Below are 122,235 nucleotides of genomic sequence, written 5' to 3' on the forward strand. Positions count from 1 at the left end.
ACACTTAAGAGCACTCAAAGATGGGAAAAGCATTCATCATTGGAAAGATGTAGCCAAACTAAGTCTAGGATTTAAATGTTATCTAAAATAGGCCTAAGATGTTTAATGTCAACTGAAAATGTCATCTTAGGCTAATGGCTCTGATTGCCTTGTAAATAAGACAGCATCGAGGTAAGTATTTCTTTAAATGAAATCATGACTAGTATGCTTAAGCACTTTTGTGTCTTTTCTGAAAAAAGGTGTAAGCCTGCATTTTCCCCCATGATTTAATCCACAGCTTTTAAATGTGTATGCTAATAAACTGAGCAAAAAACAAGAACTTGGAAAACCTATGTTCTACTCCCTCTTTACATTACTACTGATTCACTCTATGGCTTTGAATACGTAATGTAGTATTTTTCAAGTTTCAGTATGTAATATGTAAATTTGGAAATACTTATTGTACTTCACATCTATTGACTTCACAATAGTGGATAAGCACATTTTTTTTTTAATGATAAAGGAAATCATGAAGTGAAGTGTTTCCCAGGGTGATATTAAATGTTTAATCACAAAGCACAGTGATGATCTTTGCTTACTGGGTGGTGCTCATGCCTCACTGTGGCTTGAAATTAGGAATGCCTTCATATTGATTAAATTTACATGAAACTGAATTGGTATGCTCTTTCATATACAGGTACCAGGATACTAATTTACTAATTAGTACTGAGAAATATAAATGATGTGTTTCTCCTCAAAGGGAAAAAAGAAGAGCTGCTTAGTGAGCTTCGAATTGGGAAAATGAAGATTAGTTGATGGCTACAGGATTCATCTCTATAACATAGATACCATTTTTAAATGGGAAGCCCAAGATACCTTTGACAAAGATCTAGGGGTTATTACTAAAAGTCTCTTCCTAAAACTCATATTCACTGCTTCTGTTACTGACGAGAATTAACACAATTTTTCCTCACCAAAATAACCTGACAAATTCTCTTATTGGTTTGTCACACATTCAGCCTTACTCATTGGGGTTCATATTCTCCTGGCCTCTTAAACTTCTGTTTCAGCCCTCTTCCTTATGCCATTTAGTAGGATCTTTCGGCAACAGTCTTACTTTCTGCTAATAGGAGCTCCTAACATTGCCATTTCAATGCCTTGCCTCCACTTACCTTAATACGTATCACATTGGTCATAAACACCAACCAATTTCTTTTAGCATCTGCCTGCATCAGCATCTACTAACTTATTGCATAAGATTGCTCTAGGATCACCCACCTATTTTTTAGACATAATTGAGAAGTTTATTTATCCAGTTCTGAATTCAGTGCTTAAAAGTAGAAAAGAGTCGAATCTTAAGAAGGCTGGGCGCTTGAATGACATTGCTAAGGAGATTATGGGATAACCATATAATTTATTGTCCACACCAGGACATTTTGAGGATAAACAAAAAAGTTTTCAGTAATTATACTGTGATAACAGACCTACCCAGAGGGTGTCCAAGACCAACTAGGACATATGGTTACTCAATAACTCAACACTTCACAAGGGAGTCTTCAAGACAAGCCTTAGTACTTTTTTATCTTCCCACAACTTAAACTGATATATCATAGCTGCCATGAGATGATTAGTTGTGCCTAAACAGTATTACATGGTCGTGAGAAACATATTGAGAGTAAAGCCTTCCAATAGCCTTCATGTGTTTGTTTTTAATATTAAAATAAAAATGCTACATCCACTACAGTGAACATAGCGTGTGGTCCTGTGAACACTTCAGTGACCCAGGATATAAGCACCTGGGCTCCAGATGATATGGACGGCCAGCCAGGCAGCTTTGCCAGCAGAAAGTGAGCCATGGAGCCAGATGGGCATCTTGACAATTAGAGCCCATAAAATAAACTGGCAAGGGCCTCTACTTCAGGTCCTTGAAAGGACTTCAGCATCCTTCAGAAATTGGAGCATCTTACCACCCAAGTGAACTATCAGGTTTATATGTAATTTGCCTTAACTTTCATGACATTTTGTGTAGGCTATTAATAAACCTGTTTTTGCACTTTATCACTTATTGAATATCTTTTAGTGTGAAATGTACTAGGGCTGCCATTACCAGAGAGATTTCAGAGTAGAGCGTCAGACTATGAAACATGTAACATTTCACTTTGTGTATTTGATTTCTCTAGCAAAATCTTGTATAGCATATATTCAGGCATAAATTCCCTCTGTATGGAGTTTTTAGAGTTTGCCTCAGTGTTGCAGAGCTCCATGACATCAGTCACCAAAAAGCAAGCCTAAACCCTAGACCAGAAGGGAATGGCAGGAGGGAAGATACCACTGGCAAAACAGATAGATTATCTTAATGTAGTTGGCCTTTTCAATGTTAGTGAAAATTATTTGGCATTTACTCAACCAAAGTATACATTCTGCATCTTAAATGTCACTCTATGCCTATGATCTCAAATCTTATCCAAGTACTGAAATTTCAAAGTGACACTCACATGATATAAACAGTTCTACTTATACATGCATATTCATGAACTCTTAACACTATTATTAAATACAAATATAAAATTCCATTACCACTGTTAACAAAGTACACTGATGGAGGAATCATTTGATTCCATCTAGTTTAATTTGAGTAAAACAACCTTAATATCTATGGTCATTCCAATCTTGTTAGTCCAATTAAGGAAAAATTTAGATGAAAATTTAAAAATAAATTGGTCTATTTTTGAAGCCAAAGAGAACATAACGATATGGTCCCATTTTTCAAAGCACCTACTATGTGCTGGACTAGTGTGAGACAGCTGATGTGCAGTGTCTCATTTAATCCATAGGACAACCCTGAAAGATGCTTCATGTTATCCTCATTTTGCAGCTAAAGAAATTGTCTTTGTATGTTTAACTAACTTGCTTAATGTTATATAATCAGGAAATAAAAGAGCGGACAATCAAATACAGGTTTAACTTTAAATCCTATAACTTTCAACTGCACAAGGAGATCCATCATTCCAAATCCTTAATTTCAAAGATGAGAGCATTAAGGTCAACCCAGGTTACATGATCAGCTTAAGGTCACATAGCAAGTATTTACTGTCAACTCTTCTGACCCTCTGTCTACAGCAAAAATTTACCCAAGCTAATGACATTCAATCTTAGCTTAAGTAATTTTATGAATCCATTTTATTAAATGACATGATATATGTAAATACCTGAGTACTATGGCTTAAACATAGCTAACTCAAAGACTTTTAGTTCCCTCCCAGTACTAAACCCTTTGGTGATAATATGTTTAGAAAAGTGTTATCCTTCATCACCTGTCTGGAAACCATTACGTGGTAACATTCATTATGAGAGCATATCTCTGGGCTAATCCAATATGCTAATTCTAGACGTTATAGAGAAAGAGTTTGTGTTATATAATTCTTGAATTTTTCAGCAGGAATAAATCACTAATAGATAACTCCTTTGGTCATCATAGGATCTGTAAAGCTGTTCTTAGATATCAACCTTGCTATTATCATAGAATTTTAATATTGATGTAAACTATTTCCTGGATAGCTTCATTTCATTAAAAAATTCTTATAAATGTTAAATTGGCTTGGTCACATAGGAAATAAAATTGCATCTTTTACAGCTCATTGTTCTCATTGATATTTTCATGGCAATCAACAATCAAATACTCTATATTTTCCACTTCAAAATAATAATCACAGAACTGTGGAACTTTGAGAGGCCTCAGAGAGCAATGAGCACTAACTTTTCATTTTGTAGTGAAGGAAACAGAAGGCAAAAGGGCTAAGTGGTCTGCTCACATCTCCGGAACCCACATCTCTAGTCTTCTCTTCCTGGGTACTTTCCACTGGAATTTACTTACAAGATCAGAGATTCCTTGTAATTTTGAAAAAGGCCATAAACTGCAATGTTGCACTTTCTGAAAATTCATTGCCAACTACACTATCACTTTAAAAGTAATTATAATCCTCACTTCAATATTGCAAGGTTAAGGTCTTCTCAGCCTTTGAATATCTGTTGACATCTGAAGAAACACTTCCAGTGATAGCATCTAAAACACATCTTTAGTTGCTGCTTTATTCTCAGTCCTTGAAATAGCTTAGCAGGTCAAAAGAAAAAAAAATGGCTATTCTAAAGTGAAAGGACACCAATATGCCGTATCTTACTGTGCAAAACCAAAATCAAAGCACATATGCACAGCCTCAGAAAATTATACTATTAGGACCGATGAACATACATCGCAAAACAATTTTAAGTAATCATTTCTGGCTATCTTCTGTGAGGGCCAGTGTCTTTTTTAACAATACCTCAAGAAATATCTCGGTAAAAAATGAATTTTTTAATATATGACATTAAAATATAATCAATTACCAGATATTTTTTCCTTGCTAACACACAAACTCTTATGAACTAGTAAAACTCAGACTCCTGTAGCTTATACTGATAAAAATACTAGTCCCTCCCTTTTCTATTATTTCTACTTCCAGTGGCTGAGTCACCTGAGGAAATCTTTTCTGAATTTCAGAGTAAATAGTTCAACTCATCCATTTCTTATAGATTCCAACTCTTTAGTTTTAAGGCATGCCATGTACCTACAACGTGATTAAAATTATTTAGCAACATAAAGATTTACAAAACTAAGAATTATTTTAGGTGGCTGTGATAGTTTTAAATTATAACCATGTGAATGAGCCATGGTTAAGTGGACCCTCTAGCCCTGGTTTATTCTTCAGAACACTACAGCACCAGCTGATGTTTTGGCTGCAAATTCATCAGAGACCCTGAGTCACAATCACCTTGCTAAGCCTCTTCCAATTCCTGTACCACAGAAATGTCAAGATAATGAAACTTTTGTTGTTTTAAACAGTTAGATTTATGAACGATTTAAGAGATAATTAATGTAATAGTCCACTGTGAGTGTATAGAGCCTGTTATGGATTGAATTGAGTTCCCACCAAAATTCACATATTGAAGCCTTAACTCCCAATGTGACTGTTTTTGGAGATAGAACTTTTAGGGAGGTAATTGAGGGTGAGATCATAGGGTAATCTGAATGACTGATGTCCTTTTAGGAAGAGGAAGAAACACCAGAACTCACCAGAACTAACTTTCTCTGCATATGCAGAGGGAAAAGGCCATGTGAAAATACAGTGAAAAGGCGGCCATCTGCAAGCCAAGGAGACAGGTTTCAGCATAAACCAATGCTGCTGGCACTTGATCTTGAACGTCCAACCTCCAAAATGATGAGAAAATACGTTGTTTCTGTTGTTTAAGTGACCCAGTCTGTGCTATCTCGTTATGGCAAACCAAGCTGACTAGTACAAAGCCATTCTATAATCAAGCTCAGAATGATTTGTAACCAAATTTAGAGATGTATTAGTCTCAGATGCCAATAGATATAAAATTACCTGGTGCCTATAAATTATCAGTGTCCTTCACATTCTCCTTGATTGTTTAAAAATCTTTCCATATTTCTATTCTGTTTCTGTGCCTGGTCTAATGTAACTTTCCAATAGAAAGAGAGAGAATGAAGGCAAGAAGGAAGGAAAAAACTAGAAAGCCCATGTTTGCCTTTGTGTTGGGAAAGTGCTGTGATCTACTCTCATGTTGGATTATTATATGTCTTATTAGAGTTTGAGTACCTTGAGGGCAGAGACTATGCCTTATTTCCTTTTTCATAACATTTTTTTTATAAAGAAGACACATAACACACGAGAATTTATTGAATTGAAGTTAATTAAATTCACCCCAAATCTACTAATTTTGATAAAACAGAAAACTCCAAATTACAATTTAATTTTAAAATATTGAAATTTAAAAAAAATGAACAGACATAAAATTATGTAAAACATATTTTTGCTTATTTTATCATTCATTCATTTGATATTTTTGTGCATTTGCTATATGCAAAGCACTCATCTATTCAATTAATTATGAATTTCATTAAAGATTTTAAGCAAAAAAGAAACAGCATTTGGATGAGATAGGGCAGTACTTATATTTTTTACAAGATAAGTCCCTCTCTATTATCCCCCTGCTTAGAATCCTTCCACGAATTATCACTGCACTTAGAATGAGTTACAAACTCCTTAAGCTGGTTTATATATATCCACATGACCTGACCCCTGCCTACTTGTTTGACTTCATTTCAAATGACTCTCACCATTATCCACTATAAAGCCATAACAGCCAATTTATTTTCTCCAGACAAGTCAAGCTGCATCCTAAATTTGTTCTTCCTCCTCATCTTTCTTCTTCTTCTGTCATTTAGGTTCAAGATTAATGTCATCTCTTAAAGAGAACTCTTCAGATGCCACAATTTCAGAGTCACCCTCGCCCTTTTACATGATCCTATTCCCATGCTGCTCAAAGTGCTTATAACAAACAAGTGTTGTATCCATTTGTTTATTACTTGTCTTTCCCTACTTAAATGTAAGTTCCAGCCTAGCAGAGAACTTAATGGTTGTTTACTACTGGATCTCTAGGGCTCAAAGCAGTAGTTCATTGTTACTGCTCAATAACTGTTTCTTTAATAAATGGATGAATGAAAAATGAATACATGGTCAGATGATAAGAGAGAGGACTCAAGGATGATTCCTAAAATTTTGATTTGAGCCAACGGATAGACAGTGGTGTCATTTAAGGAGACTAAACACTGAAGGAGGAAAAATGTTAGGGGTGGTTTAAAAGAAAGAATTGTGATTGACATATTAAATTTCACATTGCTATTAGATTTTCAAGTGGAAGTATCAAGTTGTTAGGTAGTTACCAACTCTGGATCTCAGTGGTAAGCTCAATGATAGAATTATAGAAACAAAAATCCAAACACTTTTAATAATAACTGTCATAATAATTAACATATATATTTGTGTGTGTGTGTACAGGAATAGCAGAGAAATATCAAGAGAAGAAAATTAGGTAGAAACAAAACCAGAGTATATGTCTTCTCAGAAACTGAGAGGAAAATTCTTTCAGAAGAAGAGTTTATTTGTGCCAGATATTCCTGAAAGCAGCAAAAGAGGAGAATGGGGAGACCTCCACTGGATTTTCAAAATAGAGGTAGGTGAGAAGTGATCCCCTTAAAAGCAATCTCTGGTGGGTGTGAAGTATGTGAAAAACTAGGAGGAAAGCATTAAGGAGGGAGTAGAAAGTGGAGAAGCCAAGGATGAGACATTTTTCAAGAATGTTTTGCCTAATGTGAGTGTAGTTTCCGAGATGAAAAGGGTCGGGTCAGGGGAATTTCTGAATAGAAAATGTAGAGTATGTGTCATGCTGATAAAATCATAGTGCTGAAGTCATTATACTAGGAGTTCCTTGAGATCAAATTACAAACTAGGAAAATATCAGAAAATTAATCACATCTATATAGTAAGTTTACAAGCTCACCTTAACCTTCCAGAAGTCTATAGCTGCACCCTCTTCCCACCCAACACACACTGGCCTCTGGATAAAAGATTTAATTTAAAAACAAATAGCTTGTGAGCACATTAAAAAAAAAAACTACTGCTGGTCTTATTCAATTCTTCTTTCTAGGTTATAGCAAGTTGTGATGATTAAATATTAAATAAGAACGGCAGCACAAAATGAATGTGAGAGTATGATTTCCAACCCTGTTCCCACAGATAAACACATTTCAAGCTGGAGTTGCTTTTTTTTCTTTTCTAGAGCACAAAAAAGATTGTGTCTTGACTTACTAAAATCAAAGAAACCAAAAGAGAGAAAAGCGGTGATTGAAGAAGAAAAGATATTACTCTTATCTTGTCAGCATTTGTGGCTTAATTGTACAACCCTGAATCCCTTAAAAGTCAGAGAAAGTGACCTGCTTTATTTAGCAAACAGTAAGCATTGGGATGGGAGGAAGTGGTAACCTATAGTTCCCATTAAATAACAGTTGTAGGATCTGTCAGATTCAGACAATGCCAATACATCTACCCCAAATCTCAGCAAATTTGACAATTGCAAGTACTATGGTGGGCACTATATTTCTATATTTCTATTTCTATATGGAGGCCAGGAAAACATATTCCAGGAAATACATTGTAAATAGATTTTGTTATTGATATCCAATGCCCCAAGTCTTATCTAGGAAAGAAATATGTTTGTATACACAGTGGTAAGTAAATTAGTAGGTATTTTTCTTACTTGAATTGCCTGTTGAATCAGGCCTCAAGTTGAATAGAACTTGAAGAACTAGGCTAACTACAGTGCATTATTCAGAACCTTGATTCAGCATACTAAGTCTAAAACAAGAAGTTAAAAACAAAAGTTAGTTAATATCTTCCTAAAACAAATCAAGAATGGTAATATGGGTAATGCTTATTGTAGCCCAAGGGCAGATTGGTGCTTAAAATCTGTTGCTAGTACTTACATTGGTTGTATTAATGTCATTGCCACCTGTGTATGTCTATTTATGCCATTGTGCCCATGTACCATGTGTCGGCCCTGTACTTTTGGAATAAATTGCTCTGTTTCCTGAAGCAACCATTACATAGCAAATGATTGCTCAGTATATCACTAAGACCCAAAGAAATAATACGCATGCAACTCAAAGCCATCTGCTATTCCAAATGCTGTTCATTGAATAAATAAGTGGACATTTATAAGCTGATCAGGTGAAGGAAAGCAGTGCTGAACATAAGAATTGAATTTTCACAAATTGCTATGGATTATTCATAAAGCGGTACAGAACTCAGCTTTTTGAAGTCATGTCTTAATCATTGTTTTTTATCCAGGTCAATAACTATTGCTTGTATAAAATATATAGCAGATACCATATGTCTGTAAAACCCAAAGTATGGATGACAGTTGTGATAAAAGCAACAATAATAATAATTATATGCTGAGGGCTTTGACACTGTACTAAGAAATGTAATGTTATTTAATTTAATCTTCAAAGTGACATTAGGGAGAGGATATCATTATTATCGACATTTTAGAGAAGAGATTTAGAAAGATTAAGTAATATGTCCAAGAGACAGTAAATGGCAGTGACTATAGGAAAGGATGGTGGCTAAACTAAGTATCACTAGGCATAAGAATTATGCTCAGGGTCTCACTCAGAATTCTTGGATAAAATATGGAGTAAAAATTAATGAGTAATTTTCCTACAGGATTTTTGTTTTGTTTTTTAATGAGAAGAGAATAGCAAGTGAAAGCAGGTGTTTTGGTCAATTATTCATAGCTGAAAAAAATATTCTGTCCAATTTTTAGTGATATTGTCCATATATTCTGGATTTATTTTTATTATTTTCTGTGGCAGAGCTTGACCAGAAATAGATCCAGAAATATATGGAGACCACGAAAAGAAAAAAGAAATAGAACAACAGATTGGAGAGTAGTGTCTAGTGGAGAACATTGGGCATGGTTTCTGACACATGGAACTTACTCAGAGAGAACAGATCAGAAACCTATTAAGTTTTTGAAGAAAATGTAGCATCAGAGAAATTGGCTTTAAAAGGTAGCAAAGGGATCTTTGACAAATACTTAAAATAACTATTGGGTCCCTAATGTATAAGAAAAAATAAGGCTCCAAAAACATACTTCGAATATGGCTAAGGAGGATATTGAGCAAGGAGAAGCATCGCAAAGATCTGATCAAGGAGAATATGGGGAAAATTAACACAGGAGCCCCTCCCAGATAGCTGACTTGGTTCCCCAACCCAGGAGAGCAGCTTTTACATAGTCTGACTGCCAGAATTTTCTATTATTAGAGACCAGTGACTTTTGTGTTTTTCTTTTACTCCTAGAATAAGAATATTCTGTGTTTATGCCCTCCTTGTTTCACCATTAAATAATTGAGTGGTTGTTGGGAGGAGTGTGTGTAAATAATATATCTTTTTGACAATAGGTCTCTAGACCAAAATGAGTAATATTTGGTCCAAACATTACTTAAAGATCCTAGATTTTCAAGATGGATGCCATGGCTGATGGAATTTGGGTGTTGATAGCATTGGGAAAGGCTGAATGTGTTCCATATAAGAGGAATAATGAAAAAGATATTGGTGATCAGAAGGGACGGACTGGATACTAACCAATTACATTGACCGTTCTGGAGCACACATTAGGACGCATGCCAACCTTCTTTGCAGTGAGATTGTGACTTTGAATTAGTTTCGGCCAATAGAATACAGGAAGAAATGAGGCACTCCCACTTCCAAGGGTAAACCCTTAAATTCCAGATTTTCTTTTCTTTCTCTCTCTGTCTCTGTCTCTCTTTCTCACCACAGGCAAATGACTTCAGGAGTGTGGAACCACACTATACAAGGAACCAAAATCCTTAAGTAACCCCTTCAGAAACAGACTCCTAGGAGACCCATGCTACTCACAGTAGACTATGACATGAGGAAAATAGGTATTAAAGCACTGAAAGCACTCTGATTTGAGGGAGGTTTGTTATGGCAGCTAGCAGTATTACTCTTCTAATATGTGACTCATACACCCATCTATGTCTTACCCAAATCCTGCTTACTTTGCTCATGGTTATTGAACCAGGCCAACTCCTTAATATCATACAGGGGAAAGGTGTTAGACCTATCCAAAGCAAGTGGCAGGTAAGATAGAATTACCTTATTCTAGAATCTACAATGATAAGACATTGGCATTTCTTTTCTTCTCACTGAAAAAAATTTGATAAATTCAAGTTATCCTCTCTTCCCCTCGTCTTTCCTAAACACACACACACATGCACACGCACACACACACGCACAGAGAGAGCGCTGTTCATTCTCTGAGGTATTCTTGCCCGATGGTAAGGGAGTAGAAATAACACCATTTACCCTTGACAAATTGCTCACACAGCAAGAGCATATCTGAAAAATTCAGCCACCCAGAAATTACAAAATGACCACACCTCCATTTGGTAATATAAAATAGCAAAGAAAAAAAAAAGACCATTGAGTGTTATCCACTCTATATGAATACAAAATTATGAATCATAAAGCAAGGCAGGTCTCTGAGTAAGCTAGAGGAGCTCGGGCTGATTCCCGATATGAGTCTAATGATGAGTCAATGGCCAAACTATTTATAACAGAGTCGGTCCCAGCAAGAGATAAGAGCCTGTGCAAAGCTTCATTAAAACTGGTATTTCTGCTGGCAGCTACCATACTAAAGGAACAGTTGTGATACCATCAGTGCAGCAGTCCTATGTAATAAACCAACGAACTCTTTGTATTCTTTCAGCATCAGTCTATGGAATGAGAATATTAACATAGTTATATAAACTAACCTCCAATTTTGAAAGCTACCTAAACCAGAACTCTCAAAGATTTTTGTCTTTGGCTAAAAAAACATGATTCCAAATCTTAAAAGAAAAGGAATCTTTAACAAATGCAAGAAAGCTAAGCTGATTTAATGTAACACAATATAAATGTGAAGTTGATTATATATAGCAAAATTACATCCCAAGTGCAAGTACATCATAAGGAACACCATAAAGAAAGAATATTGAATGTTCAGTGTGGATTGCCGTAATCACACTCTAAAAATTCATTCAATAATTTGAAAACTCCATTTTTGGGGACTGGGTGAATTGGTTTGCATAAACCTAATATGGAGTGTAAGCACAATATATAAACAGTAGGCCTTCATTTTGCATTTATAGAAAGCTGAACAACTTCAGTGCTAAGCCATTCTGTCTAATCCAGATAATTATAAGGACCACATACACTGGGTTTACTGGGCTGCTCCTTTACATGCAGTTATCTCGGACCCATATCACGTAGCTTGAATAAGAATTATTATGAGTGTTGCTAAAATCTTCTTTTTTCTTTTCTTTTTTTTTAGCAGTCTGCACAGTATCCTCAGGATACTAAAGTTAATGAACTACTTGTCCAATGGAACAGGAAGTCTCAAATTTACGGTGCATCAGGGGAACTTGTTAAATGCATTGCCGGGCTCAACCACCAGAATTTCTGATTCAATAGGTTTAGGGTAAGTTTTCAAAATCTGCATTTCTAATGGGTTCCCAGTGATGCTGATACTGCTGGCCCAGGGACCACACTTTGAGAGCACCATGCTAGAATACTAGGTTATGAATGAGAATACATGACAAAGGACCTTATTTAGTCACCATCCATAAAAAAATCTGTAAGCTAGTGATTTTTCTAACTTCTGAGTTATCTTCCCTAAAGATAATGGAAACATGATCATTTTCATGAAAATATATTAGAAACCTCTCTGGAACCTTCCAGTTTTAAAGTTATAAAATGGGTACCTTATAGGGTTTTTATGGTGGATAAAGATAAGGCATAGAAAGCATGTGGCCTGACATAGAGCTAGCATATATTAAATTGAAAAATGTTAAGATAACATAGAAGATAAAAATATATAGGTATGCAATATTATTTACTCAGTCTCTTCAAAATACCTAATCCATGTTTCATCTTTATAACACTATAGAGGAAGATCTGGTGATAATACTCTTATCTTAAATAATGGGAGAATGTCACCTCCTCCCCCAAAATATTTCAGTTTTCTCAAGTTGGAGAATTATCTAAGCCATTCTGGGAACAGGTTTCATGTCCTGTAGCTTAAGACTGAGCTCTCTTATCCCTCTTCATTTTGCAAAAAGTAGAATACAGAAAACTTTATAGACTCTCCAAGAGCCCATCTTTCCTTTTCAAGGCCAGTGTTCTAAGCTTGAAAAACCTATACTTTGTATTTCAGTGAGTCCATATTTTCTTGGTCAACGATCATCTGCATCTAAGGTGAACCTCTATGCCATGCGGTAGAGAAGGCTATTCAAAGTGCTCATCTGAAATAAACAGATTGGCCTGATAATTTCTCCTCTGTTGCCTCTCAAGGAGAATTAACTGATCTTGTCTCTCAGCTGTTGCAAAGACAGATAATAAATGACCAACTGCTGTAGATACCCCTCTCTCCTACTCTAAAAGCACAATTTCAAAGAAAAAAAATGTTTATAAAAATGAAGAGGGAAGTATATTCAGAGAAGTTTACAATATTTGACTCTGGGTTATTTAAATGGCTATTTTAAGTCTTTTTTTTTTTTTTTAACCTCATGACAGAATGAAAAATTCATGGAGACATTGATAAAGATAGGAAACAAATTAAAAAAGCCCATGAAAGGTTTTGATAAAATACCTCTATGCTGAGAAAGAGTTGAGCTAGCCTTCATAGCTTTCTAGACATACATTGCAAATGCACAGAGCCATCAAATTTGAATGAAGTGAATGACCTCTCCACAGGTTTACCAAAGCAAGAACAAGGCTGCCCAAGGGATCTCGATGCAGTCGAAGCATTTGGGGAAAGCATTTTTGTCACTACTGAGAACTAAAAAATATACCTGGCCTCTGAGTTGCAGAGTTATATATATATTTTTATCATTATAAAAAGCTTTTTAAGATGAAAGGAAATCATCTAAGATTTTCTCTGTAAAGAAGATAGAGGAGGAAGCAGGACACAAGGAAATACAGCAAGAGAGCAAAAATAGCGACACTGAATAAAACCAGATGAAACCTAAAGTACAAACATATTATTTATTCATTTGACAGTCTCTGGAATCAAACAAGAATTACATGTTCTGAATACATCAAATATTAGAATTTTCCAGGGATAACAAAAAAATAAAAAGAAGGAAAGCAGAGGCAGTGATCATACTACATCCTAAAGTGAAACTCAAGGAGTTTATTCTTGCTCCCTTGAACACAACGAATTGCTCTCACTATCACCCTCCAAATTCTACTCTCTCTCAACATTTTCTTTGTTGTAAGGAATCTCATGTGCTGCACTTATCTATATTGGTCTCTAGGTCACCCAGGAAGCAGTGATAATTTTATCAAAATTAGCAAATAATGAGATTTTACATATATATCACCTTACTTAAGCCTCGCTTATGTTTGAGAGAGGCATACAATAATCCCCATTTTCCTGATGTACAAATAAAAGTGAAGTTGTTTGACCATGGGACATAGTAGGTGCTATAGCAAGAATTTGAACACCTGAATCCAGAACTCCAGCTGTAAGTGGTGAACTGCATTGACTCTTGAGGAAGCAGCTACAGGGTTCTGAATATTTCAAGAGGGAAAGCAGAGGTGGCAGCAGTAGCCACACAGACACCTAAACCAAACAATTGGACAGACTTTGAGATTTGCTCAATCCTTTTGGGTAGCTGCCAAGCTATGTTAGAGAAGAGATGGAAAGTGAAGAGAAAGCATGGATGGTACAGTAGTATGCACACATCCATACATTTTTCTCTTCTTAAAGCTATATCTTTTTTTTTAGAATATACTCTTCTCCTATTCCACAAAAGTCTACAGGATTCTGACGAGGCTACTATTAAGTAGACACACTTGCCTAGCTCCTGAGGTATGTTATGACTAAAGAATACTTGTTACTTTCTGGGGACAGTTTTGGGGCAGGCACAAGAACCAAGATGGGTTCTAGGAGAAAACGGGTGGTCTTTCTCCATTTTATTAAGATCTCGAACTGAAAAGACAGTGCAGTCTTGAAGGGGTTAGCCGAGCATACTTCTTATTTGGAATAAAGGCAACACAAAAGAAAGAAAAATTGAGAATGAGAGAACCAGTGAAGACTGATATAAACTGATGATATCGTCAAACCTGTCAATCTTTGGACCCTGAATTCAGCTGTGCTCAGTCATGTCAGATCATAAACTATTTATTTGATCAAACTGTCAAGTTGATTACCATCGCTTCCAGCCAAAAGTGTGTTGATTACCCTGGTGCCCCTGTTTTCCGAACTTGAAACTAGGATTCATATTTTTAAAACAGCAATGTTACCTAAAGGGGGTGTTAAGACAAGTATTTTAGATGAAAATGGTTCTTACAACTATAACAATTACATAGCTGACACTTACTAAGTGCCAAGTACTATTTAAAGCACTTTACAAATATCAAGTTATTTAATTCTCACAATTGTATTGTCATAATACTCATTTTATGCATAAGGAAAGTGAGTCCCAGGTTATTCCCAAGGTCACACAGATAACATGTTATTGTTCACAAGGTCCTTCAAGATCAGTCCCAGTTACTGCCTTGGTTCAGGCTGCTATAACAGAATACCATGGACAGTGTGGCTCAAACAACAAACATTTATTTCTCACACTTCTAGAGAGTGGGAGGTCTAAGATCTAGGTGCCATCAGATTCAGTGTCTGGTAAGGACCCTCTTCCTGGCTTACAGATGGCTGTCTCATTGCTGTGTCCTCATTTGGGGTGGGGGAGGGGAGACAGAAAGAGAGAGAGCAAGAGAGACAGATTGGGAAAGCTCTGATCTCTTCTTACAGGGCACTAACCCCATCATGAGGACCCCACCCTCATCTAAACCTAATTACTTTCCAGAGGCCCCACCTCCTAATACCACCATACTGGGGGTTGGGGCTTCAACATATGTATTTGGGGGCACATAAACATTCTATTCATAACAAAAACACCAGTTCTCATCTTCTAGGGTAGCCCAGACTAGGGGAATGCAAATGTACCAGTATGAATTTCCAAACTTTCTCACACTCTTTTTCATTATATGGGTTGCATATAACTACTGATGCTTCATCATTCCAGAGCTTTGATGACTGGAAGGTAAGTGAACCACATTACGAATAACCCAGAGACATGGAGGAAAACAGATGGACTCCCAGCTATCTCTCTATCTTCATGGCATTATAGAGAAAATTACTTCTGAAACTGAGAAGCAGATTGTAGAGAAATATACAAATTTGCAGTCTAGTAATGTATGCATCTATTATAGTCTGAAAGTGTCCCATTTACAAATAAACATATGTCTAAAATGGCCCAATTAGCACTGCCTAAAATGCAGGCCAGATCTTGCAGATATTATAAGTATTCGTTATATTAAGCCATAAAACAAAAGATACTTAAGGGACTTTCAATTCCAGAATTAAAAATATTCCATAGGGAAAACTTACATATTTAATGAGAATATATCCAATTTGAAAATGGAAAGCTAGGATCATACACTGAATAATTCAAAGGGAGGTATTTTGAAGAAGCCTTAATGTAACTTTAGATTGAAATATGGTGATGATGATGATGAAACATCTACCTAAGAAAATAAGAATAAACATTCTTTGACATCATTGGTACCAAGTTATCCCATTTTTGTAAAGTTTTAGAAGATTTCTCTTTGTTCAGTCTTGTTTTATCTCTTTTGACAAGGTCATAAAGTAGAAAATGTCTAAAGGGACAATAAAATATGTGGGTAAGTAGTAAGTACTACTATTCAGTTTTTTAAGTTTTTTATTGTCATTTTCACTGAAGAAAATTTATCAAAATATTTAACAATCTTACAAAATAAATATTTTACAAAAAATTAAAACAAACCTATAAAAACAATCACTGGGATTTTAGTTTAGGGAAATAGGACTAGTTTAATTGGCAAAATGCTATTATTTATTTATATATATATGATACATATATAAAAGGATGTCATGGGAAAGCTAAAGGCACATTAGAACATTGCAGAATGACTTACACAGTGATGGTAAAGTGGGAATATGAAGGAATCCAGGAGCCTGAAGTTTGTCATGTGCTCTCTGGACAGTATTTTCACGAGGTCCAATGAAAAATGTATATGTAGAAGCACATATTATGAGGTCATTGTATATACAAATATATATAATACTCATAATTATTTAATATTTGAACCTAACAACTAACTAGAAAAAAATGTGACAGACACACAGACTGCTACGTAATAGGGGCTAACTGCACTTTTTATTGTTTTTGTATTTTGGTTGTTTGTTTAATAGGAATGCAAAGAATAAATAGCGATAAGCCTCCGGCACTTAACTTCATCACTATTCAGGTTTTGGGCTTTGACACATGACACCCAAGAAACTACAGTGCATTAGAGGAAGAGTAAAGTGTTCTAAATCTGCTACCACCGTTCACCATGTGTGACCAGAGAGAGGCAATTGGTTTATGTAGTTTCAGTTTCATCAACATAAAAAAAACTAGTTATATTAAATATTCTTTTGTTCTTGTAAGTAATAGAACTACAGTTTGAAATAGTTCTATAAAATAGAAAATATTCGTTTAAGTACGACTGGTTCTAGAGGTGTAAACTTTTTTTGTCTTTCTCTCTCCTAACCCTAAGTTTTCTTTCCTCTCTGTGTTTGCATCATTATGCAATATCATGTGATATACATCATATTCTCCATGTGACCAGGGGAGGGCGCTGTCAGCAGCTCCGGGTTTACATAGTCCTAACAGCTTACGATCCCAGAGGAGGATAAATCTTCTCTCTCCCATGGCCTATGTACCAAATCCCAGCTTAAGCTCTGAATTAAGCTGTTGGAGTGGCACAGCCATTCCTGAGTCAGTTACCAGGGTCAGGGATGTATAGTACTCTAAATCACAAGCCTGCATGGCATGGTTACCCCTATGGCCCGAGCAGAGGCACGATGTGATTTCAGTCCCAAAGAGTCAACGTACTGGAAAAGTGTGTTCCCAAAGAAAACAAGGAGCAGGGAAAACTTCCAGAATTATAAGTGAAAATTATTTGTAATTATACCCAACGCCCATCAAATAAAGTGTGAAAGTGGAGCAAAGATGTTTGCAGGCACATGAGTCTCTTATCATTTATTTTCTGTATCCTGTTTTCCAAAAAACTATTGGAGGATGTATTCCAGATGAAAGAAGGAAAACACTAAGAAAACCAACAAGCATGAGAATGAGGAAATAAGGCTTCTAATAAGAGAGAGGTAAAAGTAACCCTCCAGATGCTGGCAAAAGATATCCCATGGCAAGCTCTGCACAGCTGTCCTAGAAAGTTTGCAGAAGCAGACAGAGGAGTTATGAAACAAATTGATAAAATACATAATGTATATGAGGAACTTGAGAATAATTTTACAGTTCTGTCAGAAACCTTAGCTAAATTAATAAACAATTTGTAGAAAATCAAGAAAAGGAAAAATGAGACAGTTAATACATATAGGAAAAAAAGTTTTAAAGAAAGGATTTTTTTTCCTATTTCTAAGAATTTATCTCAAGGAACAATTAGACAAACATGAAAAGACATATGTAAAAAACTATCCATTACAAAATTGACTATATTAGTAGAAAAGTGAAAATCAGAAAATCAGAAAAGTGAAAAGTAGAAAATCAAAAAGATTTTGATTAAACTATATACACTTATGGAGGATTATTACATACAATGTTCTAAGCACTTCAAAAGCTGTAAGTCATTTAATCCTTATAACATTATGTAATATCATAGCATGCCGCATGGCTTTGCTGTGAAAAATATTGCATAGTCATAATAATGCAAACACTGAGTACTGAGTGAACTGAAACTGGTGATATAAATACATATAGGCTCATGTAACTAAAATGGAAAAAGGAGGGAAGAGGAAGCAGATATGGGTGAAGGGAATGTAAAAAAAAAAAAAAATCATCTTTCCTTGTAATGTGGAATGATGCCTTAAGCTGAAAAATAAAAAAAGGCAGGCTAATCATGTTGTTGATAAACATGGAGGTAAACTTGTAAAGAAAACTAGAACTTAAAAATGGAAGACTTGAAAGTGGTACCTCTGAGGAGTGAGAATTGGGAAAAGAAGGGCTAAGAAAGATGTTTTCAATGAGACATCATGAGTGTTTAAATTGTGAATATGTATTACTTTGATTGTATATAAAATATATATGATATACTCCATATATGGGGTATATTTTCATAAAGATGTAGATTGAAATTTCCATAAATAGAAACATTAAAATGAATAAATAGATGAGTTTGGAGAACAGGGAAAGGGAATTTTCAAAGATAATGTGAAGATTTCAAAAGTTCACTCATGATGATTGATTAAGGAAAAAAGGAATATTCATCATGGCTTCTCTTTATCTCAGTTACTACATTGCTCAGAAAACATAGTATTAGCTATTTGCTTTTACACACTCTGCTTTTAATTTCTAGGGACAAATACCTCCTAAAAATCTGTAATTATTTTAGTTTGTGATTTCATCATGTTAATCCCCCATTTAAATGTGGCCAATTAATATAATTTATTGTATATGAATTTCAAAAAGACTCGAGTTCAGAATTGGGTGTGTGGGGTGACTCTTTTGAATGGCCGGATAAAGGCAATCATGGCATAGATGTTATTTGACATTTGCTGATGTCTGGGGTAGATGAAAAAATTTGCACCACAAAGTACTCTATGTATCACTGCATTAAATAGTGCCATTTTAATTAGAACTGTAAAATAGTATTTAAATTCCGCTGTAGTAGAGATTCCAGAGAAAAGTCGTTTCATTTTCATAGCCCCTTTAGAATGACATGCTTCTCAGCATGGGCATCAAAGAAGTTTTTTTGCATAAAGCCATTATGGATACTTTGAGAGGAACTGTTAAAGCTGGTGGTGAATCCCCTGATGGAGACCTCGGAATTAAATAATTTGCAAAGGCTTGTCCTTAACTTTCAGGAAGTTGTACCTTATGAGAAATTCAATTGTCTTTATCCCAGACTTAAAGAGGCAGAATAATAAAAGTTCACGGGGCCAGGTTGGCCTGCTATAAAATCACAGCTCTGCCCCTAATTAGCTGTGAGAATTTGGACAAATTGTTAAGCTCTTTGTGCCTCAGTTTCCTCATCTGTAAAATAGGGATTAATATTCTCATGAAGATTAAATGTTAATGTAGGTAAAGCACTTAGAGCAGTGCCTTGCTATAAGAAATGCTCCCTCTATCATTGCTTTGAGTGAATACTTGACATAAAAGTGTTCATTGCCCATGATAAGACAGAATAAGTTTGAATACTGCACTATGAATTGCTATTTATATTATCTTCTGGTTCATGTCCTAGTGGGATGTGTGAATAGTTTCAAAAAGCAATAGAGAAGGATGATTGAGTATTACATTGAAATAAAAAAGTACTAGCACCAAAAATGTGGATTACTCACAGAAAAATAAATAAATAAATCATGGTCCTTGTTTGAGTGTTTAGAGAATTGTTAGCTCTATTAATGAAGTCTTCACCCAATTTCAGTGCAGTGATTGAAAAAAATGGAAGAGACACTAGAAAGTTAACAGGAGCCACAGCATCGTAAAAAAAAAAAAAATTGGCTTCCACAATAGTTACTGTGCCAGCCCTGTGTCAACATGACGATTGACAAGAAAACAATAGCCACACTCAAGGTTAGCATAAAGGTGAGCCAACATCAGCTGCAAAGACCACAGCCTGCAGCACCAAGGCTACAGGAAGGTGAGGAGGGAAGGCTGGCATCAGTGGCATGACAGCAAGACATCATTAGCCGAGATGAGAATGTTTTCGTAACTTGGGGTTGCCAGTAAGAGAAAGGGGGGACATGGAACTGGACTACTGTGTGACTCCAATAAGAAAGTGCCGGGGGGTGGGCGGTGGAGGACCTCTGAGCCAGAGGCTGCTTTTAGGGTACTTTTGATATACCCTTGTCTCCTAGCTTTTCCTTTTCCTATTTGGGTCACACCAGGAAATATAGATGATGCAATTATTATAGAGAAATATCAGAGATATTAGGTAAGTAATTTGTATAAATTACATCCTATCTATACAGCAGCACTCTTTTATCTGGGGATATAAAAATGTATCTGTACTTTGTTTACAGATTTTTGTCTATAAAGGATAAGTTTCTCTTTGGCTAAACTTCTGTCCTTATACCTATGTATACTTAAATTTATACGTGTTCCGTATTGTCCGTGGGACAAAATAATTTTAAAATGCTCATGCCTCTGTGATTTATTTACAATGCACCAGTGGAATCATTAACGAGAGACGTGTTAGAGATCATCCATTACCACTGTTGTCAAAATAAAAAAAAAAAGAAGACACCTTTAGAATAACATTATAAACGTTATGAGAGTGAAAATTTTCCATTGGAAATGATTTAGAAAAACAGTGGAGGAATGCAATGGACTATATTTTTGTGCTCCCCCCAATCCCCCGCCACAACCAAAATCCATATGTTGAAATCCTAATACCCATTGTGATGTTATTAAGAGATGGGACCTCTGCGGGGTGACTAGGTCATGAAGGTGAAACCTCATGCATAGGATTAGTGCCCTTATAAAACAGATCTTAAAGACCTTCCTCACCCCTTCTGCCATGTGAGGACACAGCAGAAAAACGACAGCTTATGAACCAAGAAGCAGGTTTTCGTCAGATGCCAAATCTACTGGAATCTTGATCTTGGACTTCCCAGCCTACAAAACTGTGAGAAATACATGTTTGCTGTTTATAAGCCACTCAGTATTAGGGTATTTGGTTATGGCAGCCCAAATGGACTAAGACAAGGAAAATGGAATATTTTTTTAAAAAAACATAATATCTAATTATGTTTCTAAAAAGTTAGACATGTGTGTGTGTCTGTGTGTGTGCATATGTGTGTTTGTGTGTTCAATGTAGTTGTCAGTCTTAGGAACTCATTATCTTCCATTCATGCTATTTCCCATAACTGATGCTGTATATTCACTGAAAAAGCTGACATTATTGCACAGTCGGCTTGAAATTTTCCATGCACCACAGTGTAAAACCTTAAAGTTAAGCTCTGTTTCCACAGCAACCACAGTTTAGCTCCTCAAGCATAGTTAGACTTTTTTTTTTTGTGGTCTTAACCTACATGTACCAGTAAGGCTTGCTGATCTTTGATGCAGCATTTATAAGTTTTATTGGTTATATAAGCCTATGCCTGTGGTTTCTTTCCTGCATTTGAAAATCCAATGACAGTTTTACACAGGACTAATTTTTGAGGTACAAATTGGGGGAAAAATAAAAGCATAATTGTAAGCAATTGGACATTCAGCTAGTTTTACATTTTATGTAAAACTAAGGACTAGTTCTTTCAAAAAGATGTGGATTTGACAATTCATCTATAAAAACAGCAAATCTGATCCAAGTTTTAAGAGGCCTCTGCTTTGCACACAAACACATACTTGTACCCTCGAGTAATTAGGGTTTCTCCTGTGCTACTGATGTTCTTCCACATGCCTGTCTCATGCATCTACAAGACTAAATGAATTGTGTGTACTGTGGACAATGGCCTTTAATCACTCTTCTCTAACCAGCTAAGTCTCCTGGCTTCCCACTTAATCAACCTGAGTCTATATAACACTTATACTTTTTTATAGGGATACTTCATCTTCTGGAAAAAAAAATTGCTCAATTGTTTCAATCACAAGAGATTCCCTTACACACACACACACACACACACACACACACAAACACACACAAAGAAACAGGAACAACTGAATTGAACCTTTTGACAGAGTTTTATTATAAGCATGGAAACATTCATGTGGGAGCAGTCAAGAAAATGACTCTCCAAGGATTTGGGGGAAAGGCTTTCATAAACTTAAAAAAAGTAACATTAGGTTGTTTACCAAATATCAGGCTGCTTGCTTCCTAAAGAATGATACCTTGTTTTGATCTCTCTGAGCAGATCTTAAAGACACAGTTTTCATTTGGATTATGTTCATTGTATGTTCACAAGACTTCATGTTCAGATGTTTTGGTATCAAGTTTGAGAATTATTAGTTACCATTAGATTGCAAAATTTCTTCTCAGTGAGTTTTTTCTTACTTCTGTGTTCATGACTACTATTTACCATTTGGAATTGTGTTCTGTGTACACATATTGCTGAGACGGGACCTGGGACCTGGGGTCCTTTGCTGCTGTGCTTGCACCTGGACAAACTTCTCCTCAAGCAACGAAATACAAAGAAACTATAAGGGACTAAAAATAACTGTGTCCATGTGCAGTTGGGGCAAATCATGACACCAGACTAAAAAAAAAAAACAAAAAAAAATCCCTGCCACTTCTGAAGAGCTGGGAGAAAAAGCCGGGTACTGCGCATGATCTCTGGACACAGCACCACCAAAGGCATGGCAAACCACCTAAGCCACCCTTCCAGCCTGACCCCTGGACACACCCCTACCCTCACCCCATATAAGGAAACAGCTCGCCCCCCTCCACCTCCAGCGAGGGAGCTAGTGAACAAGGGAAACTGTTACTTGTTTTCACTCCCCCCTGCTGCAGCAGGGGCCCCAATAAAGCCTTGCCTGACTTTCTTGTCTGGCCTCTTATCAATTTCTATTGATTAAGGAGGCCAAGAACCCTGGTTGGTAATATTGCCAACACAATCACACACACACACACACACACACACACACACACTCTCATTGGATTTTCTCTCGAATCACCCAAAGTAATGGTCAGAGTATGTGAAAACCAATGCTGGGCCAATGCACTAGCCTAAAAGATGAAGGCAAGCATTTCCATCTCAGATTTCCAAATAATCCTGTTCATTGCTTGAATACTTCATTTATTTTTTGCACAAAATAACTGGCCAAAATCATTCAACTGTGCAGTTTGGTAACTCTTCAAAATTATGGTTCATAAATATATATGACTTCTCAGTGATTCTTAGTGCTGCATCCATTTTTATCCATTCACAATCATTCACATTACTCAGAGCAAGTATTCAAAATTTTCCATATCTCCTTCTAGCTTTCTAACACTTCTCCTTCAGCATAAAAACTTCCTTTCTATTTTACATGAAAGATGGATGTCATCAGGTGTGTCCGTCACCAGCTGCTTCCACCTATTCAGCCTACAAACTTTCGTATACCAATAATTCTTCCCCTCTTGTCTCGGAAGAAACAAACTAGTTACATCTAAAGTATGACACCTCTACTCTGCATGCTATGTTCACTACCCTTTATTGACCTTGGGAATTTTCTCCAGCCATCAGCCATAAGTTATTTTGTTGTATATTGACAGTTTTTCTCCACTTCTAGTTTCTTCCCCTCTGCTTATAAATGCACATAAGTGTTTTTGCACTTAAAAATTAAAATATAATAAAATAGAAAGTTTAGAAAGTTAAAGTTTTACCTTTGAGTTTCGCTCCATCTATTATTTCTTCTTTCTTTCACTTCTAAGATGACCAAAAGAATAGTCTAAACTCATCATATTCCTACATCACCTCCTCCTATTTGTCAGTCCACAATGCTTGAACTTTTACTATTACCTCATTATTCCAATAAAACTGCACTAGTTAAGCCTTGAAATAATGCTCTGATTTCTAAATCCAAAGTCATTTTTTATATCCTCTTCGCACTTGACTATAGCTTTCAATACTGTTATTATCCTTTTTTAAAATCTATCTCAACCCTTGGAATCCAGAATATCATCATCCCATCCTCACTTGGTTCTCCCCCTTGTTTCTTTGCAATCTCATTCACAAGCCTTTTTTGCCTTACTCTGCCCTACTCTCTCATCAGTCGTTTTTTCTTTCACTATCTATTCTCCTCTTTGGGGATCTCATACATTCTGATGGCTTTGATTGTCCAGATTTGAACTACTTACCTTCCCTCTCCTCCACCAAACTATATTTTCTAGTTTCATCTTTATTTGTTCAGTGATAACAAGATGCAACCTAAGGGCCAGGATAGAGTACTGGGATTCACAATCAATCCAGTTATATCCATGATTTATTTCATAAATTGCTCAAAGTTTTATAACTTTTTTGCTCCTAATTATAACTTAAAAGTGTCCTCCCATCTCAGTCCCTATACTCATCACCTTGCTTTTGCTCTATGTAGATCACCTGGAATATTAAATTTGCCTTTTACTTGGACTTTCTACCTCCAGTCTTGTTCTCCTCCAATATATTCTTTTTACTTTTCCCAAAGTCATTTTTTCACATATGCAAATTACACAGAAAACTTAGTAAATATTTGCTGAAATAATACAAAAGTGTGCAAAAGATGCACACAAAAAAGAATACAGACCAAGGGAATTTTTCATATTTCAAAGGAAAGGACAAACATGAGAACTTCTTTGTCAATAGCCAATCTCATTTTTAATAATGTCCCTATGAGTTATTCTATATATGTCTAATCTCCACCCCATATTCCTGTATTTATGGCATCTAACGTATGTCTTATGTTTAGTTCTTCAGGAGTCAGTTATTTTTTATGCAGGAATGCTCTTAAGATCAACACCTGTAAGAGAAGGAGGGAACTAGGGTAGGTTGGAGACAGAAGTTGGACTCCAATGAAGTTGTAACAGGCTTCAGACAATTCCACAGGGAGATCTAGAGCTGAGATGGCCATTCTAAATTGTCCTGAATTAAGGCAAGAGAACTGGGTCTTTGTAGCCCTAAATAGACCAGTCATTGGATGTGGGCTGCTTAGTGTGCCCCCAATGAGGATGCATAACTTCTAGTGAAATAGCTCCTCTTGTCAATGGAAAGCTATGAGCCACCATCATTCATACTCCTGGTAGCTGGAGGAATGAGCTGGGTCCCTTACCCTAACAAGGACTGTTCAGTTTTCTGACGGATAGCTCACTCTCTTCCTCCCACTGTAAATGCTATCTTCTTAACTTCCTAAACCCCACATGAAACAACAAACTCTCTGTAACTTTCTCTAACCCCCTCTGGCCACCAGTTAACCCACTCATTCCAGAACACACAGATGACAGAATTATTTCAAAATCACAAGTATAGTTTATTTAAATAAATTTCTTGACTCCTAATGACCTACAGATTAAAACACAGACTTCTGTCTCATCATATCAAAAGTACTCTTACGTTTGCCTTTCCTGTCCTATGGAATCTTGGTCCCTGAGCCATAGTTTATCTGGACTTTTTTCATGCCCAAAGCAACAATGGCCTTTTTTCATAAATAAAATCAATTTTATTAATAAAGATCTTTCCACATGTCCAGAGCAAATAATTAATGAATTCCGAAGAAAAAACCTACATACAGTGAAATTAGAAGTATCCCAGGGTGACAAAAAATAAATTAAATAACTAATCCTTATTTTACACACGTTCTTCTCTCTGTTTAGAGCTGCAAAACCTCTCCTTCTTCTTCAAGAGGCACCTTACAACTCTCTCTTTTGTAAAATCTCTCCAGCATCTTCAGGCAAGATCAAACACAATCTCTTCTGTGTTTTCACTGCTATGTTCATCAACACTATTAGAATATTCAGTGTTGTATTTCCTTAATCTGCTTAAATGGTGCTCTCCCTTCCTATCTTAACCTCTGTAATATCAGTGCTGCCATATTTGCCAACACAGAGTAACTGCCAGATATAAGTTCATTGAATAAATGAAAGAATAAATGAATGACATAGTTGTTTCATTCTAGCATATACATTTGAATATCAAGTAAGCAAATATGGCAAATATGCCTAAGAGATTTGTGTAGGAGTATATGTCAAACATGCTTTCTCTGTTTTACTTTTGTTTGTATTCTTTTTTTCCCCATCACTCGGAAAGCTGGAGAATCTATTGTTTCCACCTACAATTTCTCCAAATGCCTGAAAAAAACTAAATGTATGAGTAATATTTTTCAGGCAACGATCTAGAAGCAAATCACTATATTGAGACATTAAAAATTTTTTCTAAGATTATATCTTTTGTGTTATAATCCCTGATTCAGCTATTCCTTGCTATAAATGTTATATACTTATGCTTATATTTTTTTGTTTGATCATTGAATAGCTACTTGGATACCTGTGACTTTCAATATATCTTACAATTATAATGTAAACAATAATAAAATATATTATTCCATATACCTTTTTGAAAGCTTCATGTAGAAATCAATTATTTAAACAAATATTTTATGATGTTAATGTCTCACACTTCTTTTCCAGTATTTCCTAAACTAACATACAATATTACAACAATTTTCATAGAAAATTATCAGAATTAACCACATCTTTATCTTTGTTCACAGTAGTCAAAAGAAGCCCGACTCAGCTTATAACTACCTCTGATCAGAAAGCCCTCTCAGCTCTGTTATCAAAAATGTCTACAACTTGATCACTTTTCTAGTTCCATTGTGATAACTCTAAACAATGTCACAATCATCTTTTTCCAGGATACTAGAAAGGTTTCTTTCTGCTTCCAACCGTGGCCTCAGATCTTCTACTAGATATTTAAAAAATAATAATTATGACTCTCCATAAGAGCTATATATATTTTGTAATGCTCTGTAATGTATATTATGATAGAACTTCCTTTTTTGTTTTCTAGACCAAATTTTGACATCATCTGGCCACAATTATACACTGAACATCTTTGAGAAACCTTTATCCAAGAAAAAAATTATTGTTGTTCTTATTGTTTTATTTTTAAATGGGAGAAATATATGTGTATTTGTAGCATGAGGAGAAGGATCAGCTGGATTTGGAAACATTAAAAGTATAAGAGAGACCAAATAATTGGTTAAACACATGTCCAGAGAAATTTGATAGGCTTAAAATCAAGAAAAAGCTAAAGGGTTTACCATTTCAAGAAGGAAACATCTAGAGACATGAGGGAGGAAAATTATGTGTTGAGAATGTGGTTAGACTTTAATATTTCCTAGTTGTAAACTATGTAATAGGATAAATTACCCAAACACTTTAAGTCTCAATATTCTTGTCATTTGTCATTTGTTCAACAAACATTTATTGATCATCTGTCATGTATTGTCACTCTGCTAGGCATTGAAAATAACATGGGGGGAAAAATAGTAAGGATATTTGCACTGATTTATTTTATAATCTTACTGTAATTGGGACAAAAGAATTACAATGAGATTATGTTTAGAGCTAGGATGGGAGAAGTACAATGTGTTATGGAAGCAAAAGGGTGGGGTATATAACATATGATAGCGGTCAGAACAGCACTCTTGAAAGACTAGCAAGAGAAAAAGAGACTTGAATAAAAGAATTTGACTCTGGAAAAGATGCATTGTTATGAAGGTAAGTATAGTGCTCCAGACAAACCAAACAGTATATGCAGAGGCCTAGAAGAAGACAGAGTTGGTTAAATACATATTAAATACAAAAATTTAAAAAATCATTAGGGCTGCATCACAGTGTGTCAAAGCATAGAATTGGAAAAGATGAAGTTGAAATGGTAGGCCGAAGCTAGATTAAAAGACTATGTAAGTCAGTACTTAAAAATTGATGTGCACAGAAATCATCTGGGATCTTGTTAAAACCTAGATTCTGAGTCAGTAGTTCTGGAGTGGGGCCCTAATATCTAATAAGCTTACAAGTAATGCTAACACTGCTGGTCCATTTGCTGGCCCACGTTGAGCATCAAGGATTTAAATCAAGTTCAGGGGTTTGAATCTTATATCTATTCCCATGAAGATTCATTAATAAGTTTAAATAGGAAAGTAACTTGATCAAATTAGTGTTTGATTTTTTTTCATAAGATCCTTCTCATGCCTTATGAAGACTGGATTAGAAAGTGAAAGGTCTGCAGGTAGGGAGACTTATTAAGAGGCAATTATAATATTCTAAATTATACAAGTATCTGAGAGATGATTGTAAACTTGGAAAGTCACAGGGGGGATAACAAGATAAATTTAGTAGCTAGAGTCAAGAGAAAACAGTAATAAGTTGAATGCACGTAGAGAGGAAGGGAAGCATTAAGTATGATGCCCAATTTTATGGTTAGAGCAAATGCATGGAGACTGATGATAATAATGATGCTTGTAATAAACAGCTAAACATATTCAATATTTATTACATGCCATGCACTAATATTTATGCTTTTAAATTACTTAACTCACAAAAAACCCATGAGCAAGGTTCTATTGTATTTCCATTTTACAAATGAGGAAACTGAAGCATGGGTTGAGAAATTCAAAATTAGTAGAGTGCATGGCACAAGACAAATTTTCAGAAAATGGCTATTATTATTATTATTCAAATGAATCTGGAGTTGGAAAAGAAAATGATTGAATGAATTCTTTCCTGACAATGCCTATTTTCTTGATTTTATGGGAGGCAGAGTCACTCTCTAATAGAGAGAAATAAAGGTTGGGTGTGGAATAAATGATAGTGATGAAACAATCAACAAAGTGAAAAGGTAATCTATTGAATGGGAGAAAATACTTGCAAACTCTATATCTGATAAAGAGTTAATGTGCAAAATATATAAGAAATTCCTACAACTCAATAATTTTTTTAAACTCAATTAAAAAATGGGTAAGGACTTGAACAGATATTTCTCCAAAGAAGACATACAAATGGCCAAATGGTATATAAAAAGACACTTAACATCACTAATCAATAGAGAAATTCAAAACCAAAATGAGATATTACTTCATACTTGTTAGAATGGATAGCTTTAAAAATTGATGATTTCCATGATTCAAGCATTCAAGCCTTCCTTAGTTGCTTTGTGCTCATTTAGTTCACAGATTGAGTTCAGTAGAGAAAACTATTTTTCTGTTAGTGTACAAGAAGAAAGCCTGATAATCCCTTCAATTTGAAGAGAGAGTTCCCATGAGATGAAATTTAATATTTTGAATTATTTTACTTTACATGTTTCTGACAACTATTGGATATGCTTAATTATTGGGCAACACAGTGAAACTGGAAGGATTAGTTCCTTCAAACCAGTTTCTAATTTATCTTATATCTCATTTTAATGTTTTCATATTTTATAACAAAAGAAACCAGATGCAAATGTGTGTCATATGCTTATTTCCCATTCAGAAATACAATTTCATATTATTACCGACTTTCAATTGAGCTCATCATCTTTCCCTAGACAAAGTGATGGGAAAAAGTCCTTCCTGAAATTTAGAGTTGAATGCACAAAAGGCATTCTGTTTCCTAATGTGATATGAGAGGCAAATTATTAAATAAGAGAAATATGTAGATATGTAGCTCTTTTGACGGTGCATTAAATATGTGTGTAATTCTGTTCATTTTTCTGCTTTATTTGATATTGTTTATTGATATACACTTTTTCCTCTACTGTTCTCCATAAAATGTAAACCTCCTTCGTTATAAAGCAAGTATTCTTGCCTTCTTGCAGAGAGCATCTTCTTTTGTATCATAAGCTTATATACCCTGTAAAAGTAAAGTGCAACTACTTTTACATATATGAAAGGAAATAAACAACATGGATAACTGTTTCACCCACTTTAATCAACTGGTTGTTATAATTGTGATTTCTTTTTTTTTTTAACAGCTTTATTGGAGTGTAATTGCTTTACAATGTTGTGTTAGTTTCTGCTGTATAACAAAGTGAATCAGCTATATGTATACCTATATCCCCATATCCACTACCTCTTGCGTCTCCCTCCCACCTTCCCTATCCCACCCCTCTAAGTGGTCACAAAATACTGAGCTGATCTCCCTGTGCTATGCGGCTGCTTCCCACTAGCTATGTATTTTACATTTGGCAGTGTATATAAGTCAATGTTACTCTCTCATTTCGTCCCAGCTTACCCTTTCCCTCTCCCTGTGTCCTCAAGTCCATTCTCTACGTCTGTGTCTTTATTCCTTTCCTGCCCCTAGGATCATCAGAAGCATTTTTTATTTTAGATTCCATATATATGTGTTAGCATATGGCATTTGTTTTTCTCTTTCTGACTTACTTCACTCTGTATGACAGACTCTAGGTCCATCCACCTCACTACAAATAACTCAATTTTGTTTCTTTTTGGGCTGAGTAATATTCCATTGTATATATGTGCCACATCTTCTTTATCCATTCATCTGTTGATGGACACTTAGGTTGCTTCCATGTCCTGGCTATGGTAAGTAGTGCTGCAATGAACATTGTGGTACATGACTCTTTTTGAATTATGGTTTTCTCAGGGTATATGCCCAGTAGTGGGAGTGCTGGGTCATATGGTAGTTCTATTTTGAGTTTTTTAAGGAACCTCCATACTGTTCTCCATAGTGGCTGTATCAATTTACATTCCCACCAACAGTGCAAGAGGGTTCCTTTTTCTCCACACCCTCTCCAGCATTTGTTGTTTGTAGATTTTTTGATGACGGCCATTCAAAACGCTGTGAGGTGATACCTCATTGTAGTTTTGATTTGCATTTCTCTAATGATTAGTGATGCTGAGCATCTTTTCATGTGTTTGTTGGCAATCTGTACATCTTCTTAGAGAAATGTCGATTTAGGTCTTATGCCCGTTTTTGGATTGGGTGCTTTGTTTTTTTGATATTGAGCTGCATGAGCTGCTTGTATATTTTGGAGATTAATCCATTGTCAGTTGCTTCGTTTGCAAATATTTTCTCCCATTCAGAGGGCTGTCTTTTCATCTTGTTTATGGTTTCCTTTGCTGTGCAAAAGCTTTTAAGTTTCATTAGGTCCCATTTGTTTATTTTTGTTTTTATTTCCATTTCTCTAGGAGCTGGGTCAAAAAGGATCTTGCTGTGATTTATGTCATAGGGTGTTCTGCCTATGTTTTCCTCTAAGAGTTTGATAGTGTCTGGCCTTACATTTAGGTCTTTAATCTATTTTGAGTTTATTTTTGTGTATGGTGTTAGGGAGTGTTCAAATTTCAATCTTTTACATGTAGCTGACCAGTTTTCCCAGCACCACTTATTGAAGAGGCTGTCTTTTCTCCACTGTATACTCTTGGCTCCTTTATCAAAGATAAGGTCTCCATATGTGCATGGGTTTATCTCTGGGCTTTCTATGCTGTTCCATTGATCTATATTTCTGTTTCTGTGCCAGTACCATATTGTCTTGATTACTGCAGCTTTGTAATATAGTCTGAAGTCAGGGAGCCTGATTCCTCCAGCTCCATTTTTCTTTCTCAAGATTGCTTTGGTTATTCGGGGTCTTTTGTGTTTCCATACAAACTGTGAAATTTTTTGTTCTAGTTCTGTGAAAAATGCCAGTGGTAGTTTGATAGGGATTGCATTGAATCTGTAGATTGCTTTGGGTAGTAGAGTCATTTTCACAATATTGATTCTTCCAATCCAAGAGCATGGTATATCTCTCCATCTGTTTGTATCACCTTTAATTTCTTTTATCAGTGTCTTATAGTTTTCTGCATACAAGTTTTTCTCTCCTTAGGTAGGTTTATTCCTAGGTATTTTATTCTTTTTGTTGCAGTGATAAATGGGAGTGTTTCCTTAATTTCTCTTTCAGATTTTTCGTCGTTAGTGTATAGGAATGCAAGAGATTTCTGTGCATTAATTTTGTATCTTGCTACTCTGCCAAATTCATTGATCAGCTCTAGTAGTTTTCTGGTAGCATCTTTAGGATTCTCTATGTATAGTATCATGTCATCTGCAAACAGTGACAGCTTTACTTCTTCTTTTCCTGTTTGGATTCCTTTTATTTATTTTTCTTCTCTGATTGCTGTAGCTAAAACTTTGGGAGCTAAAACATGTTGAATAATAGTGGTGAGAGTGGGCAACCTAGTCTTGTTCCTGATCTTAGAGGAAATGGTTTCAGTTTTTCACCATTGAGAACGATGTTGGCTGTGGGTTTGTCATATATGGCCTTTATTATGTTGAGGTAAGTTCCCTCTATGCCTACTTTTGGAGAGTTTTTATTATAAATGGGTGTTGAATTTTGTTGAAAGCTTTTTCTGCATCTATTGAGATTATCATATGGTTTTTCTCCATCAGTTTGTTAATATGGTGTATCACATTGATTGATTTGCATATATTGAAGAATCCTTGCATTCCTGGGATAAACCCCACTTGATCATGGTGTATGATCCTTTTAATGTGCTGCTGGATTCTGTTTGCTAGCATTTTGTTGAGGATTTTTGCATCTATGTTCATCAGAGATATTGGCCTGCAGTTTTCTTTTTTTGTGACATCTTTGTCTGGTTTTGGTATCAGGGTGAAGGTGGCCTTGTAGAATGAGTTTGGGAGCGTTCCTCCCTCTGCTATATTTTGGAAGAGTTTGGGAAGGATAGGTGTTAGCTCTTCTCTAAATGTTTAATAGAATTCACCTGTGAAGCCATCTGGTCCTGGGCTTTTGTTTGTTGGAAGACTTTTAATCACAGCTTCAATTTCAGTGCTTGTGATTGGTCTGTTTATATTTTCTGTTTCTTCTTGATTCAGTCTCAGAAGGTTGTCGTTTTCTAAGAAATTGTGTATTTCTTCAAGGTTGTCCATTTTATTGGCATATAGTTGCTTGTAGTAATCCCTCGTTTCTTTGTATTTCTGCAGTGTCAGTTGTTACTTCTTTTTCATTTCTAATTCTGTTGATTTGAGTCTTCTCTCTTTTTTCTTGATGAGTTTGGCTAATGGTTTATCAATTTTGTTTATCTTCTCAAAGAACCAGCTTTTAGTTTTACTGATCTTTGCTATAGTTTCCTTCATTTCCTTTTCATTTATTTCTGATCTGATCTTTATGATTTCTTTCCTTCTGCTAACTTTAGGTTTTTTTTATTCTTCTTTCTCTAATTGCTTTAGGTGTAAGGTTAGGTTGTTTATTTGAGATGTTTCTTGTTTCTTGAGGTAGGATTGTATTGCTATAAACTTCCCTCTTTGAACTCCTTTTGCTGCATCCCATAGGTTTTTAATCGTCATTATAATTGTGATTTCTATGTTCATAAATTATTCTGGACATTTTATAAAATGAAAAATAGGTTTTTCTGTATTTTCTCACATCTGGAAATGTGATATATAGTTATTTCTAAGCATTAATAGTGAAATGAATCACACAGTTTCATTTTAAATATACATATGAATATGGATATACAAATAATAGGATTTCTCTCTGTATCTTACATGTAAGTGTGACTATAAAAAGAAATATTATTTAAACAAAATAATATTATTTTAATATTTTTTATTTCTAAGGCATTTTATAGAAACAATATTAGAATATTAAGAGCATGTCATCCATTTCCATACTGAAAATTAGGAAATAGACAGTTTTAGGCTATAAAATTGCAATAATGTTTACTTTTTTTAACTACTTTTTTTATGAAATGTAGTTCAATTTACCTTGATCGCTATATTAAAAGCAAAATTAAAAATAAGGGTGAAAACAGCCAATTTTACAGTCAATGAAATAAAAATACTTTGTGCAGATGCTTTGTCTGTATTTAGAATTGAATAATTCATCTGTTGTACCTCATTTGATGTTTACTCAATCAACAAATTCTTAAGTGATATATCTTAAACCGGTCATGCACCCAACACTGCACAAGGGAGAATATCAAAGAAGATGTTGTTTTTGTCCTTAGAGAGCTAACCATCTAATTGGAGAAACAAAGAAACAAAAAGTAATGAAAAAACATTTATAGGCTCAAGGAATTAACACTTAGTATAAATGTACTATCAATTCAGAAAAGAGAAAGATCATTGTGGAATGGAATTATAAGAGTCAACTAAGGGCAAGAATGGAGATTGTGTTAGATTTACTACTTTGATTTTGATTTCTCTTATCTCCTCAGCCTATCCACATTTTATTCATTCTTCATTGTAAAATCAATTCCAATTTCTTATTTGAAGTCAGTCTTGATTAGGTCTCCCCGCTTATCTGAGTTCATGTTTCATTAACCATTTTAATATCTATTGCTCATTATATGCTTATTCCTCATATGAAAATTCCATTGTATTCCTTGATGTTATCCTTGAAAATTTCCGAGAAGTGAAATCTCTGGAAATTCAGTTGCGTGAGGATTGTTACACATTTTACCAAGTTTCCCTCTAGGAAGTCTGTGTCCATTTATATTTCAATCAACCAGTGATCATTTTTGTTTATCATTTACCATACATTTGCCAATAGTGTATATAAATCTTGGTTAATCCTTGTCAATTTTATAGGAAAATGGTACTTAATTGTTGTTTTCTTTGAAATTCTTTATTAATAAAGTTAAATATTCAGCAAATCTGTTTATTGGTCCTTCGTGTTTCCGCTTGTAAGAGGCTTTTTCATGTCTTTCACACGTTTTTGAAAGGACTACTTGTCTTTTCCTTATTAATTTATTTAATAAATAAATGTATCTACTTAATTTATTTCTATAGTTTCTTAAAAGTTTATAAATTAAACTTTTATAGTTTATTTAGTTTAGTGATGATAATTGACCCACAAAATTTAAATTTAACAATTCATGTAGTATTTAATTGTTTTTCTAGAAAAGAAAAGACACTTGTTTTAGGTATACTTTTACTTTTCTTGTCTTTCTTTGGTATTTGACCCACATGATCAGTAAGTATTAACTGGATGCTGAACAAATTACTTGTCGAACAAACATTGGAAATCAGTTTTCTTACTTACTGACTACATCAGCTACCTGAAGTTTAAATTTAATTGAATTTAACCTTTTTTTCTATTGTTTTGTGGAAATACAGGTCTGCAGAGTAAAAAGTTCTTTGAGTTATCTGTGATAATCATAACTGATGAACTATAGTGAATTACTGGTTTTCAATACCACATAAATTAAAGTCATTATTAAATAAAAATGAACTTTCTATTCAAAGAAAAAGAAAAAATTAGATAATATTTTGCATACATGATGTGGTGGTTTTCCAATTCTTTGATTCTTCCTCCCTTACAAGATGGAATTAGTCTTTCCTCCTCCTGAACTTGGGCTTGTTTTTGTGACTGCCTCAAAGAATAGAATGTAGAGGAAGAGATACTGTGTGACTTCCAAAGACAGGTTGTAAAAGCCATGCAGGTTCAAGTAATTTCTTTTGGAACATTCACTCTGGGAGTCTTAGGCCTCCACGTTGGAAGTACAGCTACATGGGAAGACAGAGAAAGACAGAGAGAGAGAGAGAGAGAATGGCTTGAAGAACCTTAGCTATTTGTGTCTTTCCAGTGTACATGTCAGACATATGAGTGAAAAAAACCTTTGAAATGATCCCATCTCCAGCTGCCATCTGCGGCAACCATATGAGAAAGACCCCAAATGAGAAATGCTTACAGCTCAGTCAACCCACAGATTTGTGAACAAAATAAACGATAAAATTTTAAGGTACTCCTATAAGGTGGTTTGTTACTTAGCAATAATCAGACACATGGCAAATAGTTTCATTAAATGAAACAATTTAAATTTTTCATTATATATTCTACTGAAATGTCTTCTGTCTGAAATATTAAATGCCGTCTTATAACACATTTTCTTTCTTGTATCAGAAGTACCTCAAAATTAGACTTAAACAATTCTGGAGGGTGGAGGACCAATTAGACCAGATGTATTTAAATTAAAGTTTTACATTTTATACCAGATTATTGAAAATAACGACCATCTATATTTTGTCACATTTTTAATACTTAGGACCTTTAAAATGAGAAGATTTTTTAAAATTAAATAAATAGAAACAGGCGTATTATTTCAAGAAACAAGAAGAGGGGCTTCCCTGGTGGCACAGTGGTTAAGAATCCGCCTGCTAATGCAGGGGACATGGGGTTGATCCCTGGTCCGGGAAGATAACACATGCCACAGAGAAACTAAGCACATGTGCCACAACTACTGAGCCTGCACTCTAGAGCCCACAAGCCACAACTACTGAGCCTATGTGCCACAACTACTGAAGCCTGCGTGAAGAGAGCCTGTGCTCTGCAACAAGAGAAACCACCACAATGAGAAGCCTGCGCACCACAACGAAGAGTAGCCCCCGCTTGCCACAACTAGAGAAAGCCCGCACACAGCAACAAAGACCCAACGCAGCCAAAAATAAATAAATAAATAAATAAATAAATAAACTTATTTTAAAAAAACAAGTAGAAATTTTATTTATTATCAAGAGTGAAAACCACATTCATTACAAAAGAATGTTCTTTAAGTTGACATTTATGAAGGAAAAATAAAAATAAAAAGAGTGGATATGTAATTTTTTTAGTTGTAAAAAGCCTTTGTTTTCCTTTTCCTTTAATATATATTCAAAGGTAGCAATAGAAAATAAACTCAGCAGAAAAATTCAAATATATTACTTACTCCAGGTTTGGGTGTAACAAGGTAAAAATATCAATTAAAAATTAGGAATTACTTTGACTCTTTTCCAGTTCCTTCATCATCCTGAGTCGTGAAATTTTTAATAATTTAAGATTTAGTTTATTTGTGGCTTTGCTCCTAGTATTATACTGTCTCTGACCACACAGGTCAAAGAGTTTTATGAATGTTTTGCTAAAAATGTCTTCCTGCTTTTTACGGTTGCATTTAATTTGGCATAAAAACATGACCTTTTACTCAGCAGTATAAATGAAGAATGAGTAGATGTTACTCATAAATTAATGGCCTTGGCTTTGCTTAGTTAATCTTACAATGAATCCATTGCCAACTATAATTTAGGAGGGACAAACTGATGAAATGAATGCAGGTAGGGAATTTTACAGAAAGAATAATAATTTAAAAAGATGAACGTTAACTTTCCTTTATTTTTTGCCTCTGTATTACATTTATCTTTAAACTGCTTCTCTGTAATGAAAACATTTAAAGATTGAATTACGGTTTATGGGCTTATAAGAAATTAGAACTTGGAGGTGATGGTATTAAAAACTCAAAATAATTTTGGTAGGAAGGATCAAGTGATGCAAAGTGTACTGATAAAATAAGAAAGATGAACAGCCAAATCAAAGAATAGGCAGAAGACTTAAATAGACATTTCTCCAAAGAAGACATACAGATGGCCAACAGACACATGAAAAGATGCTCAACATCACTAATTATTAGAGAAATGCAAATCAAAACTGCAATAAGTTGTCACCTCACACTGGTCAGAATGGTCCTCACCAAAAAGTCTGTAAATAATAAATGCTGGAGAAGGTGTGGAGAAAAGGGAACTCTCCTACACAGTTGGTGGAAATGTAAGTTGGTGCAGCCACTATGGAGAACAGTATGGAGGTTTCTTAAAAAACTAAAATTAAAGCTACCATATGACCCAGCAATCTCACTCCTGGGCATACATCTGGAGAAGATAAAAACTCTAATTGCAAAAGATAACATGAACCCCAATGTCCATAGCAGCATTATTTACAATAGCCAAGACATGGAAGCAACTTAAATGTCCATTGACAGATGAATGGATAAAGAAGATGTGGTATATATATATACAATAGAATATAGAATATTACTCGGCCATAAAGAAGAATGAAATAATGCCATTTGCAGCAACATGGATGGACCTAGAGATTATTATACTAAGTGAAGTAAGTTAGACAGAGGAAGACAAATATCATATGATATCACTTATATGTGGAATTTTAAAAAATGATACAAATGAACTTATTTACAAAACAGAAATAAACTCACAGACATAGCAATCAAACTTACAGTTACCAAAGGGGAAGTGGAGGGTGGGATAAATTAGGAGTTTGGTATTAACAGATACACACTACTGTATATAAGATAGATAAACAACAAGGACCTATTGTATGGCACAGGGAACTATATTCAATATCTTGTAATAACCTATAATGGAAAATAATCTGAAAAAGAATATATATATATATATACATACATACATACATAAATATATATAACTGAATCACTTTGCTGTATATCTGAAACTAATAAAACATTGTAAATCAACTGTACTTCAATAAAAATTGTTTGTTTTGGAAAAAAAGAGATGAAAAAATCCAGATAATAATTTTGAAAAAATGATAAGTACAAAATAGAATACAAAGCATTATAAGTAATAGTAAGTGAAAGGGGATGAATTCGATGAGGAAAGCAATATTTTGTGTAATCCTTTCATCACCCAATTTTCATCTCTTCTATTAATTCAAAATGAACAAAATCAATGTCTACATCTGCTATTCCACACACATTTTCTCATTTGACACAGGCTCTCCATTGCTCCTTAAATGATCCATATATGTTCTTGCTGCTGAGAAATCACTGGTGTGATTTCTCTCTAAACCAAACACATCTTTGTTCCTTTAAATCCTGCATTTCCTTTTCCAGGCCATGCCCCAAGTCCTCAAATAAATTTGTATCTTATCACTCCAGCCTTAAAATCCTATACTTCTTTCAGTTATGTCGTTTAATTGGGTTTTGTGTAGATTATTTTTTAATTTATGAGGACTCGCTAAGCTTTAGTTTTCTCATCTGTAAAATGGAAATAATAAGACTTACTTTAGAGGGTTCTTGTGAAAATGGAAAAAGCTTGTATAGGTGTATAAATATAGTAAGTTTTATGCCAATGTTATTTTTATCATAATATTAACCTTGTATCATCATTTATGCTTTTGAGTATATGTCTTGCTTCAGCAAATATAATGTAGACCATTGAATATTTGCTGTGTTTTTGGTATGTTTTTCATGGAGAGTGTTCAACAATGTGTCACCACCATTTTCCATGTCCAGTTTTGTGTTCCCTATCTTTAAGGGGTCTATTTGTTCTATTTTGAGCTTTCTTCCTCTTATTTCTCTACACTGTACCAAGGAAGTATGATACAAAAAGCCATCAGCTGAAACTCAAAGTTGCTCTCCTGCTATATCATAACTCACAGAGCAATTTCCTCTGCATGTAATCTTGTCTCCATCTCTACAATCAAGTCTTATTGTTCAGTGTTTTTCCTTGCTCAGTTCTAGAATGAGTAGAATCTCATATATTAATGTTAGCTTCGGGGAATTCTAGTTGAATCATTTATAGATAAATTCAGGCTCTAAGCATATATTACTTTTTTCTCTCTTGGAGGACTGGTAATTGATGTGGGCTTGGATGGCATAGATCAGTGGAAAGGACCTAGTTGACAATCATACAGAGGTATGTTAAATTTCAACTCTTTTATCATATAACCTCAGAAGAAAATCTCAGACTCTGTACCTCACTTAACACATTATTGAAAAAAATATTCAAAATATTGATCATATCTGGTAAGAAATTATTGATTTTTACACTTGTGGCACATCCTCTGACCAATTTTCAAGGACATAAAATGCAAATGCTAGGATACATTTTGTTTCTACAGGATCATGGGCCCTCTTTTGCAATAGTTTACTTTTGTATCTGGATGCCTGTGGTGTCTCCTCTCTGGAAAGTTTCACTTTCCAGGTCTTGCCTATAACATGTTAAGGTGATTGATATCTCCTATCTACTCACATAAATAATTTGGGGGTCTATCTTAGGCTTTATGATTGTGTAATTTATGTGTTTCTAAATAACAGATACTCCAAAACGTAATGGCTTAAAACGACAGAATTTATTCTCCATAGGTCCTCTGGCTTTGGGTTTTTCACAAGGCTGTAATGAAGATGTCAGCCTGTGCTGCAGTCATCTTAAGGTTTGAGTGGGGATGGATACCTTTCCAAGATTATTTTCACTTTGTTGACAGGATTCATATCTTCATGGGCAAGCAGATTGCGGGTCTCAGTTCCTTACTGTCTGGTGACCAGAAACCACCCTTAATACCTCTCCATGTGGCCCTTTCCATAGGGCAGCTCAGAGTTTATTTCATCAGAACTTGCAAACAAGAAGGCAAGAGAGAAAGTAAGAGCAATATAGAATTCAAAGTCCTTTTACAACTAATATCAGAAGTGACATCCTATTTATTTTGCCATATGCTATTTTGTAGAGGCAAGTCACTTGGTCCAGTCCACACAAGGGTATGGGTCTGAGAAGGCAGGAGTCACTGGGAAGGATTTCAGAAGATGCCTACAACAGTGATATTCTCTTAACACAACTTTAGGAGGTTAGTTCAGTTAAACAACGGTTACTAAGGTGCATAATATGTGTCAGGAAGTAGACTAGAATAAAATGATGAAGAATATAATGCCTGTCTTAGAAAAGTTCATAATCTATTTTGGAAACCAATGGGTCTGATTTTATCATGCACAGGCTACTATGGTAAAATAAAGATTCCTAATCCAGCCTATGAGAGAAAAAGCTTCCCAGTGGAGGCAATTAAGTTAATTTTTGACACATAAAAGGTGGAGAAGGGACAGCATATCAGAGAAAACAGCTATACAAATGTACTAGGGCATGACACAGGACAGTACATTACGGTGTGTGTTCATAATAGTGTCCATGCTGAGCTGGACACTTTAGAAGATGTTGCAGCACAATACATTCCTTCCAGCATGTGCACAAAGTGCACAAAGTGCTCTACAGTAAAACCATATTAGGTGTTATTAGTTCTTTTCTGCTCACTCTCCCCTGGCTCATGGTGAGCTCTCCTGCTCCTTAGGAGGCATTCCTAGATGGTTACTCTAGAACTTATTGCTCAAAACTGACAAAATCCAAACTCAGCCTCCCAGGGGAATTGGCAATAATCACAAATTATTTCTCCACACAACCCCCAAAGTCTTTGTAGCGACTAAGTGCCACTAGCAGTCATAATACCCCTGCTTAGTCTCATAAGCAAACATTCAAATTAAGGTATAATGTTAGACAATTTCCCTATAAGTAGGAATTTTTACATTTGCACCAATTATGAAACCTATTAATGTTGCAGAAAAAGTTTTTTAATGAAAGAAAAATGTTAAAAATAAAAGTATTAGAAATAAAAAATTCACAACAAACTTGTATGAAACAACTTTAAGTCTTTTCTTTATGTCTGAAGAAGTTTGTGTGTTATTGACTATCCTTGCTTGAAACATTCTCTTCCCTTGGCTCTTGGGACATAATCCTTTGCTGATTTATGTCCTTCACCTCTGAGTGCTCATTTATGCATAAATATTTCCAGGTCATTTATAAATCAGTAGATGCTAGTGCCTTGGAATGAAGCCAAATATCACACATTTACCTAATCTTAGAATTTAGGAAATAAATCTAGATTGTATTTGACTCATTTCAGTGGAGAGAGGAAGTCTCCCTCTTTCTCAGAGATGAGGGTTTTCCTTGTAAATGTAACTATTTCCTTTTTGCAGATCTGCTTGTTCTGGAAAGTTTTAAGTTTTCATATCTACTAACACCAACTTGCATATGGTTCTAGAATTCCATGGTATCAATTATTTCCCCATAACTCCATGACTTAGCTACAGGGCTTCTGGGGTTATGAGCAAGAGCAGAAACACAAAGAACTGGCAGGAAACAGTGGTCTTTATCATCACAAAATCTTTCACCGTCAACCTGTGCTTTATATTTTTAAGGGAAGACAAACTTCCTATAAGCATAGTAAAATTTACTATAGCCTTAGAATTAGAAGGTGGAACACAATATGGAGGAACACACTTTATCACTGAGCAGCTCGAAAATTGTAGTAGCTAATGATTTCATCTGCCCTAATACTAAAGCAGACTAATTGCATGACCCCTCCAATTATCAAAAATGGTATCATTAAAATGTCCAAAATTAATGGTTTTCTTAAAACATAATAACAATAAAAAAATGTACAAACAAACAAAGAATGCAATTTAACTTGGATTGGAGGCAGAGAGCATTTGGGGATACAGACTAAGGAGTCAGAATGCCCTAGTGCAAATCCAGATCTGCGATTTAGCTGCATTATTTTGGACAGATTACTTAACCACACTGGTTACTCAGTATCCTCTTCTGCAAAGTGGGGAAAATAATAGCACCCATCATACGGAATTTTGTGTGAATCAAAGAGCTAATACTTGAAAAAGAATGAAAGGGCAGCTGGCACACAGATGGTGCAATAAGCTTGAAAGATTAAAAATAAAATATCTCTTCAATAGATCATGATCACTAATTTCAAATAGTAAAGGTAATAGTTAAAAATGACTTAACAAAAACAATTTTGATTAAGACTTTGGAGGTCCCTGGGGTGTAGTGATTATGCTCTTGACTGCAATCATTTCCTTACTAGGGATTTATCTGTCAGCAGTAGCAGCTGAAGTGGGCAATTATCCACATTAACTCCTCTACCAATGTTTATCATTATTGTTGTGCTAAAACAGGGTTGAGGAATTCACTCGACAAAATATAAATACACATGGTCACCAATTCGATAGCTTATATATAAATAAAATATAATATTTTACAGGTTTTTCTGAAATCCTCCTTTAAATTCCTTTTTAATAAATCTCTTTTATAAAATGAATAAATGATTGTAAGCAAATTTCAAAAGCCCCTTCAAAATATTACAGATGTGACACCTAAATAAGTTTGGTTTTTCCCAAGGAACTCTCTATGTCATTAATTACAGAGAATAGTGTCCTTTTTTGCTATTACTATTATGGCCTGAAGTATGGTGCAAATACTCTCACCACAAAGTGAATGATGAGGGAATTTGTTTCAGATATCTAGTGTGGACACAGAGTGAACACTATCTGTTCTCAAACTACAAGGCTCCATGAAGGTCCATGCCTGTATTGTTCATCACTGCATCCTCAGCCCTTATCATACTGTAGTCTAGCACACAGCAGGAACTCACTAAGTATATAACAAATGAATTAATGCATGTTTAGACTGTTCTCGTCTAAGGCTCAAATTTTCCAAAGAAATCCTTGTTTCTCTGGGTGGAAGGAAAGATTATTTTCTTTTCCAAGTCATTGTCATTTCATTTTTCATGTCCACCTCAGTAATATTCAATCCCCAACGTCATCTTTCTTTCATCCCAGCCCCGTGTATTTCCATGGGGTATTGCCTTTCTGATAAGTCATGTAATCATTCCAACTACTTTATACCTCTGAACTCTAGTCCTCTTTTTATTGACAACTCTCAGTTATCAGTGATGATAGAGAAGAGCTGATAAAGACATTAAATGACATGTAATTTACAGATCTGCATCTTAACTGTTTTAACCAAAAACCTTATTTGAAAAAATGACTGGGATTTCTTCTTCTCATCTATATTTTGCCATTCACCTTATTAGAAATGCTACTGAGAAATGGGTGGGAGGGGGGAGATATGAAAAAGAGAAGACCGAAATTAATAATTTACTGAAATGTTGAGAGTTTGAGTTCAATTATTATGACAAGATGATCTTAACATTTTTGTTCATTCATGTTTCTTTAAATCTGTGTCCCATATAAAGTTGTGAGAATAGCAGTAGTTGGTCATTGAACATCATAGATGTTTCATTATGGACCATGATTCAAATTATGTATTTTAATATGATCCTCACCACCACCCCCCCAAACACAGTAAACTTGGCAATAAAGACAATGAATACCATAAAACTACTGGAATTACCTGCCTCTGAGAATTGTTCTAATAAAGAAAAAATTATTAAAACCTGAAATGTTCTGATTATACTTGTCAAGATCTCAAAGAGATATTTACAGTGATAACAATTCGTTTGGGTAAATACCCCAAAGTGGAATTGATGAATCATGTAGTTGTTCTATTTTTAATCTTTTAAGGAACCTCCATACTGCTTTCCACAGTGGCTGCACCAATTTACATTCCTACCAACAGTGCACAGATTCCAATTTCTCTGCATTCTTGTTATCTTTTGGGTTTTTTTTTTTATACATCCTAATTGGCATGAGGGGTTATCTCACTATTTTTAATTTGCATTTCCCTCATGATTAGTACTGTTGAGCATCTTATCAAACACCTGTTGGTCATTTATGTATTTTCTTTGGAAAATATCTATCCCAGTCCTTTGCCCATTTTTATCTAATTATGTGATTTTTTAAATGTTGAATTGTAGGAGTTCCTTATATATTTTGGATATTAAACCATTAGTCAGATATAGGGTTTGAAATTATTTTCTCCCATTCTACAGGTTGCCTTTAAACTCTGTTAATTATTTTCTTCGCTGTAGAGAAGCTTTTTAGTACAATGTAATCCCACTTTTCTATTTTTGCTTTTGTTGCTTGTGCTTTTGATGTTACAACACAAGAAATCATCACCCAAACCAATGTCAGGATGCTTTTCTTCTATGTTTTCTTCTAGGAGTTTTACAGTTTCTGGTCTTACATTTAACTATTTAATCAATTTTGAGTAGATTTTTGTGTATGGCGTAAGATAAATTTTCAATTTTATCCCTTTTCATGTGGCTATCCAGTTTTCCCAACACCATTTATTGAAGAGAGGATCATACATCATGACTGTGAGATATATCCCTGGGATGCAAGGATGATTCAACATGTGAAAATCAATTAATGTGATATACCATATTAACAGAATGAAGGATAAACATCACATGATCATCTCAATAGATACAGTAAAAGAATTTGACAAAATACAAACTCTTTGATGATAAAGAGTCTTAAAAAGCTAGCAATAGAAAAAACTTACCTCGACATGATAAAGACCATATATGAAAAGCCCACAGTTAACATAATAATCAATTGGAAAAGCTGAAAGCTTTCCTCTAAGATCAGGAACAAAGCAAGGATGCCCACTCTTGCCATTTCTATTCAACATAGTACTGGAAGCCTCAGTCAGAGAAATTAGGCAAGAAAAAGAAATAAAAGGCATCCAAATTGGAAAGGAAGAAGTAAAATTATCTCTGTCTGCAGATGACATGTTCTTATATATAGAAAACTCTAAAGACTCCCCCAAAAAACTATTAGAACTAATAAATTCGGTAAATTTGCAGCATACAAAATCAATATACAAAAATTAGTTGTGTTACTATACACGAAGAGTGAGCTATCCAAAAAGAAAAATTAAGAAATAATCCCATTTACAATTATATAAAAAAGAATAAAATACTGAAAAATAAACTTAACCAAGGTGGTGAAAAACTTATACATTGAAAACTACAAAACATTGATGAAAGAAATTAAAGAAGACAGAGATAAGTCAAAAGACATCTGTGTTCATAGGTTGGAAGACTTAATATTGTGAAAATGTCCACTCTACCCAAAGCTTTTTGTAGATTCAATATAATCCCTATCAAAATCCTAATGGTATTATTTACAAAAAGTTTTAAAAATCCTAAACTTCAGGTAGAACCACAAAAGACCTGAAATAGCCTAAGCAATACTGAGAAAGAACAAAGCTGGAGCCATCACATTTTCTGATTTCAAAATATATTACAAACCTACATTAATTGCAACAGTATTGTACTGGCATAAAAACAGACGTCTAGACCAATGGAACAGAATAGAGAACCCAGAAATATACCCATGGTTACACTGTCAACTGATCTTTGGCCAGGGTACGAAAAATACACAATAGGGAAATGAGAGTCTCTTCAACAAATGATGCTAGAAAACTGGATATCCACATGTAAAATTATTTAAATACAACCAATTCCCTGCTGCATCATTGGTCATTTCAAAAAGTAAAAATACTTTAATTTGCATAGACATCAATGACGTTTACCTCTTAAATTCTCTTTATACCATCTTAATTTCCATCCCAGTAATAGTGGTATGACAGTGTCTGCTTTGTGTAAGCTGAAATTTTAATAATTTGGAGTGTCAATTCATTGCAAAACATTCCAGGAAAATGTGCATGTTAAAGGGGCTATCTTAGAGGAGACCTTCCAGATGGCGGAGGAGTAAGACATGGAGATCACCTTCCTCCTCACAAATACATCTACATGGGGAACAAATCCTACAGAACACCTGCTGAATGCTGGCAGAAGACCTCAGACTTCCCAAAAGGCAAGAAACTCCCCAATACCTGGGTAGGGCAAAAGAAAAAAGAAAAAACAGAGAAAAAAGAATAAGGATGGGACATGCACCACTGGCAGGGAGCTGTGAAGGAGGAAAAATTTCCACACAATAGGAAGCGCCTTCACTGGAGGAGACAGGGGGTGGTGGGGAGAAGCTTCGGAGCCACAGAAGAGAAAGCAGCAACAGGGGTGCAGAGGGCAAAGTGGAGAGATGCCCATACAGAGGATTGGTGCCGACCATCACTCACCAGCCTGAGAGGCTTGTCTGGATGGCTGGGGGCTGGGAGTTGAGGCTCTGGCTTCGGAGTTCAGATCCCAGGGAGAGGACTGGGGATGGCTGTGTGAACACAGCCTGAAGGGGGCTAGTGCACCACAGCTAGCTGGGAGGGAGTCCAGGAAAAAGTATGGACCTGCCTAAGAAGCAAGAGACCATTGTTTCGGGGTGTGCAAGGAGAAGAGATTCAGAGCACTGCCTAAACAAGCTCCAGAGATGGGCGCAAGACACGGCTATCAGCGCGGACACAAGATAAGGGCATGAAACACTAAGGCTGCTGCTGCAGCCACCAAGAAGCCTGTGTGCAAGCACAGGTCACTATCCACACCTCCCCTCCCGGGAACCGGTGCAGCCCGCCACTGCCAGGGTCCCGAGATCCAGGGACAACTTCCCCGGGAGAACACACGGCGCGTCTCAGGCTGGTGCAACATCATGTCGGCCTCTGCCGCCGCAGGGTCACCCCGCATTCCATACCCCTCCCTCCCCCCCGCCTGAGTGAGCCAGAGCCCCCTAATCAGCTGCTCCCTTAACCCCGTCCTGTCTGGGTGGGAACAGATTCCCTCAGGCAACCTATACGCAGAGGCAGGACCAAATCCAAAGCTGAACCCCAGGAGCTGTGCAAACAAAGAAGAGAAAGGGAAATCTCTCCCAGCAGCCTCAGGAGCAGGGGATTAAATCTCCACAATCAACTTGATGTACCCTGCATCTGTGGAATACCTGAATAGACAATGAATCATCCCAAAATTGAGGCGGTAGACTTTGGGAGCAACTGTAGACTTGGGGTTTGCTTTCTGCATCTAATTTCTTTCGGTTTTATGTTTATCTTAGTTTAGTATTTAGAGTTTATTATCATTGGTAGACTTCTTTATTGATGTGGTTGCTCCTCCTTTTTTTTTATGTATAGATATATATTTTTATTTTCCTTTTTCTCTTTTTGTGAGTGTGTATGTGTCTGCTTCTTTGTGTGATTTTGTCTGTATAGCTTTGATTTTACCATTTGTCCTAGCATTCTGTGAGCCTGTATTTCTTGTTGTTGTTGTTGTTTTTTTACTACAGTTTTTAGCTCTTGTTATCATTGGTGGATTTGTTTTTTGGTATGGTTGCTCTCTTCTTTCTTTCATCTTTTTTTTTATTACTTTTAATTTTTTTATTTTTAATAATTAATTTATATTTTTTATTTAAAAAACTTTATTTTATTTTATTTATTTTTTTAAATTTTATTTATTTATTTATTTTTTCTCCCTTTTCTTCTGAGCCATGTGGCTGACAGGGTCTTGGTGCACTGGCCAGGTGTCAGGCCTGTGCCTCTGAGGTGGGAGAGCCAAGTTCAGGACATTGGTCCAACAGAGACCTCCAGGGAAAATGTAATATCAAACGACAAAAGGTTTCGCAGAGATCTACATCTCAACGCTAAGACCCAGCTCCACTCAACAACAAGCAAGCAACAGTGCTAGACACCCTATCCCAAACAACTAGCAAGACAGGAACACAACCCCACCCATTAGCAGAGAGGCTTCCTAAAATCATAAAAAGGTCACAGACACCCCAAAACACACCACCGGATGCACTCCTGCTCACCAGAAAGAGAAGATCCAGCCTCATCCACCAGAACACAGGCACTAGTCCCCTCCAGCAGGAAGCCTACACAACCCACTGAACCAAGCTTAGCCACCGGGATCAGACACCAAAAACAACAGGAACAACAAACCTGCAGCCTGCGAACAGGAGACCCCAAACACGGTAAATTAAGCAAAATGAGAAGACAGAGAAACACACAGCAGATGAAGGAGCAAGGTAAAAACCCAACAGACCAAACAAATGAAGAGGAAATAGGCAGTCTACCTGAAAAAGATTTCACAGTACTGATAGTAAAGATAATACAAAATCTTGTAAGTAGAATAGAGAAAATACAAGAAACATTTAACAAGGACCTAGAAGAATTAAAGAGCAAACAAACAATGATGAACAACACAATAAATGAAATTAAAAATTCTCTAGAAGGAATCAATAGCAGAATAACTGAGGCAGAAGAACAGAGACGTGACCTGGAAGATAAAATAGTGGAACTAACTACCGCAGAGCAAAATAAAGAAAAAAGAATGAAAAGAATTGAGGACAGTCTCAGAGACCTCTGGGACAACACTAAATGCACCAACATTCGAATTATAGGGGTCCCAGAAGGAGAAGAGAAAAGAAAGGGTCTGAGAAAATATTTGAAGAGATTATAGTTGAAAACTTCCCTAATATGGGAAAGGAAACAGTCAATGAAGTCCAGGACGCACAGAGAGTCCCATACAGGATAAATCCAAGGAGAAACATGCCAAGACACATATTAATCAAACTATCAAAAATTAAATACAAAGAAAACATATTAAAAGCAGCTAGGAAAAAGCAACAAAAAACATACAAGGGAATCCCCATAAGGTTAACAGCTGATCTTTCAGCAGAAACCCTGCAAGCCAGAAGGGAGTGGCAGGACATATTTAAAGCGATGAAAGGGAAGAATCTACAACAAAGATTACTTTAATCAGCAAAGATGTCATTCAGATTTGACAGAGAAATTAAAACCTTTACAGACAAGCAAAAGCTAAGACAATTCAGCATCACCAAACCAGCTTTACAAAAAATGCTAAAGGAACTTCTCTAGACAGGAAACACAAGAGAAGGAAAAGACCTACAATAACAAACCCAAAACAATTAAGAGAATGGTAATAGTAACACACATATCGATAATCACCTTAAATGTAAATGGATTAAATGCTTCAACCAAAAGACATAGACTGGCTGAATGGATACAAAAAACAAGACCCATATATATGCTGTCTACAGGAGACCCACTTCAGACCTAGGAACACATACAGACTGAAAGTGAGGGGATGGAAAAAGATATTCCATGCAAATAGAAATCAAAAGAAAGCTGGAGTAGCAATTCTCATTTCAGACAAAATAGACTTTAATATAAAGACTATTACAAGAGACAAAGGACACAACATAATCATCAAGGGATCAATCTAAGAAGAAGATATAACAATTGCAAACATTTATGCACCCAACATAGGAGCACCTCAATACATAAGGCAAATGCTAACAGCCATAAAAGGGGAAATCGACAGTAACACACTCACAGTAGGGGATTTTAACACCTCATTTTCACAATGGACAGATCATCCAAAATGAAAATAAATAAGGAAACACAAGTTTTCAATGATACATTAAACAAGATGGAGTTAAATGTTATTTATGGGACATTCCATCCAAAAATAACAGAATACACTTTCTCCTCAAGCGCTCATGTAACATTCTCCAGGATAGATCATATCTTGGGTCACAAATCAAGCCTTGGTAAATTTAAGAAAATTGAAATCATATCAAGTATCTTTTGCAACCACAACGCTATGAGACTAGATATCAATTACAGGAAAAAATCTCTAAAAAATTCAAACACATGGAGGCTAAACAATACACTACATAATAACCAAGAGATCATTAAGGAAATCAAAGAGGAAATCAAAAAATACCTAGAAACAAATGACAATGAAAACACAACAACCCAAAACCTATCAGCTGCAGCAAAAGCAGTTCTAAGAGGGAAGTTTATACCAATACAGTCCTACCTCAAGAAACAAGAAACATCTCAAATAAACAACTTAACCTTACACCTAAAGCAATTAGAGAAAGAAGAACAAAAAAAACCCCAACAATAAATGCGGGAGAGGGTGTGGAGAAAAGGGAGCCCTCTTGTACTGTTGGTGGAATGTAAATTGATACAGCCATTATGGAGAACAGTATGGAGGTTCCTTAAAAAACTAAAACTAGAACTACCATAGGACCCAGCAATCCCACTACTGGGCATATACCCTGAGAAAACCATAATTCAAAAAGAGTCATGTACCACAATGTTCATTGCAGCACTATTTACCATAGCCAGGACGTGGAAGCAACCTAAGTGTCCAATGACAGATGAATGGATAAAAAAGTTGTGGCACATATATACAGTGGGATATTAGTCAGCCATAAAAAGAAATGAAATTGAGTTATTTGTAGTGAGGTGGATGGACTTAGAGTCTGTCATATAGAGTGAAGTAAGTCAGAAAAAGAAAAACAAATGCCATATGCTAACACATATATATGGAAACTAAAAAAAAAGAAAAAAAATTGTTCTGAGGAACATAGGGGCAGGACAGGAATAAAGACACAGACATAGAGAATGGACCTGAGGACATGGGGAGGGAGAAGGGTAAGCTGGGAAGAACTGAGAGTGTGGCATAGACTTATATATACTACCAAATGTAAAATAGATAGCTAGTGGGAAGCAGCCTCATAGCACAGGGAGATCAACTCGGTGCTTTGTGACCACCTAGAGGGATGGGATAGGGAGGGTGGGAGGGAGACGCAAGAGGGAGGGGATATGGGGATATATGTATACATATAGCTGATTCACTTTGTTATAAAGCAGAAACTAACACACCATTGTAAAGCAAATTTACCCCAATAAAGATGTTTTAAAAAAAAGGAAAGTAAAAGAGGCTATCTTAAAGAATCAAGGACCTGTGTGAACTACTCTCAGTGGGATATCCACTCAAAAACAAGTTGTCTTCTCCCTAGCACATGCAATAGTCATTTCCACTTTGAAGCTTAGGATCATGATGTTTCATCTGCTCACAATTACTCCATCTTCCTTTGTCTTCTTATTCACAACCGGTGATGCTTTCCTTTCTTCTAGGACCCACTCAGGCTCTACTTTCTCAATGACTGGCCTCAAAATGCATTAATGTTCAGGAACATTCACTTTATTTCATATGTCTTCAAAAGTTCTACCTGGACATTTCCCTCACAATGTCCATCAATTCCTTGACTTTCAATTATGTTTACCCTAATGATGAATTTAAAGATATGGGAGAATTATACTCTTCAAATTGAAGCTGAGGTCACTGTCTACCACCAAGGGTATTGAAATTTGCCATATCTGATTATAAAAATATATCTTAACCTGGAGAAATCCAGGGATCCTTAAGGGCTGGCAGTGAGGAAAGTAGAAATAGGTGTATCTCAACAAGGAGCCAGTGAGAAAGTGAACGCACCATTGTCAGATTGAAGTGTAGAACCCAGTCTAAATTTGTACTTTAAAGACAGGGCCAGGAAGTTGAAGGTTAATAATGGAGCCAGGTTTTGATGAGGCAGTGAATCATTAAAACCAAGGATGTGGACAAGAAACAGCTCAGATTGCTTCTTGTATGAATGGACTATAGTACAGTGGTGGTGGGTCTTAAAATTTAGTTCAAGACAGTCCATATTGAGGGCGGAAACCAGCCTATATTCAAGCATTTCTCAATGCAATTGAGTTCTATATTCTCTAATGGGAAACTAAACAATTATAACCAGGAGATGGAACTAATATTACCTGAATGCTTTCTAAATGCCAAGCACTTTCTACATGTCATTTCCATTAACTCTCTCATTGGTTTATGATATAGATTATATTAACTCCATTTAACAAAATAAGAAGCTGAAGCTCAAAGAGGTGAAGTGATTTGTCAACACTAGTAAGTGACGTATGTGCAACAGGTAATTTTGTCCAACTCCAAAGTACGTTTTATTCCCACTGCTCTAGGTTGTCTATCTATGAGGGAGGTTATCTCAAGGAATAAGGTATATTTATTTTTTGTTTGTGGTCAGACAGACATACGTTCACATAAAGCATCGTTGCTTCATGTCTCATGTTTGCATGTTTATGTGTTTGACTGTTTTAATCTGAGGCTAAAACTCCAACCTGTAAATCTTTGGTTTGGAATGCCTCTTCTCAGCATCAGTTCCTGACTTTTCTGTTTAACATTTATAGGAATTAATTTCAATACAAATGCAACAAATGAGTGTGTGTGTGTGTGTAAATAATTACAGTAATGTTAAAACAAACTGATAAGGGAATTAATATGACCTGCATATATTGGACATCAGTTTAGCCAAATATTTTTGCAAGAAGAAGAAGCAAATTAAGCAGCCACCCTCTTCTTCCACCTCCTGCTTTTATTCCAGGACCTTTTATTATCCCCCTGGTGATTTTGAAAGCAGCTATAAAGTTTCAGGTAGTCAGCCATTACCTAGGTATTCCCCAGCCTCTCAATTGTTTTACAGATTCTTGATGGATGTGTCACAAAATGAACACAGATAGAATGAAATTAATAAATAGAGATTGAAATTGGTTAAAAATACTACTATAATGCTGCAATAATGTCAACCCATTCCTTCCCCAGCAACCAGAGATTACAGTTACTTGAAAAAACAATAAAAAATAAATATCATTCTTTAGAACCTTTGGGAAGTAGCTAAATCTTCACAAAGCAAATGTTTCTAGAGAAACCTTTGGGTACAATGAGACTTTTGGAGAAAATAATTTGATCCAGTTTCTTTTTATAGATTCTCACCATGGGGAAGGGATGATTTCTGCTACCATCATGCTCACCTGGGCTGAAAGAAGACTAGAGTTTGCTAGCAAGCCCTGTTAAACTACAGTTATGTCTTCCTTGCATTCTTATGTTGAGACTGTTGTTATATGGTGAACATATTCCAAATGTAAACAAAGAAAAATTATGCTGAAAGCTGCTAATGTTAAGTTTAGAGCTTGCAGAAAATATCAGCTAGTGAAGAACAGCTGCCAGAATAAGATACTTGTACTCATAGAGATGATTTTTCTTACAAAATTTGAAAGAAATTGTAATGATGAATCATGAGCCCTGATATAAATAAATTATGACTGCAAATTGCCAGATACAGAAATATTCTCATTAAAGTCCATTGTCTTTGAAGACAAAATTGCCTCATTTATTATTTCAGTAGACTCAATCCAATTTAGAACAATTAAAGCCCGCATTATCAAGCATGCTTGATATGCACTGAAAATACATTAAAAGAGAGACAGGTGCTGTTCCAATTTAATAGGATCAATCACTGACTATCTACTATATGAAGCATGCAACTTTGTTGTGGAAACAATTTAGAGTGTCTCACTGAATGGATGCCAATTTCCAATCAGCCTAGGACAATGTGGCATTATCCTATGCCAACTGGTTCATTCATTCATTTATTCATTTATTCAATCAACCTTCTACATTTCTACTGCACCTATTACAGACAAAGCAATTGGCCAAGCATGATAGGAAATGCAAAGATGATAAAAGCGTTGTCATTTAAACTCATGTGTATTCTCTAGGAGAGTCAAAATATTGGGTGGGCCAAAAGGTGCCTTTGGTTTTGTAAGTAAAAATAAAAGACACATTTTTCATTTTCACCAAGAACTTTATTGAACAACATATTCACCCTTTTGTTCCACTACCTTCTGCCATTTTTCAGGCGAGTTCCCAAATCTTTTTACCTTTTTGAGCAAAGAACTGTTCCAGGTGTCTTTTACAGTCTTCCAGGGAATTGAAATTTTTTCCATTAAGAGAATTTTGGAAAGACCAAAATCAATGGAAATCCAAAGGTGAAATGTCTGGTGAATACGGCGGATGAATCAGAACATCCCAGCCAAGATGTAAGTTTTTGCCTGGTCATCAAAGAAACATACGGTCTTGCATTATCCTGATGGAAGATTATGCGTTTTCTGTTGACTAATTCTGGACGCTTTTCATTGAGTGCTGTTTTCAGTTGGTCTAACTGGGAGCAGTACTTGATGGAATTAATCATTTGGTTTTCTGGAAGGAGCTCCTAATAGAGGTCTCCCTTCCAATCCCACCATATACACAACATCACCTTCTTTGGATGAAGACCAGCCTTTGGTGTGGTTGTTGGTGGTTCATTTCACTTGCCCTACGATCTCTACCATTCCACATTGTTGTAGAGTATCCATTTTTCATCACCCATCACAATTTGTTTTAAAAACGGAATGTTTTCATTACATTTCAGTAGAGAATCGCATGCCGAAATATGCTCAAGAAGGTTTTTCTTGCTTAACTTATGTGGAACCCAAATGTCAAAACGATTCACATAACTAAGCTGGTGCAAATGATTTTCAATGCTTGATTTGGATATTTTGAGTATGTCAGCTATCTCCTGCGTGGTATAATGTTGATTGTTTGCAATTATTGTTTCGATTTGATCCCTATCAACTTCAACTGGTCTAGCCGACCGTGGAGCATCGTCCAGCAAGAAATCTCCAGAACAAAACTTTGCAAACCACTTTTGACACATTCAATCAGTCACAGCACCTTCTCCATACACCGCACAAATCTTTTTATGTGTTTCAGTTGCGTTTTTACCTTTCTTGAAATAATGAAGCATAATATGCCAAAAATGTTGCTGTTTTCTTCCATCTTCAGTATTAAAATGGCTACACAAAAATTCACCAATTTTGATGTCTTTTTTAAATGCATGCTGATATGACAGCTGTCACATACAATCTAACAAAATTGTTTCATATGAAGTTAAAGACAACGAAGTGCTACTAGAGCCATCTTACGGAAAAAAACTGAATGAACCTTTTGGCGCACCCAATATATGTACTGAAATAAAGGTAATTTAAGATTGAAACTGAGTTACACATGTAGTGCCAAGAAGTTGAAAGGAAGGGAAACTAAGTTTTTGACTGAAGAGGCCAGGGAAACCTATGAGAAATTGACATTATGTGAACTGGGGATTGAAGACTATAAGATTACTACATTTTTTTAATATTAAAGAAGAATATTACAGGTGGAACCAAGAGTGGAAAACAGAACAAAGAGGGAGTAATAGTGAAGAGTTCAATCTAGAATGATGGAGAATTTAACGAAATTTGTGGTAGATAAGACTGAAAAAGTCAGCCAGATCAGAAGCTTAAAATCAAGCAAATGGTTCTAGATTCATATTATGCACAGTTGAGAGTGTGTAAACATATTAATGATGTGATCAGAATGAGCAAGAGTGTATGGGAAGAGTTACACATGTTATAAGTACTGGGGTAAACTTTAAAAGAATAAAAGCAGTATGTACTTCTAAATTAATATGTGGAGAAGTGGGGTGTAATGGTAAAAAATATACAATCAATCTGAAAGCAAAGAAAAAAGTAACAAATTTTAAAATTAATTAATTTCAATGGAATGTTAATAAAAATAATATACAATAAAATTGTGGAATTAATTAAGAATAAATATACATATTAGAAAAAAGAAAAAATTCAGAAATTAAAGAACTTAGCTGCCAGAATTCAGAAAAATAGCAGATACACCTGGAGAATGTTGAGGGGAGAAAATCATAGAGATGACACTTACTAATAAAATAAAAAAGAAACAATGGTAAGGATAAACAAAATTCATATTTTGAAATACCTAATTAAAATGAGATAATTCTGGCATGAGTGAACAGTAAGAATGTGAGAGAAGGTTTAAATGACCAAAGTCAGAAGAGACAAAGCAAACATTGCTAGAGGTTTTTCAGATAGTAAACAAACCAACCAATGAAAGGGTATTATGAAGCATTTTATGCCAAAAATCAGAAAATGTATATTAAATGGATTCCCTAAACAGTTTTCAATTTGCCACGAATATCAGATTCTAAGTATAAAGGACTGTGCCTTTAAGACCCAAGTAGACTATCATCTCTTGGCCAGTTAAGATCCTCCACGAAACTGTAGGTAACAGAGCTTTCGAGGAAATTATTTCCTAGACTGATCAGCAGCCAGCCTTTGCCTGTGGGTCTTATTATCTTGATAGTTTCTGTTAGTTTAGAGTTTTAATTTTCCTACAGACCTTTATGTTTACACTTCCAACAATATTACAGTTATTTCCCTGTGGACAGGCAAGACTGTGAGACCAAAGCAGGTAAGGTGACCAACTATCTGGTTTGTTCCAGACACTCCCTGATGTAACCCTCATAGTCCCACCTCTTGAAAAACCCTCAGTCCCACAAAAACTGGGGCTCTGATCATCCTTGAAGTAGGATGATATGTATTTTTAGAAACTATGGTTTCTGCTATGGAAAAACACATTAAATATATCTATAAATATTAATAACTACTATTTTAAGGTGTAATGAATATGAAATAGTGCTCATCAATCTTACCTGTTCTAATGCTTTTCAAGGCAAATTATTTACTTTTTTGAGATCTCCTTTTGTAATTTGGTGTATTGCAACATCTAATTATACAAATACTCAAATATTAGTGAATCCCTCACTTGGTAAGCTAGGAAATTTAAATTTTTCTTCACAAAATCTCTGTGCGTGTACACTGCCCTGAAAATATCCATACAAGTTATCAGTGGAATAGGTAGCATTCAGACAAATGTATCTGCCATTTATCACATCTGATTGAGGAATGAGATTCATTAAATGTTACTGACTTTGCCTTCTGAAATGTTCCATCTTGATCACCCCTTCCTACCTCCTGTGAGAAACAACTAAACAGTATGGTCATTTTAAAGCTCCTGGAAAACTCAGCAAGAAGTGAAAATTCAAGGGCTTTTGTGGTTCTAATTTTTATTTAGGCAATGGAGAGGGTTATTCATATAGACTACTTCTCACCACAGGATGGAGAAGATCCCTTTGTTTATATGACATTATTAAACACAATGAGAAAAAAAACCATAGGGGAAAGATTCTATAAATGATTCTGTGGGATATGTGATAATATGGAAAAGAGGTCCTGATATATTACTAAGTGGAAAAATTAAGGAGATTATAAAGCGGCGTGTGAATTCTGATCCTGTTTTTTTTAATATATATATAAGTGTGTTACCAAATCTGTAAGAAAATTCACCTAGGTGTTAACATGTTATTTATTGCTAAGTGGTGTGATATAACTGGAGAATTTTACTAAATTCATTTTGCTTCTCTATTTTTAAAAGTCTATAATTCATATATAGTTTTATATAAAAATAATGAAAATTATTCAACTAATCAAATTATAAAAATTACTCATTTCTGAATATTTGCATGACTAATTCAAAGCAATACGGTATCATCCAAAGTGCATTGGATAACCAATCAGGTGACTTTAATCCAAATTCTGGCTCTAGTTCTTAGTGACTATGTAAAAAAGGTGAGCCTTAGATTTCTAGGGGACTTAGATTTCTCATTTGCAAAAATTAAAATGTCTCATATGGTTTCTGGGAATATGAAATGAGATTACATATGCAAAGATACTTTGAAAGCGCAACTACTTTTTAAATACCTAACATTGTTTTGAAATAATTGCTATTTGTGGTTTTTTGGCTGGATTCAATTTTCTTAGATTAAGATTTAAGTTTACTGCTGGCTGGTTTGTATATTTGAAAGAAAAAATTTTAAAGCTATTTTTTTTTAATTTTATTTATTTATTTATGGCTGTGTTGGGTCTTCGTTTCTGTGCGAGGGCTTTCTCTAATGGCGGCAAGTGGGGGCTGCTCTTCATCGCGGTGCGCGGGCCTCTCACTATCGTGGCCTCTCGTTGCGGAGCACAGGCTCCAGACGCGCAGGCTCAGTAATTGCGGCTCACGGGCCCAGTTGCTCCGCGGCATGTGGGATCTTCTCAGACCTGGGCTCGAACCCGTGTCCCCTGCATTGGCAGGCAGATTCTCAACCACTGCACCACCAGGGAAGCCCCAAAGCTATTTTAAAATACAGAAAACTTTGTATAAATGTCTTTAGTTAAATCCTTAGTGGAGAATAATATGTTCCCAATAAGGTATACATGTATTCCTTTTTTTAATTTTTTTTATTTTTTAAATTTTTGCCTGCGTTGGGTCTTCGTTGCTGCATGTGGGCTTTCTCTAGTTGTGGTGAGTGGAGGCTACTCTTCGTTGCAGTGTGCAGGCTTCTCATTGCGGTGGCTTCTCTTGCTGCAGAGCACGGGCTCCAGGAGCACGGGCTTCAGTAATTGCAGTGCATGGGCTCAGTAGTTGCAGCATGCGGGCTCTAGGGCATGCAGGGTTCAGTAGTTGTGGCTCGTCGCCTCTGGAGCACAGGCTCACTAGTTATGGCGCACGGGCTTAGTTGCTCCGCAGCATGTGGAATCTTCCCGGACCAGGGCTCGAACCCGTGTCCCCTGAATTGGTAGGCGGACTCTTAACAACTGTGCCACCAGGGAAGTCCCATATTCCTTTTTTTAAAAAATCCTAAGTATATTCTCAAAAAGTATTTTTCCTAGCATTATGTATTTTTTTCTATTTTGAATATATGAATGAATAATTATCTCACAGAGCTATATGGTTTTAAAACAAAAATGAGTCAGATTAATTTAGATATTTTTATTCACTATCAGATTAGCAAGAAAAATGCATGGAAATTTGAAATACGTTCCCAAATTTCTTTGAAATTGTTGTCTTAAAAGATAACTATCACATCTTCCACAACCACGTTACTTGGTACTACTGGAGGAGACGGGGATGGCTGTGCCATTTGTCCTACTGTGCATGTGTTTAATTCCAAGTGAACATAGATATATTATGCAATGAAGCCTTGGTTTTATAAATATTTAGGAGAAATATTTTGAGAATCTGGTCCTCAGGCTATTGAATGGCAAAATTTTTTTAATTCAGGCTGATTTTACTGGTTATAACCATAATGTCTCTCTCAACCTCATGTCTATTTCAGCTTTTAATATTCTAGATCTATAGCAAAAAACTCATGTTTTCTGATTTTATGCTTTTCCCTAATAATTGGTCAAGAACATGTATTTGTATGCAGGGGAATTAGAGTACTTCACTAAGTGTGAGAATAAAAAGAAACAGAATGTGAGGTTACTGCCATTAACAAGTCACAGATCTATAAAACAGTCAGATTTCCCCATCTAGTCAAGGAGAAAACATCCTAAAGACTTTCTTTTTCCTGTTAGTCTACTGATATTGATTCAGTGCTTCATAAAATCTCAAGAGTTCATCCTCTATCCCATTATTCACCTTTCTACAGAGTATATATATAGCCCTGGCTGTGTTAGGTCTAATTTAGGTTCTAAACTTGCTGGTCTGGGACTAAATCTGAATTCCTTATGCAGAGGGAGCTGTGTCAAATGGAGATATTTGAAGATGCTGAAACTCCTAAGATGCTGCTTATGTGTTCTCTAAGCCATGTTCACTAGAGACACTTCCCAGCGGTATTTTATCAGATTCCCGCCAATTGACAAAAGTTGAGAGCTGGATTGCCATGTTTCTTGACGTTTATACAAACTCAAATCTACTCCATAACCTAAGTAAATATTCTTTCCACCTTGTAAAGAGTTCTTTCTGATTAAAAGCATGTCCCTAACATGATGTAGAGGTGTTATATTTCATCAGAGAAAAATGGTGAAATGTTTCCCCCGCCCATCTCTATCTCTAAATATTTAGCAGAAATCTTGATGATGCAAAGTAGCTTTTCACACTGTCCTAAAATCCTTCATCTGCACTAATTTTTACCCTTTGGTAATGTGCCATTTGATTCTCTTTCATGCTTAAAATAGAATTGCATTGGCAAGGAACAAACATGGGTGGTTACAGTTAATGATCTATTACTTGAGTACCTGAGCATAAAGAGATGTCATGACTCAAAGGAATAAAGAAAAGTACAAATGAACACTTTTAATCACAGCCCAATTATACTTGTCCAGGAGCACTGTACTGTTTATAGAAAGTTTCTTGAATACCACATTACTGTTTGAAAATTAAGTCCTGTTTTTCTTTTCAGATGTATCTCATATTTCATTTCTTTGCAGTGTGATGCATTTATCTCTCTTCATGTTGGAATGCATGACTCGCAATAGCATCAATAAACCACATATGAAAGAATCACTAGAGATCCATGAAGTAAAAGAGAGAAGATTTCACAGCGGTATCCCCTGTGCCTAGAACAGCACCTGGCACTCAGTTCAATAAATGAACTCATCATAGTCCCTTTGCCTCCTGTACTCCAGGGATACTATACACTGTTTAAATTCAATATATGTATTTTCCATATGGGTGAACTCAGCTTAAAGATATCCTATATGCCTAGCTTTTCATCAACAGATGCTCACACTTTTTATTGTAATTTTTTAAATTTAAGTTTTTTCTTAGGTTGTGCCTACTCAGCTATCTTCATTGGCCATTCCACTGGTAATATTGGTTTTATGAATTAATCATATTATTCATAAAGTTTTGCATGGTTTTAATAGATTCTTCGAAGCTGTGCAGTTTAATCCTCAGTCTTGACCTACTATAACTATCTAAAAATCCTCTTTGAGTACTTTGTGCAAAAATCTTTCTAAGCAATTTTGGTGAAAGGTTACCACTCAGTGGAATGCAAGTAGGCGAGTCAGACATTTTTCTCACTGTTAAGCATTCAAGATGGGGGCTTATTCACAATGTTAGTATTCTGTTTGCAAAAGAAGGCCCAGATATAAAGTGAATATTTTAAAAATAGAAACCAAATTTAATATATAGAGTAAGAACAGGTAATATACGTATTCTGTTCTTTAGCCCTTAGAAATCTTTGTGTTTATTCAATGATATTGTAAAAAACAGAATTTGTGTAAATTTGGCAAACACAATGTCCTATACATTCTCTAAAATAGAATACATGTGCCTCTCAAAAAGAACTATTTGAAACATGACTAGAAAATGGAAGAGTCTCTTTTCAATGTTCAGAACCTCCTATTAGATGTGTGCTACACAAAGGCAGCCAGGTTTCAAGCCTCAGATCTAGGAAGAAATTGTCTTCACTGACCCTCTGAATTACAATGCCTGAAGGTTCAGTCTTCTTTGACATTTGGTTAACAGTTTATATAATCTTCATCTTTTATTTCTGATATGGACTAGTTGTATCATGAAATGAAAGCTGTGTTTCGTACTCTAAGGGACACAGAGATGACATGGTTAGCTTCCCTTAGGTGATACCCTGTAAAGAGAGAGGCCATGTAGAGAGAGAATATTTATGTACTACTGAATATAGAAAATGCCAACAACGTGCCAGAGAGTCCAGAGAAGGAAAAAGACGAGTCTCCTGGTAAACATCTCAGAAGCATCTGAATCTAGTGATGAAGAATAGATTGGGAAAGGATTAATGAACATTGTAGTAGGCATGCCAAAAGAATCTCGTGTTTAGGAGAAGAAACTGGTACAAATAAAATCACAGAGGTGTGAAAGAATCATGGACCACATTCAGAAAAATAACAAGAAGCTAACCTAAAGGAAACATAGCCCTAGAGAAGCTGAAAAATGAAGAAACTAAATGACATCCATAAATATGTGCCTTCTATAAATCAGGAAACGAAAATAACTGCTTGGGCATTGCATACAGATATCTCTGTATGAAAATATCCACATGTGAGTGCAGGAAATGTGGAGAGAAAAAAAGACTGCATCTGAAATAGGTCAGCTGATTACGCAGCACCTGGCAAAACCTTGGTTCATAAGCTTATTTTGGAAAGTTTTCATTCTGTCCAAAGGAAAGGATAAGAAGGGATGCAACAAAGGAGACTGAAAGGTCTGAAAATAGCTTGGTACTTTGCCAGAGAGTGAAGCAATGCAAGTAAATGTGGAAAAATGAGGAGAAAGGGAAAGACTGAATATTCTAGAGTAATAGCATCAATTCTGTACAAACTCAACAGTCTACTACAACCAGAATTATGGACAGATTTATCAGGAAGAGTGATTTGCAAATGTCAATTTGAAAAAAGTGGCCTGTATGCCCCTTGCATAAATAAGGTTTGTTAATTACAAACACTGATTCTTCTCACAAATTATTTATATGAACCTAAAAACAACCTAGTTAAAGAGATGGGGGAAATTTTCTTACCATCCAGAAAGAGAGGATGTGATATTCTTGCTTTTTTTTGTTAGTGTATAAAGTTGTTATTCACAAAAATGCAAGTGTAGCTCTCAACTAATTAAGTGGAGGGAGATGAAACTTCCCTGAAGTACTCTGCAGATGAGAATGACCCTAAGTTAAAGCCCAACCCAAATTCACATATCAGTACTGTTTTGATAATAACTATGCCTGTCTCTCAACTCTCCAAACTAATTACTTTCTAGATTAGTAAAGAGAATTGCCTAAGAGTTAGAGAAATCCATCCCTGCCCCATCACTCTTATATTAACGTAAAAGTGTTCTCAGCTTAAAATAAGGTGCCAAAAGAAAGAAAAAGTCTCAGAATCCCACAATTCAGAATAAAATTTGGGGAGTATATATACTATCAAATGTTCAATCCAGTCAATAGAAAATGAAAATTAAATATTTCACATATGTAAATATGTGTTCAATTTTGTACAAATGTGAAGTTCCTGGTAAAGACTTATTGAAAATCACAGTGAAAATCAGAAAAGAAAAAATAAATCCTCACTTGCATGAACTCTTTCAGCTGAAGCAGTATTTACTTTTCAACTATGCTAACAATGGGGCATATCTATGAACCACTGAAAACATTAATGCAGTAAACCTTCACTAATTAAAGTAAAGAAAGAAGAGGAAAAGGAAACACTGCCATGAATAGAAATAATTCCAAATTGTATAACGATTTTAGAAGAAACATTTTCCAATTACTCTTCATTTTAGAGATGAGACTATGAAAGATCACATCAATGTAAAGAAAATATAGTAATAATTTCATGTGATATTCACACATTGCTGATATAAATTATTATCCAATATTTATTTTGTTTAAAACATTTCTTAAAATGAGCACCCACCAGTACATTTCATATATTACACAGAGGTGTGTTTCTTTGAGAAATTGTTATCAATATAGTAGTATGATTATTACATTATTTCAGGTTGCATATTATTGATTTCAAGAGTTAAATATTTTAAAAGTTCAGATGATAATTGCACTTTTAATATTTAAAAATGATATATTTCCTTTTCTTCATACAGACTTTTCATTAATGAAATTGAAATTCAATTTGGGGAGATACGCTAGTCCAAGGAAAGAAGGAAAACTATGCAAGCTGCCACATTTCAACAAAGGATATCCAAGTAACAAACATCAGCAAAAAATTTTGAATAATCAATAGTCTGTAAATATCAGCCAATGCCTCAGTTTCTTGACTTGAAGATTAAGAGACCCTGGAATAAAATCTGTGTTTTTATGCAAACTCTGCACATTTCTTATCAGTAGAGAGACAGTCTGTAGATTAAAATGAGCACTGTGATGTCAGACCACCTGGGTTTAAATCCTGGCTCTGCCAGATACTGGCTGTAGAGCCTTAGGCACAGGGCCTGCCAAGCCATGCTGGAGTCAGACAAAAATGAAAATGTGTGTCTCTATGTACATGTATCTAAATATTCCTCCCTATTTTGAACCAAGCAGAGAAAGTTAATACATCTTTTATATGTATACACACACATAGGTCTTATAGATATACTGTATATATGAGTTTATATATATATATATATACACGTGTGTATGTGTGTATGTGTATAGATAGACGATAGATACATAGAGATATATCTCTGAGTTGCCAAATCCATTTGAACACCACTGTCAACCTTCATGAACGTGCCCAGCAAGAGGACATGACAACCGCGCACACTCAGGAACAGGCCATTGATTGGAAACACCTGCTCTGGTTGTACAATCTGTACAATCACACTGGGTCATAAGACAAACACAACCTGTCTTTATTTTAAATTTGGATATTTTGCTTATCATGGATTTATGTTTTGATTTTTAATTCATTGCTTTAAATATTATTAACCCGGATTATTGGGTTTGTAGGCATTATTACATTTTTCACGAGAGTAAAGTGCCTCACTTGACTCAGCTTCTCGTCCCTATTTAGACAAGTTATTTAACTGTTCAGTACCTTATTTTCTTCATCTAAAAATGAGTTATTGCTTAGAAAGCACTTAGAACAGTATTTGCCAGCACTTAGTATGTACATAAAAGATGTTATCGCTATATTATTATTCCATTAACCTTTCAATTAATATGTCTACTAACATTTTTAGAAGACTTGATTTTCCAAGGAATAGCTTCCTGGAGTTCTTCATTTATTGGAAATATGACTCAAGGTAGAACTGACCTCAGGGCAAAGATTAGGATTATAAGGGGACAATATAGCCATTCTTAGCATGTCCTTAACATGCTTAAGAAACAGACTGTGGGCTATTGGATTTTCATAAAAGTCCCTGGTCATAGCTCCTGAGAATTTAATGGAAGAAATACAACAAAGCTAAGAGAGAAGAAGAGGAATCAGCCTCTCCTTCTGGGAACATTCTCCCAACAGGTTCTTTTTAAATATTTTCAAAGTGTATGTTGATGTGATAATTATTAATACTATGATGGAAAGATATTAGAGGAAGGAGTATGAAAGCAAGAAAATGACACACCTAAAGAAGGTAAAGTCTAGGCTTCTTCTATGGGCTTAGCTACCTCTTCCTGCCCCCAAGCCATCCAGGCTCAGGGATGTCAGAGCCTGGCTAGGCTTCTGTGGAAGAATTAGAATTCAGGCCCTTCCCTTTGGGGAAAACAGGCTCTACGACATGATTATCAGCCTGACAAGAACATTTAGCGTAATGTCAATAAGATATTATTTTCCAACAGCTTCTACAGGGAAATATATTATTCTTAAGAATTTAGACAGAAATAAAAGTGTTATTTATGTTTTTTGGCAGATCTTATTTCTTTATTTTCTGCACTTCGAATAGCAGAGTTCCCTTTCATGAATATTCTAATCAGGTTGAAGATTACAGCCATAGCAGAGAGTTCCCACAAATGGCAATACCCAAGTAGAGTAAAGCAACAAATATCTGCCTTTGGCAGCAGGAGAAACTTCTGATTTTTCATAAATAGCTCCAGTGCATCTTGGGTATTCATATCAAGAACCCTAGACAGTTTTAAAGAAAGAACTGTCATGTTTTGCTTCCACATTTGCCATTACACCAGGCTGAGTTTTATATTATCTGGCTGTTCTCTCAGTAATTAGATCATTTAAATATATGAAAAATGTAAACTAGGACTCTACTGCTTCTAAAAGAATGAACTAACCTTGTGCATGACTGAATAAATCAATGACCCATTGACAGAAAAAGTACAAAAGTCTGACATGTTTTCTTATTCTTGACGCCCCCTGTTAATCTTCCTTGGCAATAAAACTTTCTCAGTGAAAAGGACAATTTTTTGACTGGTAAAAATAAAATTAGCCTAAAATGTCACTGGAACATTTCTGAACTGGGAAAAATATGCCAACTTGAGGAAACATTTTTTCTGTCAAATATTTGGCTAGAAGAAATGACAGAACCAGCCAATAATAAAAAGCTCCACATTTTTAAATAATAGAGAAAATGTTCTGAACATCTTAAAGTATATAGGAGAGGTTTGCAGAAAATCAATTACCTTTAAATAATCACTTAAAACAGCCATTTATATTAAAGTCATTCAGTATAGATCATAAAGGATGTGTGCCCTAATGATAATGTTTAATTAATACTGCTTCTTACCCTTTGTGGCAGATAATGAGTTGAAGTTTTTAAACATATGAAATTACATAGCAAATCGATGTGTTTTCTAAATAGTTACTTCATGGATATGGAAAAATCAAATACGTTTTATCCTCTGTACACATTCAAGGTTATATATATATATTATATAATTATATATATTATTCATATAATATATGTATATATTACTTTCCATATGGTAGACATATAATAGGAGTTTAGTAATAAATATAACATACTCTCTGTTCTAAAATAATTTATATCCCAAAGGAGGGGACCCCAGGCAATTACAAGACCACGTGACATGTGCTGTGACAGCACCTAGGAAAAATTAATCTTAGCATGAATGGGTAAGGAAAGTTTTCTTGGTGTACATAATGGCTAGAAGAATCATAACAAATGAGAAGCTAATTAAAATTCTGATTAATAAGTAGATAAGAATATCCCTAAAAATCTCAAATTGTGTTAAACTTGCCAATTGTGGTGCGCGTTACAATGACAGGGTCTTTTAAGAGAAACCACCCCAATCCACTTGTCTAAGCTACAGCTGTGGCCCAAGTGCAGCCATTTTCTGGACTCCACTGTGGCCTCTGCCCTGGCCTGGCAGGGTGACCTCTGCAATAACAATGAGAGGTCAATCTTGTCACTGCTCTTTAAAAAGTAAAACAGTTGGCAGTTTGAAAAGCTGCTGAGAGAAAGACCAAGAGAGAGAATAGAAGACATAAGTAATCTGAGATTGTAAGAAAATACACAATGGATATTGGTAGAATCTCTGTGTAGATACCAAGTTGAGGGTGAGGCAAAAGAGAAGCAGTGTCGGAAAAAGTAATTGCTGAGCCAAAGGCAGAAGAAAAGAAAGAAGGTCTCAGCTTTGGGTCTAGTTTTAGTCTCCATACGACCCTCTCACTTCAATCTCCCTCACGTTTCCTAAATTCCCTGCCTCCTCACTGATCGTTGAAATAACTTTCCAATATTTAAAGTAACGTGAGTGTCAGTCCCTTGAAGCCAAATGGGTCTAACTCTAACAGAAGTTATCAGCCTTTATTATAATCTATAGAAATGTATTTTAAGATCCCCAAATCATTTAAATTACCTTAGTGAAATACCTTTTAAGGAAAGGGAGAAAAAAAGAAAGCTTAAAACAATAAAGATGTGGGACAAGATCACATAACTTAGACTAAGGGAGATTATATGTATTCAATCTTATTTGTAAAAGGAAAGAAGAGGAAACATATCTCTTGGTAATAACTTGGTGCACACACTGACATTTAAATTGGTATGGAAGAACCACATGTTTATACTGAGTTCCTGCTCACTGGTCAAAACTGCTAGACATCACCTCGGAAAATGGCTCTGCAGTTCATCTGGCCAATCTGCATAAAAATATCAATTACCATGGTCCAGTGACCACAGAGTACATCTTTTCCACAGATGCTTTGAAGTTGTCATTGAGTTTCTCACTTAAGTAGACAGAGCCAGGCTCACTCTTGATGCTTGTTTATTTAGCCTCAAAGGGTAAGAGAAGGGAAATGGATTGACATTGAGCAACTACTGTGTTATATGCTGGGTGCTTTTCATTGGCCATTTTACCTAATCCCAACAGTATCTCCATGATTTAATTTATCCTTTCTCAGCAGATGGAAACAGTGACATCAGAGAATTGTCCAGAGGTCACATTATTGGCATTTGAACTCAAGTCTGCCTAGCTCCAAATCACCTATACCATGCTGCCTCCCAAACTCCTGGACAGATTTTCCTTTTTCATGCTTTGTTTAGCCTCCACAAATTGCTTTATCCTGAAATGCTAGAGACAAATGGCACCAGAAACTGAGGTTGCTGCTATGGGTCACACAGGCACAACCATGACACTGAAGAAGGAGATGTTTGAAAAGAGACTAGAAAATGGTTAGCTATTGTGGACAGACTCTGCTGGGGTGTTTATTAAGTATACAGATAGAAATTCTCATCTAAGAAGGGAAGACTCATAATCCAACACAAGCCAAACACATCTGGATAATGGCTGTCACAAGTTAAAAAATGCATATATTACTCCCTCAACTTTCAGCCTTTCCCTCCCTTCTCTAAAGAGAGAAGAAAGGGAATAGGATAGTCTTTCTTTTCCATTTTTCCGGTTTTACACTGACAATGTCCCTATGTCTGTGAAGGTAGAGGGACACAGTCAGTCTTGCCCAAGCCTATCCCTTGAAATCTATGTTCTGGCTCCCAATTCTGGAGATCAAGAATTTGGGCAGTGTACAGTCAGGATGGCCTGTCTCTGTACCATGATATCTAGGTTTCATCTGGGTAGCACAAATGTCAGGATATGGCTGAGACAGCCACATGTCTTGGACTTCAGTTCTTTCCCACGTGGCATGTTCTGGGTCTGGGAAGTCCAGGATGACTACCTCACACTCATTACTGGTATCTGGACTAGGGTGGCAGAACAACTGGCAAATAACCAGTATTGCTTTCTTTTTGTATATCCTCTCCACATGACCATTTTGGAATTCCTCACCAAAATGGAGGTCCCAGGTAATTGGACTTCTTTTTTTTTTTTAATTTATTTTTATTATTTATTTTATTTTTGGCTGCGTTGGGTCTTCATTGCTGCGTGCAGGCTTTTCTCTAGTTGCAGACAGTAGGGGCTACTCTTCGTTGCGGTGCGTGGGCTTCTCATTGCAGTGGCTTCTCTTGTTGTGGAGCACGGGCTCTAGGTGCATGGGCTTCAGTAGTTGTGGCACTCGGGTTCAGTAGTTGTGGCTCGCAGGCTCTAGAGCGCAGGCTCAGTAGTTGTGGCACATGGACTTAGTTGCTCCATGGCATGTGGGATCCTCCCAGACCAGGGCTCGAACCCGTGTCCCCTGCACTGGCAGGCAGACTCTCAACCACTGCACCACCAGGGAAACCCTACACTTCTTTTTAAAATTAAGGACCTACTATGTACTACTCACTGTACTAATATGACAAGGGAATGAAATAGTGTACATATTGATGGTTCTACTCATTACTGACTTAGTATCTTTGTAACAAATCTACTAAGCCATTCACATCTCCTTCCCTGATCCATTTTTGTCATCTGTAATAAATATATATGACTGGGATGTTTTGACAATTAAATGAGATAAAACAAGTAAATTGCCTAACACAGTTCCTGGAATAAACTAGATTGTAAATTGTCAACTTTACCTTCCCTAAATTAGAGTTAATTGTGGTTAATGTGTGTAGTTTGGGTATCATAAGTGTGATTTGAGGATGGAGAAAAAGGGAAAGTAAAATTTTATTCTGTCAATGCCAGTATCATAACAGAAATAGAATCCTTCATGCTCCATTTCTAGGGAGTATGGAGTAGTAATGGATGGGTTTATTTGAGGACATTGAGAACCCAGCAAATCTACCGTCATTTAATAGGGGCAAGAGAGAAGGAACTTCTGAAAATACTCAAATACTAATAATTATTTGGGTCTAATACATTGTGTTGGCTTATGCACAGTTCTTTTCTTTTTTAAGAACACCTAATATGATGTCTACCCTCTTTGAGTTTTAGAATGCACAACATCGTGTTAATTATAGGCACGGTTTTATAGCAAATCTTTAGAACTTATTCATCTTGTATAACTGTGATTTCAGACCCACTGAACAACAAGTCCCTACTGCCCCCTACATCAACCCCCTGGCAACCACCTGTCTACTCTCTATTTCTATGAGCTTGATTATTTTATCTACTTCATATAAGTGAAATCATGAAGTATTACCTTTCTATGACTGTTATTTCACTTTAGCATAACGTCTTCCAAGTCCATCCGTGTTGTCGCAGATGGTAGAATTTCCTTCTTTTTTAAAGCTGAAGAATATTTTCATTGATTTTTTCTATTGTTTTCTTAGTCTCTATGTCATTTATTTCTGCTCTGATATTTACAATTTCTTTCCTTCTGCTAACTTTGGGTTTTGTTTGTTCTTCTTTCTTTAGTTGCTTTAAGTGTAAGGTTAAGTCACTTATTTGTGATTTTTCTTGTTTCCTGAGTAAGACTGTATTGACTTTCTAAGACTTACCTCTTAGAAATGCTTTTGCTGCATCCCATAGATTTTGGATCATTGTACTTTCACTTGCATTTGTCTCCAGGTATTTTTTGATTTCCTCTTTGCTGGTTCTTTGAAAAGATAAACAAAATTGATAAATCGTTATTGAGACTCATCAAGAAAAAAAGGAAGAGGGCTCAAATCAATAAAATTAGAAATGAAAAAGGAGAAGTTACAACAGACATCACAGAAATACAAAGGATCATCAGAGACTACTACAAGCAACTACATGCCAATAAAATGGACAACCTGGAAGAAATGGACAAATTCTTAGAAAGGTACACTCTCCCAAGAGTGAACCAGGGAGAAATAGAAAATATGAACAGACCAATAACAAGCATTGAAATTGAAACTGTGATAAAAAAAAACTTCCAACAAACAAAAGTCCAGGACCAGATGGCTTCACAGGTGAATTCTATCAAACACTTAGAGAAGAGTTAACACTTATTCTTCTCAAACTATTCCAAGAAATTGCAGAGGAAGGAATACTCCCAAACTCATTCTATGAGGTCACCATCACCCTGATACCAAAACCAGACAATGATATCACCAAAAACAGAAAATTACAGGCCAATATCACTGATGAACATAGACACAAAAATCCTCAACAAAAATACTAGCAATCTGAATCCAACAATACATTAAAAGAATCATACACCATGATAAAGTGGGATTTATCCCAGGGGTGCAAGGAATTTTCAATATTGGCAAATCAATCAGTGTGTACACCACATTAACAAATCAAAGAATAAAAACCATATGATCATCTCAATAGATGCAGAAAAAGCTTTTGACAAAATTCAACACCTATTTGTGATAAAAAAAAAAAGTCTCCAGAAAGTGGGCATAGAGGGAACATACCTCAACATAATAAAGGTCATATATGACAAACCTACAGCTAACATCATACTCTATGGTGAAATGCTGAAAGCATTTCCTCTAAGCTTAGGAACAAGACAAGGATGTCAACTCTCTCCACTTTTATTCAACATAGTTATGGAAGTCCTAGCCATGGCAATCAGAGAAGAAAAAGAAATAAAAGGAATCTAAATTGGAAAAGAAGAAGTAAAACTGTCACTATTTGCAGATGGCATGATATTATACATAGAAAATCCTAAAGATGCTACCAGAAAACTACTAGAGCTAATCAATGAATTTGGTAAAGTTGCAGGATACAAAGTTAATACACAGAAATCTGTTGCATTTCTATACACTAACAACAAAAGGCCAGAAATAGAAATTAAAGAAACAATCCCATTTACCACCACATCAAAAAGAATAAAATACCTAGGAATAAACCTACCCAAAGAGACAAAAGACCTGTACTCTGAAAACTATAAGACGCTGATGAAAGAAATCAAAGACTACACAAACAGATGGAAAGATATACCATGTACTTGGATTGGAAGAATCAATATTGTTAAAGTGACTATACCACCCAAGGCAATCTACAGATTCAACACAATCCCTATCAAATTACCAATGGCATTTTTCACATAACTAGATTAAAAAACTTAAAATTTATATGGAGACACAATAGATCTCAAATAACCAAAGCAATGTTGAGAAAGAAAAACTGAGCTGGAGAAATCAGGCTCCCTGGCTTCAGATTATACTACAAAGCTACAGTCATCAAAACAGTATGGTGCTGTCACAAAAGCAGAAATATAGATCAATGGAACAAGATAGAAAGCCCAGAAATAAACCCCCTCACCTATGGTCACTTAATCCATGACCAAGGAGGCAAGACTATACAACAGAGAAAAGACAGTCTCTTCAATAAATGGTGCTGGGAAAACTGGATAGCTACATGTAAAAGAAATGAAACTAGAATATTCTAACACCATACACAAAAATGAAACTCAAAATGGATTAAAGACCTAAATGTAAGACCAGATACTACAAAACTCTTAGAGGAAAACATAGGCAGAACCCTCTTTGACATAAATAGCAGCAATATCTTTTTTGATCCTTCTCCCAGAGTAATGGAAATAAAAACAAAAATAAACAAATGGAACATAATTAAACTCAAAAGCTTTTGCGCAGCAAAGGAAGCCACAAACAAAATGAAAAGACAACCCACAGAATGGGAGAAAATATTCACAAACGATGAGACTGACAAGGGATTAGTCTCCAAAAACTACAAATAGCTCATGTGTCTCAATATCCAAAAAAACAAACAACCCAATCAAAAAAATGGGCAGAAAACCTAAATAGACATTTCCCCAAAGAAGACATACAGAAGGCCAAGAGGCACATGAAAAGATGCTCAACATCACTAATTATTAGAGAAATGCAAATCAAAACTACAATGAGCTATCACCTCACACCAGTCAGAATGGCCATCATCAAAAAATCTACAAACAATAAATGCTGTAGAGGGTGTGGAGAAAAGGGAACACTCTTGCACTGTTGGTGGGAATGTAAATTGACACAACCACTATGGAGAACAGTATGGAGGTTCTTTAAAACAGTGGTCCCCAAACTTTTTGGCACCAGGGACTTGTTTCATGGAAGACAATTTTTTCACAGACCGGGAGGAGGAGGGATGGTTCAGGTGGTAATGTGAGTGATGGTGAGTGATGGGAAGTGGGAGATGAAGCCTCTCTCGCTCGCCCACTGCTCACCTCCTGCTATGCAGCCTGGTTCTTAACAGGCTGTGGACCGGTACCGGTCCACGGCCCAGGGGTTGGTGACCCCTGCTTTAAAAAACTAAAAATGGAGCTACCATATGATCCAGCAATCCCACTCCTGGGCATATATCCAGAGAAAAATGTGGTTCAAAAGGATACATGACCCCAATGTTCATTGCAACACTGTTTATAATAACCAAGACATGGAAGCAACCTAAATGTCCATTGACAGATGAATGGATAAAGACGTGGTACTTATATGCAATGGAATATTATTCAGCCATTAAAAAGAATGAAATAATGCCATTTGCAGCAACATGGATGGACCTGGAGATTATCATACTAAGTGAAGTAAGTCACACAGAGAAAGACAAATATCATATGATATCACTTATATGTGGAATCTAAAAAAAAATAATACAGAATGAACTTATTTATGAAACAGAAAGAGACTCACAGACTTAGAGAATGAACTTATGGTTACCAGTGAGGAGGAGTAGCAGAGAGGGATAGACTGGGAGTTTGGAATTGACATGTACACACTGCTATATTTAAAATAGATAACCAACAAGGAACTATTGTAAATAAATAAATATAAAGCTGAAAAATATTCCATTGTATGTATCTACCACACTCTCTTTATCCATTCATCTGTCAGTGGACATTTAGCTTGTTTCTATATCTTAACTACTGTGAATAATGCTGCAATAAATATGACAGTGCAGATATTTCTTTGAGATCTTGATACCAATTCTTTTGGATAAATACCCAGGAGTGGGATTGCTGGATCATGTGGTAGTCTTATTTTTCATTTTTTTTAAAAAGCTTTCACAATCTCTAGTTCTAGAACAAAGCTGTATTATTTATTTATTTATGGCTGTGTTGGGTCTTCGTTTCTGTGCAAGGGCTTTCTCTAGCTGCGGCAAGTGGGGGCCACTCCTCATCGCGGTGCGCGGGCCTCTCACTATCGCGGCCTCTCCTGCTGCGGAGCACAGGCTCCAGACGCGCAGGCTCAGCAATTGTGGCACACGGGCCCAGCTGCTCCGCGGCACGCGGGATCTTCCCAGACCAGGGCTCGAACCCGTGTCCCCTGCATTAGCAGGCAGATTCTCAACCACTGTGCCTCCAGGGAAGCCCATTTTTCATTTTTTTGAGGAACCTCTATACTGTATTCCATAGTGGCTGCACCATTTTACATTCCCACAGTGTACCAGGTTTCCAGTTTCTCTACATCTTTACCAACATTTGTTGTCTTTTGTTTGGGGGCATTTAAAAAATTTTTTTAAATTTTTTGTTGAGGTATGGTTGATTTACAATGTTGTGTTGGTACGACAAAGTGATTCAGTTATAAATATATATATATATATATATATATATGTATGTATATGTAATTTTTCATATTCTTTTTTATTATGGTTTATTACAGATATTGAATATAGCTCCAAGTGCTATACAGTAGGACCTTGTTGTCTATTTTTCTATAGTAGCTTGTATCTGCTTATCTCAATCTCCTAATTTATCCCTCCCCACCCCCTTTGCCCTTTGGTAACCATAAGTTTGTTTTCTATGTCTGTGAGTCTGTTTCTGTTTTGTGCAGCCACTATGGAAAACAGTATGGAGTTTCCTTAAAAAACTAAAAATAGAGTGAGCATATGATCCAACAATTCCCCTCTGGGCATATATCTGGAGGAACTCTAATTCAAAAAGATACATGCACCCCAAGGTTCATAGTAGCATTATTTACAATAGCCAAGATGTGGAAGCAACCTAAGTATCCATCAACAGATGAATGGATAAAGAAGATGTGGCACATATATACAATGGCATACTACTCGGCCATAAAAAAGAATGAAATAATGCCATTTTCAGCAACATGGATGGACCTAGAGATTATCATACTAAGTGAAGTAAGTCAGACAGAGAAAGACAAATACCATATAATATCACTTATTTGTGGAATCTAAAATATGACACAAATGAACTTATCTTTTGTGGGGGTTTTTTTTGATGACAGGTGTGAAGAGATATCTCATTGTGGTTTTGATTTTCTTCTCTCTGAATGTTAGTGATGTTAAGCAACAACAAATTATAACTGCGAGAGAAACATATGAAATACCTTCTGTGACCATGAGGTGTCACAAATATAATACTAAGATTGATTGTTAAATGCCAACTCCCTTTACTAGTACAAGGGAAGTGCTTTTTTTTTATATTGCACACAATTAGGTCCCTTGGCAATATGAAACAAAACTCAACCATTATAATGTCTCCTTAGCACTGAGAAAAAAAAATGTGGCATGTCCCTGTAACTGATCCCTGAAAAGCAAGAGGAAGTCCAAATATTTGATTGAAAACAAAAAGGAAAAATAAAGTTGTATTGTAACGAAGAGAGATTGAATTGCAGGCAGCTCTCCAATTTGTAGCTAAAACCATTTGGAATATATGCTCTTAAAATTCAGCCAATTGCTCCTTTAAATTGCAAAATGCTTTGAAGACAATGGTAGAATGAAGTAAGTAAGATTAGGTAAGTAAAATGTCTGTTATGTTCTTGGAGAAACTAGACTGATATAAATGAAGCAGCTAGAAAATATAGGATAGTTTGTGATTTGGTGCTGAACTATTTAGTACAAACTATAGGTCCCTAGGAGTTCAAAAAAAGGAAGAATTAATGTAGCATAACATGATTTTTGAAGACTCCAGAGGCTTGAACTCTGAGTCTTAAAGATGACTAGAATTTGGAGAAGAAAAAAATAGTCAGAGATGTTTTTATACATCGTCTGGATGGAAAAGAGTCTGTGGGAGAAAAAAGAAAGAAGGTAACTAATTTTTTCATATGTATAATGTCTTGGTTTGCTTATCAATAAAAAAAGAAGAGTTTTATAAAATTGTTGTGAAAATTTAAGGTGACAATATGTGCAAAGTATTAATACTATGCCTGAGACATTTAAGTCTAAGAACTTAATAAGACGACTGGCTTAACAGGATTTCTTCAATTAAGAACCAGCTTAATATGAGCAGCCAGTGTTAACTGGTTGCCACATATAAAAAAATAAATATGTTTTCTGTTAGGTAGCTGAGTTTTCTGTTACTAAAAGTGACAGAAGCTATTTGATTATTCATTAGATCAGTGTGTGAAGCAATGTCAGTGTTGGGTGGAAGTTGGATTGATTGATTTCCACCAGCTCTTCCTTTAATCTTGCATTCTTCGAGTTAGTATAGCTCTATTATGGATCAGCCTGATGTTTGCTGAGAATAAGAACCATCCTTAAGCTCTGGAATATAGTGGACAAAACAGTGTTTCTTATGACAAACTTCTTCAGAAACTTACAGCATTTACTTTGCTGAACTGTTGTGTGTGTCTGTGTGTGTCTGTGTGTGTGTGTGTGTATGTTAGTGGGGGAGATGATTACTAAGAGATAATTATTGCTTGGGGTTGGATCTACATTTTTAGAGGGAAATGGTTCAGTTCTACATTAAGCACTGACTAAAATTTTCCCTCTCCATTTTATCCAGATTTATTTTCATAACATTGAAAATGTTTTTCTAGACTCCTTTCAGAGACTAGTCTAAGAAAAAAATCATGGTGTGATTAAAAATGTCTAAATATGAATAAAAACTCTTCTTGATTAAGTACAATAATTAAATGACCTACTCACAAATTGAATTAATGAATACATTTCACATGGATCCTTACTGAAAAACCTGGGGTATCAAATATTTGTATTTATTTTATTGAACATAGCCTATAGATTTCTAATTTTATATGACACCCATATAAAATAGTTATATCCAGTTTCCAAATAGGACATGACTTTAATTATAATTCCAGAATTCCATGTCAGTAAGGGATTCACTGATAATGTGTCTAATATGGATTACCATATTCAATAGAATATTAGAATAGTAATGCAAATATAAAAAAACTGCAGTTAGGAGCTATGAAGACTTAATTCACTGTTCTCTTTTTTACTTACAAAAGAGAGGAATTTTCTAATAAAAATTTATTATGGTGTCAAGGTATTAATGACAATAATACACCATGGAAAAAATCTTAAGCAATACTTTTTTAAAGTTAATGTGAAGTATAGATGAAAAGATGCTCTAGGTTAGAGGTGTATGAACTTTTTTCTTTACAGGGGCCAGATGGTAAATATTTTAGGCTCTGTGGGCCATATGTCTCTGTTGCAACTACTGAATTCAGCCATAGCTAACTGAAGAAATTACATAGATGAATAGGTGTAGCAATGTTATAATAAAACCTTATTTACAAAAGCAAGTGGTGAACCAGATGGATCTGGCCCACAGGCCTTAGTTTACCTTAGTTCACCTAAGGTGAGCAGTTAAACATATTTCTTATACAAACTAATGGATCCTTAGATCCATAGTTTAAGAAGTATATTCTGCCAGATCCCTGAGGGTTTAGTTGGGAGGAAAGGTGTTTTCTTCAGATACTTGCACACCAAGGCCTCAAGGGTTTCTCTGCCATAAGCTAAGACTCCCTTTTTAGAAGTAAATGCTTCACTAAGTCTGCAAAAACCTCTTTAGAAACTAGACTCTCACAATTAGAAAACATGGAGGAAGAAAAACACAGCTGCATAGGATGCTGTGGACCGGTAATCAGTGGAATTGCTGGTTATTTTCTGTGAGGACAATAGATCTTAATTTAGTTCTGCTATCTTCTCCTATCTTTATGCTACATACTCATCTTTATCCTAGAATAGCGTATATTGAGTATAACATTGCTGCTTTATCAAAATTCCATGATAGGTATATTTTTTGAGGTTGACTTGGCTGTTAGAATTTAAATGTTTCATGATGTCAAAAAAAAAAAATTCTTTAAAACTCCCTTATCCTAGATTCTGTGTTATGAGAATCTAGATCGCTTTCAATGTCTCCTAACACAGAACCACAGGCTATCAGGAACTTAGGAAAAGCTTTCACAGTATAAAGGGGTAGAATTTTTATTTGAACTAAAAATAAGATCCTGTTGAATAGAATATATTTAACAGGATGAAGGATAATCTTTCTCTCACCTCTGGACAAGAGAAAACATCTTGATGTATATCCTTCTGTCATTTGAAATGACTCTTATTCCATATTAGAAATATTTCAACCAATTTCCTGGTGTTGACATAAAGGTCATTTCCAATTACTTACTAAACCAAGTAATGTTATGATGAATATTTGTACACAAATCTTGAATGCCAAGGATAATTCCTAGAAGTAGAATACATCAGACTGATATTTTGAGGCCTTTCTATGCAACTTTGGATCAGTACAGGATATTTTTGTTTTAATTTTGCCATTTTAACATACAATAATGGTAATTCAATGGTTTTTACATCCATATTGAATTGTCTAAATTTTATATGTTTACTTTCCATTTGCATTCCTTTGTCTGAAGATTTATTCTTCCAACCAATATTTGTCATCATCCACTTGTGCCAAAGACATCAGAGGGTCCTGGAAAATACAAGATTGCCATTCTTCTAGGAGTCTAACTTGTGGTGTATATGTCTGTCAATTGATCAACAAAACTTTACTGAGGGTCTTCAAAGCACTGAGTATATAGCAATGTATAAGACAGAAAAGGTCTTTGTTCTGAGGTGGTAAGAGAATGATATTAAGCACAGTGAGTTAATATATATTTCAGATATTAACTCTACAAAGAAATTAGAGTAATATGGTAGAGGACAAGCAGAGACAGTGATGTTTGGAAGGGGAAGCCTGCTTTATTTAGAGGAGTCGGATGAGGCAGCATTTAAGTTGAGACGAGTGATAAAAGGAGTCATGTTAAAATCTAACTGGAGTATCACTCAGCTTGGTGAAAAAAAATTACAAAAGGTTCTGAGATAGGAGTGAATTTTCTATCCTGGAGGGTTAGAAACACAACCAATGAGTCTAGAGTATGAAGAACAAGGTAGTGAACGGAGGGGAATGAAATCACAAAGTTAGGCAGTGAACAGATCATGCTGGACCTTGTAGGTCAATGTAAGAAGCTGGATTTTTATTTTAGATATAATAGGAACCTATTGGACAATTTTGAGTAGGGAAGTGATAAGAAAGGGGCTGATAAATTGTTAGAAAATGGAGTAAAATGATTAGAAACCTTGATGAACTAGCAGATCTGGTGGACAAAATAAATACATAAAGTTAAAGATACAAGATTGATCTCAATGCTTTTGGAGGTCATATATTTACAGTGTGTCCATGGTGTGGTTACTTGAAGTGAAGTCGAGGTAGAATTCATTGTATTTGAGGAGGTCAAAGAACTTTGATGGGACATACAAAGTGACATTGAAGTGAGAGAGGATATCAGGCCTCGGAAGGGAGAAAGGATGAGAGGCAGGTGTACGTGATGTGATAACAATAGAAGATAATCAAAGATGTTAACCAATAGAATGTGCCATAGGTAATTAGCATAAGGGTTCATTACATGATGGTGAAGATGGATGAGTGATCAACTGGAAATATAAAATGTGAGCTGGGAGAATACCACCTTACCTGGCATTTCTATAGTACATGGCTGTTAGTGGTGCATGGATCTTCAACTTGATATGGCTGAAGGGGTCATGTATTCTGGGAACCAGCATATTTTATTTATAGCAAGAAGCAGCGGTCTGTTCTGCGATGAGACTGAAAAATGAAGGGAACACTGTTCCCTAGGAACAGAAGTGCCTGAGGCACTTTAAGAGGGCTTGGGATGAATGAGAAGTGGAGAAGGAGATTCAGTAAGTGTAAAAGAATGAGTTTGTAAGAATGGATTATAATTGTCTTTGATCAGGGTTCCAAACAGAAGTTATTATAAAACCTTCACGTAAAGCATAAAAATAAAATTATCTCAGGACTCTCATCTCGTGGTGAAGACAGCCACAGGTCTTAATACCAAAAGGATTCAGGCTATTCTTCGTGTATTATTTATTTATTAAAAACCACTGAAGCATTTACCAGACACCGCTGGGTGCTAGAATTATAAAACAAATAAGAATTGATCCTTTTCCTCAAAAGGCTTACTGTCTAGTAGAAAGAGGCAGAATGCATTTTCTAAAAGTGTATGTAAAGTAACTACGACTAAGTATGTGTAAATTCATAAAATATTAATCATCTTTTTTTACTCTAAGAGCAAAAGTTCTTATTTTTAGTATTTCAGGAACTTCATACTACAATAATATTTGCTAAGTAGTGCAGAATTCTAGGCTGAATTTCACACTGGGCATGGCATATAGAGGGCAATGAAGTATGTATTTATGAAAGGTCTTAAGCAAGGGACTTTTGTATAGAGAATCTTCTAAGACATATCTCAAATACACCTGGATCAGGAGCCAGGTCTTTCTGCCCAGTCCTTCCCTTTACAATGCAAATGTCCTGTCATATTATTTAAGGATGGTTTGGTCCCTATTCAGAGCAAACTGAGTAAGGTTGTTTGCTTAAAATGTACGCTGGATGTGTCAGAAGTAGTCAGATTTTGTCATGCACTTATTTTATGACAGATCCAGGCCATAGACATGAAGCTTGGCAAGTGCCTTATAAATTAGAGCTGTGCTGAAGCTTACAGCAATGCTAACTGTGGGCTAACTCAAGCCCACCTTACAAATATTCTTGCAAAAATAAAAATGATACAGTTACCTAACACAGGAAAGGAAAAAGCAATTCCTCCAAAAAACTAAGTGTCAAAGCATCCAATAATAGTCTTAGATTTTTTATTAATCTGCTTTATTTCTCTTTTTAACAAACCTAAAACTGTCACTATTAATAGAAAACCATGTAATATTATGTAATGCTTTTCTTTAAAGTTTAACCAGCCCTAATTCTAAAGTCCTGGCACAGTTTTGTTTTTTTTTTTTTTTTTGATTTGATGAAAGTTCATAATAATGCAGTTGACAAGAAAATTAGTTATTTCTGAGATATACATTTTAAAGTAATAACTAGGATTATGACTTATAACATTATACCAGAACATGTAAGATTTTTAGAAATTTCATGTAATGTCTGAAACATTTTTATTAACATATTTCCATACAAATAACCCAATGAAACTTTAGTATTAGTTGTTTTGTTTGTTTGTTTTTTTATACTGCAGGTTCTTATTAGTCATCAATTTTATACACATCAGTGTATACATGTCAATCCCAATCGCCCAATTCAGCACACCACCATCCCCACCCCACCTCAGTATTCCCCCCTTGGTGGCCATATGTCTGTTCTCTACATCTGTGTCTCAACTTCTGCCCTGCAAACCGGCTCATCTGTACCATTTTTCTAGGTTCCACATACATGCGTTAATATACGATATTTGTTTTTCTCTTTCTGACTTACTTCACTCTGTATGACAGTCTCTAGATCCATCCACGTCTCAACAAATGACTCAATTTCGTTCCTTTTTATGGCTGAGTAATATTCCATTGTATATATGTGCCACATCTTCTTTATCTATTCGTCTGTTGATGGGCATTTAGGTTGCTTCCATGACCTGGCTATTGTAAATAGTGCTGCAATGAACATTCGGGTGCATGTGTCTTTTTTAATTACGGCTTTCTCTGGGTATATGCCCAGTAGTGGGATTGCTGGGTCATATGGTAATTCTATTTTTAGTTTTTTAAGGAACCTCCATTCTGTTCTCCATAGTGACTGTATCAATTTACATTCCCACCAACAGTGCAAGAGGGTTCCCTTTTCTCCACACCCTCTCCAGCATTTGTTGTTTGTAGATTTTCTGATGATGCCCATTCTAACTGGTGTGAGGCGATACCTCATTATAGTTTTGATTTGCATTTCTCTAATAATTAGTGATGTTGAGCATCTTTTCATGTGCTTCGTGGCCGTCTGTATGTCTTCTTTGGAGAAAGGTCTATTTAGGTCTTCTGCCCATTTTTGCATTGGGGTGTTTGTTTCTTTAATATTGAGCTGAATGAGCTGTTTATATATTTTGGAGATTAATCCTTTGTCCGTTGATTTGTTTGCAAATATTTTCTCCCATTCTGAGGGTTGTCTTTTTGTCTTGTTTATGGTTTCCTTTGCTGTGCAAAAGCTTTGAAGTTTCATTAGGTCCCATTTGTTTATTTTTGTTTTTATTTCCATTACTCTAGGAGGTGGATCAAAAAAGATCTTGCTGTGATTTATGTCAAAGAGTGTTCTTCCTATGTTTTTCTCTAAGAGTTTTATAGTGTCCAGTCTTACATTTAGGTCTCTAATTCATTTTGAGTTTATTTTTGTGTATGGTGTTAGGGAGTAATCTAATTTCATTCTTTTACATGTAGCTGTCCAGTTTTCCCAGCACCACTTATTGAAGAGACTGTCTTTTCTCCATTGTATATCTTTGCCTCCTTTGTCATAGATTAGTTGACCATAGGTGCGTGGGTTTATCTCTGGGCTTTCTATCTTGTTCCATTGATCTATGTTTCTGTTTTTGTGCCAGTACCATATTGTCTGGATTACTGTAGCTTTGTAGTATAGTCTGAAGTCAGGGAGTCTGATTCCTCCAGCTCCATTTTTTTCCCTCAAGACTGCTTTGGCTATTCGGGGTCTTTTGTGTCTCCATACAAATTTTAAGATGATTTGTTCTAGCTCCGTAAAATATGCCATTGGTAATTTGATAGGGATTGCATTGAATCTGCAGATTGCTTTGGATAGTATAGTCATTTTCACAATGTTGATTCTTCCAATCCAAGAACATGGTATATCTCTCCATCTGTTGGTATCATCTTTAATTTCTTTCATCAGTATCTTATAGTTTTCTGCATATAGGTCTTTTGTCTCCCTAGGTAGGTTTATTTCTAGGTATTTTATTCTTTTTGTTGCAATGGTAAATGGGAGTGTTTCCATAATTTCTCTTTCAGATTTTTCATCATTAGTGTATAGGAATGCAAGAGATTTCTGTGCATTAATTTTGTATCCTGCAACTTTACCATATTCATTAATTAGCTCTAGCAGTTTTCTGGTGGCAGTTTTAGGATTCTCTATGTATAGTATCATGTCATCTGCAAACAGTGACAGTTTTACTTCTTCTTTTCCAATTTGTATTCCTTTTATTTCTTTTTCTTCTCTGATTGCCGTGGCTAGGACTTCCAGAACTATGTTGAATAATAGTGGTGAGAGTGGACATCCTTGTCTCGTTCCTGATCTTAGAGGAAATGCTTTCAGATTTTCACCGTTGAGAATGATGTTTGCTGTGAGTTTGTCATATATGGTCTTTATTATGTTGAGGTAGGTTCCCTCTATGCCCACTTTCCAGAGAGTTTTTATCATAAATGGGTGTTGAATTTTGTCAAAAGCTTTTTCTGCATCTATTGAGATGATCATATGGTTTTTCTTCTTCAATTTGTTAATATGGTGTATCACATTGATTGATTTGCGTATATTGAAGAATCCTTGCATCCCTGGGATAAATCCTACTTGATCGTGGTGTATGATCCTTTTAATGTGTTATTGGATTCTGTTTGCTAGTATTTTATTGAGGATTTTTGCATCTATATTCATCAGTGATATTGGTCTGTAATTTTCTTTTTTTGTAGTGTCTTTGTCTGGTTTTGGTATCAGGGTGATGGTGGCCTCATAGAATGAGTTTGGGAGTGTTCCTCTGCAATTTTTTGGAAGAGTTTGAGAAGGATGGGTGTTAGCTCTTCTCTAAATGTTTAATAGAATTCACCTGTGAAGCCATCTGGTCCTGGGCTTTTCTTTGTTGAAAGATTTTTAATCACAGTTTCGATTTCAGTGCTTGTGACTTGACTGTTTATATTTTCTATTTCTTCCTGGTTCAGTCTCAGAAGGTTGTGCTTTTCTAAGAATTTGTGCATTTCTTCCAGGTTTTCCATTTTATTAGTATATAGTTGCTTGTAGTGGTCTCTCATGATCCTTTGTATTTCTGCAGTGTTGTTTGTTACTTCTCCTTTTTCATTTCTAACTCTATTGATTTGAGCCTTCTCCCTTTTCCCTTTTTTTAATTGACAAAATTTCACCCCAAAGAAATGTGATGCTAATGTCACTCTTTGCTTCATTTTGAATATTGATTTGGTAATCTTTATATTCTAAATAGAAATGTTCTGCATTTTCTGTATTCTACCTTCTAAGAGGGCAGAAAGGAAAATGCCATCATTACTTAGAAGTAATGTATCTCTTCATTCATTAATTTAGAATAATTGTTCAGTATTATTAAGAGACACTTTATTATAATGGCAATAAAGGTCCCAGTATAAATCTAATACTCAAACTAGAAAAAAATCTATAATAAATCAATGAAAGATTTTTTCACCTCAGACAGTCTGACACATGAGCCCATGTGTTCCAACAGTACATTAAACTTTCACTATTATATAAAATTTATATACATTCTTATAGCATCATCTAGTTCTTTATAATTTGTTTGTGAATAGTATAAAAAAATACAATAAATCCAAAAAGTCCCAAAGAATTTTTATTATCTATTTTTTAAATTACCAAAATTTTCTTCACTTTTGGGTAATTAATTATCATGGACTTATTATACATTCTTATTGACTTTCACAATTTTCATATTCTTTCTAGGAAATACTTGCCAGTACATGATTCCCCTCAGACTACTAAGAAGATGAATTTCTCTTTTCCTGGCCTAGTGTTGCAGAATAGCTTCTATGGGCAAACTTGAAGCTTTTGTAATTATTCAATTCCATAATTCCTTAGTAAAAAAGCATGTTTCATTCAATATAAACCGTTTTTAAAATACGGTGTTTAAGGTAGAGTCATTTAGTGTGTAATTGTATGGATAAATATGAAATAATGGAAATAATTCTAATTGTCCAGTCCTGTGAACCCAGTATACGGGTACAACAGTTTTCTCATAATAGTGTTGAGGAGAGCATATTACATCTAGATTCTGAAACATTTTCTTCCAAACAATAGTATGAACAGAGGTCTGATTTATTTCAAAATGAAGAGCCTTCCCAAGAGAAATACTTCCATAAAGCTTTATCTTTTTGGTGAAGATAGATAAAGACACAGATAGATAGAAAATGATATGAAGAAATTTTTTTAAATAAGAAAAATAAAACTAGGATCTTGCAATTCTCAACATGATGGGAAAACTGTGCCCTTAGAGCTGTGCTGAAGCCTACAGCAATGCCTTTTAACTCGAGCCCACCTTCCAAATATTCTTGCCAAAATAAAAATGAAGTTATCCAACACAGGAATGAAAAAACAATTCCTCCAAGAAACTGTGTCAATTATCCAATAATAGGAGCTAGGAACTGGACAAGATATATGAAACAACTTTTTTCAGACACTGGACAAAATGCAACTCAGAACTCTAATCCTTGAGCTAAGAAAAACAAATGAGATGATCGCTATGGTCACCCTGTCTTTCTGCCTACAGCCACATTCCAGACCACGTGAAGGCAAAGGGAATCCAAGCAGAGCATAGTTGTATCACTGAATTTAGGAGATAGAGAATCTAGTTTGGGAAGGCTGAGAAGAGCTTCAGAAATTTGAATAGAGGTTGCCTTGAGTCTTTGGATGAACACTAAGCTGTGCATGACCAGGTTTAAACTCCATAAGGCTCATCAAAGAATACCATGGAGCTGTAAACTTAGCAATTCCCAAGGCTCTCACAGGACAGAGAGATACTCAAATTCCAAACAGAGTAGAGAAACTTTAGTGAGTAACCAAGCATTCATTAGAGACCCAAGAAGGCCATACTTTAGTAATACTTTAGTTAGGGGTTACAGCTATTCTAGATGCATCCTAACAAATGTTAAAATCTTCAAAAAAGCAAGTTGACCCAAGATTAACTTAAATTATTGTAAAACAAAACAAAATGCCCAAAATCTTTAAAGAAGAGCAACCAAATCCAGACATCAGAAAATTTAATATTTACAATACCTAGCATACAATAGAACCTTATTAGACAAGGCAAAAAGCAGGAAAATGTGAGCAATAACCAGGAGAATGACCAATCATTAGAAATAGACACAGACGTGACAACAATGGTAGAATTAACAGATAGTTTTAAAAAACTATCATAGTTATGTTTAAGAACTTAAAGCAAAATATGAATATAATGAGAAGCAAAATATATTTATAAAACCAAATGGAACTTTTAGAGATGAAAAATACCTGAAAAAAAATTTACTGGATGGGTTTAATATCAGATTAGACACTGTAGAAAAAAATAAAAGACTCTCCAAAGGTAAACATAAAGAAAAAAATTAAAAGGTTGAAAAAGTAAAAAGAGCCTAAGTGGCATGTAGAACAATATCAAGCAGTCTAAAATTCTGTGGTTGGAATCACAGAAGGAGAGGAAGGAGATTCGATGGTGAAAATATTTGAAGAAATAATTTTACATTCAGAGGATTAGATTTCTATCGACTTCTTTTCAGATATAATGCAAACCAGAAGAAAATGGAATAGATTTATAATGCTGAAAGAAAACAACATTAAATTAAAATTTAATATCCAGCAAAAATACTTTTAAGAAATAAAGGTGTGGGCTTCCCTGGTGGCGCAGTGGTTCAGAATCTGCCTGCCAATGCAGGGGACACGGGTTCGAGCCCTGGTCTGGGAAGATCCCACATGCCGCGGAGCAACTGGGCCCGTGAGCCACAACTACTGAGCCTGCGCGTCTGGAGCCTGTGCTCCGCAACGAGAGGCCGCAATAGCGAGAGGTGCGGTGCGCGCACCGTGATGAAGAGTGGCCCTCGCTTGCCACAACTAGAGAAAGCCCTCGCACAGAAACGAAGACCCAACACAGCCGTAAATAAATAAATTAATTAATTAAAAAAAAAAAAAAAGAAATAAAGGTGATATAGAGACATTTTCAGAAAAAACAAAAGATGAGAGAATTAATCGCCAACAGCCTTGCACTACAAGGTGTGCTAAAAGGAAGTCTTCTGGTTGAAGCAAAATAATTCCAGATAGAAGATCAGATCTACACCAAAAAAATTTAAAATTCCAAAAATGCTAAATTAAAAATAAGACTTTCGTTTCCTGTTTTATAATTTATTTAAAAGATAATAAAACATCTGCTATTTTGCACATTCACCACAAAAGTTTATCATTAAGTGGAAACTGGAAAGAGAGTGTTTAGTTTAAAATATGCAAGTTTCAATATCAGAAACAACCAAGCAAAATCTGACTTCATGGACTTGGTCAGGCTATCTTAAGTGGAGGAAAAGTAAAAAGAAAAATTAAGACAGGAATTAATTTGCAAATTTTGAAAACCAAAACTCAAGTCTTTTCACAACATGGCCTCAAACTAATTTTGTAGAGTTATTCCTCACCATTTCCCAACATGTTATAGAGAGTTCATGCCTTCTGTATTGTTTTTATTGGTTATACTTTCTCAGCACTTCTTGATATTCTCACTACTTAGAATGAAAATTTCACTAGCTCAACAACCTTTAAATGTCTCCTCTTAGCCCAAACCTATCTATTATTTGAGGTCTGTTACAAAAGTGACTTCCTCCATGGAGCCTTTCTTAATTCTCCTTGACAAAAATAATAACCTCTTCTTTGAACCTCATGATACATTGTAAGAAACTCTTATACACATGATCTGTGTTTATATTACTTTTGTGCTCAGCTTATCTTCATTGGTCAGGCACAAGCAGAGAATGCACCTTTCTTCCTGTGGTATCATCTATCTCATGCAAGATAAAAAGGGAATTAACATTTACTGAGTACCTACAATGTATCTTCAGGGAACTAATCATTTGAGAAATACTTATCTCTACCACAACCCAAAGAAATGGGAATTAATATTCCTGTTTTACACATGATGAAATAAAACCTGTGTAGCTTGTCCAATATCACATAAATACTAAGGCAAAGCCAGAAAGATAACCTATGATTCTATGACTACGAAGCATACTTATTTCACTAAATATTCTATACAATTAACTGGCAAAAATAAATACAAACTGAACAGTTTCAGTTCAGGTAAGTTGTTAATGTACTAAGTATTTCAAAGATAAAAAGAAGGAAGGAAGGAAGGAAGGGGGTGAAGGGAAGGAAAGAAGGGGGAAGGGAGAGAGGAAAAAGAAAGTAAGAAAAGAAAGAAAGGAGGAGGGAGAGAGGGAGGAAAATGGCAGAAGTGGAGGCAGATGCTAACACGTATTCGAAGCAGAAATGCCGAGCATTTTCGTTTAGAACATTTCATATAGAACACCCAAGGGAGTACAAAAGGATAAATCAAAGTAACTTTCAGCTCAATACAAGACAGCCATCTTCTAGGAAAAATAATAAAAAAGCCAAGCTACTACTAAAACTGATCATTGTAAAGAGATAAAATTTCTATTGATTTAGATTTCTTAGAGTTAGAGCAAGTACCACAAATAAACGATGCCCTGAATTGCTGTTGGCAACTCCAAAAGCCATCTTATGAATGCCTGAACAAGAAAATATATTTCTTTCAAGTAGATCAACTTTCTTCAACAGATGTTGCATATGTATATAATTAGATCTACATCCTTGGAATTAGCATGATGATGATGAGAGGACTTTTATTTTGTTAATAATATAAACACATTAGTTAAAGCCTTAGTTACTACAAAAATGTCAGGAACACTTTCATGCTATGAAGCCTCAAAGAATATAATTTCTTGCTCAATGACAGTAATTTTTTAGATAAATAAAGCCATGGTCTCCACCTGTTCTTTTAAACATATGGTTTGGAGCAAGTATCGCATAAGTTGTTAAAATAGTCACAAGTATTATTTGTGTATATAATCTATGTCTATTTATGTGTGTATACATATATTTACAAAAACATACATATATATATAAATGTAGAATAAATCTATTTACAAATACCTCTGAATCTTGCTACAGAACAATATAAAAATGCTGGAGATTACCTACATTGATAGATACATATCACTGCCAATAAAAATAGTTGCATGATTCACTAACATAGTTCAAAAAGTAGAATGCGCAGGTGTTATTAACCTCCATTTTGTTCACATTAAGTCACAGATGTGCATTGTGATGACCACCACCAATGCTCTGTAGAAATGTGTCAAGTGCTTAGGCATATGAAGTTAATATCTAAAAGATGTATACATCTCATAAAAATACACATGTAAATCTCTCCCTGAAGGACATTAACAGAGTTTCTCCAATATGAAATTTTAGGATATTGAACCATTTAAAAAATGTATTTACTAAGGCTCTCTCTTCAACATACATTCCAAAGTGGTTCATAATAACAATAATTAAAATTTAAAACAATGATGATCTTCAATAATAGGAAGGAATTATTGCAGTAATAATCTGTGGAAGATAACTTCAAACAGCTAATAGCAAAGGCAAAATTACAGGGACTGAATAATAGTAGTAATCAAATGAACAATTTCTCTACTAAAAATGCTTATTTCACGGCAGCCTGGTTAATTAATATTGTTGGCTGCAAATCAATTAAAAAAACAAACAAGTATATTAGCTAAAATAAGTAAGCAGAACACCTTTCAAAATAACTGAGAAAAATATCCCTGAGCATCACACAAAATACTCAGTTGATAAATATTTGTGGAAACAAATCTCAATCAGGTAAGTAGATAAGAGATTTAGATGCAGTGGTGAATTATGAATCATAATGCTAATTGATATAGTTTGCATCACATCACAAATATTACCTAATGTTTAAACTCCATGAGATCAGTGACTTTGTTTACCACTACATTCACAGATCTAGCACTTGTGCATTGTAGGTGTTATTTGTTGAGTAAGTGGATTAGAAGATGAAAAATCTCTTCTGAAAATATCTCTTGCAATAGGAAGATCCATATTTACTCCTTTTCTGTAAATAATATGCACTTACTCTTAGTCTTTTTCTGTAATCTCTTAATGAGTCCATGTCTTACAAGGACATTTTCCAAGGTAAAGGGGCAGAAATATCGCTAAATTGCTAATAAGGTGCCTAGCAGATTACTTTTTTTACTTTTTACTTCATTTCATTGAACAGCATGTAGCCCAGAAGGAATTGGAAAGCTTAACATATGGGTTAAATGTTCCTTTTGATGTTTCACTGTGGCACTGCACAGTAAAGTTTTATAGGTTCCAAGAAAACAAATGAAAACAGTAATTCAGACTATGGTCTAACTATCTGTATAACCTTACTTTTTGTTCTCATTTATGGCATAGCCATCTTGGGAATTCTTATTACAAAATTTAATTGCTGAAGCAACAGAGCAATTCAGAAGCAAAGCTGTTCAACCCATCAAAAAGGTTTGTGTTGCAGAGGGCAGAGGAAAGGCAGGAACTTCTTTACGTTCATTCATATGGTCTTAAGAACTGACACACTCTGTCTGGTATCATAAATTCCTTGCCACTAGAGCCAACAGAGGTCTTATGTTAAACCAGGTTAGTTCTCTTACCTGTTCAAAAATGTCCCTAGCCCCAGCTCTAATATGTATGCTCCAGATTTCATGAAAAATGAGTTGTCAAAGCTACCATCTCCTTGAATATGATAAATAGGCAAGAGATGAATACTGGGACTTCCCTGGTGATGCAGTGGTTAAGAATCCGCCTGCCAATGCAGGGGACACGGATTCGAGCCCTGGTCCAGGAAGATCCCACAGGCTGCAGAGCAACTAAGCCCATGCACCACAAGTACTGAGCCTAGGCTCTAGAGCCTGCGAGCCACACCTACTGAAGCCTGCGAGCCACACCTACTGAAGACCACGCGCCTAGAGCCCGTACTCTGCAACAAGAGAAGCCACTGCAATGAGAAGCCCGTGCACCGCAACGGAGAGTAGCCTCCGCTGGCCACAACTGGAGAAAGCAAGAGGGCAGCAACGAAGACCCAACGCAGCCAAAAATAAATAAATAAACAAACAAACAAATAAATAAAAATAAAATTTAAAAGAAGATGAATACTGTCAATGATTATGGGATTAAAATTTTTTTTCTAAAAAGAATATTAAAAAGGTCTTAGAAGAATTCTGTCCTAAAAAGAAAAAAAAAAGAAATAACAGACTCAAATTAAGATAAGTGGGTAAAGACATTCATCACTGAAGTTAAGGGGCAGAACAAGAAAAGTGATGACTGCAGGAGGAGAAGCGCAAGTAAAATAAAAATACAAAGGTAAATTTTTGATTCAGTATCTTGTAACTAGCTAGCTCTAGCTCATATGTGTAAAAACAACGTGGGAGAGACCAGGATAAATGTGGTGATCTATGGTGCTTGGTTCTGGAACTTCAAAATTCTTCAGTATTTTTTAATGCTTCGATTAGATGTGAAGGGCAACAAGTGGTACAGTAAGTGTTAGGGTTGAATGAAGAAATTATGTTATATGTATTATCCAGGACACATATAAAACTTCCTCCGATTTCTCTTTTTAAAAATCAATATTCCAGGTCATGTGAAATAAAATTACTGGGATAGACTCCCAGTTGGCATTCTGGTTTTCTATTCCTGGATTGGAAATGTCAGGGCTGAGCTATGTGTTGAGTCTTGTCTGCTTCTCTCTATGAATAAGAGAATAGTATAAAGAAAACAGCTTTCTTGAAGTTAATGGAAAGGAAAGGTGATTAAAGAAAGCAACCCAGGAAGGAACAGCCCAGGTTCCTGAGATCTACACAGAGAACAGTAAACAACCAAGGTGTCACCATCTCCAGTTACAGGAAACACAGCCTGTTGCCAAAGATTCCAAGGATGATTCAGATCCTTTGGGAGAATTCAGTCTTTGAATAAAGAAAATATTGCTCTATCTTTTGAGTTATTTGATACATATAATCTCAGCTTTGAGGCATAGAACAGTCATATAATCCTGGATTTTCTGAGTCAGTGCCAAATTAAAATTTTCTGTTGTTGATGTGCGTGCCCTAGATTTGGACTCAGGAAATAATGTCCCCTTGAACCTGACATCACTGGCATTAAAAAAGCCCTACCTTAACTCAGTCAGGGCAGGGAAAGGAAGAAGGGGTTTTCTTAGAGTTCTAAGTCCCACACCAATTTTTAGCTTCTTAAAAGAAAGGACGCAGACTTTGAAATATCAAAGAGATCAGGATAGTGAAGAGGTTGGCAGAGAATGTGGATTATTTTTAGATAAAGAATATTTGCATACCTTTATCTTATTTATTATCATTGGAGCAGTTAGAAAAGACCCTAAAGTAACCGTAGAAATTGAGAACAGACATAATATAAATGCACCTGCTTTTATCTCTTCCATTCACTTGTTATACTGTGTGCATGTATGTGTGTGTATGTGTGTTTTCTCAGCATTTCCCCCACTATATTGTGAGCGTTTTTAGGGTAGGGGTATATTTTTAATATCTTTATGTTCTAGAGGCTGACTTAGAATAGGTATTTAATAAACGCATATTTGTTGCATCAATGCATGCATACTTGAATGAATGAATGCTATTCCCAAGACAGAAAAATTAAATAAAACAACAGTTACGTTCGTTTTAGCTAACATGCTTAAATACCGTGGTGAAGAAGATAAAATCTTGGCTTTTAAATTGGAATGTAATTCATTTCTCTAGCTCGGATGTAGGAAGCAGTAGGGGTCTAGGCTTGGAATCGTTGCCTAGCTTATCACTGCTCATCACTAATAAGGAAAGGTCTCCTAAACCACTGTAGCACAGAATTTATTTTCTAGCTCAGGTACAGTTAATTCTTAATTATTTAATTCAGTTTCGTGATCTGGTTTATGACTAGCTGTGGACTACAGGGCTTGCCTACGAGGAACGTAGAGCAAGCAATATTCTCTATTTGCCTTATTCAGTCAAGCCTTTGCACCCCTCTCTGCTACACTCAGTGCTGAAAACGTAAAGCTGAGTCAGCTTTTTAAAGGAAGAGGTGAAAAGAAAGGCATATGGAAAACATGGAGCCAAAAAACCTGCTTGTCTGGAAGCAGGTCAGGTATGGGGAAAAGCCACATGAAGCAAAGATGGCCACTCTGCATGATTCTGGGAGCTAATTTCACCCAATGGAACTGTGTCTCTCACTTAGCTTAAAACCTGGAGAAGCTTGCATTGCTTATACCAACTCAAGGCCTTCAGACATGGGTGTATCTGACAGACGTGTTTTCTTAGGTCTATTCACTATTGGCCTTCATAGTATTTTAGAACTACGGTTTATCAACAATTACGATTTGGATTTGGGATACTTCACAAACAAAATGTGTAAGTCTACATTTCTTGAAAAATTGGAAGTTGTGGCAACACTGGTTGATTACAGTTTGTGCTTTGTAGTAACCACTTTAGATAATAAAATATTCTCCACTCCACCACAATCCTCATCACTCCTAAATAATCAAGTGACTGTCAGGTCAGAACTCCTTTCTGGTATACGAAGGTAAGATTGAGGCAGTGGTATGCTGGAGCTGGCTAGTTCTGGCTCAAAAGAAAGAGTATGCATGTCTCTTCCAAATTTCAAGTTCAATGGCACCTTGCTGGTAGCTTGAACGGTCAGGTTCTTTAGCCAACCTTGGAGACCAGTTGTTAAACATTTATCAGTGCACCACTGGACTGAGGTGAAATGAAGAGCAGCTGTAATTCACAAAGCCTCTTCAGTTAACATATGTTACCTGCTTTATAGAAAAAAAAATCACAATCCACAATAAAAATATACTGAATCTATCATGATTGACCTCTATACTTATTTTTTAAGCATAATATCAAATGGTCCATTCCAGCCCTACTGAACTGTTTGCTATATCTAAGATGCAACACCATTTTTTCTTTGTTTCTTTGTAAATATTGTTCCCTTTTTCTGGAATAACCTTTCCATCTTCTCCATCTGACAAGTGCCTACCTGTCCTCTAAGATTCAACTCAGGTAACATCTTCTGCTGAGTTATCTCTTTAACTGGCTTCCATCTCTGTGCACTTGAACAGGGAGCACATTTCTCTAGTAGTTGTTCAATGTTTGGCCATTGCCTCTTTAATTGTCTCTCTCCACTCCTGGACTTTGTGCCACTTGAGAATAGAGCTTTGCTTTTTTTTTTTTTAATATGCTTATAGAAAGAGACCTGTTTTCCAGTAAACGTTCAATAAAAGTTCCTTAATTTTAATATTTAAGAATATGAATTTCTTTGTATTTTGAGACATTTAATGCCTGCTTGTTCTAGCTATTAGTACTTGCTGTCTGTTGATCAAAATGTGACTCTCAAGCCTGAAACATTGGAGATAAGGTATGGTGAGGGGTTAGAATGGCAGAGAAGAGAAATAGCGTGGGTCACCAAGACCACAAGGCTCTCAGTAACTGACTGAATCAGAACTCTAGCGCAAGGTTACTAACAACAAATCCAATCTTTCCACTGGTTCCCAGCTTTCCTTTAATCCTATTATTTAATCTTATTACTCCAGTGTTTTCTCCCCACTGCTAAATATTCCAGCACTGGTATTATCGTCTTCCTAAAGGCACTGAGATTCAATAAATAATGTAGATACCTAATTTTATAATTTAACACCTTAAATTTCTACTTATGAGTCAATTTCTACCATTCCTGGAGTTCCTCACAGACATCCCCTATCATCATCTTATCATTAAGATTTATTGATATCATTTCATTTACCAACTGCCCTTTTCAATTTCTGTCAGAGGCAGATGTTCAATCTGGCATCTTCCCCAGCTACAATCAATGTACATAATGCCACAGCTCCTTGATTGGCTTCAAAACATTTTCCTGTCTACAGACAGGAAAACAGTTTAAGGTTTCTGATGGCACATTTCAAGTGATGCTGCTTAATTCGTCTCCAGTTCTCAATATCTTGGTTGTTTTATACTGACCTTTAAAAATAGACTCTCTGATGTTGCAAGCTGAAAAGTGGTCCTAAAGAAAAGGAGATTAAAACCATGATGGTGTAATATAGATACTGGACATCCTATTGCACTATGAGTATTAAAATGAATACGTAGGAGAAAAATTTAGATGTTTTGGCCATGAGAAGTTAGATAACACCTGCTAGGTGATAAAGTTGTTTACTGTGATTGTTGTTACTTTCCTATTCAGTTTTTTTAAAAAACTGTTCTTAATGTAAAAAAGTAATGATTTTCTTGGCAGTACTTATATATGATATTCATGATCCATAAGAAAAATTATCAATTAAAGAAGAATGTTTTTAGAATAATTGTTATATGGATTCTCTTATGCTGAATTAAAACAAATTGCTCCAAATACACTTAACAAAATAAATGTCATTTATCCAAGACCTTTATAAATTTCTCAGTGTCTTTATTTTTAAAAATTTTTTAAATTTTACATATTTTATTTTATTTATTTTTTAAACATCTTTATTGGAATATAATTGCTTTACAATGTTGTGTTAGTTTCTGCTGTATAACAAAGTGAATCAGCTATACATATACATATATCCCCATATCTCCTCCCTCTTGCATCTCTCTCCACGTGAAAAATTAAAGAAAAAAAAAAGAAAAAGAAAAATAGGAATAAAAAAAATCATAGTGTTTTTAAATGATTTTACTTATAATAAAATGTGTAATCTATCTTCATTGAAATATTTCCATTAATATTTTCATATGAATGCTGTTGTTGTCACTTTTATCATTTTTTTGGTGTCCATTGATCAAGTACATACAGCAAAGCCAATGTTTTTGCCATTCTCCATTGAGTTTGGCTCTGCTCCGACTCTTCCTCCCTTCCCAACTTCTGAGACAATTAAACCAAGACTACCTAAAAACTTCAGTTGTAGTTGATGAATTCTGAAAATGGGGTGACTTTTAAGAGAACTTTTTCACAAAAATCATAATAGAAAACACACAAGTGATTTTTAAAAAAATTCCTCTAGCTTCTAGAGCTGTGTTCACTTTGCTCACTTGTTATAAATTGTTACTTTTTAAGTAGATTAAAGCAACCTGGTATTTGGTAAGTCTAATAGACTGGCTTTTAGGTTTCTACTGTTCTATTTAAAGGTATTTTAAAGAATTTTTAGCAGTATTTGTACCACAGGGGATCCAGGATATATTAGGAAGGTGGAATGAGGTAAGTGTTTCTCAAAGTGACAGTTATAAGTGAGTAAGACATAGGGAGATGAGTCACTTGGTCATCATATTGATCTGAATTCTTTGAGGACACAGATCATAAATTTGAAGGAGAAGGGCAACGCATTTCTGCAAATAGTGCATAAGTCTCTAAAATGCTCCTTGAAATAAATGGGACACAAAGGAGGTTGCTTTACCCTAAAATGATCTCACTTCCAATCTTAGCAGATTTCAGAATTCTTGAGACTTCTTGACTATCTTCTTAGATCAGTGTGTCTCTAAGGGGGTAGGCAATGGGGTATTGACTGGATGAGAATCAGAGGCCTTAAGCAAGTCACTCTAAGCAAGCAAGTTACTCGAGTATTAATTGTGCCATCTGTAAAATAGACCTTGTTGAAGAAAAATGTTCACAGATCTCAAAAATCCTGTGACATACAACAGTGCAATGCAGCCTCAAACCAAAAGCCATTCTATTTTCTTCATAGACAGCTGTCTCAGAAGCTAGTGGAAAATATTCCAGTAAAACATCTAGTAATTCCTGAAAATTCTGGTGCTGTATATACATTATGTTGTTATATGATAAGGCAGTAAGCATGTAGGTTAGGTCTCACTAAAATTTGTAATTGGTTTATTGCCAGAAGAAATTAGCAAACACATATAAATACACAAAATTTTGAATTTCATCTTTGCTACTTAAGATTTTCATTTTAGCTAACTAACCTTAGCCATCTCACAAAACTCCTCTGAGTTTCATTTTCTTCCTTCTATAAAGTGGAAAGAATAATCCCAAGTCTGATTATATCATGGGTTATTAAAAATAAATTAAACAAGGTAAAAAAACTAGCTATTATATTACCTAGGGATGACTTGTGTATATGAGTAGAAACCAAGAGTCTCTCATAAGCAGTGAATTGCTTTACTGGCATGCTCAGAAGAGGGGCTGATTTTTAAGTGAGATTCATTCATTCATTTACTCATTCAAGCCACACTGATATATTTCAAATATTATACCAAGGTGGAGGATACTGAGATACATAAAGCACATCCTGTACTTTCAAGATAGGCATAGTGCAGAGAGGGTTGTAGGCTCAGCTCCTTGTGGGCCACAGATATATTTTGTTTGTTAGCACAGTTTACTTAAAGTTTGATTTAGAAGACATTTTAATATACTCTCCAGTTAGCCACATGCTCAACCACTTCCTTTCTTCTTACATTAACCCACTTTATTCAAACGTAATATATGTATTTGCCTCCCAAAGTTCATGTGATAGAGGCGTGATACAGGCATGATACTCCTTGCCTTAGCCAAATGAGCACCGTAGTATAGATGCCTTATTAATTTTGTTGTTTGACCCTCAGGCTACTTTCAAGAATGCATGTTCCCACGCAAGCTGCTGGAATAACATTCAGATCATCTTTTCTTATATATGTGCCCCAAAAGCCTTTTTTTCCATTTTTCTTCTGGATTATGCATATCTCTAAATATTTCTTAGATTTGCTGTATTTCATTATAGTTTTGCTGAAACATAGTCCTGCCATACAGGGTATGCTTCTGTTACATCCTTCTGAGGCCTGTATTTCCCTCAAACTCAACAAAGTGAAATCTTCACTACTAGACTAGTTTACTCTTTAGTATTTGCTCCCTTTTCTGAATTCTTGTAGCATTCTTAATGCCTATACCAGTCATTTGGGAATGGAACCACATTTGGAAACATTTCTTTAGCTACTTCATATCTTTCTAAAACTGCTTTGTTTATTTTTTGAGAACAGGCACTGGGTGTTACATTCTCTTGTTTCCAGACCTTCTTCTAGTGAAATCTTGGTGAAGTATATTAACAAATAAGCAGTGAAGGATGACACAACTCAAAATGTTACCTCAAATACATAGGTCTAATAATGTACATGGTACAGTTATATGAAATATAAAATTATATACTATATATAGTAAAAATTACTCTTAATTCTCAGAAGCAACAGAATCAACTAAGAGTAACTTGTATGTATACTTTATTCATCCTTAAACACAAACAACAACCAAAAAAAAAAAAAAAAAGCTCCAAACTCTCATTCCATAGTTACCTGCAATAGCAATTATAATAATTTATCTGTGGTGCTATATTATACATTAGTTTTCCTGGAGGGCTAGCCCTATCTTCTGTTGCACTTGAGAACCTTTTGATTTTATGTATAAACTTATTTTTCTGAGGCTAAGTGTCTTTACTTTATAAAATCACACTTTAATGCCTCTGGAAATAAAGCTTGTTGTGAGAAACTATATGGAAACCTAGAGACTATTATCTTAATAGTTTAACCTAATACATAGGTATATAGTCCGCTGCTCCCTGAGTCTCCATGCAATTCCTAGGAGACTACATTACTTTGATGTGCAAGATTTTTAAGACTACATTTAACCATGCTTAGGCAAATCAGTTATCCTTTCTGGCTTTATACCGTGTAAGACTGGCCTCTTTTTGTAGACATTCATTTTTCTTTGATTTTCTTTAATGGCTCACTGCATGCTGGTCAGATATTCTCACAATGATTTCCAAGTAGAAAAAAATGTAGATTTGGGATCTTTTATAAATGTCCCCCAAATGGAATGATATTTTTATATATAAATTGAAAAGAATTAGCAGAAAGTGAAATTATTACGGAAGAAACACTGAACTTCAAATGAGAACATCAAAATTTGGCTTCCAGGGACTTCCCTGTTGGCGCAGTGGTTAAGAATCCGCCTGCCAATGCAGGCGACACAGGTTCAAGCCCTGGTCTGGAAAGATCCCACATGCCGTGGAGCAACTAAGCCCGCGAGCCACAACTACTGAGCCCACGTGCCACAACTACTGAAGCCTGCACACCTACAGCCTGTGCTCTGCAACAAGAGAAGCCACCTCAATGAGGAGACTGCATACGACAATGAAGAGTAGCCCCCGCTTGCAGCAACTAGAGAAAGCCCACACGCAGTAACTAAGACCCAATGCAGCCAAAAATAAATAAATAAATAAATTTATTTTTTAAAAAAATTGACTTCCACTTTTGTTAGTTAATAATGATACAACTTTGGTTGACTAACTTTTCTGAATTTAATTTTCCTATCCATGTAGTATGATAATTATAATCCTACCACTCATTAAGAGTAATTGAGAGGATCAAATAAAATATTTTAAGTGAAGAGATTTGCAAACTTTTAAACATTACACAAATGTCATAGTATAACTGTTAAGCATGAATAATGTTTGCTAGAGCCTCATACTTGGCACCATTAATTCTTGCATAGCCACAGGACAAGCCATTGTTGATGGAAATAATCAATAAACAATCTATAATAGGAATAGGAAAGAGTTTTATTTGAACCAAACTGAGGACAATAAGCCAGGAAGACACAGATTCAAGAAACTCTGGACTACAAAATGAGGGAGGCTTATAAAAGGCAAAACCTGCAAAATTATGTACACTAGTTTTCAAGAATTAGGATTGGAGCTGGCAAGACGTAAGGGTGTTTATTAAACAAGGATTGGTTGGGGTCCGAAATGGCTGCATAGTTACAAGGGGTGAACTTGAGAACATAAGCTTGCAGCTGGCAGCTGCTAGCAGATATTGTTTTAAGAATGCCTTGCCGTGTCCTTGAGTTTGATACAGTTCAGAAAGTTCACGTTCTCAGTGATGCAGGAACATGTCTGAAACCATATCCACAATGGCCACCCAGCTCCATTCTGAATGCCTGAACAAGTTACTCCATTTTGATTTTTAAATGCATTCTTTTCTTTAATCGTTAAAACAGATATACAATGAATGTTTAATAGGCTACAAAACAGGTTGTTCTAGTTGGCAAAAACTTTAAGTTAAAGCATGTATAATTCATAATGACTTCCCCATACCTCAGTAGGAGAAAATTCCTTCCATCACCACACGGTATGGAAGTTGAGTGTACTGACTGACCTGTGGAATTATGCAGAGTCAAAATACAGTTTTGAATACATGAGAAAGAGGCCAGAGTTAGATATTTAAATGGTGAATAATCAGAACAAAGTAATTTTGAGAATAAGTTCAAAACCAGGAAATTTCATGTGAGAAAGCAACAGATAGTATGTGAACAAATAAATAACACAGTGGGGGTTGTTGTGATTCTAACCTAAATTTTCAATCAGTATACAAAATTCAGGTAATCTATCCAAGTAGAAATGGAGCAAATAATCAACAAGGAGCTAAGAGCTATGCATTTGGTAGCAGTCAAGGCAAGCAGATAAGCAGCTGGCATTCAAGTAATCTCACAATAAAATTTCAATCTAGTCATGATAACATTGAAGTTGATTGGAAAAGGTCCAATTATTAGAATGATTGGTTAATCAACGAGAAAGAAAATGGAAAAGGAGTTTTGTTTGTTTGGGTTGTTTAAAGTAGTATATTGCAGTGGTTAAAGAATATAGCTAAAATCTCTGTTGGACAAACCACAAGGCAGATTTGACTTTTGGTCGTGTAGCAATGGCCAAAAGAATCTCTTTACTTCTTACCAGCCACAGTCTCAAAATTTAGGCTGGTACTTGCATATATTTCAGGATGAGACCAAGGATGGCATTAATAGGCTAATCTACTAGTATTAGAGGAGTTTCATGCAACTCCATTGTATTTTGTATCTTTAGAGAGTTCACCTTGTATTCAATGAGAAATCAATCTAAGCAGCATACAAGGCTGTAAAATTAAACCTGTGATAAGAGCTATGTCAAAAAGCTGGTGATACTATTAAACTTCTAAATTGGGCATTTACTTGCTTGTATATGCCAGAGAAATTTCCCTGAGCAAGTAATAACTGAATTAAAATATGAAGAAAAAAGAAATTAAGTGGTGGGGAAGATGAAATCGGCAGGAAGCATTCAAACAGTGGAACAGTATAACCTCTTCAAAGGTAAATATCTTCTCCCATTCAGTATAGGCAGCCTTTGTGTTTTGGTGATAGTTTCCTTATTTGCACATGATACGTCTGATAAGAGGTTAATAGCCAATAAAGAACTCGTACAACTCAATATCAAAAAAACAAACACTGTGATAAAAAATGGGCAGTGGACTTGAATAGACATTTTTCCAAAGAAGATATACAGATGGCCAACAGGCACATGACACGATGCTCAACATCACTAATCATCGAGGAAATGCAAGTCCAAACCACAATGAGATATCGCCTCACATCTGTCAGAATGGCGGTCATCAGAGGCAGGAAATAAGTGTTGGGGAGGGTGTGGAGAAAAGGGAACTCTAGAACACTGTTGGTGGGAATGTAAATTGATGCCACTATGGGAAACAGTATAGAGGTTCCTCAAAAACCTAAAAAAGAGCTACCATATGATCCTGCAATTCCACTCGGGTATTTATCCAAAGAAAATGAAAACACTAATTTGAAATGATATATGCACCCCAGTGTTCATTGCGGCATTATTTACAACAGCCAAGATACGGAAGCAATCTAAGTGTTCAGTGACAGATTAATGGATTAAGAAGACGTGGTAAATAGGTATTACTCAACCATAAAAAAGAATGAAATCTCTCCATTTGCAAGAACATGAATGGACCTGGAGGATATTACATCTAGTGAAATAAGTTAGACAGAGAAAGACAAATACTATATTTTTTCACTTATATGTGAAATCTAAAAAACAAAACAAAGAATAAAATAATAGAAACAGGAGGAGAGGAGTTTCAAGATGGCGGAAGAGTAAGACGCGGAGGTCACCTTCCTCCCCACAAATACATCAGAACTACATCTACATGTGGAAAAGCTCCTACAGAACACCTACTGAACGCTGGCAGAAGACCTCAGACCTCCCCAAAGGCAAGAAACTCCCCACATACCTGGGTGCGGGACCGGCACCAGTGGGAGGGAGCTGTGAAGGAGGAAAGGTTTCCACACACTAGGAAGCCCCTTCGTGGGCAGAGACTGCGGGTGGCGGAGGGGCGAAGCTTCGGAGCCACGGAGGAGAGCGCAGCCACGGGGTGCGGAGGGCAAAGTGGAGAGATTCCCGCACAGAGGGTCGGTGCCAACCAGCACTCACCAGCCCGAGAGGCTTGTCTGCTCACCGGCCGGGGCGGGCGGGGGCTGGGAGCTGAGGCTCGGGCTTCAGAGGTCGGATCGCAGGGAGAGGACTGGGGTTGGCTGCGTGAACACAGCCTGAAGGGGCTAGTGCACCGCAGCTGGCCGGGAGGGAGTCCGGGAAAAAGTCTGGAACTGCCAAAGAGGCAAGAGACCATTGTTTCCTGGTGCGCGAGGAGAGAGGATTAAGAGAACCGCTTAAAGGAGCTCCAGAGATGGGCGCGAGCCGCAGCTTTCAGCGTGGACCCCAGAGACGGGCATGAGACGCTAAGGCTGCTGACGCCGCCACCAAGAAGCCTGTGAGCAAGCACAGGTCACTCTCCACACCGCCCCTCCTGTGAGCCTGTGCAACCCGCCACTGCCGGGCTCCCGTGAACCCGGGACAACTTCCCCGGGAGAACGCACGCATGGCGCGCCTCAGGCTGCTGCAACGTCACGCCGGCCTCTGCCGCCGCAGGCTCGCCCCGCCTCCTCCGTACCGCTCCCTCCCCCCGGCCTGAGTGAGCTAGAGCCCCCCAAGCAGCTGCTCCTTTAACCCTGTCCTGTCTGAGCGAAGAACAGATGCCCTCAGGCGACCTACACGCAGAGGTGGGGCCATAATCCAAAGCTGAAACCCTGGAGCTGTGCGAACAAGGAAGAAAAAGGGAAATCTCTCCCAGCAGCCTCGGGAGCAGCAGATTAAATCTCCACAATCAACTTGATGTAGCCTGCATCTGTGGAATACCCGAATAGACAACGAATCATCCCAAATTGAGGAGGTGGACTTGGGAGCAACAATATATATATTTTTTCCCCTTTTTCTCTTTTTGTGAGTGTGTATGTGTATGCTTCTGTGTGTGATTTTGTCTGTATAGCTTTGCCTTTACCATTTGTCCTAGGGTTCTGTCTGCCTGTTTTTTTTTTTTTTATTACTTAAAAAATTTTTTTCTTAACAATTATTTTTATTTTTATTTTAATAACTTTATTTTATTTTATTTCACTTTATTTTATTTTATTTTATCTTCTTCTTTGTTTCTTTCCCTTTTTCCCCCCTTTCATTCTGAGCCGTGTGGAAGACAGGCTCTTGGTGCTCCAGCCAGGCATCAGGGCTGTGCCACTGAGGTGGAGAGCCATGTTCAGGACACTGGTCCACAAGAGACCTCGCAGCTCCACATAATATCAAGCGGCGAAAATCTCCCAGAGATCTCCATCTCAACGCCAAGACCCAGCTCCACTCAACAACCAGCAAGCTACAGTGCAGGACACCCTATGCCAAACAACTAGCAAGACAGGAACACAGCCACACCCATTAGCACAGAGGCTGCCTAGAATCATAATAAGGCCACAGACACCCCAAAACACACCACCAGACGTGGACCTGCCCACCAGAGAGACAAGATCCAGCCTCATCCACCAGAACACAGGCACTAGTCCCCTCCATCAGGAAGCCTACACAACCCACTGAAGCAACCTTAGCCACTGGGGACACCAAAAACAACGGGAACTACGAACCTGCAGCCTGTGAAAAGGAGACCCCAAACACAATAAGTTAAGCAAAATGAGAAGACAAAGAAACACAAAGCCGATGAAGGAGCAAGGCAAAAACCCACCAGACCTAACAAATGAAGAGGAAATAGGCAGTCTACCTGAAAAAGAATTCAGAATAATGATAGTAAAGATGATCCAAAATCTTGGAAATAGAATGGAGAAAATATAAGAAACGTTTAACGGGCTTCCCCGGTGGCACAGTGGTTGAGAATCTGCCTGCCAATGCAGGGGACATGGGTTCGAGCCCTGGTCTGGGAAGATCCCACATGCCGCGGAGCAACTGGGCCCATGAGCCACAACTACTGAGCCTGCGCATCTGGAGCCTGTGCTCCTCAACAAGAGAGGCTGAGAGAGTGAGAGGCCTGTGCACCGCGATGAAGAGTGGCCCCCGCTTGCCACAACTAGAGAAAGCCCTCACACAGAAACGAAGACCCAACACAGCCAAAAATAAATAAATAAATTTATTAAAAAAAAAAAAAAAGATCAGGAACAAGACAAGGTGCCCACTCTCACCACTATTATTCAACATAGTTTTGGAAGTTTTAGCTACAACAATCAGAAAAGAAAAAGAAATAAAAGGAATCCAAATTGGAAAAGAAGAATTAAGGCTGTCACTGTTTGCAGATGACATGGTACTATACATAGAGAATCCTAAAGATGCTACCAGAAAACTACTAGAACTAAGCAATGAATTTGGTAAAGTAGCAGGATACAAAATTAATGCACAGAAATCTCTTGCAGTCCTATACGCTAATGATGAAAAATCTGAAAGTGAAATTAAGAAAACACTCCCATTTACCATTGCAACAAAAAGAATAAAATATCTAGGAATAAACCTACCCAAGGAGACAAAAGACCTGTATGCAGAAAATTATAAGACACTGATGAAAGAAATTAAAGATGATACAAATAGATGGAGAGATATACCATGTTCTTGGATTGGAAGAATCAACATTGTGAAAATGACTCTACTACACAAAGCAATCTACAGATTCAATGCAATCCCTATCAAACTACCAATGGCATTTTTCACAGAACTAGAACAAAAAATTTCACAATTTGTGTGGAAACACAAAAGACCCCAAATAGCCAAAGCAATCTAGAGAAAGAAAAACAGAGCTGTAGGAATCAGGCTCCTGGACTTCAGACTATACTACAAAGCTACAGTAATCAAGACAGCATGGTACTGGCACAGAAACAGAAATATCAATGGAACAGGATAGAAAGCCCAGAGATAAACTCACACACATATGGTCACCTTATCTTTGTTAAAGGAGGCAAGAATATACAGTAGAGAAAACATAGCCTCTTCAATAAGCGGTATTGGGAAAACTGGACAGCTACATGTAAAAGAATGAAATTAGAACACTCCCTAACACCATACACAAAAATAAACTCAAAATGGATTAGAGACCTAAATGCAAGGCCAGATACCATCAAACTCTTAGAGGAAAAGATAGGCAGAACACGCTATGACATAAATCACAGCAAGATCTTTTTTGACCCACCCCCTAGAGAAATGGGAATTAAAAAAAAATAAACAAATGGGACCTAATGAAACTTAAAACCTTTTGCACAGCAAAGGAAACCATAAACAAGACGAAAAGACAACCCTCAGAGGGGAGAAAATATTTGCAAATGAACCAACTGACAAAGGATTAATCTCCAAAATTTACAAGCAGCTCATGCAGCTCAATATTAAGAAAACAAACAACCCAAACCAAAAATGGGCAGAAGACCTAAATAGACATTTCTCCAAAGAAGATATACAGATTGCCAACAGACACATGAAAGAATGTTCAACATCATTAATCATTAGAGAAATGCAAATCAAAACTACAATGAGATATCATCTCACACCAGTCAGAATGGCCATCATCAAAAAATCTACAAACAATAAATGCTGGAGAGGGTGTGGAGAAAAAGGAACCCTCTTGCACTGTTGGTGGGAATGTAAATTGATACAGCCACTATGGAGAACAGTATGGAGGTTCCTCAAAAAACTAAAAATAGAACTACCATACGACCCAGCAATCCCACTACTGGGCATATACCCTGAGAAAACCATAATTCAAAAAGAGCCATGTACCAAAATGTTCATTGCAGCTCTATTTACAATAGCCAGGACATGGAAGCAACCTAAGTGTCCATCAACAGATGAATGGATAAAGAAGATGTGGCACCTATATACAATGGAATATTACTCAGCCATAAAAAGGAACGAACCTGAGTTATTTGTAGTGAGGTGGATGGACCTAGAGACTGTCATGCAGAGTGAGGTAAGTCAGAAAGAGAAAAACAAATACCATATGCTAACACATATATATGGAATTAAAAAAAAAAATTGGTCATGAAGAACCTAGGGGCAAGACAGGAATAAAGATGCATACCTACTAGAGCATGGACTTGAGGATATGGGGAGGGGGAAGGGTAAGCTGGGACAAAGTGAGAGAGTGGCAAGGACATATTTACACTACCAAACGTAAAATAGATAGCTAGTGGGAAGCAGCTGTATAGCACGGGGAGATCAGCTCGGTGCTTTGTGACCACCTAGAGGGGTGGGATAGGGAGGGTGGGAGGGAGGGAGACTCAAGAGGGAAGAGATATGGGGACATATGTATATGTATAACTGATTCACTTTGTTATAAAGCAGAAATTAACACAGCATTGTAAAGCAATTATACTCCAATAAAGATGTTAAAAAAAAAAAAGAAACAAACTCACAAATAGAGATAAGAAATTAGTGGTTGCCAGAGGGGAGGGGCATGTGGGTGATGAGAAAAATAGGTGAAGAGGATTAAAAGGTACAAACCAGTTATAAAATAAATAAGTCACAGATATGTAAGGTACAGCACAGGGAATATAGTCAACAATATTATAATAACTTTGGGTTTTTTTGTATACTATATCCTTGCACTTTATTTATTTTATGTATTTAATATATTTATATTATTGAAATATAGTTGATTTACAATGTTGTGTTAGTTTTAGGTATACAGCAACGTGATTTAGTTATATATATATTTATATAGATATATATGTTATTTTTCAGATTCTTTTACCTTACAGGTTATTATAAAATATTGAGTATAGTTCCCTGTGCTATACAGTAGGTCCTTGTTGGTTATTTATTTTATATATAGTAGTGTGCATATGTTAATCCCAAATTCCTAATTTATCCCTCCCCCCACTTTTTACCTTTGGTAACCATAAGTTTGTTTTCTATATCTGTGGGTCTATTTCTGTTGTATAAGTTCATTTGTATCTTTTTTTTAGATTCCACATATAAGCGATATCATAAGATATTTGTCTTTCTCTGTCTCGCTTACTCACTTAGTATGATAATCTATAATAACTTTGAATGGTGGGTAATCTGTAAAAATATCAAATCATTATGTTATACTACTGATATTAATATATTAAAGTCAACTATACTTCAAACAAACAAATAATCAAAAAAATGTTAAGTAAGGCTAGAGTTCTGATAGCAAAGGGAAAAATGGAGAAAAATGAAGCTGTGAAGGTAAGGTCAGGTCTTGAAGGCCTTGTTTATGGGCCCTGCCAAATATGTTGGAACCTTTGAAGGTTTTAAAACAAGAGATCACATGTCTAAATTTACATACCATAGAGCATGTGGCTTCAGTGTGAAGAAGAAATTTAATGGTGCAACACTGGTTTTGGGGACAGTTGCAGTAGGAAGGAGACAATAATGTGTTGACTAGGGCAATGGCAGTGGAGATGGAGAGAAGACCAATTTGAGAAATATTTAGGACATAAAATCTATTCATGGTGCTGACCTCTACATTGGAGGAATGGAGAGGGCAATGGAAATTTATGTTGGAAGCAGTGGAAGAGATCCAATTTAGGGGGACAATAGTGAGTTCATAGATGTTGACTTACAGGTGCCTTTGAGGCATCCAATTAAGGATATTGGAACCCTAGTGGAAATATATTCCTGGAGTTCAGAAATTTCAGGATGATATAAATATAAATTTCTCAGTGATTTGCATATGTTCGATAGTAGAATGGTTGAATTGCATTCAGACCTATTTTAATTTGGTGATCACTTTGCTGTGTTGTGGTACAATGTGGCTAGTGTTGCCAAATCTGGCTCCCTGTGCACCAATGCCGAATAAAAATACAGAGACAGAGAATTGGAAGATAAGAAATAGAGAGGCTTTTTATTTTCTTTGCCAGGCAAAGGGAAGACACAGTAGGCTAGAGCCTCAAGAACTGTGCCCCACCTGTCTGGGGAATTACAGGGATTCTTAATGGGGAGTTTGCAGTCCGAAGTGACTGCTAAGGATCAAAATGGTGAAGGTCTTGAATTCTTCTTCTTGCATTATTTCAAAACAGTCATCGCTGGAGTCAGGCAACCCGGTAATAGGGTCCCTTAGCCTCTGGGTTATCGGTCTACGACCTCCCCTCTGAAATGTAAACAGCTACAGGGGTGATTTGCTACAAGAATTTATAGGGAGAGTAAAGAGTAAATACCAGGTACAGGATGTAAATTACTTAAATTACACAGGATTAGGGGTGACAGTTTAGTTTTGTGAAGGACAAATCTAACTACAGACACAACAGATTTGTACCAGTTAAAATAAAACTAGGACTGATTAACTCAGGTCAGTTTATGTTTCTTCTCTAGCCTGTTCACTGTTCCCTTTATTTTCCTGGTTATCAGGAGAGGAAAAACCTCATTTCTATTTTTGCTGCAACACTAGTCTCAACAGTATGTGATTGGTGAAGTGCATTTACTGAGAAAGCAAGTGTTTGAACTTATTTGCAGTTGGGGGTTTGTTTGATGCATGTGACAAAACAGCCAAAGAGGCCAAGGAATTGAGTGTGTTATCAAGAGTGTGTTGAAATATGGATAGTAGACTCTAATGAAATTGGAGATATTTGAAGTCAGGGAAGAAGTACAGGTGATCAGTGGCCTTGAGAGACCAATGAAGTCATGGATCAAAGCAGCTAGAATGGGAGAAGTTTTGAGATCAGAGTGGGATCCGCTTTAATTCTGACTGGAGATGAAATAGTTACAGGTGGCAGCAAGATTCCCCCTCAGAACGAACGAATCGGGTGGTGGAGTGGAAAGGAAACTCATTGGTAGTGAGGTCAAAGAGCTGGGGAGCTTCATGTTGAACATTCCATGCCCTCAAAGCAATGATGAAGAGAAAGAATGAATTGTTATGCAAGTAAAAACACAAAGACTTGACTTGCATACTATTTCCTTGCTTAAGAATATCAAAGAAACTAGAGCATATGCTGTTCCAGGAACTTTAAAAACATTATCACAATAAACACTTTGGGGTGTCTCAGTTTTTTATTTCAGTGCCGAATATTTGTGCATAAGAACCTAGTGCTTTTGGATAGTTCACATTTTAGCTGATGTTACATCCTTGTCTCTCATTATCACACACGCAAAAAAGCCCAGAAAATATAGCACAGAAAAATATCTATTTTGACAGTTTTGATCATTAAGAAGCAGTGACAACAGTCACAAGATATTTCCTAGTAGGCTCTTGGATAGAGAAAGGAAATGTAATTAAGATGTTGAATAATTTAATGATGTACACTCTCTAGAGCATACCTACTTTTACTGTGGTTGCTATTTCCAGATCCTATTTTCCAGCCAGCGATTTTTTAATGAGTTGTGATATTCACTTGAAACGTTAATCATTCTCAGAGATCCAGCTTTAAAATGGAAGCTAGGGCTTTTCCCTCTACCTGAAGCTCACTTGAAAGAACTACAGCTGCTGTCAACTGCTTTCAAGAATTATGGAGGGCAGGCCAAGGGAAAGCCTTAAGAATAATGTAATAGTTGTTTTTTTGTTTGTTTTTTTATTTTTGTTTTTTAAAGGCACTGGTTATCCAGACTTTCCCTAAGAAAATTTCAATGCTGAATTTTCAGGTCCCAGATTAAGATGCTGGTTAGATGCACAGTATGATCTAGGTAAGAATCTCTAATAAAGACCCTATCATCATAAAATGAACCATAGACAGCATCTAAAATAAGGTAACTACAAAGTAAATAGGAAGCAAAATTTTCATACTCAAAACTCTAATTTGAAGAGTTCAAATTTGAACTGTCAACTCTCAAACTCTAATTTGAAGAGTTAATTAAATTTCAATTTGTTTTCAATGTTATTCTACTAAATTTATTTACCAAATTCTATCATTTTTACCTTTATTTACCAAATTTACCTAACACTGTGCACACACTTTTACCTTTGTTCCTGACTTTAAAACATAATCCTCATTCAGTCCCAATTTGCGCCCTCAAATTTGTCTCTATCGGTCTCCTGACTATATCATTGTTTCCATGCAGTCTTTATGATATTTCCCAAAATGACTCTTTAATTTTGCAAATGCTTTCCTTCCCCAAAGGGAAGATACAATGATTGATCTCATTCCACCATTGTTTTTCAAGCTGTAGCAGAATAATGTCCCCCCATAGATACATATGTGATAATTCCAGGAACCTATGAATATGTTATGTTATAATACATGGCAAAGGGAATTAAAGTTGTAAATGGAATCACATTTACTAATCAGCTGATTTTAAAGTAGAGAGATTATTCTAGATTATCCCAATGTAATTGCAAAGGTCCTTAGAAGTAAAGAAGAAGAGTGTCAGAGTCAGAGATATTTAGTGATGCTACACTGCTTGCTTTGAGGATGCAGGAAGGGGCTTTGAGCCAAGGAATACAAGTGGCCTCTAGAAGCTATAAAAGGCAAAGAAACAAATTTTCTTCTAGACACCTTAGAAGGAACACAGCCCTGCCAACACCTTGATTGTAGCCCCAAAAGACCCACTTTAGACTTCTGATCTCCAGAACTGTAATATAAGTTTGTGTCATTTTAAATCACTGCATTTGTGAAAATTTGTTACAGTGTAAAGGTAAACTACTACACAAGCTTTTACTTATGTGTCTATCAGCAATTTTCAGCCTCTGAATTCTCACCTTCATTAACAATTTGCACATCAGTGACTGGCATTGTTATCAAATCCACACCAGCTAGTTTACTGCACAGTAGTTAGGGTTTTCCATTACTCAGTGGCAATATCCTGAAATAAAAGCACTCCCATAAAGGAAACATTGGAAAACCCAGCATTAGAGATGACAGAGCTTCCAGTAAAGCTGCAGAGAAGGATCACTTTGCTTAACCTCTGCTCATATCACTCACCAGGCTTTCTCATCTACAGGGCTGTTTTTCCCCTATTCCCAGATTCTCTTCTCTTATTGCTTACCAGATTCAGAGTCAAACCCATTTGAATGTACCTATATGTGTGCCCCAAAGTCTGTATCTAGGATTCATCCTAGGACTGTAATAGCCTTTATTGTTGTTGCTAATTAAAACAGCTCGTGAAGTATCTCTTCCTCCTAGGTAGTTCACAACTAACTGGAGGAGACACATTGGTCATCTAACTAACTTGTCTAAATAAATAACAATTTCCCAAAGGCATATAACTCCCAATTATTTCTAATAATAATCTGAATTATTGGTCCTGACTAGGCCTGAGTGTTAAAAAGATGGAAAAGACTCGTCTGAAGATGAGAAAATCTGAATTATATGATATTTCTAAAGGATAAAGTTTTAAATTTGTATCATTGACCTAATTATGTTGCAGCTCTCAAGTATTGAACTATTTTTCTTAAAATGATGTCAAGGTTATGAGCAACCTATCAATGTTTCTATGCTTATAGATGCTTCTAGTGTGAAAAAATAGCTTGTCCTCCTAAAAAAAAGAAAAAGTTGAATATCCCTCTGGAATGTTACTCATTTTCTCATCATTTTTTTTTCTTTCTGAGAACGTAGAAAATTAAGTTTGTGTGCCCAGAGATGGCAATTTCTAAGTTAATGAACAACAAATTGGTTGGGTTTTTATTTATGAAACTGATGTATGTAGTACATATTAAACATACTTGTCTACATCTATAGTTTTTTGTTTTTTGGGGTTTTTTTTAAGCCCCTCCCTCTTGCGCCTCCCTCCCACCCTCCCTATCCCACTCTTTATGTCTTTACAAAGCACCCAGCTGATCTACCTGTGCTATGCTGCTGCTTCCTACTAGCTAATTATTTTACATTTGGTAGTGTATACATGTCGATGCTACTCTCACTTCACCCCAGCTTTGCCCTCCCACTCCATGTCCTCAAGTCCATTCTCTATGTCTACGTCATTATTCCTGTCCTGCCACTAGGTTCATCAGTATCATTTTTTTTTTTTTTTTAGATTCCGTATATATGTGTTACCATACGTATACAGTATTTGTTTTTCTCTTTCTGACTTCTTTCACTCTGTATGACAGACTCTAGGCCCATCCACCTCACTACAAATAACTCAATTTCATTTCTTTTTATGGATGAGTAATATTCCATTGTATATATGTGCCACATCTTCTTTATCCATTCATCTGTCGATGGACATTTAGGTTGCTTCCATGCCCTGGGTATTGTAAACAGTGCTGCAATGAACATTTTGGTACATGTCTCTTTTTGAATTATGGTTTTCTTAGGGTATATGCCCAGTAGTGGGATTGCTGGGTCATATGGTAGTTCTATTTCTAGTTTTTTAAGGAACCTCCATACTGTTCTCCATAGTGGTTGTATCAATTTACATTCTCACCAACAGTGCAGGAGGGTTCCCTTTCCTCCACACCCTCTCCAGCATTTATTGTTTGTAGATTTTTTGATGATGGCCATTCTGACAGGTGTGAGGTGATAACTCATTGTAGTTTTGATTTGCATTTCTCTAATAATTAGTGATTTTGAGCATCTTTTCATGTGCCTCTTGGCCATCTGCAAGTCTTCTTTGGTGAAATGTCTATTTAGGTCTTCCACCCATTTTTTAATTGGATTTTTTGTTTTTTTGATATTGAGCTCCATGTGCTGTTTGCATATTTTGGAGATTAATGCTTTGTCTGTTGTTTCAGTTGCAAATATTTTCTCCCATTCTGAGGGTTGTCTTTTCGTCTTGTTTATGGTTTCTTTTGCTGTGCAAAAGCTTTTAAGTTTCATTAAGTCCCACTTGTTTATTTTTGTTTTTATTTCCATTTCTCTAGAGGGTGGGTCAAAAAAGATCTTGCTGTGGTTTATGTCAAAGAGTGTTTTTCCTATGTTTTCCTCTAAGAGTTTTATAGTGTCCAGTCTTACATTTAGGTCTTTAACCCATTTGGAATTTATTTTTGTTATGGTATTAAGTACTGTTTTAATTTCATTCGTTTACATGTAGCTGTCCAGTTTTCCCAGCACCACTTATCTTTTCTCCATTGTATGTCCTTGCCTCCTTTGTCATAAATTAGGTCACCATATGTGCGTGGGTTTATCTCTGGGCTTTCTATCCTGTTCCATTGATCTATATTTCTGTTTTTGTGCCAGTACCATACTGTCTTGATTACTGTAGCTTTGTAGCATAGTCAGAAGTCAGGGAGCCTGATTCCTCCAGCTCCATTTTTATTTCTCAAGATTGCTTTGAATATTTAGGGTCTTTTGTGTTTCCATACGAATTGTAAAATATTTTGTTCTAATTCTGTGAAGAATGCCATTGGTAGTTCAATTGGGATTGCATTGAATCTGTAGACTGCTTTGGGTAGTATAGTCATTTTCACAATATTGATTCTTCCAGTCCAAGAACATGGTATATTTCTCCATCTGTTTATGTCATCTTTTATTTCTTTCATCAGTGTTTTATAGTTTTCTGAATGCAAGTCTTTCACCTCCTTACATAGGTTTTTTCCTAGGTATTTTATTCTTTTTGTTGCAATGGTAAATGGGATTGTTTCCTTAATTTCTCTTTCAGATTTTTCATCATTAGGGTATAGGAATGCAAGAGATTTCTGTGCATTAATTTTGTATCCTGCAACCTTACGAATTTCACTGATGAGCTTTAGTAGTTTTTGGTGACATCTTTAGGATTTTCTATGTATAGTATCATGTCATCTGCAAAGAGTGACAGTTTTACTACTATGCTGTAGCATCTGTAGGCAAAAGCGCTGCATTATGGAACATGGATAGGGGTTTGAGAGATGCATTCTTTAAAAATTAGCAGTAAAAATAAACATAGTAATCGATTTTTTCACCTTTCAACTCAAAAGCCCCAAATTCACAGGAAGAATGTTTTAATTAGAAAACAAGGATAAAATAAACAGATTATCTTGAAGGACTATCATGAAAACCATTACCCTGATTGTGTACCTCAGAGTATACTTTCAAAATCTATTTGGAAGAATTAATATATTGATGATCCAATTAGAAAATGCATGTTTTTGGAATGTCCTTTTGGTGAAAAAGAAATGCCATGCCATAGTTTACAGGAAACATGAGGGATAATGAAACCAACACCAAAATAAATAAATAAATAAATAAATAAATAAGCAAGCAAGCAATTCTTGCCACCATATATGGATTATATTCCTTAGATTGATGATGAACCTTTTAAAAAGGTTAACCTTTTTAAAAAGGTTAAAAAAGAAAAGGTATTTCTGAGAAACACAATTTCACAATATTTTAAGAGATATTTTCTTCTGGGCTGGTAGCCTTTGAAAGAATCCATCAGGTTGTCAAGTCAGGATGAAATAAACCCGGATCAAATGGAAAAACAACAAAGCCTAGCAAAAATATTCTGAATTTTCTCTTATTACCCTTTCTTCTGGAAAGTTCAAGCAAATAATATTAGCTTTATTCTATTTGTGGAAAACAGCTATCCACTTACAATAGTTACACACTGAAAAATATTGAAAAGTAAAGTGACTTGTTTTTCATTATTTTAAGTAAACATTGTACTGTTTTACTGATAGCCTTACCCCTATGGCCAAACATGAGAGAGAGAAAGACAGAGAGAGAGAGGGAGGGAGGGAGGGAGAGAGAGAGAAAGAGAGAGAAACACAGGTGAATACTGTGCCTGTATGGAACTGGGTTGTGGCAGTTTGATGGTTTAAATAAAAATGTCCAAAAGTCAGGTCTTTTTACCTATGTATAGATACCCATTGTGCCTAAATAAACTTTTCAAGAGGAATATTTGATGCCCAATTACCTCATCTGAACTGCCATGTAGAACAATATCCTTTATATTCTGTTTGTAAAAATGGAGCTCATATAAGGCTCACAATTTTGCCATTCTGAGTCATTAAACAGTCCACAACACTTGAGATAAAGGGTTTTTAGAAAATAAGCATATTATCTGTCTTTATACCATATTATTTCAGTAGTCAAGATTCCTTAATTTTTTTGTGAAGCTTCATATATGCCACACAATGTAAGCAATGTTTCATTATTACTCAAAGCATTAATTTTATCAATTTTTTTTCTGACTATTGAGATCACTGTTTTCCTTCAACTAATGTGATAAGTTGATAAATTTTCTGATGTGGAATAGCCCTTGCATTCTTGGACCAAACTCTAATTGACCATTATGAAATATTTTGAATACTTTTTTGACTTTTGCATGATCATAACTTAAGTCTATTATTCTTTTCTTTTCTTGTTCTTTCATTTTCCAGTTTGGAATCAAGGTTACACTAACTTCAGTTGAAAACTTCTATCCCCATATTCTGTAATAAAATATATAATATGAGGATAACCTGTTCCTTGAACTTTTGGAAGAACTCATCACTAAAGGCCATTGACCTGCGACTTCTTATTGAGAAGGTGGCATAGGCTCTAATCATCATGTGAATTTTTTAGTAGATAGTGGTCTACCCAAGTTTTCTATTTTGTCTCGTACCTTTTGGCATTTTACATCTTTTCCCCAAACTTAAACATTTCTGTTCAATACTCAAAATTTATCATATAATTTTCCTTTGCTATCTTGCAATTACTATTGTGTCTGTAATTAGACATTTATTTTTCATTCTGGATTTTATATCTAAATTGCTTCTGTTTTTCTTGACCAGTTACCTGATGATTGTCTATTTATTAATCTTTTCACGAACGAGGTTTTGCTTAGTTAAACTTTTGTTTGCTTTCTGTTTCAATGCTCTCCTCGTTACCTTCTTCTATGTCTGGATTTTTTTCTCTATCATTCTGTCATTGGTTTACTAACTTCTTGAAGTGAATGCTTATCTCAATTTTTTCTTTTTATTCTTTCTTGCTCTATGATAAATGAACTCAAAGCTAAAAATCTTTCTCTAAGCAGAATGTTGCTGTGTCACACAAGTGTTGGTATATTGTGCTTTCACTGTTATGCAATTCCATGTATCTTCTAAATTATCTTATGATATCCTCTTTCAGGCAAGAATATTTAGTAGTATACTTTTAAGTTTACAGATGTATTGCATTTTAAGCTATTCTCATTATCAATTTCATTTTATTGTATTATGAACAAAGAAGACGATTTTTTAAGATGTTGTCTTCGAATTTATGAAGGTTCCTTTGAGGTTTAAAACAAAGTTGATTTCTGTGAGTGGGTTTGAAAATAATGTATGTAGTTATATATCCATTCCAGCTCTTGTGTTCTAGACCCATTGTTCTTTTACAAGAACATATCTATTTGTTTCTTATACATTTAAAAAATCATCTTAAATTCATTAGTCTGTTATTAAAATTGTTAATCTAGTTTCCTTTGGTTAATATTTGCCTGAAATATTTTTTACTCTATATCATTATATTCAAACTTCTGTTGTTCTTTTGTTTCAAGTGAATCTAAGCACTGCAACAGGCTTCTGATTATCACTTAGGAAAGTGCTTTCATATACATTTTCTGTTTGATTCTTCAGCCTCACAGAAAGTGAAACAACCTACCCAGTTCTTCTGCTTCCAGAATCTCAATGTTTTCCCCTAGACCATAGCAGAGTGAGCAGAGTTTACTCTGAGAATAAGTTAACCACTTTCCTCTTTACTTCCAGTGCCCTCATTTTGATCCCCCCTGTGGAAATGCCATATTCACAAATTTTGACATTCACACTCTCATGAAACCTCACTTCTGCCCCATCCCCACAGTGTCTTACTAGGTGACTGCTCAGCTCATAGGATTTGAGGGGATTTTTTAATAGGTAATGATTAATTTGCTTTCTTCTCAAAGGGTGTTTAAATAATTACCAGCAACCTCCAGTGCCTCACCTCAGATGAATGAATAATGTGGTAATTTCCAGCCCTGTGGCGGGGCTTGTGGGAAAAATGGTTTTGAATCATGGGGTGTGAGAGTAGCAAGAATTGGGCTTGACATGAGCTGAATCATCTCGTGTAGGCAGCTCTGTCTGCACTGTCCACACAACAGCTTAGCACCCTCTCTGAGTAGGCAACCTAAAGTTACAGGTGTGTAGAGGCCCAAGACTCAACTTCAAAAGATGACAAATATCAACACTTTTACAACCACTGAAAACAATTACATTTATGAAGTAATTATTTATGTATATATGCTACTTATAAAGCATTTACTATGAATTTTAATTTTATCCAAAGAGTATTGTAAAAGCATGTTAACATGTTTTGCTCTATACTGTGTACTCATATCTTATGAAAACAATTGTCAACTCATAGATCAGTTAAAGTCATAATTTTGAGTTTTTGTTTGATTTGTCAATGAAGTTCTTACGATGGCCTAAATGTCCCTAGGTGTTCTATACACCATCTTATCCCCCGCCTTTTTTCTTCTTGCTGACTTGGCTCCAGCACACTGGTTCCTTGCTATTCCTTAATCATACCAACCACAATTCTGCATTTCTGTCCTCTCAGCTATAAACACCCTTGTCCCAGATTTCTCCCAGGACCAGGCCTTCCCTGACTACCCAATATACATGGCACCTATACCATCCACTCCCTTTCTTCACATTTCTATTTATTTTATACCCCTTATCACCAACTAGCATATGAGAGATAACATTTATTTATATAAATTCTATGAAAGCAAAGACTTTGGTGTATGAAAACACTATGCCTAGGAGAACAACTGGGGATTCAATGATTATTTGTTAATGAATAAAGCAAAATAGAATTTAAGTACTATGCAAGTTACAATAGAAATCATATAACTCTAAATTGATGACATATCAATGAAAATAGTATAATGCTTCTGCAAATGTCTTAAAGTGCGTGCTGTTTTATATAAATAAAAGACATTATTAAAAATATTTTGGCTTATGACACTGTATAATTCCTACTTATTGCTTTTAGTAGTCAACATTTGTTGGGGACTGAGTTTTAATCATTTGAATCATGTTTAATTGAAAATATTTGGAGATAAAAGCATGCTAATAAAATCACCAAATATCTAAATACCTATGTGCAAATTTTTAGGTATTTCGTTACTTCTATACTATCAATTGAAAGATCAGTAATTGATTTTTGTTTTGTGATTGGGATTTTAGGTTATCAGAGTCATTATTAGAACATATCATAAAACTGGGTGGCAGATGGTTTTTTGTTTTGTTTTGTTTTTGAATTTTATTTAATTTATTTTTTTATACAGCAGGTTCTTATTTGTTATCCATTTTATACATATTAGTGTATATATGTATATACACTAATAGTGTATATAGTGTATAGTGTATATATGTCAAGCCCAATCTCACAATTCATCACACCACCACCCCCACCACCACCACTTTCCCCCCTTGGTGTCCATACATTTGTTCTCTACATCTGTGTCTCAATTTCTGCCCTGCAAACCAGTTAATCTGTACCATTTTTCCAAGAACATGGTATATCTCTCCATCTGTTTGCATTATCTTTAATTTCTTTCATCAGTGTCTTATAGTTTTCTGCATACAGGTCTTTTGTCTCCCTAGGTAGGTTTATTCCTAGGTATTTTATTCTTTTTGTGGCAGTGGTAAATGGGAGTGTTTCCCTAATTTCTCTTTCAGATTTTTCATCATTAGTGTATAGGAATGCAAAAGATTTCTGTGCATTAATTTTGTATCCTGCAACGTTACCAAATTCATTGATTAGCTCTAGTAGTTTTCTGGTGGCATCTTTAGGATTCTCTATGTTGAGTATTATGTCATCTGCAAACAGTGACAGTTTTACTTCTTCTTTTCCAATTTGTATTCCTTTTATTTCTTTTTCTTCTCTGATTGCCGTGGCTAGGACTTCCAAAACTGTTGAATTATAGTGGTGAGAGTGGACATCCTTGTCTTGTTCCTGATCTTAGAAGAAATGTTTTCAGTTTTTCACCATTGAGAATGATGTTTGCTGTGGGTTTGTCATATATGGCCTTTATTATGTTGAGGTAGGTTCCCTCTATGCCCACTTTCCGGAGAGTTTTTTTTCATAAATGGGTGTTGAATTTTGTCAAAAGCTTTTTCTTCATCTATTGAGGTGATCATATGGTTTTTCTTCTTCAGATTGTTAATATAGTGCATCACATTGATTGATTTGTGTATATTGAAGAATCCTTGCATCCCTGGGATAAACCCTACTTGATCATGGTGTGTGATCCTTTTAATGTGTTGTTGGATTCTGTTTGCAGTGTTTTGTTCAGGATATTTGCATCTATATTCATCAGTGATATTGGTCTATAATTTTCTGTTTTTGTAGTACCTTTGTCTGGTTTTGTTATCAGGGTGATGGTGGCCTCATAGAATGTGTTTGGGAGTGTTCCTTCCTCTGCAATTTTTTGGAAGAATTTGAAAAAATGGGTGTTAGCTCTTCTCTAAATGTTTGATAGAATTCACCCGTGAAGCCATCTGGTCCTGGACTTTTGTTTGTGGAAGATTTTTGGTCAGAGTTTCAATTTCATTACTTGTGATTGGTCTGTTCATATTTTCTATTTCTTCCTCGTTCAGTCTTGGGAAGTTATATCTTTCTAAGAAATTGTCCATTTCTTCCAGTTTTCCATTTTATTGGCATAGAGTTGCTTGTAGTAGTCTCTTAGGATGCTTTGTATTTCTGCGGTGTCTGTTGTAACTTCTCCTTTTTCATTTCTAATTTTATTGATTTGAGTCCTCTCCCTCTTTTTCTTGATTAGTCTTACTAATGGCTTATCAATTTTGTTTATCTTCTCAAAGAACAAGCTTTTAGTTTTATTGATCTTTGCTATTGTTTTCTTTGTTTCTATTTCATTTATTTCTGCTCTGATCTTTATGATTTCCTTCCTTCTACTAACTTTGGGTTTTGTTTGTTTTTCTTTCTCTAGTTCCTTTAGGTGTAAGGTTAGATTGTTTATTTGAGATTTTTCTTGTTTCTTGAGGTAGGCTTGTATTGCTATAAACTTCCCTCTTAGAACTGCTTTTCTTACATCCCATAGGTTTTGGATCGTCGTGTTTCCATTGTAATTTGTCTCTAGGTATTTTTTGATTTCCTCTTTTTGATTTTTGATTTTTTCAGTGATTTCTTTGTTATTTAGTAACATATTGTTTAGCCTCCATGTGTTTTTGTTTTTAAAGTTTTTTTTTCCCTGTAACTGATTTCTAATCTCATAGTGTCGTAGTCAGAAAAGATGCTTGTTATGATTTCAATTTTCTTAAATTTACTGAGGTTTGATTTGTGACTCAAGATGTGATCTATCCTGGAGAATGTTCTGTGTGCACTTGAGAAGAAAGTGTAATCTGCTGTTTTGGGATGGAATGTCCTGTAAATATCAATTAAATCTATTTGGTCTATTGTGCCTATTAAAGCTTGTGTTTCCTTGTTAATTTTCTGTTTGGATGATCTGTCCATTGGTGTAAGTGACGTGTTAAAGTCCCCCACTATTATTGTGTTACTGTCGATTCCCTATTTTATAGCTGTTAGCAGTTGCCTTATGTATTGAGGTGCTCCTATGTTGGGTGCATAAATATTTACAATTGTTATATCTTCTTCTTGGATTGATCCCTTGATCATTATATAGTGTCCCTCTTTGTCTCTTGTAATAGTCTTTATTTTAAAGTCTATTTTGTCTGATATGAGAATTGCTACTCCAGCTTTCTTTTGATTTCCATTTGCATGGAATATCTTTTTCTATCCCCTCACCTTCAGTCTGTATGTGTCCCTAGGTCCGAAGTGGGTCTCTTGTAGACAGCATATATATGTGTTTTGTTTTTGTTTCCATTCAGTGATCCTGTGTCTTTTGGTTGGAGCATTTAATCCATTCATGTTTAAGGTAATTATCAATATGTATGTTCCTATTAGCATTTTCTTAATTGTTATGGGTTTGTTTTTGTAGGTCGTTTTCTTCTCTTGTGCTTCCCACTTAGAGAAGTTCCTTTATCATTTGTTGTAAAGCTGGTTTGGTGGTGCTGAATTCTCTTAGCTTTTGCTTGTCTGTAAAGTTTTTGATTTCTCTGTCAAATCTGAATGAGATCCTTGCTGGGTAGAGTAATCTTGGTTGTAGGTTTTTCCCTTTCATCACTTTAAATATATCATGCCACTCCCTTCTGGCTTGTAGAGTTTCTGCTGAGAAATCAGCTGATCAGCTGTTAACCTTATGGGAGTTCCCTTGTATGTTTTTTGTCATTTTCCCCTTGTTGCTTTCAATAATTTTTCATTTTCTTTAATTTTGTCAATTTGATTACTGTGTGTCTCAGCGTGCTTCTCCTTGGGTTTATCCTGCCTGGGACTCTCTGTGCTTCCTGGACTTGGGTGGCTATTTCCTTTCCCATATTAGGGAAGTTTTCAACCATAATCTCTTCAAATATTTTCTCTGGTCCGTTCTCTCTCTCTTCTCCTTCTGGGACCCCTATAATGGGAATGTTGTTGCATTTAATGTTGTCCCAGAGGTCTCTTAGGCTGTCTTCATTTCTTTTCATTCTTTTTTCTTTATTCTGTTCCACAGCAGTGAATTCCACCATTCTGTCTTCCAGGTCACTTATCCATTCTTCTGCCTCAGTTATTCTCCTATTGATTGCTTCTAGTGTATTTTTCATTTCAGTTATTGTATTGTTCATTTCTGTTTGTTTGTTCTTTAATTCTTCTAGGTGTTTGTTCTTTAATTCTTCTAGGTCTTTGTTAAACATTTCTTGCATCTTCTCGATCTTTGCCTCCATTTTTTTCCTGAGGTCCTGGATCATCTTCACTATCATTATTCTGAATTCTTTTTCTGGAAGGTTGCCTATCTCCACTTCATTTAGTTGTTTTTCTGGGGTTTTTATCTTGTTCCTTCATCTGGTACATAGCCCTCTGCCTTTTCATCTTGTCTATCTTTCTGTGAATGTGGTTTTAGTTCCACAGGCTACAGGATTGTAGTTCTTCTTGCTTCTGCTGTCTGCCCTCTGGTTGATGAGGCTATCTAAGAGGCTTGTGCAAACTTCCTGAGGGGAGGGATTGGTGGTGGGTAGAGCTGGGTGTTGCTCTGGTGGTCAGAGCTCAGTAAAAATTTAATCCGCTTGTCTGCTGATGGGTGGGGCTGGATTCCCTCCCTGTTGGTTTTTTGGCCTGAGGAGACCAAACACTGGAGCCTGCCTGGCTCTTTGGTGGAGCTAATGGCAGACTCTGGTAGGGCTCATGCCAAGGAGTACTTCCCAGAACTTCTGCTGCCAGTGTCCTTGTCCTCATGGTGAGCCACAGCCATCCCCCGCCTCTGCAGGAGACCCTCCCACACTAGCAGGTAGGTCTGGTTCAGTCTCTCCCGGGGACACTGCTCCTTCCCCTGGGTCCCGATGAGCACACTACTTTGTGTGTGCCCTCCAAAAGTGGAGTCTCTGTTTCCCCCAGTCCTGTCAAAGTCCTGCAATCAAATCCCACTAGACTTCAAAGTCTGATTCTCTAGGAATTCCTCCTCCCACTGCCAAACCCCCAGGTTGGGAAGCGTGACGTGGGGCTTAGAACCTTTACTCCAGTGGGTGTACTTCTGTGGTATAAGTGTTCTCCAATTTGTGAGTCACCCACCCAGCAGTTATGGGATTTGATTTTATTGTGATTACGCCCCTTCTACCATCTCACTGTGGCTTCTCCTTTGTCTTTGCATGTGGGGTATCTTTTTTTGGTAAGTTCCAGTGTCTTCCTGTCGATGATTGTTCAGCAGTTAGTTGTGAATCCAGCGCTCTTGCAAGAGGGAGTGAGCACATGTCCTTCTACTCCGCCATCTTCAACCAATCTCTCTCGGCAGATAGTTTTAATTCCACTACATAAATCAGGCACAAGAAGCATAAATGACTATATACTGGCAATCAGATTAAATCTATCTCTATGCCTTTTTTTGTCACTGTGGCAAGAAATTCAAATATAGTCATTGTTGGGGCATTTCTCTCTTTTTGTCTCTAAGATTCTACGAAAATCCCAGGATCTTATGCAGTCCAGAGAATGAAGGGCTCCTGGTCTTTTGTTCTCACTGAAAGCTGAAAGCATGCTCATATTTTAAGTTGGCATTTTCCCTTGGAGGAGGTAACATGCCAAGGGCAACATCAGCTACATG

General features: G+C 35.9%; 2 long non-coding RNA genes across 2 annotated transcripts; one reads left to right on the forward strand and one right to left on the reverse strand.

Annotated features, from left to right (window-relative positions):
• Positions 1-25,631: 25,631 nt before the first annotated feature.
• LOC309609807 lies at positions 25,632-101,719 on the reverse strand. The gene is made up of 3 exons (XR_014233592.1): positions 101,204-101,719; positions 69,787-69,884; positions 25,632-35,438 (listed from the first exon to the last, which is right to left on the reverse strand). It is a non-coding gene; the product is annotated as an uncharacterized lncRNA (long non-coding RNA).
• On the forward strand, positions 82,646-98,366 carry LOC309609813. Its single transcript, XR_014233598.1, has 2 exons — positions 82,646-85,896; positions 86,213-98,366. It is a non-coding gene; the product is annotated as an uncharacterized lncRNA (long non-coding RNA).
• Positions 101,720-122,235: the final 20,516 nt, after the last annotated feature.

Source organism: Balaenoptera borealis (assembly GCF_965194805.1).
Source record: "Balaenoptera borealis genome assembly, chromosome: 13".
Classification (NCBI taxonomy): domain Eukaryota; kingdom Metazoa; phylum Chordata; class Mammalia; order Artiodactyla; family Balaenopteridae; genus Balaenoptera; species Balaenoptera borealis.